Here is a 144,179-nt window from a genome sequence, read left to right as displayed (position 1 = left end):
TCATCTTTACAGGTGGCAAGAGTTTCCTAACCAAGAGTTGTTAGACCTAACCATGGAGAAGCAATGGTAGAATTTCTCTGTCCAGAGGTGGCAGCAGCCAGAAGCAGTGGTAAGAACTCTTGGATTTAGCTTTCTCTCCAAATTGCAAGAGATCCTGTATCTAACCTTCTATGAAAGAGAAGAGCAATCATCTTAGGATGAGGAACAATGAACACAGCCCTGAAACAAACCTAGACCTCTTTTATTACTATGGGTTATTTCAGTGGTTCATTTCCAATAGGAAGAGGGTCACCTCTCTAACAAACCCAAGCACCAAATTCCTTTTAGCGGGGGGCCTAAACCCTTAGGACTAAAATATAACTTAAAATATAACTCCTTAGACTGGAACAACCTCCAGGAAGTGATGCAGAGTGAGAGGAGCAGAACCAGGAGAACATTGTACACAGAGACTAATACACTGTGGTATAATCGAACGTAATGGACGTCTCCATTAATGGCGGTGTAATGTCCCTGAACAATTTGCAGGGATCCAGGAGAAAAAAACACTATTCATAAGCAAAGGACAAACTATGGGAGTGGAAACACCGAGAAAAGCAACTGCCTGAATACAGCGGTTGAGGGGACATGACAGAGGAGAGACTCTAAATGAACACTCTAATGCAAATATTATCAACAAAGCAATGGGTTCAAATCAAGAAAACATCTAATGCCCAGTGGATTTACGCGTCGGCTATGGGGGGTGGGGGGGGAGGAAAAGAAAATGATCTATGTCTTTAATGAATAATGCTTGGAAATGATCAAATAAAATATATTAAAAAATAAAATAAAATATAACTCCTTAGCAGTATTGTTCCATGCTAGTATGGTTCCCTAAAAGAACTGTGAAGGAAAATTCACTAAAAAGACTAGGAATTCTCAATAATCATATGAAAGAATGTTCTAAATCCCTCTTGATTGGAGAAGTGCAAAGCGAAATAACTCTGAGGTACTGCTTCATACCTATCAGATTGACCAATAAAACAGCAAAGGAAAATGATTAATGTCGGAGAGGATGTGGCAAAATTGGGATACTAAAGCATTGCTGGTGGATCTGTGAATCTATCCAACCATTCTGGAGGGCAATTTGGAACTATATCCAAAGGGCTATAAAACAATGCATACCCTTAGATAGAGTAATACCAGTACTAGGTCTGTATCCCAAAAAGATTTAAAAAAAAAGGAGGGGGAAAAGACCTACTTGTACAAAAAATATTTATAGCTGCTCTTTTTGTAGTAACAAAGAATGGGAAATTGAAGGAATGCCCATCAGTTGGGGAATGGCTGAATAAAGTGTGGTATATGATGGTGATGGAATACTATTGTACTATAAGAAATGATGAAGAAGATAATTTCAGGAAGAGCTGGAAAGTCTTACATGAACTGATGCAGAGTGAAATAAGAACAAGGAAAAAATTGTACACAGTAACAGCAATATTGTGGGATGATCAAATGTGATAGACCTACCTACTCTCAGTAATACAAAGAACTAGAACAATTCTGAGGGACTTAAGACAAAGAATGCTATCCATCGCCAAAAAAAGAATTGTTAAAGAAGTCAGAGTGCATATGAAAGTATATGATTTTGCAGTTGTTCATTTGGGTTTATGTTTTGGAGTTTGGGTATTATGAGAGTACTCATTTATAAAAATAAACAATATAGAAGAAATAGAAATAAATAAAATTAAATAAAAAGAAGAGTAGGCTAACTTATTAGCAGCCCCCAAATTTACTTGGGGTGGGGAACAACCAAAAAACCAAATGGAGGTAGGTATAAGGTCTGGCCAGAGTTAGGGGGTCTAAGTCACAGATAATAGTAACCCTGTCTGGTTTCTTTTTTGAGTTCAACTTCATTGCACTAAGCAACTCACTAAGACTATAAATTGCAAAAAGTCCTATCTGCATTAATAGAGGGAATTTTTTCATCAGAGTTCCCTATACTAGTGAAATCAGAGGTCTGGTTCCTATCCACATATTATGTTCCAGTGAAGTTGTTTATATTAGATTTCCCATATAAGATACTGCATTTCCTGCCTCCATATACCTTTTCAGTCTATTTGGCTTTGTACAGTGTAGTCTGAGGCAGCTAAGTGGCCCAATGCTGAGCACGACTGGAGTCAGGAAGACCTAAGTTCAAATTCAGCCTCAGTTACTTACTGGCTGTGACCCTGAGCAAGTCACTTAACCTCTGTCTCAATTTCCTCATCTGTAAAAAAGAGAGAATAATAGCACCTGCCTCCCAAGGTTGCTGTGACGATCAAATGAGATACTTTTTAAAGTGTTTAAAATGGTATCTGGCATGTATTAGAAGCTATATAAATTTTTATTCCCTTCTCCTTTCCTTCCCCGATTTCTCATGCTTGAAATGCTCTCCCTCCAATGGTTGCATCTAAAAATCCCTCCTTCCCCTTAAAGGCTTAATTTCATGACCAGGTTCTCTCCTGCTCTAAATCTCTGTTCCTCTAATTCTATGAGATGTGGCTTAGAAAGGAGACAAGTGAGTGGCATAGTAAATAGAGAGTTAAGCTTGGGACCAGAAAGAACTCAGGTTCAAATACTATCTCAGACACTTGATAACTTGGTGACCCTTGACAAGTCACCTAATCTCTCTTACTCTCAGTTTTCTAATCTGTAAAATGGGGGACCTGGACTCAATGGCCTCTAAGGTCCTTCCAAGTATGATCCTAAATATTATCTACTGTATGAAGCCTTTCCTGATATCCCCCATTGTACTGATTTCTTCACTCTGAAATTACTTTGTATATGCTTTATATTCGTTTTGTTTTTACTTTTCTGTGTAGATGTTATTTGCCCAATATTCTGGGCCAGTCCTAGCTCAGTCAAATCTAGTGATAGTGATGATATTCATACCTAGCAGTTATATGGTACTTTAAGATTTAGAAAATGGGAACAGCTAAGTGGCTCAATGAATAAAGAACAAGGCCTAAAGATGAGAGATCCTGGGTTCAAAACTGACCTCAGACATGTCCTAGTTGTGTGACACTGGAAAAGTCACTTAACCTTAATTACCTAATCCTTTCCATTTCTCTGCCTTGAAACTAATAGTATCAATTCTAAGACAGAAGGTATGAGTTAAAAAAAAGATTTATAAAATGCTTTACATATATACTCACTTGATCCTCACAAAGGCACTATTATTTATCTCCATTTTATTGGGAAATAAAATAAATAAGGAAACTGAGGCAAAGACTTATTCAGGGCTACTGAGCTAGGGAGTATCTGAGACAAAATTAAGTAAAAATAAACTGAATAAGATTGTAACCTCTTGTAATTACATCTTAAAATTCTCATGGGTGGACACCTGAGGATATTGGAAACTGAGGGAAAAGGATAGAGGAGAGAAAGAGAGAGACAAAGGAATAAAGACTCAGAGACAAGGAGTTAAAAATATGGGCTACATGTTGCCGTGCTCCTTGATGGATTTTAGAGGATGCTCCACATGTGCCCTTAAACTTTTATTGGAGAGTTTAGGAATATGGAGTGGGAGGTAACTAATGAACATGTGACATGGTATAGGCTTTAACATTGGCTCAATTGACAATCATTAATCAAAGAGGAGGAGGTTAATCAAACATGTGACTTGGAAAGGAATGTGGTCTAACAAGGTGTGAGCTAGGACCCTGGGCAAATATTGTCCTGCTCAGGAATTCTTTTTGTCCTTTGGACTGAAGATTTGGCAATATAATAATCAATAAGTAACATGATACAATATCAATACACCAAATCATATTTCCAAGATGCTAATATACCTGGTATGCTACAAAGATTAAAAGGATATAATTTATTTTTTTTAAAAATATCCTGTTCCTTTCTTCCTCCAAATTCACCAGGGAAATAACTCTGGGCCAAAAAGATATTCCATCTGCAGTGAGAATTCATCCAAACCTCAGGAATGCTAATTCCCCTTAGGTTAGGCTCATTTTCTTATACTTTTAGGCTCTTTATGTCTCTATTGCAGAACTTCAGGGAGAATTACTTAAAGCTTAGGTTTGGATGATGCCTAAGATCTTTCCAAAAGGGGACAGTAGAAACTCAGTGACTCAATGTATAATATAAATCAAGTATTTGACAGCTATTTATTTCCTCTACACACAAAAGGAGGAACACCAAGGACTAACCATCAAGGATTCACAAATTTAAACTGACCAAAAAATCCCACAAAACTTAAAGAAAAAGCAGCAACTTGGAGTTATTATTATACTCTCCCAGGAGGCTGACTTAAGTATTAGAATAATGGAACGATTTGTTGGACTGCTGAATTGGCATTTCACATTTCTCCTCAGTTCTGCAAAGTATCCAAAGTGTTCTTTCTAGGTCTCTTTCTTCCAGCAAGCCAGGCTAAGGGTTAACTCCTACTGGTGGTCATGCTTTCTGAAGCAGAAAGCTAGTCAAGTCCAAATAAGGGAGGACTCAGGAGGTTTGACCTCTGGAATGCATGCCTCCAAAGCCGGAATTGTCCATCTCCAGATCACCGAGTGCTCACCAATGCTCAAGAAAGAAACACAAGGTAGAAAAGGCAGCCAGGGACCCAAGGCCTACCTTCAGCTCACCTAGCTGAATTCCCATTCTACATGTCATATGCTTGCAGCCAATATGCTGCCAGGATGGAATAAAGGATGTTTTTCTCTCATTCTTCATGGGAAGTTACTTGTCACACCTTTCAAAAGGAGTAAAGAAAACCAAGATATAGAAACTATATCTTCTTTTCAAGTGACTCAGCTACTATCACAGAAGGAGAGGAAAAGAAAAAAATCTGGCTTTGCTATGTCAAAACAAAGAACCACATATTTCCCAGGAAGTGATTAAAATATAGGGTCAGCATTCTACAGAGCAGCGATGGTGAACATATGCCAAAGAGGGCACACAGAGCATGCTCTATTGGTATGTGTATCCTCCCCCACCAGAGTTCACTACTAGAAAGGCAAAGGGACTTGACGGAGCAACTCCCTTTCCACTTTCTACCATACCTGAAGACATTTTTTCACATCACCAGCCCCTCTTCCTAGCAGCCCAATTGGAGCCCTTTTTCCCTCCTATGTGTGGGGTAAGGCAAGGAAGGTAGAGAGGGAGAGGGGATGGAGGATGGAGGAGAGCTCTTGGCACTCAGTCTGGAGGGGGTATGGGGCATAGCACATGGTCTCTAAAAGGTCCTCCATCACAGCTATAGAGTATTTTAGCCAAAGAAGACCAGAGGAGCCAGCTGTTTCTGCCCTATTACATTTAATCAAACTAGTAGAATAGCAATAGAAGTGAAAGGGTTACAATCAAGGTAATGAAAGTATGAACACCGGCCATATTTTTTTGTAGGCAGCCTGGGAAGGATAGATTGCTTGTTCCTTTTCCTTTCTCTTTTTTCTTCAGGCAGGCAATAGACACCTATAAATTGTCAGCCCATGGTTTATCTGGGGCTTTGAGGTAACCTCTTTAGTAGGAAGAGGGAAAAAGCAAAGTTCTCAAGTGGAACCTGGTATTTTAAACTTCAGGGAAATGCCAATCCCTCCAAATAATCTCTGGACTGTCCCTAGCTCCTTTACCCTCCAGTGTTCTTAACTACTTGCCAACTTAGCCCTAGGGTTGGGAGTAGAGAGAATCCTGGGAAGCAAGCATCCCAGACCAAGGTGCCTCTTTCTTTCTTTCTTTCTTTCTTTCTTTCTTTCTTTCTTTCTTTCTTTCTTTCTTTCTTTCTTTCTTTCTTTCTTTCTTTCTTTCTTTCTTTCTTTCTTTCTTTCTTTCTTTCTTTCTTTCTTTCTTTCTTTCTTTCTTTCTTTCTTTCTTTCTTTCTTTCTTTCTTTCTTTCTTTCTTTCTTTCTACCCTTACCTTCTGTCTTGGAGTCAATACTGTGTATTGGCTCCAAGGCAGAAGAGCAGTAAGGGCTAGGCAATGGGATTAAGTGACTTGCCCAGGGTCACACAGCTGGGAAGTGTTTGAGGCCAGATTTGAACCTAGGACCTCCCGTCTCTAGGACTGGCTCTCAATCCACTGAGATACCTAGCTGCCCCCGGAAGGTGCCTCTTTCTAATCCCTGTAATCCTGTCTAGATGGACTGACAATTTTCCAGAATTCTCAATTCTAAGTTAAAACATCCCCATTTCTTTGATTTCTGGGTAAAGTTTCTTCCGTTGTCATAAGGACCTCTTGGCATCTGTGTATCTCTTTGGTGACCCTCATTAATTGGCAATCCAGGTGAAAGGTTTGTGTGTGTGTGTGTGTGTGTGTGTCACAATGACTTGATGGGCACAGAGAGATATGCTCATCAAATGTACAGATAACAAAAAAGAATGAAGTGATAAATAACATGTGGGATGACAGAGTCCTAAAGAGTATAAGGATAATTTAGGGTTGTGACCTAATCTAAGTTTATTTTTTGGTCACCAGGGGATATCCCAAATAAAATACCCAAGTCAGTTTGGAAATATATGGTGGTTTAATCAATATATAGGGAAGAAATCAAAGAGAAGAGAGAGGGGAAAGGTATAGGATTTCTCTTGCCTGGCTTGTGCCAGGCGAGTTCAAAGTCCTCCGCCATGAAGTCTTTGGAGATTAGAGGCTTTCTCTAAGAGGATAGTGTTTGGAAGGTAAAGGAGAGAAAAATCAGCCTAAACTCCGAGAGATCTCAGAGAAGAGCCTCACCTGAACTAGGTTACTAGGCTTCTTCCAGTATGGTATCAAGGAAAACTCACCACTAAACCTGGACAATAGCAGCCGTCATGGCAAGATGTCGACACACTCAGCAAGCTGCCGCCAGCCACCTCTCTGCTATCAAAGAGCCTTGTAAAATTGAGATTTGAACTCTGGACTTCAATCTCCACAAGCACTTTTCCACCTCCCCAAAATGCTTTGTAATCCCACGGAATTCTGAGGTGGGTGAGATCGAGAAGGTATTTAAGCTGATTACAAAGGCTTTTGAGGGCTTCTTTTTGGACTTCCATTTTGGAGCAGATGTGGCTCTTTCCATAATGTAGGTGAGGTCTTGTCTAGCCCTCCAGCCTAGGCACATTTTCCTTATCCTATATTTTCTTTAATCCTTAATCCTTAATAAACCTTTAAAAAATATAATACTCCTTGCAGAGAGAAACTAATTTCTACCTGCCTCAGTCTCCCCATATTCCTAAATTTTAATCTTTACAGCCTGGAGAGAGAAAGTGATGCAAAATATGTAGAAAGTTTTACATCACTTTTCTGCGTCTCATATGTACCAATAATATCTTAGGCTTAACTTAGGGCAGCCTAGAGGTATGTCAGTTGTTTCTGATTTGTCATTTGCTACCACATGTCTGTCATAGGCCATCCTCCTAAATACTTAATCCTTAAATATGGGTGTAGACATTCCTGATTTTTGTTAGACTAAGTAGGGTGGAGTAATCTAAAGTTCACAACAAGCTAGAATGCTAGACCAAGTCAAATGATATTTAATAATGATAATATAAAATTTTGCAATTTGTTTCAAAAATCAAACTTCCCAAATTGGCATTACAGAATTGGCATTAGTTCTTTTTTTTTTAGTTCTGTGTTTAAAGATTTAATATATTCTTTTGACTGACATAAATACATCACCATAATTAAACAGCCATTTATTACATGAATGGAATAAGAAAGTAATTTAACATTTTGTGGAAAAATGGAAGAAATGCTTTAAAAAAAAGAGTAAATCAAATACTTTAGTTCTTCCTTAGTCTGACAATAATATGAAGTCATAGTTGACTAAACTCCCAGTCGGATGAGATAGAATTTAAGACCCCAATGGATCTAGACGCACTTCCCTCTCAGAATTGATTTCACTAAGAGTAAGGTTTAAGTATTACCAATTAGCACTCTCTTCCTCTCCTTCTCATAAGAGTATTCTTCCCCTCCCCTTCCCATGTGTATCTTTCTGTGATAAAGATTAATCTATTTGTTTTATTTCTTCATGTATCTCTTGGTACCATCTTCAATTCCCCCCTCCCTTTTTCTTTTTTCTTTTTTTTTTGCATATCATCTTAAAGCCCTTAATGCCCCAGTCTCTTCCTGTGAATGATTCTTCTAATTACTATAGTAATGAATACAATTTTCGAGAGTTGCAAATAACATTTTCCCCATATATTTACATATATAATTTGATCTAATTGTACCCTTAAAGAAGAGAGTTTGAAAAAAAAACATTTTCCCCTTTTCCCTCTCTCTTATTTACCTTTTCATGTTTCTCTTGATCTTTGTGTTTGGATATCAAACTTTCCACTTAATTCTGGCCTTTTCTTTATAAATACTTGGAAATCTTCTATTTTATTGAATGCCCATACTTTCCCCTGGAAGTATATAGTCAGTTTTGATGGATAGGTGATTCTTGGTTGAAGATACAATTCTCTTGCCTTTCTGAATATCATGTTCCAGGCCTTGCAGTCCTTTAGTGTGGAAGCTGCTAGGTCTTATGTGATCCTGATTGGTGCTCCTTGATATCTGAATTTTCTCTTTTTGGCTTCTTGTAGAATTTCCTCCTTAGCTTGAAAGGTCTGGAATTTGGCAATTACATTCCTGGGAATTGTCTTTTGAGAATTTAGTGTAGAGGGTATTCTATGAACTCTTTCAATGTCTATTTTTCCCCCTTGTTCAAGCACATCAGGGCAGTTTTCTTGGATGGTTTCTTATAGTATGAGGTCAAGATTTCTGTTTATTTCTGACTTTTCAGGTAGACTAATGATTCTCAAATTATCTCATCGTTATGTATTTTCCTGATCTGTCATCTTGTCAGTGAGATATTCTATGTTTTCTTCTATTTTATAAGTCTTTTGACTTTGCTTTATTAATTCTTGCTGTTTTGCAAGATCATTGGTTTTGTAACAATTAAAAGAGTGATTGGTATAAACTGTGACTGCGGAAATATGGTTTCAAGATATTGTCTTGAGTTAAATCAAATATAAAGTGGTCACCAGGGAAAAATTCCCAAATATGAAATATACCCAAGTCAGCTGGGTTTTTGTGGAGATTTTAACAAATTAAGGAATTAATGAAAGGGAGAGAGAGAGTAAGAGGAAATAATGAGAAAAGGGGTAGGCCAGCCCAAGCCAGCCTAGGCCAGCCTTGGCCCAAGCCCTAAGAGAGATCAGTCAGTCTTTAATCCACTCACCACAAGATTTGTCCCAAGCAAGATTCTGCTTTGGCAAACTGAATTTTCAGCCAGCCACCCCAGTTCTCTCAGAGAGAGTTCCTTTTAAAGAGAATTTTCTCCTATGTCACCTCCCCTAAGTTCTCACATCTACCAATCACAGTAGACGTTTTCCAAAGGACAGACCATTCTTAATTCACACCTGAGTAGACTAAACTTTTGAGTAATTCACACCTGAGTAGACTAAAACTGCTGAGTAAGTTCACACTTCTTTTCCGCTTACAAGTTTGCAAGTTGCTTGACCTTTTAGTGATTAATTTGACCTTCATAGGTACTTAGCACCTTTTTGTATTAGATCTAAAAATAGACTTAGCTTAAGTGCTTGGCCTCACTATAAGTATGGGTTAAGTACTTTTTCATTGTTCAGTAAAGAATTTACAACTTTATCTTCCCCTAAAGTATGCTTGAGTATGGGTGGAGTAGAGTTCTCACATTCCTGACTGAGTCCCTTCATTGTTTAAAATGGGGAATGGTCTTAACCAAGTGTTCTAAAGTAGGATCTGAGAATTTTTAAGATTCAGAGTTTCCAGTTGCCCAATTCTGGTCCTTGAGGCCTGGTTTTCTGTTATAATCTTTTGGTTTTCTGCTTTAATTTTTTGATTTTCTGCTATAATCTTTTGAATTTCCTTTTCAGTTTGGTCTATGCTGCTTTTTGTGGCTTCCAGCTGTTTCTCTAATTGGGAGTTCTTGTCTTTTTAAACTGTCATTTTCTCTTTGAACTATTTCCCACTTTTCTTGCCAGAAGGCTTCCATCTTTTTGATAAGCTCCACTTTAAATTCTTCAAGAGCTTGTGGACAATTTCCATTTTTTTTGGAAGGTTTTGGCTTTGTTTGAATTTCCTCTTCTATTTCCTCTGTAGCTTGGGGTTTTCCTATGTAAAAATTTTCAAGGGTCAATGCTTTCTTTTTGTTTTTCTTGGAGGGTGTTTGTAGCTCCTGGGCACAATTTGCCATCACTGTGGAGGTTTTTCCTTCCCTTTTTAGTCAGAAATCTGAGTGAGATGGGAAGGCTCTCTGTGTATGGAGTTAAGGAGCAAAGATTTTGCCAGAGGCAAGCTCTCAAATCTCTGCAGCCTCCGCTGTTCACTGCCCTTCTCTGTGCTACCTTCCTGAGAGCACCCAAGGTCTGCACTCCCCAGCCCACCGGAGTTTCAGGTGTAGCTGCTCTCAAGGGTAGGTCTTTGGTGGTCTTAGTCAGCTCCCAAGGACTTAGAGGTGCCCCTTGCTCACTCTAGAGGTGCCTCTGAATCACTCGCTGATTGCTGGCTCTTAATCTGGCTCCATAGGTGGGGTGGGAGAGGGTAGATCAGCTCACATTTGAGTGGGAGCTTTTTCACCCTCTTATATTGTGGAAATGCCCAAATCCCATGTACCTTCAATGCTACACCCTACTGTAGAGTCCCTTCATTCTTATGAATTTGTTTTTTGTTTTTTTTGATCTTTTGAAGTAGTCTATATTGGTGGGTACTGAGGAGAGGAAGAGTCCCACGTCTAGACTGCCACCATGCTCACCCCTCTTTTTTTTTAAACCCTTACTTTCCATCTTATAATCATTACTGTGTATTAGTTCCAAGGCAGAAGAGTGGTAAGGGCTAGGCAATGGAGGTTAAGTAACTTGCTCAGGGTCTTATAGCTAGGAAGTGTCAGAAGCCATTTTTGAACCAACCCCCCCCCACCCTACCCCATCTCTAGGCCTGACTCTCAATCCACTCAATCACCCAGCTGCCCCCAGCATTAGTTCTTATGGGAAAAAAAGATTTAAGAATTTTAGTGGGCTACAAATTCAATATTTTTCAATTGTGTGACATGGAAGCTAAAAAAATTCCTAAATCTGATACAGTGCATTGAGATGTTAACATCTATAATGGGGACTGGTAATAGTTAAGCCATATTCTTCCCTGGACATATGACATCTGGAGAATTTTGTCCATTTATGTCCACTATATTTTAGAGAAGACTAAAAGGGTCCAGGAAATTATGTTTATCAACTGTACTTATAGTCCTGAGTGATTCTATTTCAGTTAAACACAAGGACAGTAAGAATGCAAGGGCATTCAGTAACTATACAATGACACAGGACAGAGCTGGTCAACAGCAGACATGCCTCCAAAGGATCAAAATAAGCTTTCTTCTACAATTCCCCCTCTTGTTAATGGAAATCAGCAAAATGGCATCACCTATATTCTTTTTATAGATTCTCTTCCTTTGAGTTGTACCTTAGAAACCAGCTCTACAACTAGGTCTTGAAGGCATTTATACCTGATGAGTTGAAAGGCCAATTGATACTAGAAAAAATAGCTCTGAATTTGGTGGCAGAAGACATAGGTTTGAATCTCATTTCTCTTTCTATTGTCCTGGTCTTTTGGTAGACCAATGATTCTTAAGTTGTCTCTCCTGGATCAATTTTCTAAATCTTCTGTTTTGTGAATAAGGTGTTTCATATTTTCCTCAATTTTTTCATTCTTTTGATTTTGGTTTATAGTTTCCTGCTGCCTTGTGAAGTTGCTTGCTTCTGATTGCTGTATTCTGGTTTTTAAAGACAATTTCATCCCTGGCTTTTTGGTTGTCCTTCTCCTTCTGATCTTTCATCTCCTTTGCTTTGTTTTCAAGCTAATTAATTTTGGCTTTCAAGACACTATTTTCTCATTTTAGTTCAAGTGCCTCTGTTTCCAGATGACTTATCTTGCTTTTTAAGTTCTTTTCCCAGTTGTCTTCAACCTCTCTTAATTGTGTTTTGAATTGTATTTTTGAGTTCTTCCAAAGCCTGTGTCCAATTTGCTGGAGTTTCTTTGTTTTTGCTTGGTGTTCCTTGATCCTCCTGTGACATTTGCTCTTTGTTCATTGTCTGGATAGAAGCTGTTAATTGTAACTTCTTTTTTCTTTTTCTGTTGTTTGCTCATATTTTCCCCTTCTTTTCCCCCCTGTAGTTGCCTATAGTCTTGCTCCTTTCATTATGTGCTAGATCTGTGGGTTTGGGCTTTTCTGTCAGCCTTCACCCTTGGAGCTTAGCAAGGCTCTCAGAGCAGAGCAGTGGGGAAGGGGTATTGGAGCTTTAGCTTCCCTGCCCTCTGAAGGCTTTATAAGATTAAGCCCAGCAGAGTTGAACTTTCAGAGCTGGATGTGCCCTGAGGCCAAAACCTTGGGAAGGGGGCGGGGAAATATGAAGTGTCTCAGCTACAATTGGGCTGCCTTCTTTGAGATTCTCCTCCTGCTGCCTCCATGCCACCTGTGTTCAAAGCCCTGAGCCTGGCACAGCTTTTCCCACAGGGTACTCCCCTCTAGACTTGCCTTCCCAGAGATTCCAGCCACTGCTGGAGGCTCAGTACTATAGTTGGGGGAGGGGTCCTGGGACCTTCCTTCTTCCTTCCCCTTAAACCCAGGTGTTCTCAAATTCAGGCTTTTGGGGGATGTACCTTTTAAGTTGAGTCCAGCAGGAGGGTTCCTTAGCTATGTCCTGTTGTTAGATTTGGTTTTCAGTTCCCTAAGAGCATTTTGTTTTTAATTGGTGAGGAAGGGTTTTCAGAAGTCTGAACTTTCTCTGCCTCTATGCTGCCATCTTACCCATTTCTCTTTCTAATTACCTGTGTAAATCACAATCTCTCTGACTGTTTCTTTATCTGTAAAATAAACTAGACTAGATGACATCTAAAAGTATCTTCTGGCTCTAAATAGATGATCTTATGATTATCTACTAGCATATCCAAGTGGTATAAAGTGAATTTGAGTGGGAAAAAATGTCTTTGAGCTAATCATGGGTTTTGAGGGATTAGGTATAATAGTTATGCTTTCCACATCAAGACTTTCCCCATCACAGTTTCGATATATCATGGGTCACCATGAGAAACTAGATGAGAATTTTTTGAGAGTTTTGGGGAAGCCACAAATGACGTGCCAAGGCTAGTAGACAACAAAGAAAATGTTAAGAAACAGAAATTCATACTTAACTCAAAATTCATAAAATGATATAATAAATACCTTATAAAAGAAAAAAAATTCAAATTTCTTATCTGGTATGAAAGGGAAGCCAAAAAATATTACATGGATTTTCCAAATCACAGGGGCACCCTGCCCCTATACTCCACTAAGTGGAAAGGATAATTGTACTTAAAAGATGCCTAGAGGCACATATCCTTGATGTTCTTCTTAATGTATCGCAGAGTAGCAATCCCTTCAGTAAGGATCCCCTTTGAGACATGTCCCCCCAGCATACTGAACTCCTAAGAAGTCAAGCCATTTTTCTTTTCCTTATCAACCACCTTCTACCTTCAGTCAGCCTCTTAGATGAATTTCTCAACCTCAAAACCACTAGAAAACTATAATAGAGCTGCTTCTTAAGGAAAAGCAGAGAGAGAAGGATGGAAGAATCAAATAATGTATGACTACTTTAGCTAAATAAAGAACATCCCATCACAGATCATAGAATCATAATTCAGGAAGGGAACTTAAAGCCTATTTAACTTTCCCTTAACTAGTTAAAGAAAGCAAGGCCAAAGCAATTTGCCCAAAGTGACACAACTTGTTAGGTTTAGTTCTGGCTGTGCCAATAACTGACTGTGGGACCCTTGGGCAAATATGTATTCAGGGTAGTTTCTTCATTTGCAAAATGAAAGTATTAGACTAGACCATTGAAGATATTGTAAGGAATCCATATGTCTAACATTAGCTCCAACAAAATATATAGCACAAATAATAGGTTTTTCAAATATAGTCAATGTTATCAATACTGATAAAATAGAAATCCATTTAAAAGCATTTCTTTTTTTTTTAAACATTATTTTATTTGGTCATTTTCATACATTGTTCATTGGAAACAGATCATTTTCTTTTCCTCCCCCCCAACCCCACCCCCACCCCTTCCCTAGCGATTCATCTGGGTATCACATGTGTCCTTGCTCTGAACCCATTTCCTTGTTGTTGGTATTTGCATTAGGGCACTCATTTAGCAGCTCTCCTAGATCATGTCTCCTCAACCTCTGTAGTCAAGCAGTTGCTTTTCCTCGGTGTTTTTACTACCTCAGTTTGTCCGCTGCTTGAGGATAGTTTTTGTTTTTTTTCTCGTAGATCGCTGCAGGTTGTTCAGGGTCATTGTAAAGCCATTACTGGAGAAGTCCATTACGTATTCTTGTACCACAATGTGTCAGTCTCTGTGTACAATGTTCTCCTGGTTCTGCTCCTCTCACTCTGCATCACTTCCTGGAGGTTGTTCCAGTCTCCATGGAATTCCTCCACTTTATTATTCCTTTGAGCACAATAGTACTCCATCACCAACATATACCACAATTTGTTCAGCCATTTTCCAATTGAAGGGCATCCCCTCATTTTCCAATTTTTGGCTACCACAAAGAGCGCAGCTATGAATATCCTTGTACAAGTCTTTTGTCCATTATCTCTTTGGGGTACAGACCCAGCAGTGCTATGGCTGGATCAAAGGGTAGACAGTCTTTTATTGCCCTTTGGGCATTGCTCCAAATTGCCCTCCAGAATGGTTGGATCAATTCACAACTCCACCAGCAATGCATTAATGTCCCTACTTTGCCACATCCCCTCCAGCATTCAGTACTTTCCTTTGCTGTCATGTTGAACAATCTGCTAGGTGTGAGGTGATACCTCAAAGTTGTTTTGATTTGCATCTCTCTGATTATAAGAGATCTAGAAAACTTTTTCATGTGCTTATTAATAGTCTTGATTTCTTTAACTGAAAATTGCCTGTTCATGTCCCTTGCCCATTTTTCAATTGGAGAATGGCTTGATTTTTTGTACAACAGGTTTAGCTCTTTATAGATTTGAGTAATTAGACTTTTGGCAGAGGTTTTTGTTATGAAGATTGTTTCCTAATTTGTTGCTTTCCTTCTAATTTTAGTTACATTGGTTTTGTTTGTACAAAAACTTTTTAATTTGATGTAGTCAAAATTATTTATTTTACATTTTGTGACTCTAAGTCTTGCTTGGTTTTGAAATCTTTCCCTTCCCAAAGATCTGACATGTATACTATTCTGTGTTCACCTAATTTACTTATTGTTTCCTTCTTTATGTTCAGGTCATTCACCCATTCTGAGTTTATCTTGGTGTAGGGTGTGAGGTGTTGATCCAAGCCTAATCTCTCCCACACTGTCTTCCAATTTTCCCAGCAGTTTTTATCAAATGCTGGATTTTTGTCCCAAAAGCTGGGGTCTTTGGGTTTGTCAAAGACTGTCTTACTGAGGTCATTTACCCCAAGTCTATTCCACTGATCCTCCTTCCTGTCTCTTAGCCAGTACCAAATTGTTTTGATGACCGCTGCTTTGTAATATAGTTTGAGATCTGGGACTGCAAGGCCACCTTCCTTTGTATTTTTTTTCATTATTTCCCTGGATATCCTTGATCCTTTATTCTTCCAAATAAACTTTGTTATGGTTTTCTCTAATTCAGTAAAATAGTTTTTTGGTAGTTCAATGTGTATGGCACTAAATAGATAGATAAGTTTGGGTAGGATGGTCATTTTTATTATGTTAGCTCATCCCACCCACGAGCAATCAATGTTTTTCCAATTGTTTAGATCTAGTTTTAATTGTGTGGAGAGTGTTTTGTAGTTGTGTTCATATAGTTCCTGTGTTTGTCTCGGCAGATAGATTCCTAAGTATTTTATATTGTCTTGGGTGACTTTAAATGGAATTTCTCTTTCTAATTCTTGCTGCTGAACTGGGTTGGAGATATATAGAAATGCTGATGACTTATGTGGGTTTATTTTGTATCCTGCAACTTTGCTAAAGTTGTTGATTATTTCGATTAGCTTTTTGGTTGATTCCCTGGGATTCTTTAAGTAAATCATCATATCATCCGCAAAGAGTGACAGCGTGGTCTCATCATTGCCAATTTTAATACCTTCAATTTCTTTTTCTTCTCTAATTGCTACTGCTAGTGTTTCTAGTATAATATTAAATAATAAAGGTGATAATGAGCATCCTTGTTTGACTCCTGATCTTATTGGGAAGGCTTTGAGTTTTTCCCCATTACGGATGATGTTTGCTGATGGTTTTAGGTATATACTATTTATTATTTTTAGGAAAGGCCCTTCTATTCCTATACTTTCTAGTGTTTTTAATAGGTATGAGTGTTGTATTTTGTCAAAGGCTTTTTCTGCAGCTATTGAAATAATCATGTGATTTTTGTTGGTTTGCTTGTTTATATGGTCAATTATGTGGATGGTTTTCCTAATATTGAACCATTCTTGCATTCCTGGAATGAATCCTACCTGATCGTAGTGGATAACCCTTGTGATGACTTGCTGGAGTCTTTTTGCTAGAATCCTATTTTAGATTTTTGCATCTATATTCATTAGGGAGATTGGCCTATAGTTTTCTTTCTCTGTTTTTAACCTGCCTGGCTTTGGGATCAGTACCATGTTTGTGTCGTAAAAAGAATTTGGTAGAACCCCTTCTTGGCTTATTCTGTCAAATAGTTTGTATAGTATTGGGGTTAGCTGTTCTTTGAATGTTTGATAGAATTCATTTGTGAATCCATCTGGACCTGGGGATTTTTTCTTAGGGAGTTCTTTGATGGTTTGTTCAATTTCTTTTTCTGATATGGGGTTGTTTAGGTAATTTATTTCTTCTTCTTTTAGTCTAGGCAATTTATATTTTTGTAAGTATTCTCCATATCACTTAGATTGCCATATTTTTTGCCATATAATTGGGCATAGTAGTTTTTAATGATTGCCTTGATTTCCTCTTCATTAGAGGTGAGGTCTCTCTTTTCATATTGGATACTGTCAATTTGGTTTTTTTCTTTCCTTTTTTTAATTAGACTGACTAGTACTTTGTCAATTTTATTTGTTTTTTCAAAGTACCAGCTTCTAGTCTTATTTATTAAATCAATAGTTCTTTGACTTTCAATTTTATTAATTTCTCCTTTGATTTTTAGGATCTCTAATTTTGTCTTCATCTGAGGATTTTTAATTTGTTCACTTTCTAGTTTTTTAATTTGCATGCCCAATTCATTGACCTCTGCCCTTCTTAATTTGTTTATATATGAGCTCAAGGATATAAATTTCCCCCTGAGTACTGCTTTGGCTGCATCCCATAGTTTTTGAAAGGATGTCTCACCATTGTCATTTTCTTCAATGAAGTTATTAATTGTTTCTATGATTTGTTCTTTAACTAGCTGGTTTTGGAGAATCATATTGTTTAGTTTCCAATTAATTTTTGATTTATCTATCCATGTACCCTTACTAATTATTATTTTTATTGCACTGTGGTCTGAGAAGGTTGCATTTATTATTTCTGCCCTTTTGCACTTGTTTGCAATGATTTTGTGCCCTAGTACATGGTCAATTTTTGTGACTGTACCATGTACTGCTGAAAAGAAGGTGTATTCCTTTTTGTCCCTATTTATTTTTCTCCATATGTCTACTAACTCTAATTTTTCTAAGATTTCATTTGCTTCTCTCACCTCTTTCTTATTTATTTTTTTATTTGATTTATCTAGTTTGGATAGGGGAAGGTTCAGATCTCCCACTAGTATAGTTTTTCTATCTATTTCATCCTTGAGCTCCTCTAGTTTCTCCTTCAAAAATCTGGATGCTCTGCCATTTGGTGTATACATATTGAGTACAGATATTTTCTCATTGTCTATACTGCCTTTTATCAGGATGTAATTACCTTCCCTATCTCTTTTAACTAGATTTATTTTTACTTTGGCTTTGTCCGATATTATGATTGCAACTCCTGCCTTCTTTTTTATCATTTGATGCCCAATAGGTTTGGCTCCATCCTCTTACTTTCACCCTATGCGTGTCTACCTTCCTCATGTGTGTTTCTTGCAGACAGCATATGGTAGGGTTTTGGATTCTAATCCACTCTGCTATTCGCCTGCATTTTATGGATCAGTTCATTCCATTCACATTCAGAGTTGTGATTACTAGCTGTGTATTTCCCAGCTTTTTGATTTCTACTCCTGGTCCTGCCTTTTCTTCTTTCACTATTTCCTTTTATACCAATGTTTGTTTATAGTCAGCCCCTCCCCCCCTCCCTCCCTTATTTTACTTCCCTTTCTACCCCCCCCTCCCTTCTTATTCCCTCCCTTATTTTCCCCTGTAGTCCCTTGTACTGCTTCCCTCCCCACCAGTCCATTTTTTATCCTTCTACTCCCCTATAGGGTGCAAATCTATTCTCTTCCCCAATGGATTGGGTTGTTCTTCCCTCTTTGGGTCAGTTTCAAAGTACATAGGAATTGAGTATTTCCTGTCTCCAACCTCTTTATCCTTCCAGTGTATCGGTGTTCTCCCCCCCTCCCACCATAAGATTCTTTGTGACATATAAATTTACCCCCATTTGTTTCTTTTCCCATTTCTTTTAGTCATAACCTCTTTTCTTGTTTTGGCTCTAGTCATGTGTATATATATATGTGTGTATATATATATATACACATACACATATATATGTATTTATGTATGCATATATCTATATACCTATTTATGTCTTGTCCTTTCATACTATACAGTTTGTCACTGTTCCCTCTGAGTGTAATTCTTCTAGCTGCTCAGGTGATAGCAACAGTTTTTAAGAGTTACCAATGACCTCTTTTCTTATAGGGATACATATCATTTTAACTTATTGAGTCTCTTATAAAATTTTTGTTGTTGTTTTGTTTGTTTTTTCCCCCTCTTTTTTAATTACCTTTTGATGATTCTCTTGAGTTCTGTGGTTGGACATCAAATTTTCTGTTCAGGTCTGGTCTTTTATTTATGAATGCTTGGAACTCTTCTATTGTGTTGAATGACCATACTTTTCCCTGTAAGAATATAGTCAGTTTTGATGGGTATTTTATTCTTGGTTGTAGACCTAGTTCCCTTGCTTTCCGGAATATCATATTCCATGCCTTTCATTCCTTCAGTGTGGATGCAGCCAGATCCTGTGTTAACCTCACCTGTGTTAACCTCACCGTGTTTCCATGGTATCTGAATGGCTTCTTCTTGGCAGCTTGTAATATCTTTTCTTTCATCTGATTGTTTTTGAATTTAGCTATAACATTTCTTGGTGTTGTTATAATTAAAATAGTTGAGGTCTTAAACTGTAGTGATTAAAATAGTGGAAGATATAAATTGTGATAGATATAAGAGAGGGTGAGTAAATTTGACCACAGAAATATGTTTCACTACAGTGTCTTGGTTTTCCAATCAAATATAAGGTGGTTACACTGGCAGCTCCAGTGTAACGTATGCCATCCCTCATAAAAGAAGAACCATCGGTAAATAAAATCAGATCTGCATTGTCTAAGGGAGTGTCCAAGAGATTATCTCGAGGCTTTTCTGCCATGGACACTAATGTTTCACAATTGCGTAATGGTTCTCCTGAAGTTGGTAAATCTGGAAGCAAGGTGGCAGGGTTAAGAGTAGTACAACGTTTTAAAGTAATGTTTTCACTATTTAATAAGGTTATTTCATATCTTGTAATTCTCTGATCTGAGAATGCCTGTGTTCTATGTTTTATCAATAATGCTTCTACCTCATGTGGGCACATTATTGCTAATGGACATCCCAATACTAAATCAACAATTTTTGTTACTAGTAAGGCTGTAGCAGCTACTCCTCTAAGACATGGTGGTGCTCCTGCTGCTACTGGGTCTCTGTTCCATTTGTTGAGTAGTAGCTGTCTATTGTAGTTTCTTTCTTCTTTTTCTGTTGTTTGCTCAAATTCACCCCTTCTTTACTCCCCGTATTGGTCTGTGCTCTTGTTCCTCTCATTTTCTTTGTTTTTTGGGGACTTCTATCAGTCTCCCCTCTTGGAGGTTTAACAGAAGATCTCTTGGTGTAGTCTCTGGGGGAGGGTTGTTGGGGGTTTGAGCTTCCCTGTCCTCTGGAGGCTTTTGATTGGCTTGAAGTCCAGCAGTCAATGAGGATGGGTGGGGAGCCGGGGCTTCCCTGCGTTCTGGAGACTTTTGATGGGATTAGATTCAGCTGGTTCTTTCAGAAGACTCTGCTCTCTAAGGGGGGAGGGGTCATGGCCTCCCTGGGCTCTGAGGGCTCCTGATAGGGTTATGTTCAGCTTGTTTGTACTGAATGAGCCCTAAAGCAAAAAACCTCCTCCTCCACAATCTGTGTTGAATGCCCAGAGACTGGCCCAGGTTGTTTTCAAGGTAAGCCCTTCACTGGCCCTGTTTCTTTTCTTTCAGAAGCTCTGAGGGCTCCTGATGGGATTAGGATCAGCTGGTGTGGGCCGAATGATCCCTGAGCCAAAAAAAGAAAGAAAAAAAAACCAACCTCCTCCTCCACAATCTGTGTTGAATGCCCAGAGACTGGCCCAAGTTACTTTCAAGGTGAGTTCTTCAGAGCAACCCCTTTGCCGGCCCTAAGATTTCTCTCCTTTCAGTAGCTCTGAGGGCTCCTGATGGGATTGGGTTCAGCTGGTGCCCTAAAGCTGGGACCTCCCTTGAGACTCAGTTGGAAGGACCCAGCCAGGGGGCTACAGGCTTCCCCCTTCTATCTATGTTTCCCTGCCATCTGTGTTGGGAGTCCTGAAGACTGGCTCGGGTTGCTTTCAAGGTGAGTCCTTCAAAATAGCCAGCCCTGGGGCCCTTTTGCGGACCCTGAAGTTCCCGCTGCTGCCATGGGCTCAGCACTCTGGGTTGGGAGGATGGATCCTGGGACCTTCCTTCTGCCTTCCCCTTAGATCCAAGTGATCTAGGGTTTTGGCTTTTGGGGGGGCATATCTTTTGTTCCAGATCCAGGAAGAGGGTTCCCCGGGTCTGTCCTGTTGTTCAGCTTGAATTTCGGTGTCCTAGGATCTCTCAGTTTTCGATCGGGAAGGAAGGGTTTCTGAGGTCTGAGCTTTCGCAGCTTCTAAGCCACCATCTTCCATTTAAAAGCATTTCTAACATCACTGTAGGTATCTGTCAGCATGCACTTTCATAATCAATAGCCACCTGCATGTGTGGGGTGAGCGTGAAGGGTTATTTTATAAAATTATTTTATATTAAAGGGTCTTCATTTTTCAGAAATTTGAGAAACACTAGACTAAATCATTTAAAGTATAAAATTCTTTGTTCCTATGTTTCTAGAACCCAGATCTCCAGATTGGTACTCGTGCTTTTTCTACTATATGGTACTTGTTAAATATAATAAATTCTAGACTTCATAATGAAAAGTTCAACTTTTTTGCCCTTTATTAATTGCAATTTAATATGTCACCATGGAGAAAAATTCCTATTTTCTTGTCTACCCTCTTACATTGATCATTCAATAGGAAATGAGCAGGCAATTAATCTACCCAGGTTCAAGGTCTTTGGCTTGCCCTATAGCTCACCATATCTTAAATATGAATGGAAATCTATAACCATTTTAACTAGCTACTTCTATCCCTGTGCACTAGAACCATATTACATCTTAACTAATCAGTTACATCTTTCTTTGGTTTATTCCTTTTCTGCTTAATTTCTCATTTCTCTTTTTCTCTTACAGAGAAATGGCTGGTGTATTACCAGGCATCTGCTCACTAAACTTAGTAAAATGAAATCTGTTAATTGTCACAGGCCCTCAGGGACAGAGATATCAACCTGATGTCATGTTTTACATGCTTCACTGGGGCACTCTCTGTTGGACCAGACTTTAAGTAGTGCAACACAGAGCACTGCCCTCCAGTGCTTGAAGATGGCAATGGTTTAAATACAGTAAAAGCAAAAAAGGAAAAGCCAGGACTCCTTGGATCTGCATAAAATTTCCATGAAAAATGAAAAGGACACATTCAAGCAATTTGCCACATTCAAGACACTTTTTGCTGATGGCAATTACCATAACAATGGCAGATAGTTTGTAGGAAATTCATTGTTGGGAAGACTGAATTTTTTTGTATAAAGTTCTCATTGTTAATAATTTTAATAGATTCTGTTTTTATTCTGTAACTATAATTTATTTTACTAGCTGTACCACCTTCATTGTTTTGCTGGATCTTGCATTGCATAAAAAGCTAGTTAAGAAAAGTATTTTCTGTTTTTTATCTTAACTACCTAAATATATATTATAATATAATTAATGTATCAAGCATATAAACAAGAAGCTAGATCTAAGTCCTTTCAAACCCTTCATGTGTGGAACTCTCAAGGCATGAGTGCAACAGGACAGCTATCTGACTGTATAGACCACAAATGGAAGTCATAAACAAGGAGTGATATCTTGTAAACCTAGATGCATTAGCAGGGCAAATTGAGATCCTCAACTTTACAAAGATCTGAAGGAAGGGCTGTGCTAAAGACAATTATACCCAACCAGCTCTTCTCCGGGAGACAAATAATCTAGGCCAGGTAGGAACTACTGAATCAGTAGTAAACTCCTTAAAAGGAATAAAAGATCAACCTAGCAGGGAACCCTGCTAGTACAAGGCCCAAGTACAAGAGGTAGAGACAAAACCAATATCCAAAAGGCAATGTGAAGATTGGATTTAGCTATCTCCTGATTGTAACAATGAAGGTACTTAGCTCTTCCTTGATAGTGAAGATAAAATTGTAATTCCCAGTCTGTTTTTAGATTTTAATCCCCAAAGTCTTAACTCAGTATTTAAAGTAGATCTACCCATTTTAACTACAAAAAGGCATTAACTAACCACAAAAAAGGTGTTAACTAACCAAAAAGGTGTTAACTAACCACAAAAAGCTGTAAACTAACTACAAAAGGTGTTACACACATTTCATACATTGAGTGGGCAGTCCTGGAGAGGAGCATCTGCTGTGATTGGTAGACGTAAAATTTAGGGGAGGTGACACAAGAGAAAAAGATCTTTAAATTGAGGAAACAGAGACACACAAGAGGGATAGATTCATTCAGTCACTTGGAGTTGGATTGGAGTGAAGAAGAATCACTCAGAGTTGGACTGGAAGACACTTGAAGAGAGACTGGAAGACAGAGTGAAGACATTTGGCTGTGGAACTGGACTACAGGAGTAGCTCATACAGGAGACCTCAGACTACTTTCTTTTTAGATGGTCACCGTGGTGAGTGAAAGGCTGACTTAGTTTCCTTGCCCTTTCTGGAGGTGTGAACCTCTGAGAAAGGCCCATTGTCTTGAGACTCCTTTTCCCTGGCTGGAGCTTAGAATTTCTACCTGGCTCAGAGGAAGCCGGAGCTCTGCCTCTCTCTCTCTCCCATTTTTTCTCTTCCTTAATATCTTCCCTCTATTGTAAAAATAAACTACCATAAATTCCATTCTATTTTAGTAATTCATTTTGGGATTTAGAAATTAAATCTCTGGCAACCACAAATTTAAATATTCACTCACAACCAAAAATTTAACAGCACAAAGACTCTATATAAAACTTGGACCTTCTCCCTCATTGGTACTCAGAATCATGAGGATTGTGTATGGCCAGGAAAGATGGATGACTTTCTAACAATTTCAAATAACAAAAGATAGTACAATATAAGATGAAAGATCTCTATTGGTTCATGTGGGAAAAGATGAGTTTTTGTTGATTGTTCATGCATGAATTCAGAAATAAAAAAACATCCTTTCTGTTCTTGTTGTACTATCTTTTCTAATTAATTATCTTGTTTGTCTAACAGTTTGCAAGGGAGTTGAAGGCTCTTTTGGGGAAAGAAATATGCCATACCCTAAAGTTCCAGGTATTCTCTTGGAGCCAGAGAGATTTTATACCATAGTTCTTGTATCAGGAGGGACATGCTTATACTAATCACAGTAACAATGATTACGTCATTACAAATCAAAGGAGCTGGAAGATACCTTAGAGGTCATTTAGTCTAACCATATCGTTTTTTAAAACCCTTACCTTCTGCCTTAGTATATAAGGCAGAAAAGCAGCAAGGGCTAGACAGTTGGGGTTAAGTGACTTGCCTAGGGTCACCAGATTCCAACAATAACATTTTACAAATGAGAAGCATGAGGTCCAGAGTGTTTGTGGCTTGCCCATGACCACATAGGTAATAAGTGACAAAGGGAGACTGTGACATCAAATAAAATGCTCTCCTTTTCAAGGCATGTGAAATGGGCTGAAGCAAGTCCAGACTTCATTATAATAGATTCAAATGTAAGCTGCTTCTCCTTTTGGATTTGGACAATTTTATTTGTGAAAAGTGGCAGAAACAAGAATGATTTAGAAAGAACCTCAGAAAAAGAAGAGAAAAAGTACAATGGGAAGGCAAAGATGAATGAGGTGTCTTATTTTCCAATAGCTAACTTACATATTCCTATAATTCTTATAATGAAGCCTCTAAGACCAATTGCTAGGAAACTCTAAAAATTTGAACTTTTTGAAAAAATTTGGAAAATTCTATATTTCCTATTTGTGGTGTGTTCAACAGAAATATGGTTGTTAGCTTCTCATTTGAAGACAGAGGTGAGTCATTTCACCAAAAAAAAAAAAAAACACAAAGAAATGGCTTGAGAGTGGAAGCAGAGAAGATAGAAGACAAGAAAGGAATTTGAAGAAGCAAAGCAGAGGATAAGGGTCAAAGAATACTCTCTAATGCTTGAAGAAATCTGCAGAATCCACCTGAAGAAAGGGTTCATCACTGCAAATGCCCTCTTACTTAAAGGGAGCTGAGCCTAGCCAAGTCCAGCTGAGCAGATGGCACATAGAAAAGTAATCAAACTGAGAACTAAGAGTAGAGCCTAGAGTTGGCACTGTTCCTCAGCTGAGCTGACTACAGAAAAAGAGGCTTTGCATTTGCTGCTGGGAGCTAAGCTGATTGGAGTAAAAGCTTTCCTGTTGGGAGCTGACTGAAAGAAAAGTGTTGCTGCTGAGAATGGATTAGAGGGGAGAAATGAATCCTCTCTTACTGAACAGAGTTGACTGGAGAAAGGCAGAAGTTTTTGCCTGGTACTTTACTGTCACCCAGGTATAAGGAAGGGAAAAACCACTCAAAGGATAGCAAAAGAGCTTCTGTGAATAGCTCTGCAGATCCAATATTTAAGAAAACTACTTTTGGTTAAAAGAACATAATATTGTCTCAGAGTTTAACTAAGATCTGAAGAGGAGCAATAAGCAGAGAAGACTTGTCCAGCAGGTAATCTTTGGTGCCTATTGTTCCTTAAGGAAAATAAGACCACAAATCCAATTGTGAATTGTCCTGGACACATGGCCTTCCCTACTTATGTGTTTTTTCCCTAGGTTTTTGTAACTTTATGCCAACTTTTTCCCATCGACATCTTGTGTTTAGGTGGAAGAATGTAGTCCTGGTTGGGTAGACTCCTCTAGCTTTACATTCTGTGTAATAAATGTTTCATCATTGAGTTAAAGGTGTCATTTTGATTGATTTGTTTAAATGGGAACAATATTGGTGGGACCTCAAGCTACAGCTGTGAATAGCATATACTATCCTGTACTTCCGTTATACCTCACACAGCGTGTGAGTTCTAACAGTATGTATGGTTACCTCCTGGGAAACCCCAAGAGAGGAAAACCATCCCACTCCCTGAGGAAACCCTAAGCAGCATGTGTGCAATCTGGAGTAAGCAAGACAAAACAGAAAGAAATATAACCAGATATAACCCTAAAGAGAAGGGATGCCTAGCCATACATTATACTAATCCTAATCCAAATAATTTCTATCAGCATCTGTAATATAAATACTGTAATGGAGGGAGAGAAATGGAGCCTCCCACCACTGAATTCAGAACCAGAGTGTGGTATAGATGGAATGAAGCCAAGAGGGAGAGAGTGAGGGGATAGATTGGTTTCCCTCTCTCTTTCCCTGGTAAAAACCACTCCAGTTGCCTTCAGAATCACAGGTTACTGTTCCCTGAGAGACGTGGTTTAAATAAAATACAAGACAGACAGCTTCTCCCTCTCGGAGGAGAGAAGTATAACTTTCTCCCCCCTTCCCCCAAACTCCAAGTCTCTCTTCTTGGATACTATGAAGCAGGCACTTGATCTGGTAAACAACTACTTATTCTAAAGGATCACATGAAAGGTAGGGCAAGTGAGTTGTGGGATAAGACAATAGGAAGGTGGGAAATAGGAAGTCCCTAAATAACAAGTGAACCTCTTTCCCCCAAATCCTGCAGGGTCAGCCTTTGCCTGCCTGACCCTCTGGGGTCATTTGTAAGAGTTGTCCTAATTCCTAGCTGTCCTGGCTATGATAACAAGTTCAAGGCTGTCTAGAGGGATTGAGAGGAAATCTTCTTGGCTATCTGGCAAAGTCCTATTCACTCTGATTTGTCTTCCACTGGATACTGGGGTCAGTCTTCACAGGAGGATGCTGCAGGCTCAGAGAGGTTCGCTCAGATCAACCTCCCTGCTGGGCTTCCCAAAGAGAAGTAAGTTCAACTGTTTGGATCTTCTCAGTTCCTCCATTCCTTCTCCGAATTCTCTCTCCTTCCTGCCTCCCACCACCACCACCCCCTACCCTTCTCAAGATGATGTTCTAGCATGATGAGTCTGCTTTCCTCTCTTACAATACTTAAAGTATATATTAGGATTGTGTATTAAAAAATGTTGCAAAGATAATAATTTAACCCAAATAAATCTTCTATTTTAAAATAGTACTGTATTTGTAGGGTTTTGGTTATAACAAATCATGAAAGTATTAACGTTAAAGTGCTCGTGGACCAGACTTATGGATATATTTCTAATATTTCACATGATTGATTTCTGAATCCTTAAATTGGTTGGGTATCAAATTTTGTGGAACTTGGAAATCAAGCCTTCACTGTGACCTACAGTCTGGAAGTCTGGCAAACAATTTCAATAGCTTCTTTGTAATGTCATCTGAATGAGATGGTGCCAGTGCTCTGGAGGAAGAATGGCTTCCAAATGAGCTTCTGGTCTGGGCACTGGCTATGCCATTGTCTTGGTATCCATTCTTTTATCTTGTTGTTGATTGCCAATATGATGCTAATATTTCTGCCATGCTACCTGTTTGACTGACATCCCACAACCTTCATTGCTACTTTCCTTAAAAGACAGTTCAGCTCAGCCACACTCTCTCTCTGACCATATGAGGAGAAACTGACAGGCTGATCTGATGACACCGTGCATATGTCTTGTCTCTATGTTTCTTATTTCTCTGATCTTTCTATGTTTCATCCTCTCTAGTCTATTAGCTTAATCCATTACTTTCTAGCATCCAACTTCCCTCCACAGGAGATTCAAACCCATGCAAGAATTTTATGTATGAGCTGGACTCTACAGTATTTTAGAGTGCCAAGCCTGGAGCCATGAAGATCATATTCCTGAGTCCAAATCTGGCCTCATTTATTAGCCATGTGACCCAGGACAAATCACCTAACCTTATTTGCCTCAGTTTTCTCATCTGTAAAATGAGCTGGAGAAGGAAATGGTAAACCACTCTAATATCTTTGCCAAGAAAACCCCAAATGGGGTCACAAAGAATCGGGGACAACTGAGAAATGACTGAACAACAAATTGTCTTTTACTGCAATTAAACAACCATTTAGCCTAATTGTAGACATTTATCTGCCTGACTTAATCAGATTTTTTTTTCAAGATTTTCTGGGATGTTCTCTATCTAGTAACCCGTAAAACTTTGTGCCAATTCTAAAACTTTCCATTGTAATGGTAATGATGTTGATAGTGTTATGATTAAAATCGTAGCTTCCTTCTCTCTGAGCAAATCGGGCTGCATCAGCCCTGAGCCAGATCATAAACCCCCTCAGTCTGAGATTCCAAGGGAAGAGCCTGAGCTCTATTCCCTTCTACCAATTTATGCTCTTCCCCTTCCCCAGCCTCTTTGATGAGAGGATTCTGACCTCCAGACAGGAGACACGTTTTCCAGAGGCTAGGGGTCATTGTGTTTAGAATAGCTGAATAGTGCAAATGTACTTTTTGACAAGGCTTTGCCTAGCTCATTTAATTACTTCATCAGCCAAGAGGCTAGTTTTCAGATAAACAAAGAACTTATCTCCACTCTGCTTCAGGTAGCTCACTATGGTAGTGAGGTGTAGTAGTGTGAAAAATTACAGTTCCTTTGTTATTGGACTTACAATCCAGTGGTTTTTAGAAGTCATTTATTTGTAGTCTGATCTCTGTTGGTATACTTCTTTATTTTCTCTCTTTGCCTCACTTCTTTCAAATATTCAGCCCAAATTAATTTGTACAGCAGTCAATTCAATTTAATTTAAACATTTATAAGCCTACTATGTGCAAAACACCGTGCTATGCAAAAGAGAAACAAAAACAAAAATGAAAGACTTCTCCAGGAAGGATATACATTCTACTAAAAGGAATATATCTTGTATATAGATAAGTAAATACAAAGTATTTTCAGGAAAATAAGAGCACTAACTACTTCAGGTCTAGGGGACTGGTGGATAAGATCAAGCTTCTTGTAGAATATTGCACCTGTGTTGAGTCAAGCTTTAAAAATGCTAAGGAATCTACAAGGAAGACAGGAGAAAAGGGAATGATTTCCAGATATAACTCGGCATTGGAATCTGGCCCTGAGCCAAAGTAACCATAGAGATTTTGAAAACCTTCCCAGGATTTGACTGGCCACTGAAGTCATGTACTATGTAAAGACTTCTGGGATTGTTTGTGGAGAGTTCCAGGAGAAAGCAGCCTAAAGAAGGAGGAAATCAAAGCTCCAGGGTGTGTAGTCAGGTCACCTCCATCCTGAGACTGGCATGGGCATCCTACCCCCAAACTTGGGCAAACTGTAAGCAGAGAAATTCCTTTGCTCCCTTCTGTCCTTGTGACTCCTAATCCAAGAACATCTGATAACTTCTATAAGACCCTGAGAGAATTATCATCCTTGGACCATCCTTGAGATTTGAGATGGACATAGAGATGCACCTCCAGGCTACACCTGGATACCATCAGGCTGTATCTCAGACATCCATCTGTCCCCTAAACTATGAGGGTCTTCAGGCAGACTCTGGTCAGATAACCAAACCCCGCCCCCCCCCCCCAATGCCTGAGTGTTTACCACTCTAGGAACATGTCCTCACCATGAAACAGCATCACATCCTCACTGTTGTAAAGAGTATGTAATCCCCAGAGTTGATGGATTCTGGGAGCAGCCTTTCATCTTGCTGTTCCACCTATACTATTGTGATATGGAAATCACTTTAAAAGACTGATATATATTAATTTAAGGTCGCCAAGGAATTCAGCTATGTAATTCCTAAATGAAAACTCAAGTCAGCAGTCAACCTTTTATGGAGTTTTTAATTACAAACAGGAGAAAGAAAGGTATGAGAGAGAGAGAGAGAGAGAGAGAGAGAGAGAGAGAGAGAGAGAGAGAGAGAGAGAGAGAGAAAGAGAGAGAGAGAGAGAGAGAGAGAGAAAGGGGAGAGAAGGGAATAGGGCTTAAATACCCCCTCTGCTTAGGCTGGGCCAAAGGCCCAAGCCCTTAGATAGCTGAGGCAAAGAAAAGAGATCAGTCCCTATCACTCACGTGACCAAAATGGAGAAACAGTCTCAGGGGCCTCCACCTCCAGCCTCCTTCAGAGCAAGCCCTCCTTTCAGACCTATCCAGGAGCTCTCCCTCCAGGACCTCTCTCCTCTCAGACTTCTTCAGAGCAAAACCTCCTTGAGCAAAACCTCCCAGAGCAAAACCTCCCAGAGCAAAACCTCCTCCTCCTGTCCTCAGACCCCGCTATCTTTAAGCAAACCATCTAAGTCCCCTCCCCTCAGCTCTCACATCTACCAATCACTGTCGATGTCTCCCCTGTGCCAATGGTGGCTCTAGCTTAACCCAGGACCGCCCAGAGGTCTGTTTCCTTTGCACATGTCTGTTGAAGGTCATATTCTCAAATAATTAAATCTTGATCTTTGCTGCAGCCCTTCCTAAATCCTGTTATTCTGAGTAGGGTGAAGATTGTAAGTTCCAAGTATCTCTATTGTATCAATTCTAAAATCAATCATGACTCAAAGAACTTCCTGTTCTATGCTTAAGCATAGGTTAAAGCCCTTTCCATTGTTTAGCAAATGGTTTCTGTCCTAAAGTAGTCTTAAGTAGGGAGGAGAAGGATCCTCCCATGCCAAGGAGTTTCACATTCCAATAGAGTTCTTACTATCAGTAGGAAATTTCTCAAGTATGAAATTTCTCAATGGGGAAATTTCCAACATTCATAAGTCTAAGAAATTTTAAGGTTTACACTATCCTCCTGGCCATTCTCAAAATTACTTTCTAAATTAAGAAATTTCTCCTTTTATTTGTTTATTTTTTGAAAATGTTATTTAATTAGTTAATTTAGAACATTATTCCTTGGTTATAAGAATCATATTCTTTCCCTCCCCTCTGCCTACCCCTTCCTGTAACCGGCATGCAATTCCACTGGGTTTTACATGTGTCCTTGGTCAAAACCCATTTTCATGTTGTTGATGTTTACACTAGGATGATCATTTGGAGTCTACATCCCCAATCATATCTCCCTTGACTCATGTAATCAAGCAGTTGTTTTTCTTCTGCGCTTCTACTCCCACAGTTTTTCCTCTGAATGTGGATAGTGTTCTTTCTCATAGATCTCTCCAGGTTGTTCAGGATCAATGCATTGCTGGTAATGGAGAAGTCCATTACATTTGATTGTACCACAGTGTATCAGTCTCTGTGTACAATGTTCTCCTGGTTCTGCTCCTCTCATTCTGCATCAATTCATGGAGGTCATTCCAGTTCACATGGAATTCCTCCAGTTCATTATTCCTTTGAGAACAATAGAATTCCATCACCAACATATACTACAATTTGTTCAGTCATTCCCCAATTGAAGGACATCCCCTCATTTTCCAATTTTTTGCCACCACAAAGAGCGCAGCTATGAATATTCTTGCACAAGTCTTTTTACTTATTATCTCTTTGGAGTACAAACCCAGCAGTGCTAAGGCTGGATCAAAGGGTAGACAGTCTTTTAGCACCCTTTGGGCATTGCTCCAAATTGCCCTCCAGAATGGTTGGATCAATTCACAACTCCACCAGCAATTCATTAATGTCCCAACATTGCCACATCCCCTCCAACATTCATTACTTTCCTTTGCTGTCATGTTAGCCAATCTGCTAGGGGTGAGGTGATACCTCAGAGTTGTTTTGATTTGCATCTCTCTGATTAAAAGAGATTGAGAACACTTTTTCGTGTGCTTATTAATAGTTTTGATTTCTTTATCTGAAAATTGCCTATTCATGTCCCTTGCCCATTTATCATTTGGGGAATGGCTTGATTTTTTTCTACAATGGATTTAGCTCTTTATAGATTTGAGTAATTAGACCTTTGTCAGAGGTTTTTGTTATGAAGATTTTTTTCCCAATTTTGGTTGCATTGGTTTTGTTTGTACAAAAACTTTTTAATTTGATGTAATCGAAATTGTTTATTTTACATTTTGTGATCTTTTTCTAACTCTTGCTTGGTTTTTACATCTTTCCTTTCCCAAAGATCTGACATGTATACTATTCTGTGTTCACCTAACTTACTTATAGTTCCCTTCTTTATATTCAAGTCATTCACCCATTCTGAGTTTATCTTGGTGCAGGGTACGAGATGCTGATCCAAACCAAATCTCTCCCATACTGCATTCCAATTTCCCCAGCAGTTTTTATCAAATAGTGGCTTTTGGTCCCAAAAGCTGGGATCTTTGGGCTTATCATAGACTGTCTTGCTGAGGTCACTTGCCCCAAGTCTATTCCACTGATCCTTTCTGTCTCTTAGCCAGTGCCATATTGTTTTGATGACCACTATAGTTTGAGACCTGGTACTGCTAAGCCACCTTCCTTCACATTTTTTTTTAACTATTTCCCTGGATATCCTTGATCTTTTGTTCTTCCAAATGAACTTTGTTATTTTTTTTCTAATTTAGTAAAAAAGGTTTTTGGTATTTTGATGGAAATGGCACTAAATAAGTAAATTCGTTTGTTAGGATTGTCATTTTTATTGTTAGCTCATCCTACCCATGAGCAATCAATGTTTTCCCAATTGTTTAGCTCTAGTTTTAATTGTGTGAAGAGTGTTTTGTAGTTGTGTTCATATAGTTCCTGTGTTTGTCTCAGCAGATAGATTCCTAAGTATTTTATATTGTCTAGGTGATTTTAAATGGAATTTCTCTAATTCTTGCTGCTGAGATGTGTTGGAAATATATAGAAATGCTGATGACTTATGTGGGTTTATTTTGTATCCTGCAACTTTGCTAAAGTTATTGGTTATTTCTACTAGCTTTTTAGTTGATTCTCTAGGATTCTTTAAGTAGACCATCATATCAGCTGCAAAGAGTGATAGCTTGGTTTTCTCATTGCCTATTTTAATACATTCAATTTCTTTTTCTTTTCTAATTGCTATTGCTAGTGTTTCTAGTACAATGTTAAATAATAGAGGTGATAATGGGCATCCTTGTTTCACTCCTGATCTTGTTGGGAAGGCTTCTAGTTTATCTCCATTGCAGATGGTGTTTGCTGATGGTATTTATTATTTTTAGGAAAGGCCCTTCTATTCCTATTCTTTCTAGTGTTTTCAATAGGAAAGGGTGTTGTATTTTGTCAAAGGCTTTTTTTGCATCTATTGAGATAATCATGTGATTTTTTGTTCGTTTGCTTGTTAATATGGTCAATTATGTGGATGGTTTTCCATCCTTGCATTCATGATATAAATCCCACCTGATCATAATGAATAACCCTCAAGATCACTTGCTGGAGTCTTTTTGCTAGTATTCTGTTTAAGATTTTTTCATCTATGTTCATTAAGGAGATTGGTCTGTAGTTTTCTTTTTCTGTTTTTGACCTGCCTGGCTTTAGAATCAGTACCATATTTGTTTCATAAAAGGAATTTGATAGAACTCCTTCTTTGCTTATTCTGTCAAATAATTTGTATAATATTGGGATTAGTTGTTCTTTGAATGTTTGATAGAATTCATTTGTGAATTCATCTGGTCCTGGGGATTTTTTCTTAGGGAGTTCTTTGATGGCTTGTTCAATTTCTTTTTCTGATATGGGGTTATTTAGGTATTTCTATTTCTTCTATTTCTTCTTTTGTTAATCTAGGCAATTTATATTTTTGCAAATATTCATCCATATCACCTAGATTGCCATATTTATTGCCATAAAATTGGGCATAATAATTTTTAATGATTGCCTTAATTTCCTCTTCATTAGAGGTGAGGTCTCCCTTTTCATCTTTGATACTGTTAATTTGGTTTTCTTCTTTCCTTTTTTAAATTAAATTGACCATTACTTTGTCTGTTTTGTTTTTTCAAAGTACTAGCTTCTAGTCTTATTTATTAAATCAATAGTTCTTTGACTTTCAATTTTATTTAATTTATTTATTAACTTCTTTAATTTTTTAGGATCTCTAATTTAGTTTTTTTTTGTTTTTTAATTTGTTCACTTTCTAGTTTTTTAATTTGCATGCCCAATTCATTGACCTCTGCCCTCTCTAATTTGTTATATATGAACTCAAGGATATAAATTTCCCCCTAAGTACTGCTTTGGCTGCATCCCATAGATTTTAAAAGGATGTCTCACCATTGTCATTTTCTTCAATGAAATTATTGTTTCTATTTTTTTTAGCGAATTTTGACACACCAAGCTCAAAAGGTTGCCCATCACTATTCTAAACTATTCCAAAGTGATAATCAGAAGAAATAAATTAGAAACAGAGAGAATGATTTATAAGCCGAACTCTCATCCCTATGTGCATGTTTTTAGTGTGTCTGTGCCAGTCCTCATAAGCATGTGAAAAGCATTCTTCTAATGCAGTTTGCATGTGGAATTTAGAACATGCACATTCTATAACTAGTTCCAGTCAGCTAGCCACATAATGAAGAAGCAGATTGTTGACGGCTGGAATTGGAGACGAAGAAAAGCACTAGTCAGCCAGGGATACTCTACTGACTGAAAGTGTCAAGGAGTAGTGTAAAGATAATTTTAGGGTTGTGACTTAAAATCAAGATTTAATTGGTTGCCAAGGGAAATCTCAAATAAAATACGCAAGTCAGTCTGGAAATTTATGCTAATTTAATTAATATAGAGGGAAGGAATTTAAGGAGAAGAAGGGAAGAGGATATAGGATTTCTCCTGCCTGGCCTGTGCCAAGGAGGAGTTTAAAATCCCCGCCTCTAGGTCTCCGAAGAAGATTAGAGGTTTCTAAGAGGATAAAGTTGGAAAGTAAAGGAGGAAAACTCAGCCAGAAACATACCACCGAACCAGACAATAGCTTGTAGCCACACTAAGAGGCTGAAAGGTGCCACCAGAAAGGTCCCTGAGAGAGGAAGTGAGCCAAATCTTTCATTCTTCTGTCTCCTCTAAATGCCCATATCTTTTAGAGTTCTCATCTTCTTTGATTAGATTATATCTTTAGTTACTTAACACTTCTTTGTTAAGTTCACCTTTTGTGAGTTACTTAACCTTTTTGTGATTAATTTAACCTTTATAGTTACTTAACACCTTTTTATATTAAGATCTTAAAATAGACTTAGCTTAAAGTTCTAGCTTCACTATAAGGTAAGAGTTAAGTACCTTCATTATTCAATCAGGAGATTACAACTTTATCTTTCCCTAAAGCAAGGTCTAAGTAGGGTAGAGTAATTTAATGTTCACAATCCCCACTGATTTTGTTAGACTAAGTATCTTCATTGCTAAAATCAGGAAATAGCTAAATCCAATCTTCACAATAGATAAGGTCTTCAGGCCAGGGACAGGCCTCAGCCTTCTTTCATCTGGCCTGAGGCTGAGAACACATTGTCCTGCTTTTGCTGATGCCTCTGTTGTGATCATTCATTCCTGTTTCTAAGTAAATTATGGAGATGATTATGACTTCTGAGCTTCAAAGGGGCAAGAGAATGAGCTACCTGAAATCTGGGAGTAAAGTTCATAGCAGAATTTGTATGTAGCCAACACAGTCCAACATTTAGGCCCCAAGGAATAAATAACCTTTAGGGTCCAGTGGTAGCTGAGCTGTGGATTCATTTAATATTCACCATATTTGTTACAAACTTGGTGCTATCAATGCTATATAGAAACTGTTAAGTTTAAAAAATACTTTGTCTAGGGCCAGAGGTGTTACAGAGAGGCTGAATGTTTATACTTCTGCACTTGCTATATCTTCAAAGTAAATATTTCTTTGTAATAGCTAATTGATTTTAATTGGTTAGATGGAAATGGCATGTTAGTCATTGGCTGGTAAAAAAAAGAGGGGAATATACCAAAAAGTGTGCTTGAGATAACAGAATTAGAGAAAGATATCTATAAATCTTCAAGGGGAAGAACTAGAACTCTAAAGGGAGATGTAGCAGATCTAGGAAAAGTGAAATCAGAACATAATCACTACATATAGGTGTCTGTATAGGTGTACGTATATATATATATTTATTATATATAATAAATATATATATATAAATGGGGTGTATGGGGTGTTCAGGGAGGGGTAATATCTCCGGTATGGAGGGCTTGTCATGCCCTTCTAGGGCAGCTCTCCAGCCTCTGACCCCCATCTGACATTCACCTCTCACTTGTGGCTCCTAGTAGCTGCTAGCATGCGGCAGCGGCCACACCCCAGACAATGGCTTCAACAGGACGGCTAAACCTTGTGAGGGTAGCCATCAGGTTGTGGACCCCTGGTGAACCAAGGCTTTGCTCACCCAGCGTGTGAAGACTGCTTCGGCAGAACAGGTGGGAGAAACCAATAAGAAGATTCAATGGCTGAGATGGTGACGCAGCAAAGCACTGTGGAGTGCTTAGGGCGTGTTGGAGCACAAAAGACAACACGGCCATCCAATGCAGCTGAGGAAGTCTCCAGGTGTAATGACTTTTTGTGCCACTGGACCCAGGCTTCCAACACCGAGAGAGTGGGACTGTCTCTGTGCATCGACTTTTCCACTTAAATCTCCTTCACTCACAAGTGTCTTTGTGCACACTCATCTATCCTAACCCCAACTTCAAAGTCATATGAGGGTACACCATAGATGAAAACACACAAAGACAATCGTCATTCTCAGTTACCGAGAGACTACTACTACTACTACTACTACTATATAAAATATTTTTTATGAGCCTAAGAGCCAAGGACAAAAGGAGAACTGTGACAAGGAAATCACTTTAAAAGACTGATATATATTAATTTAAGGTCGCCAAGGAATTCATCTATGTAATTCCTTAATGAAAACTCAAGTCAGCAGTCAACCTTTTATGGAGTTTAATTACAAACAGGAGGAAGAAAGGTATTAGAGAGAGAGAGAGAGAGAGAGAGAGAGAAAGAAAGGGGAGAGAAGGGAATAGGGCTTAAATACCCCCTCTGTTTAGGCTGGGCCAAAGGCCCAAGCCCTTAGATAGCTGAGGCAAAGAAAAAAGACCAGTCCCTATCACTCACGTGACCAAAATGGAGAAACAGTCTCAGGGGCCTCCACCTCCAGCCTCCTTCAGAGCAAGCTTCTCAGAGCACAACCTCTCAGAGCAAAAACTCTCCAACCTCCCTAGTCCTCAGACCCCACTATCTTTAAGGAAACCATCCAAGTTCCCTCCCCTCAGTTCTCATATCTACCAATCACTGTCTATGTCTTCCCTGTGCCAATGGTGGCTCTAGCTTAACCCAGGACCGCCCAGAGGTCTGTGGCTTTGTACATGTCTGTTGAAGGTCATATTCTCAAATAATTAAATCTTGATCCTTTGCTGCAGCCCTTCCTAAATCCTGTTACCCTGAGTAGGGTGGAGATTGGAAGTTCCAAGACCTGGTTCTGTCATTCCAAGTATCTCTATTGTATCAATTCTAAAATCAATCATGACTCAAAGAACTTCCTGTTCTATGCTTAAGCATAGGTCAAAGCCTTTTCCATTGTTCAGCAAAAAGTTTCTGTCCTAAAGTAATCTTAAGTAGGGAGGAGAAGGACCCTCCCATGCCAAGGGGGGGTTCACATTCCAATAGACTATCAGTAGGAAATTTTTCAAGTATGAAATTTCCCAATGGTGAAATTTCCAACATTTATAAGTCTAAGAAATTTTAAGGTTTACAGAACAGAGAATGGATGGGGACTGTGCCAAAATGGGTTCTCCTCAGTTCAGTACAAAAATTTACACACATAAACTTCAGAGATAGATAGATAGATATAATACAATGCTTATTGTCTGTATTATGTAAAAATAATTATACCAATTTGGGGTAGATACTTTGGACAAAAGGATGGTGGCAAGAGATAAAATAAGTTTAGGAAATTGCAAGTAAAAAGGCTAATTTGACTGAAATGTAGAATGCTAAAGGGGAATAATATGAAATAAGTCTATAAAGTTAGACTGGGGGACAGATTTAGGAGAGGGAGAGCCTTCAAATGCTAGTGCAGGAATATGATGATAATGACTCAACAGAAAGGGCAAAAACTTTGAATTGTCTTTACAACTTTATAGCTTTATAGTAAGGCATTCATATTCTCTTTCTAAGCTTCCTTGTGGTCAACAGCTAACTGGAAACAATTAGGAATAAAAGGACAGAATAATAGCCTCAAGTTCTTCGTCTAATTTAATTTAATAATAATTTTTGTTAACAGTTTGCCTTGGGAGAAAAAGGTCTGCATAGAATGACATAAGCAAATAAAAATACCTTAAAAATCACATAAATTAACTATTCACCATATGTAAGTTTCTACCAATTTGTCTTTACCAAATTGTCTACAAATATGGGTATACTTTAATATCATCTGCAATATAAACCTTAAGCTCTTTGAGAGAAGGGTCAATGTCTTTTCTAAATTCTGTGTATTTCCCTTGATACCTCTGATAGTAACTCTGCTCACGGTATGTCCTTAGCAATTATGTCTTTCCTCCCTCTCCCTTTCTCTGTCTCTTTATCCTTCTCCCTCTCTCAGTTGCTATTTCTGTCTCCCTCCTCCTCCTTCTCCTCCTTTCCTCCCTTTCTCTCTCCCCCAACTCTGTCTCTGTCTCTTTTCTCTCTCTGTCTGTCTCAGTCTCTGAATAAAGCATTACATTTTAAGTGATGGTTTTCGGTAGTCGTATTTTGTTAATAGTGGTTAAAGAGGGTGTACTTTGAAAATTTAAAGGATCCCATAATTTCCATTCCTCACAGATAGAATCAATAGGGTTCACTTTATTCCCACAATTAACCACTTGCTGTCCCAATCCTCTCAATTCCTTCAATTTTCTTACACAGTAAAAAACAGACAAGAGTAGTAAGCATAAATAAAATAAAAATGTTTGGGTATTTACTTTTTTTACGTTTCATTTACCTTTCATCCTAGAATCAATACTGTGTATTGGTCTCAAGGCAGAAGTGGGGTAAGGGCTAGGCAATGGCAGTCACTGATTTACGGAGGCTCACACAGCTGAAGTGTCTGAGGTCAAATCTGAACCCAGGCCCTCCCATCTCTGGGCCTGGCTCTCAATCCACCAAGCTACCCAGCTGCTCCCTGGTATTTACTCTTGTTTGGGTAACTTGAACTTCCATTAAACCATCCTCCAGATGAACAAAGCTCTGAATTTCTAGACAACCTGACCTGGTCCACTTTCTATTCCCCCCACCCCCTACTTTTGGACTACCGTGTTCACAAACCAGCACCACCACCACCCAAACCCGACCTTTCTGCCTCTGCCTTTTGGAATTCCCCCAACTTCCTTCAAAGTTCAAGTTCAACTCATAGTAAAAGGTCCTTTCTGGAGCCTTTTGCGACCTGTGGTTTGTTTTGTTTGTTTGTTTATCTTATACATGTCTTAGGTCCTTTATTTTTGTCTTCGCTTCCTAAGGGCTCAGCACTAAGTCAAGTACACAATAGGTGCTTAACAATTATTTGGGGCAGCTGGGTAGCTCAGTGTGTTGAGAGCTAGGCCTAGACACGGGAGGTCCTAGGTTCAAATCTGGACTCAGACACTTCCCAGCTGTGTGACCCTGGGCAAGTCACTTGACCCCCATTGCCTAGCCCTTACCACTCTTCTGTCTTGGAGCCAATACACAGTATTGACTCCAAGACGGAAGGTAAGGGTTTAAAAAAAAAACAATTATTTGGAAAAAAAAAAGGAATTGCTAATTTGAGTTAAATTGTCCCGTTGAAATAGTACAAAATTGTTTTAAAAAGCTGGGATCGTTTGCATTTCTAAGTCTTGCAATAATTAAGGCAAAGACTGTAACTGGAAAGGAAAGGAATAAAAAGTCACATGCAAACATGATTCCATGGCAAAATGGCAACCACACAATACAAGAGAAGATGACGCCCAATTTATTGCACTTTGCGTGCCCTGCACGCACGCACGCACGCGCTCCAGGCTCCTCCTCTGAATCCACGCTTTCCAAACAGACATGCGCCTCGGACAGCCAATGAGATGCAAAATCAATCTTTTGCTACTGTCACCCCCTTTCTCTCTTTCGTCTCTTCGGTGCACATGCGCCACTGACGATAGTGCCGTTGCCGGCTGCGCAGACGTAATGATACCCTTCTCCCACGTACCTGACGCAAGATGACTGTAAGAGGTTCGCATTTTATCCAGTGTGACCTTGAGTCTTTCCGTCTTACTAGGACCCAGGCTGTCTGTAGCATTGCCTACATAATTTACCTATTTCCGCAAGCTCCTTCCTGGGGCCAAAGTCCTATGTATTTAAAAAAAGCATGTTACTCTTTCTCTCAATCAAACCACATCCAGCATACCTGGATAGTTTGGGTTCAGGGAGCCATAGCATGAAACTTTCTGTTCAGGCTCCTCGGTAGGCTCCTCCGGGAGAAAGCGGACCTGTGGGACGCAGTGACCCAACGCCCGCCCCCTCCCCCACGTGGTTGGAGGTTTCCAGAAAAGCCGCGACCGCCGTGCTGCGCACCTCCCGGCGCTCTCAGTCTGCTTCGCCGCCCACCCTTGCTTGCCCTCCGCCATGCTCAGTGCCAGCCGCACCGCCGTCGCTCGCCTTGCTGGAGCCACCTCCCGGGGTCCAGCTGCCGGTCTCCGCCAGGTAAGTGGATTGCTCGGCCTGCCTTTGCCTCGGGGCCTTAGCGGATAGCGGGCGCCTCCTGCGGACTTCAGAGGGCAATGGAGCGGATCTAGCCAGAACCCGGAGTTGCTGAGGCCGAACGCCGGTGATGAAACCCTGATAGAGTTGAGAAGGGAGTGAAGACGGTTGAGGGTTGAGCACTCCTCTCTCCCGCTGTGACCGAGGAGCCACCCAATGGAGACCTTGAAGCCCGGCTGTTCTCGGGCCCTGCTGAGTCATAATCGTTTCTCCTTTCTCCAATATGGGGGGGGGGGCAAGTAGGGGTCCCCGTTTAAGAAGGAAGCCACATGGGTCGGCCCTGGGTTGCGGGCCGGATGAAGGCGATAACTGTTGCCAAGGAGGTGTGACTGAGCCGTTTTATGGAGTAATACCTTGTAATCTAATGCTAAGGGGCAGGGGGGCGCTACCAAGAGTGTTTACAGTTTTTTATGGGTGCGGGAACTGAGGTCTTTGGTTTAAGGGTTCACATAGTTATTTAGCCAAGAAACATCGTTAGTAGGATTTGAACCCGATCCCTCCTGATTCCCTATTCTAACTGTTCTTTGTGCTGGTCCTCTTTCTAGTCCTACTCATGTGGACTCTTGTTACTTGGAGAATTATAATGAGTCCTGGTTGACAATGAGTTCCCTGGGTTCTCGAACTAAGTGATAGCGGACTCTGGTGAGAGGTACCTGTTTTCTAGGAGGTTTTAAGTGTAGGTGGGAAAGACACCACATTCATTAGAGTGCAGGAAAGTTAAGGAAAAGAGGTCATGATAACAGGGAGTAAAGGGCACTTCCTCCCCCTAAAGTTTAATCTCTTGAAGCATCTGGGATCTCAGCCCCATTCATTCTGCTTCTTGGCTATCATTAGCAGTTCAGGGGTGGAGAGGTCAGGAGATCTGGATTGTAGTTGTGATTATCACTGACTGGTAGATTTCGAAGGCAAGTCATTTCTGCAGCCCTAGAGTCATCCTTGCCTAGATGTGGTGTTAAGCACTATGACCCCGGAAGCGTTTCTTGTGGTTTGCCTGGATTTTTCGGCCTTATTTTTTTTTTCTCTTCCCTCCCAATTATCAGTTTATAGTTTCCATAAAATAGCTGTTGTGGCCATATTTCACCAAAACTTGAGGGTCTAAATTGGCGATCGGCTTATACTTAGGTTGTGGTAAAATTTAAAATATTCTGATTGTATTTACTCTTTGGGTCGTGGTAGTTCCAGAGAAGTATTTCTGTTTTCTTTACATTCATTTCCCTGGAATACAAAAATTTACTTCTAGGCTGAAAGGCACGGTTGCCTCTAGGGTTTGAATTAGACAAACTTTGGACGCCTTTCTGGGGATTTTTTTTCCACCCACCCACCTTCCAGGTCTTTGACTGCCAGATAAATCCTACACTAATCAGTTATGTCACAAGGTCATAGGAAGTGGCTTGGAATCACTTAAACCTTGAGAATACAGGGCCATACTCAGATTTTCAGGTGCTAGTGAAAATTAAATTGGATATTTTTTATTAACTTTCATTTAGAATGGCCTTGTTCCTGAAATATGAATTTCTGCTAATTTAGCAGTTTTTTAAACTGTCTTCATATTTATAATTATTGAGAATTTTAGATAGGGGGGGGGGCTTTGCTTTTAGTATGAAATGCTATGTATATAAATATTAAAGTGAAGGACCTGGAACCTGAACAGTCACAGTGTTATAAATATTTTAAGTGCCTAAGTCCTGGGGACGTAAAGTCAAAAACAGTACCAGTCCTTATATTTTATTGGGCAATAGTAAATTTGCAGGAAGAATCATTTTGTTAAAATTAGTGCTATAGTGGAAAGACTTGAGTCTTGAACCTAGGTTCTAGTCCTTGATCTGCAAAATCCTCTCTGGACTTAACTTTATAACAATTAAGAGCTTGGGTTCAGTGTTTCTATTGATGATTAATTTTTCTGCCAATTAATGATCTTTTCTTGCAGGATGGCTGGAATGGTCTTAGTCATGAGGCTTTTCGAATTATTTCAAGGCGGGACTATGCGTAAGTATGACATAATTTGCTTTGCAAGGAAGTTAAATACTAAATTTTCAGATTAACATTCATAATTGACATTGTTTTATATGTTTGTAGATCAGAAGCAATTAAGGGGGCAGTTATTGGTATTGACTTGGGTACAACTAACTCCTGCGTAGCAGTAATGGAAGGGAAACAAGCAAAGGTGAGTTTTGACCTTGATGTTTACCCTAGGTACTAATTTTGTGCACAAAAACAGGTGATTGGGATTATTTTTTGCTTTATAGGTGTAGCATGAGTATTGGGGGGACTTGGATTGCTAGTATAGCTTTTCTTTTGAACACAACTTTTAACATCTTGATTTCTCCTAATTTACAGGTAAATTGCATGTTAGAAGTAGTGATCTAGTTTAAAATTTTCTTGAGTTTTTCCTTCTCCTAGTTTTTAATTCATCCATGAACTTAGATTTTCTTTTCTACAACTAAATGAAAATCTATTTTTGTTTTTATGAATAGGAGTGCTTTTAAGTACTCATAATGAGATTGGGTTTCCTTGTGATCGGTGGTGGCTAACATTTGCATTTACTTTAGTTAGGGAGTGTGCAAACTATGCTGAAATAGCTGAGCTAGAGGAGAACAAAGTTAACTGACCCACAGAGAGTTAGTCTTTATTTGTGTCATGGTTAACAGCTTGGGCTAAGTTTGCCAATTCATTTCCTAAATAGAATAGTATCTGTCTGTCTCCTTCTTTCTCTCTTTCGCCCTCCCTCCCCACCCCCTCTTTCTCCCTCTCCTTTTTTCATCTTATGAGGCCCTTAAGCTATGGTGGCTACAACTAAAAACAGTATTCTAGATGAGATACAACAAGGATAGAGTACAACACTCCTTTGAAAGGAAGTCAAGGAGTGCATAGTTTTTTTTGCTGCCAATTCAGAGCAAGTCTTCTGTCTATTCATACTATCTTGTACTTGTGAGATTGATTTAATTGTTTTTTGGTATCCAAATGTACAATATTTCTCTCTTGAATTTCATCTTTAACATTCTGCCCAATGTTAAAGCTTGGCATTATCTTTTTGCTTCCTCATTCTATCATTATATCTATCCCTCCTTTGTGTTATCTGAAATGGTGGTGTCAAACTCAAATAGAAATAAAAATTTCAGTTACATTTTAATTGTGTTGTAGCCCAGTCAGTGTGTTTTAACACCTCTGGTCTAAAAATTTGACAGAGATACCATCTATGCCTTTATCTAGGTCATTAATGAAAATGGTCAGCTGCACAAGACTAACATAGATTCCTAGAGTGTAATCCTGGGAGCCTTCTGGTATATTGTCATCAAACCATTAACTGAATGACGAACATTTAATCAGTTTTTAATCCATCTGATTGTATTGTTGTCTAAAGTGTATCTCTTCCATCTTCAGCACAAAAATAGTGTGAGATATTATCTAAAAGCTTTGCTAAAATCTAGGGAGTCTATACCCACAGGATGTTTATTTTATGGTTCCATATGTTAGCTAAAAAAGAAATGGAGCACCTGACACCTTTCTAAAAGAAGTTTGCTTACCACCTTACAGGTTTTAGTCTATTTGCTTTACTTTGAGGGGAAATTGAGCAGTTTGTCATTCCCTAATCTTATGGTACCTCTCCCATTTCCCATAATCTCCCAAATATTACTTTCAGTGGCTCGGCAGTCATATACCTCATTTTGTTTAGGACCTAAGGGTATAGTTCATTTAGGTCATGTGATTAATTTATTATAGGTAATTATGTACCTTCTTAACCATTGCCTTAATCTTGGGTGTCAGTGTGTATATATAAAAGAAAAGTTGTTCTTTTTTGCCCAAAAGGAAAAAAAAATCCAAGACAGCTGAATATTTCTGTTTTCTGTGCCATTCGGTGTTTCTTCCTCCCAAAAATTTTATTCCATCAATTTGCTTTTTTTTCCAATGTAGCTTAAAAACAAATTTAAAATATTTTTGTTCATAGCTGTCCTCCACAATCTCCAGGCATTCTGAAGTTTAGCATTCCTACTATTTTTATAGGATCGTGACATTTAGATAAATACAATTTTTCCACATTGAATTAATTTATTTAACTTTATATCTTCGGAATTTCATCATGAACATTTCCTATCCCTTCCTTCTGGGCAGACTTGTCCTGAAATATTTTAGTTCATGGAATCCTACAGATCTTTCCCTCTTGCAAACTCTAGCATTGTCATTCTCCAGCCAAGTTCTCCTACCATTTCTACTCCAATTACCAGGTCTTCCCTATTATCTCTAGATTGAGAATAGAATTTCCCTTTATTCGTTCCTCCACCCTTTGAAAGGATGAAGGAAGTTCTCTCTTAAGACAAGTGAAGAAGTTATTAGCTGCTATGCTTTTCTCAGAGAACTCTAACAAATAGTCAAATAATTGAAATCTTATCACTGCTATTATGTCAGGATTGTGATCTCAAACTCTTTATTTCGCCTTTCTATCCTGTGGTCTGTTATATATTTTACTGACAATCATATATTTCTCTCTCCTTTGAGTTTACCCAAATAGACATTTTTTCCCCTCCCTCACATCACCTCCCCCCCCCCCCAATAAATATACCTTTCTTAAACTATAGTGTTACTGGGACAGATATGTGGTACAGTAGATAGAATGCTTGGAGACAGGAGAACCTAGGTTCAAATATGCCTTCAGACAATTCCTATCTGGGTGACCCTGTGCAAGTCACTTAATCCCTATTGCTTTGCCCATGCTGACTTTTTTTTTTAACCCTTACCTTCTGTCTTAAAATCAATACTGTGTATTGCTTCCAAGGCAGGGGAGCAGTAAGGGTTCTTTGGTAGAGGAAACTTTCTTATTAGGAGTTCCTTATTCCAATGAAATCGTAGGTCTACTCCTCCTTCCCTCCCCCCTGCCCCCCAATATATTTAGGGATTCGTCTGACTCTTGAGAGAGACTTATTTATGCCTTGATGTATTTGTTAGATGGAGGATTATGTACAAAATGAGAAAAAGAAAGGTATTTCTGATAAGTATTTCTTTGGATTTAAGGGTTTTAGAAGGTGTTTTAAAACCCCATAACACTATCTGGAATTGTTAGGCAAAGCAAGGACCTCATAAACATCTTAATTACCTATTTTAACCAGGTAGCAAATAATTATTCCCCCCAACCAACACCACTATTGTTGATTTTTTTTTTAACCCTTACCTTCCATCTTGGAGTCAATACTGTGTATTGGCTCCAAGGCAGAAGAGTGGTAAGGGCTAGGCCATGGGGGTCAAGTGACTTGTCCAGGGTCACACAGCTGGGAAGTGTCTGAGTCCAGATTTGAACCTAGGACCTCCCGTCTCCAGGCCTGGCTCTCAATCCTCTGAGACTATTGTTGATTTTTAAAGGTTTTTAAGGTTATGTTTTTATAAATTGAGACCCTTTTTCTTGTGGCTTTTCCACATAAAGTTGACTGTGATGTTTTTGTGAAGACTCCTTTCCATGGAGACTCATTCCATGGGTTCTTATGGATGTACCACCTTGAGGTTTTAGGTGTTGGAGAATGCTGAAGGTGCCAGAACCACTCCCTCTGTTGTAGCCTTCACAGCAGACAATGAGCGCCTTGTTGGCATGCCAGCTAAACGACAAGCTGTCACCAACCCAAACAACACGTTCTATGCCACCAAGCGCCTCATTGGTCGTCGGTTTGATGATCCTGAAGTGCAAAAGGACATGTAAGTAGTATTTCTATTGTCTCTCCTGTCACTCAAATGTTCATAATCTAAGTCACCTTTGACTCTTAGTTTTTCTTTATCTCCATTATATCTATTAAGATTCTAATCTTCATTCTGCTGTGACCACTGTAATTTGGGTCCTCTTAGTGTTGTTTTTAAAAGCCTTTCCCTTTAGTGCCTGGGATTCACTCCCTTCTCACCTCTGCCTGACAGGGTCCATAACTTCCTTTAAGACTGCCACATAATACAAGTGGAAAAGCACTCCATTTGGAGTCATAGAACCAGAGTTTGAATCCTATTTTGCCACAAATTATTTTACAGGTGGCCAAGTCACCTTCTGGCCTTCAGTATCCTCTTTAAAATTGGGGGTGGGCTAGATGACATTTAAGGTTCCTTCTAATTCTGTGTGTGATCTTATGTTTGTGCCATCTCTGACAGGTTTTTATTCCTTAGTCAGTAATCCTCGCTCTCTTAACAAATTTTCTTCCCCTTGTTTATCTAGATGTTGTCTAAAAAGGTACCAGTCCAAATGGTTCAAAAATTATTTGTCAGGCAGATATATCCTGGGTTCCTATTTTGGCCTCAGACACTTCTAGTTCCATGACCCTGAGCAAGTTTCTTAATCCCAGTTGCCTAGCCCTTGACACTCTTGACAGTGGAGGCTCTTGAATTTTATTATGAAACTTTTAGATGTTATAGATTAGACCTTTTAAAATCTTTTTTTAGCCTATAGTAATTTAAAAGGAATTAGCTTGCTTGCAGACACACCTTTGATAGGCACTTGGTAATGAATTAGTCTTAGCTAGTTTTCTCGGTTAAATACAATTTTCATGTCTTTCAGTAAAAATGTTCCTTTCAAAATTGTCCGTTCCTCCAATGGTGATGCCTGGGTAGAAGCCCACGGGAAGCTATATTCCCCAAGTCAGATAGGTGCATTTGTTTTGATGAAGATGAAGGAGACTGCAGGTAGGTAGTTTGTCTTGGTTTTGTTTTTGTGTTTTTGTTTTTTAAGCAGACTCAGAAAACCTCATTTCGTTTATCCCTTCTAACTTGGCTTTCAGATATGGCTAAAAATTGTTTGTTAGACTTCCTTGTGTAGATTACTGCTGGTTTTGTTTTTTAGTTATTATTAAAATATAATTGAAAGCAAAACTACATGTGCATAGTGTCAATCCCATTAGTAACATATATTCATTCTGTTTCTTGTTGATTTTATTCTTGGTGTAGTCTCTACAAATTGATTTCCAGTTTGTTTATATTAATATTGCTAGTTCAAATTAGAGCTAGTCAGTTTTCCTTCCTTTCTCCCAGTAGATGGAGATGTTTTCTTGTTATTAAAAAAATAATAAAAAGGTCTTAAGAATAACATCTTTAAGACGTTCCTGATTGTTTTGAACAAAGGTTGAGGAAGAGAACTTCCTATTTTAAAAAGATTTGTATCAACTCTAAAAGAAATTAAATCTTTATGGTCGAATAGCTCTATGTTTTGGCCCAGCTGACGGGGGGGGGGGGGTGCAAAAAATAATCAAAAAGAATAAAATATAAGGTAAAGAAGAAATTTTAAAAGGACTAAAGTTTTATCTAACAATCCAGGTAAAGTTGAACAAAATAATGAAAGTTCTTGGCTTTTGACTCTTTGTGGGCCTGCATGAGCATTCATACTTAGTTGTAATCAATACAATTACATTTGCTGGTCACTTCACTATAAATCTTTCATTGTATTAAAATTTTATATCAACATTTAATTATATTCATATACTTGTTATTCTCAGATCATTTGAACATCATTGCAATTTTAAATAGCAGTTGTGCAACCTTTGACTAGACAGGTCTTTAAATCCTTTTTATGGTATTTCAAGGATTGCTATTGTCTTAGCAGTGGAATCACTGAATCAAAGAGTCAGTCTTGTGACTTACAAAAAGCTTTAAACTATTTAAAAGTCTAAACTTTTTTAATTGATTGGAAGGTTCGCAGAGGAGTGATTGTTTAGTCTGATTTTTATCGTGAGAAATTCTTATAGTTCAAATAAAAGTGCCCCTTCCCCCCAATTGATTTTTTAAGTCTTTAATTCTTTTACAGAAAACTATCTAGGACATTCAGCAAAAAATGCTGTTATCACTGTGCCTGCTTACTTCAATGATTCTCAGCGACAGGTGAGGTCACACAGACTTCCCTCAATGAAAATGAAAATGTTTTTAAATTAACAAAGTAGAAATTTATATTTATTTTTCCTTTCTAGGCCACCAAAGATGCTGGGCAAATATCTGGCCTAAATGTACTTCGAGTGATTAATGAGCCTACAGCTGCTGCCTTGGCTTATGGATTAGACAAATCTGAAGACAAAGTGTAAGCAAGTTTTCAGGATGTCTTTCAGGAGAATCATTCTATATACATACACTTGTTGATGTTCCTTTGGTGTTTGAAACTCACAGTTGCATTAAAAATTTGCCCTTTCCCCAAGATAAGGGATGGGGTTTGACACTGTTTTTCATCTTAAGAAATTGGATCTTTCAGACTCAGTAGGGGAGAATTTTTGAATGTTGTGAATTGAGTGTTGGATATCTAAAAGCATGATTGAATATCAACATTTATTTGCTCTTATTAAGTGGGTTTCAACCCACTTTTATTGAGCACCTATTAAAACTACCAGTCAGAAATATTTTAGTATTAAAGTAATTTTTATTAATGAAAATGTTTTAACATTTTATAACCCGTAAATTAGTTTCATATCCATCCATTTACTGAAAATCCAATTTCCTTGTCCAATCTCAGGTACTAATTTTTTTCTTTTTTTTTTTTAAAGCATTGCTGTGTATGATTTAGGTGGTGGAACTTTTGATATTTCTATCCTGGAAATTCAGAAAGGTGTATTTGAGGTGAAATCTACCAATGGAGATACTTTTCTAGGTGGTGAAGACTTTGACCAGGCTTTACTCCAGCACATTGTAAAGGAGTTCAAGAGAGAGGTTGGTGATCAGTTCAACAGATATTCAACAGCTTTAAAGAATCTTGCACGTTTTAGAATAATACTTAATAAAATTGATTGGTTTGTGAACAAGGGCTAGAAAAGTGTTGTTCTGGCAACTACTAGTAATTAAAAGAATCTTAGTACCACAAAACCACCAAGCAGTTATCTTACATCTAGTATCTCCTCCCACTCGTCTTTAAGCTTAGGGAGACTTCAGGGCTCACTTGGTACAACCTTCCTCACCCCTTCCAATTTCACTGTTGAAAACATTGAGACCCAGAAAAGAAGAGGGTCAACAGTGGATAGATTACTGGGCTTGAAGTCAGGATCCTAGGTTCAGATCTAGTCTTAGATACTTTCTAGCTGTGGGACCCTGGACAAGTCAACCCCATTTGTCTAGCCCTCCTCTCTTCCATCTTATAAGTGATACTAAAAAGGTAAAGATTTAAAAAGAGATGAAGTGACACTTGCTCAGAATCTAAGGCAATCTTTTTCCTTAGTCTTTGTTGTAAGGGATGGTGCTTAGGATATTGTAGGCATTGTAAAAAAAAAGTCTGAGGTGGGATTTATTCCTTAATCAGTAAAATTTAAAGGTGCTTTGCTTAATTAAAACATGTTGTATGGTTCAACTTTTAGACAGGACTTGACCTTACCAAAGACAATATGGCTCTTCAGCGAGTACGGGAAGCTTCTGAGAAGGCCAAGTGTGAGCTTTCTTCTTCTGTACAGGTGAGAGAGATAGATCACAGCACACTTTCTTTGATGAACTACTTTGACCTTTTTTTTAAACACTCAACCAAGAGTTTTGTTTATTGGAGTGATTTAACAATTGAAGTGTACTCAAAATAATGAAGATCAGAAAAATTCTGATTAATTTGGTTGAAGTTTTTAAGAGAATGGGTCTTTGTGAAGTGAGAATCAAAACCTGTTTGAAAATAAGGTCATCCGCAGTAACCTTTTTGTCTAACCATATCATTATACCTGGAGTAAAATGTTATTCCCACCCAAATAGGTGGGTGTACTTAAATTGGATTTTTCTTTTCCTATTTAGGAACGTTATTTTTTTTTTAAGTTCCTTTTTTAATACGGGAAGAACTATACTGTGGCTGAATACTTAATTGTCCCCAGACGATATAAAATGTAATAGGTGGGTGGATGTGTTCCCTGGCCTTTTTGGCTTTTAGTATTACCTATTCTGTGAAAGCCCCTAAGGGGGGAAAAAAAAGATGTTTAGAGGAAGAAAAGTCGATAATTTCACAAAATAGTTATCATTCTCTATCATGGATCACCCTTAGAACAAAGGTATATTAATGATGTGTTTCATTCTTTGCATATATAGAGTTACTGCTGCTCAGTAATTTGGGATAATTTTTTTCATATATTGCCTTCTCCTGTGGCTAATGGCATGCTGTATTTTTATGGAATGATGGTCAAAGTTAGAGGCACTGTTGTCATAGAAGCTAACTAGCTTACAGAATTCCAACTCATTTTCAATACCTCAGTCGCACTTATGCTAACCAGCAGGAGAAAAAAATATTGGTGGGTCAGGGGGCACTGCACACCAGGGCTAGGCAAAATTCCTAAAATGTTAAAATTATTTGGAGTATATTTGTGCTATGATGTATTTGTTTAACCCCTCATTCTGAAAAAAAGAAAAAATGTGGTTAATCACTGAAACTGAGCACAAAATATACCCATTTGAACATAATTTTCTTTAAAGGACTTCTAATGTTTTGCTAAAAATGGATTGTACTTTAAGAAATCAAGTTATAAAATAAAGATCCCTACATGTAGAAAAATGTCAAGATTCTAACATTAGCTCATCTGAATTCCCTTTAAAAAAAAAAAAGCTGGAGTAGCATTTGGTAACAATGCTAGTCTTAATTTTGTTCTATCTTATTTTTCAGGGTTTAGTTAAATAGCTATTTTCCTAGTTTGGTTTGATGATGTCAGAGAATAGGAAAAGCACTTCAGTGACTACTGAGAATACAATAAATCATAAAAATGTTTAGCATTTTAACATTTACAAGAATGGCTCAGGGATCTGTTCACCTTACTTAACTTTCCTGCTATCCTCATAGACACCTTCAGCAATCTGGTAACACCACCTGTTTTCAGAATATTTTTAATTGTGTAGTGTAGAATATACAAAATTATGAAGGAAGCCAATTGTATAGAAATGCTATTGTCACAATATATTTTTCAAACTTAAAGTTTGTAGACCATAGGTTAAGAAGGAGCCAGGGTAACATTCCTATAGAAAAGGCTAGAAAACTGGTAATATAACTGCAACTGCTTTGAAGATATGATTATGCCCTTCTACAGCATCTAAATAATAATTTCATGTGTATCATCTTATTTGATCTTTAGTACAACCCTGCATTGGGTGGTAGGTGCTTTTACATCCATTTTGCCAGAGGGAGACTGAATTGTGACTAGCCTAGGATCACACAGCTAATAATTGTCCAAAGAGGGATTCTGAACCAGTCCTAGTCTTCCTAAGTTTATTAGGCATGCTGCCTTCCTACATTTTTCATTTTTTGACATTATATTCATGTTGGTTTTTAATCTATTCAGTATTAGGATATGTTAAATCTATATATAGGCCTATACTCTGAGGTGTATTGTGGCCATGTAGCTTTGATTTTGCCTGCTCTTCTTGTGATGAATATATCAGAATGAATATTTTCTCAGTCCTCATACCTCATAATGAGTACATTTATAAGGTGAAATGCAATATTTTGGAGTGGGGGGTGAGTGCAAGTGAGATTTAGAACAGAATTACACATTTTACCCTTAGCAACATAAGGAGTTGGTATTCTCATTCTTTGTGCTTTTGGGGGCTATTTTAAGACCTAATTCCAAGTTGCTTGAGGCATTTTTCTATGCTAAAGGAAATAAAGACCCAAGAACAGTTAGAAATTATATCTCTGGACCCACTGACATTGATAAATGCCACATATAGTTTTATGGAAATTAGATTCCAACTTTGTGTCATAGTTGTGTGACAGCCTCCTGTTTTACCTTTATTGTAAACACTTCTCCATTGGCTCTCTGCTCACATTGAATGTTAATTTTGCAGACTGACATCAACTTACCGTATCTGACTATGGACGCGTCTGGGCCCAAGCACTTGAACATGAAGCTAACTCGAGCTCAGTTTGAGGGGATCGTCACTGATCTCATCAGGAGGACTATTTCCCCATGCCAGAAGGCCATGCAAGATGCTGAAGTCAGCAAGAGTGACATTGGAGAAGTCATTCTAGTTGGTGGCATGAGCAGAATGCCCAAGGTATCACAGAGTAGAGCAAGGACCAGTGGCCCTTTGGATGGGTGAAATTTTGACAATCCTAGTAGACCTTGGGACCTTTTCCAGAAACAGAATGGGGCCATTATCTTCCAAGTAGGCATGTTTTTAAAAAAAAATGGTCTTTTTAAGTGGGGATGAAAAAGTTGAGTTAAATTATGGGATTTTCCTTGGGTGCCTTCTTCCCAGTGCCAAAATAAAAGTGACCCTTCAAACTGGGATGGCTATAGGGATGCTTTTTAAGACTTTGAACTCTGGCCTGCTGCCATCATATGGGGGAGGAGGAAAAGCTTATTCTCTCTAGCAGGAGTATCTGTCTCTCTACAGGGATATATTTATTTATTTGTTTGTTTTTCATCAGCACCTCATTTTGAAGAGACAGTTGTAGAGAACACTTAAGTAATCTCTCTAGAGCAGGTTTAGCAGCAGTTTGAGGAGGAGTGCAGGTTAATTTTTCTTTGGAATGTGAGGAACCAGAAAAATTACAGTTAACTGAAAGTCAAATTTAGTTTTAAACATGGAGCCTATACCCTATCCTCTATTATAAAAAAAAACAAAGCTATTTGAAATTTTACATTATCATTGTAAGAGCTTTATAAAGGACCACTTTTCTTCTGTTTCAATTTTAACATTAGAATGAGCAGTTAGAACTCAATTGCAAACTGAAAGTTTCTTTGTAGAGACTTATGTCCCTCCTACTTAGGGAAGTTTTTGAAGGAAATTGATACATTGGTATAACTTCCACCTTCCCCTCTTATTTCCCTAATTCTCCAAAAGTATATTGCTTCTGATGGAAAGTAAATTGCTCCATAAGTGATCTGACTTTTTCCTTGGACCCTAGGTTCAACAGACAGTACAGGAACTCTTTGGCCGGGCCCCTAGTAAAGCTGTCAATCCTGACGAAGCTGTGGCTATTGGAGCTGCCATTCAAGGAGGCGTATTAGCTGGTGATGTCACAGATGTGCTGCTTTTGGATGTTACTCCCCTTTCTCTGGGCATTGAGACATTAGGAGGTGTCTTCACCAAACTAATCAATAGGAACACAACTATTCCAACCAAGAAGAGCCAGGTAAGGACATTTCCAGCCTATCTCAAAGCTCTGGAAAGGTTTGTTCTGGTCTTTCCAGAAAGCATCACTTTTGGTTGATAGCCCTAGGCAGTTAGATCTTGTCCAAGAGTTTGTTTTTCCTATTCCTGGAATTTTGAGGTGGCCCAGCCTTGCTTGGAGATTCTTCTCCTTCTTGCTAATTATTAGCAGGGATGAATGCTGCCTAGGATAATAGGGAGGAATAAATGGCTTGCTCTACCCAGATTTTGCTTGGTTTCAAAAAAAAAAACTGATTAAGAATTTAGGCTAACTGGAAGAGGGTGAGGTGGCAGCAAGATGGTTTAGGGGATTGAAAGCCAGGCTCCTCCTACAACCCCCACTTTTAGTGGTGTATACTCAAGAGTTTCTAAAGAAACTAAAATTATTTTTTGTATTTGTGCTGTGATGTTTTTATCAACCCTTCATTCTGAAGAAAAAAGGAATGTGGTAACAACTAAAACTGAGCATGAAATGCAATTTTATATTTTTTATAAATCTTTTAAAAGGATTTATTCTTCCAGTTCCTTGACTAAAAATTGTTAACATTTTTGTTTTCCCCAAACAGCTTTTCTTGAGCATGGCTCAAGTCTTGCATTTTACCCTCTTGTTGCCTCCATAATCACATGGCATCTTTGGCTATTACTCATCTTACTGCTTTTCTACACACTTCCATTCCCAACAAGGAAGAAACTGGTATATACACAGGGCACCTTGGAAGTTTCTCTTTTCATGAAAAAAAGAGGTGGGATGGGACTGGGATAGTGATTTCATTATCTGGGTTTTAGTTTTTATATGTGAAGAGGAACAACATCCTGTTAAACTCCCAGCCTTTGACTTGTCACCTTTTCCCACAGGTGTTTTCTACAGCTGCTGATGGTCAGACACAGGTAGAAATTAAAGTGTGTCAGGGGGAGAGAGAGATGGCAGCAGACAATAAACTTCTTGGCCAGTTTACTTTGGTATGTGATCCTAAAACTAAAAAAGCCCTGTAGTCCACAAAGCAATTTCTCTCTTTAGTAAACTTGGACTGCCACTTATAAAATCTAAGTGGTATGAGGTTTCAACTGGGAGTTTGTACATAACTGGGTTTTTAAGTTAATAATAACTAAATATTATATTTTATAAAGTTCTATTGATAATAAAACAAAAGAACTGCCTGACTTCAGCCCAGTTGCAGGTCCAAGAGGGCATGGGAGGAGCATACATCTACTTAAATAACAATAATGTGATAGCAACAACATGGAGACGTAGGAGAGATTATAGGGAATTTTGGGAAATGCTAAGGACTTCTGGGGAATGAAGTCAAAGGTTCAGAATATCCATTTATACATAAGAATCAAAAGAATGACCTGTAAATTAGATGCAATGGGATATTTGATTTGCTGGTTAAAAAAAAAATGGTTCCTCCAGTTAGAATTGCTTAGAAGGGAGTTGAGAATTGGCAGTAGAATGGACAATTCCTTATCCTTTGGAAGCTTTCTTGTTTTTGTTTTGTTTTTTAATTAAATGAGTTATTTATAAGAATACTGCATAGAATTGAGAATGGAGGACATGAACCCCTCTATTGTGAACTTACCATAAGAATTTGCTCATATTTCAGATTGGAATTCCACCAGCCCCACGTGGAGTTCCACAGATTGAAGTCACATTTGACATTGATGCTAATGGAATTGTACATGTTTCTGCAAAGGATAAAGGCACAGGACGGGAACAACAAAGTGAGTGTTTGTCTGTATCGTGCTGTTTATAAAAAGAAGAGGGAGAACAGAGAAATTTGGCTTTAAACCTGTTGGACATCAATTTGCTTCTAGCCTTTAGTTAGGCCAGTGAGCAGGCTTTGTTCTCTCCTCCTGTTAACTTCATTGGTACTAAAAAGAAGTGTAAGGGTTAAAATAAAAGGGATGGACTAAAAAATGTGGTTACTGAAAATATATCACTTGAGTCAGAATGACTTTTTTATGGCAATTTATTTACAAAAGGAGAAAAAGTGAAAGCAAAGGTAATGTGAGGGAGATAATTACTCCAGCCCTGTTTGAACCAGGCAGGGCTTCAGAGGTAGGGGGGGAGGGGGGGGACAGAGATAAACTAAGGGTTTTAGCCAAAAGGCCTGGGGGGGGAGGCCTCTCTGGAGACTAGTCCCTCCAGTAAACCAGGAAAAGGGAGTCGGCCTTTTCACTTACCCACATGGTAGTTCAAAGGGAAAAATTCAAGAACAGTCTTATCAAATTTCAGAGTCTCAGGTCCACGAAGCAGCAGATCCTTCACCTGCCTCCAACTCTGAACTCTGAAGAACTTCCCCTCACAGGAAGATGCCACTGTTTTTAAAAAAAAAAAAAAACTTCTTTGCATCACTTCCTGTGCATTCCTCTTCCACTTTATGTGGACCAATTTGCTTAGGACTGCCCAGGAGGCAGTCAGTCATTTCTGATTGTCACCCACTTTTGCACACGTGGGTCACAGACCTCCCTCACTTAAGGATAAAATGGGGTGTATACACTTCTGATGATTAAATCTAAAAATAGGCAGGGGAGTGTTGATCCCATCTTCACAGAAGTAAGGATGTCCTCCAAGTATGTCAGTTAGAGGCTTGGCCTTGAGGTCGTTGAATCTATAGTCTTTAATTCTTGCAGAACTGAATATTAGACATTGAACTTTAAAGCCGCTCAAATTTTCCTTTCTGATGTGAAGTTTAGGGTTAGTTTGCCTAGAAGTCAAAACTTGTTTGGATAGCAATATATTGCTTGCTTGTTCAATTGTTTTATTTGTGTTATCAGAGTAGTTTCCCATTTCTTTCTCTACATATTACATTCTTCTGACAAATGATTGATCACTTGGTGTTGATTTCAAAAGGGATTGCCTCAATAAAGTCCATGAACTATGTCATCTACTCTTGATAAGTATACTGAGTGTAAGGAAGAGGAAAGTTAACCACTTAATGTGTAAATACACTTTTAACTTAATTTTTTAAATTATGCCTTTACCTTTTTTTCATTTATAGTTGTGATCCAGTCTTCTGGTGGGTTAAGCAAAGATGACATTGAAAATATGGTTAAGAATGCAGAGAAGTATGCCGAGGAAGACAGGAGAAAGAAAGTAATTGTTTTCCACTCATTTATTTTCCTGCTGATTTTATCTCATCATTTCTGCTGCCTCTGCCCATCCTTAATATTACCTATCCTTTCAACCCTCCATCCAGTGGGACAGCTAGGTGGCTCAGTGGATTGAGAGCCAAGCCTAGAGACAGAAGAAAAGGTCCTAAGTTCAAGTCTGGACTCAGACACTTCTAGCTGTATGACACTAGACAAAGTCACTTAACCCCCATTGCCTAGCCTTTACCATTTCCTTATCTTCTGCCTTGGAACCCTATACACAGTATTTATTCTAAGGTGAAAAGGAAAGGGTTTTTTTAAAAATAAAATAAAAATCCTCCATCTTGAAGACTTTTCAAACTGCTGTAGTCTATAGTAATGCTTTTACTTCATCTCTTATAGTTTATTATTGCTGCCTTTTTTTCCAAATGATTATATTCTGCCTTATAGTACTTAATAATATAGAACTAAAAAGACACCTTAGTGGTGGTAGATAAAGAGGTTACCTGGGAGCCTCAGTGTTTGGGGCAATTCTAAAGATAGTAAATTACATAGAAGTTGGGCTCTACAAATTATCCTGATGAAATTACAAACCTAGTCCTTATTCATATGGAACTGTTATTTGTCTTTCATTATTGTCTGCTGTCATCTCAGAACCTGTTTTCTACTACTACTATTTGCTGTGCTGAATGAGGGACTCTGTATTACCATTCTACTCTAATACTAGGACTTAATATCCCACTCAGGAACGTGTAGAAGCTGTCAATATGGCAGAAGGAATTATTCATGATACTGAAACAAAGATGGAAGAATTCAAAGACCAACTTCCAGCAGATGAGGTGAGTTGTGTTTTCAAGCCAGTCAATTTTAACTAGCACTTTGTCAATGATGGCAAGGCGAAGGTGAGCTGATCATTTAAAATGTATTCAATTTTTTTTTCCTTCAGTGCAACAAACTTAAAGATGAAATCTCTAAAATGAGAGAGCTCTTAGCTCGCAAAGATAGTGAAACAGGAGAAAACATCAGGCAGGCAGCATCTACTCTACAACAAGCATCATTAAAGCTTTTTGAAATGGCATATAAAAAGGTACGGAATTTTTTTTTTTTTAAGCTCTGTTTAGGATGGTGATAGGTGGGGAAGTCCCAGAGGCAAAGTGGCCAATAATGTCAAAGGGGTTTCCTCATATGATTTTGAGGATTTAGCTAAAATAGAAGGCCTACTGGCTTTTGTAATTACTCACTTAACATTTTTCTACTTAGGGTATAAACTGTAGGGTATTAGAAGGTTTGGGCAAGTAATAAAGACTCATGAAATAGAAGCTTGTATTAGCTAAAACAGCATATCAGGGCAGTTAAGATTATAGCTTAAATTTTAAATCTTAATTTTACAAATGTTTTCTTCATAGATGGCCTCTGAGCGAGAAGGCTCTGGAAGTTCTACTTCTGGGGAACAGAAGGAAGATCAGAAAGAAGGGAAGCAATAATGTCACCAGTTGACCTTGACTGGAGCAGAAATCGGGAAAACATTTGTGAAGCTTAGGAACAGAGGTCACAAGGACCTTCCTGAGCAGAAATGGGCAAACTTCAGTCTTACTGTGTTTTTGCAGTATTCTATATATAATTTCCTTAATGTATAAATTCTAGTGAGTGTATTAGCTAATTATCGTTTGACAGGTAATTCAGATAATACAAAGTTCTAAATGTTCATCCCCAGCCTATCTTTATTTTCCAGCTGCATGTAAAGGGGGAGGGGGGGAGATTCACTGATCATTTTAAAAGCTTGACACAGTTGTCTGCCACAGTGACTGTAATTCCAAGGAGTGAAACAAAACCATGTCACAAAATTGAGGGTAGGGGACCATGGTCCTTAAAAGATTCAGTAAGGATAGGTCTGTCTAGTTAGCCAAGAACTGATACGTGACTGGTAGACTTCCTTATCCATAGCCCATGCACGACCATGCATTGCTAGAGGAGAGACTAGACTGAAAGAGATGGGTCTACTTTGTTTTATCTAGAACTATTCCATTTGAAACAAGGTGATTAATGAGACTCTTCAACTTGCCTAAAGCATCCTGTTTTCTCCACCTTGCCTTTGCTTTGGGTACTTACTTCCTTGATAATTGTTTTGATCCATTCTGGATTTTTTAAGAAAAATAAATATGAAAAGAATGTTGTTTTGTTGTTTGTGAAGAGGCCCTAACAAGCCATCTAGTACCTAAGTAGCTCTTCTCAAGAACATAGGCTGAGTGTGGTCAGTGTGGAATAATTTAAAATGACCACAAAAAATTAGTTTTTCTTAGTGATAACTTTCAGCCTCAAGACCAACTCTGAAAAGTTTGTCTAACCCTTTTTCCCTCGCTGTGGCATTATATGCTTGGAGACTTGTCCACCAAGATTCTTGTGGAATTTTAGAAGTGAAAATCCTAGATGATTCTAGCAGGTAGTCTGGTCCAGGTACCCAATTCACCAATCTGCCAGAAATGAGATAGTTTGAACCTCATTGACCACTATTTTAGGCCAATGCAACAGCTATGTGGACTTTAATGAAATTAACTTTAAAAGGAACTAGATTATGAATAGCGTTAGCTATTTAACTGATATTTAATAAATTTGTCACTGGAGACATGGTAAAAAAATTTTTAACAGGGTAGTGATGTGATACATCTGTTTTGGAGGGGGAGAAAAGCAAGTGCTAATGAAGGCCTGAATTAGAGTGATGACCATGTGAATGGAGAGAAGAATATTAATGTATGAAATGGTGGGGATGATTTATTCTCAAAGATGAGTATAGTGGAAACTACTGCTAATGCTATAACCCCTAGGCTGATGTAGCTTCTGATTTTATAGATAAACTAGAGGGACAGTGAGAGCATCTAGAGTTAAGGTTTCACTGAAATAAAAATACTTGAAGGTGGAGTTTTGGTGGTAAAATTGAAGAAAGCTACACAGCACACATCTGCAAAACAGACCAAGTCCTGAATGGGAAGTACAAGAAAAAAAAATTAAGTCATTTCCAACCAAAGTGTTGACATACAGAGAGAAAGATCTTTGGATGCTGGGCACAGGGTCTGGACAGGAGCACTGTAGGCAAATTATCCTAGTGTGCAGGAACTGAAAAGAGGACCCCAGCTGTGCATCAGGGCAGGAAAAGGGATGTTAAGGACTCGCTGTTCTAGGAGACACCCCATGCATGATGAGGGAATTGGTGTCAACTGGTAGTTTTGTCGTCTACTACCCATTCCAGGTCACCAACTTGGAAGGACTAAGAAGGGAAACCTACACCTTGGATCACCATTCCAGGGTGAGGGGCAGTGATGGGCCTGAAGCTATATACCAAGACAAAGTCAGAAATAAATGGTGCTGTGTGGTTGTGACCCCAGGAGCTGAGCATCCAGTCTCCAGCCTAGTTTAGAACATGAATAATAACCAGGGCAGAAATCCCAGAGTAAAGGTGAACCTATAGTTCTGTCATTGAACCTGACAATTGGGAACCTAGAATTTACTGGACACCTATTCTGAAAGGCACCACGATAGATGCTGAGGAGACAAAGGTAAAAATGGAACTCCAACAATTTAACTTCAACATGAGTTGTCACATAGACCCAAACCCAGGTCCTTCCTTGAAATGAAACTTTTGGGAATCCTGAAAGCAGCCAAAAGGATCCAACAAGGTAAAAGCCTAGTTCAGACATGCTGCCCAAAATTATGTAGAGTCCAGCCTTAACATAAAGTCTGAAGTCGGTAAATTGGGTGGAAGAATGAATCCCATAACAAAGAAATACTGTTGTCACAGGAACACTCAAGACATGAATCCAGAAACAAATTACTGTTTAAAACATCCAACATCGGGGGCAGCTGGGTAGTTCAGTGGATTGAGAGTCAGGCCTAAAGATGGGAGGTTCAAGGTTCAGATCTGGCCTCAGGCACTTCCCAGCTGTGTGACCCTGGGCAAGTCACTTGACCCCCGTTGCCTAGCCCTTCCCACTCTTCTGCCTTGGAGCCACTATTGGCTCCAAGATGGAAGGTAAGGGTTTAAAAAAAATTTTTTTTAATTCTAACAGATGTATACTCATGACAGTAAAAGATACATAGGATACTAGAACTTATACTTAGCAGGTCTTGCTAGGATCTAAGTCTTATTAGCTGACCTTCATGTCAATAATCAGTAACCAAGAGAGTGGTTAGTAAAAACTACGTTGAGGAAGCAAGGGAGGAAAAACAATTGCTGTACATTAGTTTTCCTCAGATCGAAATCTCTAAACTTAAGTTGTCACAGGACTTAAAGTGAGGTGCAGAACAAGATCTCATTAGACAAGGACAGCAAAATCGGCAATTAAATGAATTCAAAAGGAGACTTCATATTTCTGAAAAGAATTCATAGGGAATAATCATAAGCATTTATATAGTACCTACTATGTACAAGACACTGTTCTAAGCACTTTATAAATATTACCTACCTTGGTCAAAGTTGTGAAAGCACTGAGAAATCAATTCACAAAAGTGGTTATGAACAATTTCCTATTTTGAAAATTGTTCATTCTTAATAGTTCTTTATACATTTTAGCTGTCAAGTTTTTGTCCTATCGGATTTTTCCCAATCTGCCACTTTTATAAAATAGTTTTTTTTAACATAAGTTTTTTGGGATTTGACTCAGTAGGTGTAAATTTTCTTACACTCCCATTTTTTCCTTCCATAGTTGCATTTTACTTAAGTGATAGGCTTCATTACTTGGAAAAAGAACCCATGGAGAAAATCACTATAGTTTAGGGCAGTGACCAAAGTCAGGAAGAGAAGATACCCTGTACTACAGTGTGTATAGAAACTGATCCACTGGGGTGTACGAAGAAAATATTAGAATTGAGGAAAATAACAGAATTGTTGGGTAATTTTAGTTGCTGCCTGCCCTCTGATGCCCTTATTTTCTTTGCCTGCCTACTTCCATGGACAGTCACCTCTACACTCCAGGCAGGTACTAAGGGCAGGTGATCATTCCTTGCCACTCTCAGAGGGGCCTCTGCACTCCCTTCCTCCAACCCAGTAAAACTAAATCCCATAGTCCAAGATGTAGAGGTCTTGGATTTCCTTGCTACTTCCATCAAGGATATGCTCTACTTAGGACCAAATGAAAAAGGTGGCTGCCCCAGGCTGGGAAGTGCTGTGGTAGAAAGTCTGAGAAAAGCCAGGACAGCAGTAACAAGACCAAAAAAAGTAAGCAGCAGCTGGCAAGAGACAAAAGTAGCTGTTGCTGTTGCCAGGAGTTTGAGGTTCAAATAGCAAAATAACTGTAACCCTCATCCCCAAACTACCTCAAATACAAGAGAACCTCAAAGCAAAAGGCTATTTGTCATCAGAAAACCATGACCTATGTGGGCATCTTGCTATCTGCCCCACAGTTGCCCTGAACAGCCATCCTCTAACCTGGAGTTGAGAATGGGGGAAGGTAGAGTCTGACCTCCAGAAACTATGCCACCCAACTTCCCTATATCAGAGAAGATGTACACGTAGTAGTCAGATTTCAACAACCTTTGTGTAATTAGTGGATGAGTTTCAAAATTAGTCAGGTGATTTATTAAGTGCAGTCAACAAGGACTTCTTCCATTTGGCTCTACAGATCTTTGGCAACATTTTCTTCCATTGTGAATAAAAACAAAATGCACTTAGAATCACACTTTGAAAACAGTTAGTCTAGAAAAAGATGTACTCTCCACCTCCCTTTACAGATGAGGAAAACTCTAAAGAGGTTAAATGATTTGCACAAGTCATGCAGATAGCAAGCATCAGAGGGGTTATCTGAACCAGGCTGACACCACAGCCAGGGCTTTTTTTCATTGCAACAAATTGCTGTATTTCAAAGAATTTTCAAAAATGATGAAGCATATTAGATTCCATTGCTGTCACTAAAATACTAGTGACAATGAAAAGATTTCTGTGCTGTTGATAATAATTTATATTTCATCTTTATCACATCCTTTTTAATTTCTATTTTTGTTTTGTAATACATATTAGTAGTACCTAATAGCACATTTATGGAGTTTTGCTCAATTAAAAACATTTTTTTAACTTATCATGATCAGTAAAAGGGTGCCTGATTTAAAAGGTTTGGTCTTTCAAGGAAATTTAAAAAATTGGGCTTCACCATTGCCACTTTCTCTACTGTATAGAGGCTTTGTAGGTTAGCAAAAGAGAATAGTGTAGTAGAATAAAAGAAAGAACCCAGTATTTTGCACTACTGAATTTGTCTGGTTCTGTCATCAACAATAATTTTGAGAAAGGATATAACTACATTTTGTCACTTGAGGAAAAATTTAATGAATTTTTGTTAAAGTACAGCTTCTTTGGCAAGAAATGATAGTAGCAAAAATAAATATTTAAAGAAGATGCCACTCAGAAAGCAACTATCTTGTAGGATAGGAAGGGAAATGTATATGGCGGTATACCCAATACCTGCATGAGTCAGTAACCACCAAGCCCTACTATAACTCTACATACTAGTACTTATTTTATTTGACCTTCAAGCTTCTTTAAACTCACCAAACTTCACATATTATGAAAAGTCTTTTCCTAGACTCCTCTCTGCCCGATCTCCAGTTCAACAATGGCAGAAAGTATTTTTTAAAAATTCAGAATCTCTTGCCCATTTTCAAACTATGAGCCTAAAAAGTGATGTTTTGGGGTTTTGTTTTGTTTTTTAAGAGCTTCTGGGAGTCTTGCATCATTACAGTTCTGTATAACATGAAGCAGCTCTTAATTTAGGAGGAAACAAACTTGTGTTCAACACCACCAATCTTTGCTACCATGTAGTTTGGAAAGCAACTTCCTATGTAACTTTTGTGTAAAGTATATAGAACTTATTACCCTTTTGTAGTTGAAAAGCAGATATGGGGATTGGAGTAGCCAAGTAGCAGAGTGTATAGAACACCAGTCCTGGAAGTCAGGAAGTTAGGAGTCAGGAAGACCTGGGTTCAAATGTGACATCATACACTTCCTAGCTGTGTGACCCTGGGCAAGTCACTTAACTTCAATTGCCTAGCCCTTGTTGCTCTTCTCTCTTAGAATTGATACTAAGAAAGAAGGTATGAAGGAGGGAAGGGGGAAGAGAGGGAGGGAGAGAGAGAAATGTGTGGATACTAGTTAGGTCATGCTATAACCTAAAAATGTAAGCCATGCCAATTCAAGAGAGAAAACCTTACTGTTTACTGTTAATGATTTGCTGGTTGGAGCACTTACTCAACACTAAGGAAGATCATAATGTCTCTGCAACAAATGGTCTTAAAGAATAGTAGCAAAATTAAAAAAAATTGCACTCTACCAATCAACTAAATGAACCTGTATTCTTTAGCTTGGCTGATCCTTGGACATGAGACACATACAATCCATCATTTGACTCTTTAACTCAATGCCTGTCCAGCTTGGCATAATATGAGTTTATATTATGCCTGCATCATGTTCAAGAATTCAGTTGTCTTCACTCATAATGAGGAACTGGGTAGTGGAACTTTTGTGGGAAAAAAAATGTTAGAATGTAATAAAAAATATCAAATATCAAATCATAGTTACTATATGATTCTAAAATCATATATCAATAAATGCAGAAAAAGCTTTTGACAAAATACACCACATTTTCCTATTAAAAAACATTGGAGAGGCAGCTAAGTGGCACAGTAGAGAGAGAGCCAGGCCTAGAGAAGGGAAATACAGGTTCAACTATGACATCGGATACTTCCTAACTGTATGACACTGGGAAAGTCACTTAACCCCACCCCTGCCCACTTATTACTCTTCTGTTTTGGAACCCATACATAGTATTGATTCTAACATGGAAGGTAAGGTTTTGAATAAATACATAATTAAATGAAACAAAGTAAAATAACTACAGACAGAATAAAATACCCGGCAGTATACCTGCCAAAACAAACTCGGGAACTACCCAAACATACTTTTAAAACACTTTCTATACAGATAAAATAATTGGAGAAATAGTAATTTTTCTTAGGTGAGCAGAACCAATACAATTAAAATGACAATCATACCTAAACTTTTTATTTAAACTATTTATTCAATGCCATTCCAACTAAATTACAAAAAAAAAATTATTTTATTGAGGTAGAAAAAAGAATAATAAAATTCATTTGAAAGAACAAAAGATCAGGAATAAAATGTAAAGGAAGTCTAACACTACCAGATTTTAAACTGTATCATAAAGCAGCAAATATAAAAAATATTTGGTACTGGTTAAGAAATAGAAAGGTAGATCAGTGGAACACAACATACATACAACAAACAGTAGTAGAAGACTATAGTAACTTTGTATTTGACAAAAGTATAGGTCCAGGTTTTTGGGATAAGAACTCACTATTTGGTAAAAATTGCTGAGACAATTGAAAAGTCATTTGGCAGAAACTAGGAATAGACCAATATCTTACATTATTCACTAAAATAAGATAAAAATGGATACATGAAGTAAGTATAAAAGGAAATACAAGCAAATTAGAAGAACAGGGAGCACATTACCTATCAAATGTATGAATAGGAGAGGAATTTATGAGTAAACAAGTGATGGAGAACATTATAAGATGTAAAATGTATAATTTTGATTACATTTAATTTAAAAGTTTTGTTTTATTCTACAAATAAAGCTAGTGTAGCCAAGATTAGAGGCAGAAAATTGGGGGAAGGGGGAAGCTGGGTGGCTCAGTGGATTGAGAGCCAGGCCTAAAGACAAGAGGTCCTCAGGTTCAAATGTGGCCTCAACCACTTCCTAGCTGTGTGACCCTGCGCAAGTCACTTGACCCCCATTGCCTAGCCCTTAGTCCTCCTCTGCTTTGGAACCAATACACAGTAAGGTTTTAAAAAATGGGAGGGGGGGCAATCTTATAATGTCTTGGATAGATGTCTCAGCTAAAATATATAGAGAACTTTGTAAAATTTATAAAAACAAAAACCATCTCTCAACTGATAAGTGGTCAAAAGATATGCAGTTTGGGGATGAAGAAATCAAAGCCATATGTAGTTTTGTGAAAAAAATGCTCAAAATCATGACCGATAGAAAATGCAAATCAAAACTATTTTGAGATATCTTACACCTATCAGATTTACTAAAGTGATAGAAGAGAAAAAAGACAAATGAGAAATAGAGGGGATATGGAATTAGTGGACACTAATACACCATTGGTGTAACTTTGAACTGATCTCACCATTTTGAAGAGTAATTATGCCTAGAGAGTTATAAACTGTGTATTTTCTTAGAACCACCAATACCGTTGTTGGATCTGTTAACCAATGAGATCAAGGAAAAAGGAAAAAAAAACCTATATGTTTCAAAATATTTATAGTAGCTCTTTGTTGGTGGCAAAGAACTTGAAATTGAGGATACGTCCATCAATTGGCAAATGGCTGAACAACTTGTAGTATATGATTTTCTTGGAATACTATTATACCATAAGAAATGATAAGCAGGTTATTTTTTTTTATTTGGAAAGATCTATATGAAATAATGAAGAGTGAAACAAATAGAACCAAGAGAACATTATATACAGCTATAGAATTAATATATAAACAATGACTTCCGAATGTCCACTTCTAGAGAATGAACTGATAAATAAAAACACAGAAAACATAATATCTATATACCTATCTTTTTGTCAAGTGATGCCTCCTGTGGTTGCAAGAAAGGAAGGGAGGGGGTTAAGATACCTGGGAATAAATTTTACTTTAAAAATGAAATAAAAATTTTAAAGATCAAATTTTTAAAAAACCTAGAGGTTCTTAATCTTTTTGTGTTGTAGACCCTTTGGCAATCTGGTGAAGTCTATGTATGGCCTCTTTTCAGAATGTTTCTTTAAATGCATAATATAAGTAACATTACAAATAAAATCAATTCTATTGAAATAAGGATGTGATTTTTCTCCATTCACATTCATAGACCTTTTAAAAACTATTAATGGACTAGCTATGATTTTTAGATTTTCTCCATCTCGATTGGTCTAGCACTCAGGAATGTGTACACCCTCACTACATGGGCATGTGCTAGCTAATGACAAATCAGAAACAACTGCCTGCCCCCCTGGGCTGTCCTTAGTCAAGCTTGAGTCACCACTGGCACATGTGAGACAACAGCCTCTGGAGTTCTTGTCACTTCCTGCAGAGAGGGCTAGATGCCAGTTCGATCCTGGAACTTGAGCTTGGAGGAGCCCCACAGACAGCTTTCTTTCAAATCAGTCATGTGAGTGATAAGGACTGACTCCCTTCTTTCCCTTGGCTCTCCAAGGCCTTAAACTCCCTCCTTGGCTCAGCCTGAGCCAGAGTGGTTTTGAGTTAACTCCTTTCCCCCTCCTCTCTTAATTTCTTCCTCCTGCTGTAATTAAATCACCATAAAACTCCATTCTGACTCCAGTGTTTCATTTAGAATTTTATAAGTAAAATCCTTGGCAACAAATAATTATTATATTTAGTCTCAGCCCCTAAATTTAACCCTTACATAGCAAGCAGGTTAAAATTCTCTGTTCTAGCCATACATAACATTAAAACTACACTTGGGAAGAGTTGAAAAGTGGAAAGCTAGCTAATATTTCTGTAAGTTATGTCTTTGTGTCAAAGTAACAAAGAAAGGAAAATCCATTATCTCTGAATAATATGTTCAGAACTCTAATTCCTAAGAACTTCGATATCAAAAATAACTACTAACCAACTAAATCACAGTCAAAAGTTCACTTTACTTCACTTAACAGCATACAAGGAAAAAAAAAAGGACAGTTGGAAATTGGCACCATTTTGATTGCAGGAAAAAAAAATTCAATTCAATAATAAATATTTATTAGGTCCAGTGAATAATGGAAAACAAAAACCAATAGTCTTTACCCTCAATGGCTTTACATTCTAATGGCAAGAGAGAAGTAAACAAATTTATTGAAGGTAAAGGGGAATGTTAAACAATTAAGAGGGATTAGGAAAAACATCAATTTATGATATAATGTCTGAGCATCATGATTCTTGAAGGGAACTAGAGCATCTAAAAGTCAGAAGTAAGGAAGGAAAACATTCCAAGTATGGGGACAGTGTGTGCAAAAGGAAGCAGGAGATCGATATTTGAGAAGTGTTTTATATATGTAAGGAAGGCAGTTGTATAGAGCATAATAAATCAGTTTATTGTGTATAAGGATTAGTAATGAAAAAATAGCTTGAAAGCATAGCCTGGCACCAAAGTATAAAAAGCTTTAAATGCCAAGGGTTTTTTATTTTATTTTTGTATTTTATGTTATGTATTTTATCCTAAAGGCAACTGAACTACTTGCTTTTTGTGAGAAGAGTACATGGTCAGATCTGCAACCATGTGGAGAATGGATTAGAGAACTAGATGCTGGAAGCCCTACTAGATAGCCCTGGAGAGAGGCATAAGGGGTTTTATGTAATATATAGGCTGATTGTATTATGAATAGAGAGTAGGGGACATGTTGAGGTTACTTTAATACTTGGTAACTCATTGAGTATATGGAGAGAAAGAGGATGCAAATCTAAGTGGCTTCCTCCAAACAGTGGAAAAGTAGAAAAAGGAATACATCATCCCACCATTGATAAATGGTCAAAGAATATGAATAGGCAGTTTCTTAAGGAAGAAATCTAAGCTATCAACAAACATATGAAATAATGCTCCAAATTACTATTATTAGAGAAATATAAATTAAAAGCAACCCTGAGGTTCTACCCCATATCTGACTGACAAAGTATATAAAAAGGAAAATGACAAATGATGAAAAGGGCAACAAGAAAACAAGAATACTAATGCACTTTTAAAAACTGATGTACTTATTTTAAAATTTAGGTTTATTTAATTAATTTAGAATATTTTCCAATGGTTACATGATTCATGTTCTTTCCCTCCCCTCCTCCTGTAGCCAACAAACAATTCCACTGGGTTTTACATGTGTCATTGATCAAGACCTATTTCCATATTATTAATATTTGCTCTAGAGTAATTGTTTAGTCTATATCCCCAATCATATCTCCAATCAAACCATGTGATCAAGCTAACTCATGCACTTTTGATGGAAACTGTGAAAGCCGGTCATTCTGAAAAACAATTAGGAGAAGATTCACTAGAGAAAACTATGGAAAAACTACGGAAAAAATGTCTAAAAAATTACTACTAAATTGACTGTTGATCCCAATTTTGTTACTTTATTCTTCAACTAATGTTTAAGTGAACAGGCTTATGTGATTTTGATTAAATAACATATTTTAATTTTGATTTTTTTGATTAAAATAATTTTGATTAAATAACCTTTGGTACATTTTATAGAGCTAATCAAGTATCCGATAATAAGGATACAATCTAAAACCCAAAAATCAATGTTACATAGATACATGTTAATTATAATAGATTACAAGGAAACATTAAAGAACATTGTATAAGATTAATAATGTTATATAATGAGATTCTTCTCCAGTTCATTCTGTATACTAAGTGCAATTATATGCTCTCTATACATGTTCTTCCTCCATTTGATAAGAGGCCCCAGCAACTTCTTCAGAATAGCATATATTGGACTAGATCTTTAATTTGGATAATATATTGTTAACTAGATTCCACTCTCCTAGATCCCTAGATCAGCACATTGCAGTACAAACTGTAGCCTTTCTGGGTGAGATGCTGACAAAGTAGTTGAAACTTCTCAATTTTGCCAGATCTGGCTGAATGGAAGATAGAATATCTATTTTCAAAGGATATGGTTATTCTCTTGGATAGATTGTAGAATTCTTATTATCCAAGATTACTAAATTACTAAAAGATTATCAAATTACTAAATCTCAGAATTCTAGTCTTGGAGCTCTCCCAATTCTTGAACTGTGAAACTTGTGACAAGGAAATCACTTTAAAAGACTGATATATATTAATTTAAGGTCGCCAAGGAATTCAGCTATGTAATTCCTAAATGAAAACTTAAGTCAGCAGTCAATCTTTTATGGAGTTTAATTACAATAGGAGGAAGTAATTAGAGATAGAGAGAGAGAAAAAAGGGAGAGAAGGGAATAGGGCTTAAATACCCCTTCTGTTTAGGCTGGGCCAAAAGACCCAAGCCCTTAGATAGCTGGGGCAAAGAAAAGAGATCAGTCCCTATTACTCACGTGACCAAAATGGAGAAACAGTCTCAGAGGCCCCCACCTTCAGCTTCCTTCAGAGCAAGCTTCTCAGAGCACACACCAACCACACCGACCAACTTCTAAAAACCCCCTCCCCAGTCTTCAGACCCCCCTATCCTTAAGGAAACCATCCAAGTTCCCTCCCCTCAGTCCTCACATCTCCCAATCACCTGTCCATCAATTTCCCTGTGCAAATGGAGGCTCTAGCTTAACCCAGGACCGCCCAGAGGTCTCTGGCTTTGCACATGTCTGTTGAAGGTCATATTTTCAAATGATTAAATCTTTGATCCTTTGCTACAGCCCTTTCTAAATCCTGTTAACCTGAGTAGGGTAGAGATTGGAATAATTAAATTTTGATCTAGGCTGCAGCCCTTACTCAATCCTGTTAGGACTGAATAGGGTGGAGATTGATTCCAAGTATCTCTATTGTATCAATTCTAAAATCAATCATGACTCAAAGAAATTCCTGTTCTATGCTTAAGCATAGGTCAAAGTCCTTTCCATTGTTCAGCAAAAGGTTTCTGTCCTAAAGTAATCTTAAGAAGGTAGGAGGGGGAAACTCATGCCAATGGGGTTCACATTCCAATAGACAAGACCCACTATCAATAGGGAATTTTTCAAGTATGAAATTTCCCAATGGTGAAATTTCCAACATTTATAAGTCTAAGAAATTTTGAGGTTTACAAACTGAACAGTTTAAGAAAAACAAACATGTGGGTTGTTTTTTTTCCCTGACACCTTGATGATAGACTATTTCAAATAACATAATGCCATTGGATATTAAAGCCATTCCATTTAGGAACATAATGGCAGAGCAAATGTTGAAATGTCTAATTTCCTGCTATACACCAATGACACAGCACTCTTCTTCTGAACTAGATCTCCTGGTTCCATCCAATGGGATACAAGTCCAGTGTGGCTTTGGGAATTTACCTCCAATCTGAAATTTGAAGAATGGATCCCAACCTCATATTTTAAAAAAATGTGAGGGTGTAGCCAATTGAAGTAATAGAATATACTTTACTTTGGTTGGACTTGCAGACTAGTGCTACTTAAATAACATCTCAGCACATGATCCTCTCTACTCCTTCTAGAGGCTATAGCTGACGCTTGTCTACTACTTCTAGTCCTAGACTACAAGGAGACCTAAGAAAAAGAAAAAGAACACAAATATTCAAAAATATTTTAACTCTTTTTATGGTGGCAAAGAAGCAGAAACAAATAAGGTTTCCATCAATCAGGGACTGGCTGAAAAAATTATTGGATAGTAATGTAATATCATGCTGTAAGAAATAAAGGGATGGTTTCAAAGAAACCTGGGAAGGCAAATGAACTGATGAAGAGTAAAGTGAAAACTAGATAATTTATACTCTCACATTAACTTAGAAAAATAAACAATTTTGAAAGACTTAAGGATGTTGATCAATTAATATCAAATCATAATTCCAGAAAGCCTCATCCTGGTACCATTCCAGCAGGCAGGCTACAATTCTCTTGAAAGAGAGGTAGTTAAGTATCAGAATGCTGGTTTGAGGCATATATTTTCTGGTACTGGCCAATGCAGAAATTTTTTTTGCTTGGCAAAAGGGTTTTGTTTTTCTTTTTCCAGTTGAGAGAGATCCGGGATGAGAAAATATACTTAAAAGACAAATTAAAAGACATTTAAAATAACTAAAATTTATCTCAGAGGGTTGTTGGACCAAATAAGATGTGTTAAATGCTTTGCTATAAAGTGCTATATAAAGACAAGAAAGAGAAATTAGGGATAAAGATAATGAGCTGTTTTAGGTATGCTGTGAGATATGCAAGAGACATCTGACATCTAGTTTTAAGTATCCAAAAGGCAGTTTGTAATACAAGAGGCAAGTGGGTATAAAGATTTGGGAATCATCTATAGAACAATGATAGAACCCACTGAAACAGGTCACTAAGAGTAGAAATAGAAAAACTGTTCCAGATAGAACTCTGGGGTACACCTTTGTGCATATGGGAGTGGAACATTATGATAATCAAGCAAGAAACTGAGAAGCTGACAAGATAAATAGTAGAACCAGGACAGAATGAAGTCAATGAAAATCCTAGAAGTGAAGTGTCAAATAAATTCACAGGTCAAGAAAAGAAGTTCTTCCTTTTAGCAATCAGAGACTATTGATATTTTTGGAAAGGGCAGTTGCAGTGGAGTTGTGAGTATAATAGCCAGATTGCTAGGGCTGGAAGAGGTGAGAAATGAAGTGGAGTGTAGCATCCCAAGCATATTCACATCTATGAATCACAAATGACTGTATGGCAACTGTGTCTCCAAGCATAAGATTTTACCGATAAGGTTTGTGAAGGTAACCTTGACCTGACCACGAGGCCTGTTGCCTAAAACAAACTCATTAACATGTTCAGAGCACTCGCCTGGGAAAGCTTGGGTTATAATCTACTCGCCCAAAAAGCTATTACTCTCACCCCACTATCCAATCCTTATTGTCCATGCTTTGTAACGTGGTTACTACGTGCTTGAGAATACTTCCCTAATCAGAGGAAGGCAATAAATACAGAGGCGGCGACCTAGAATCTCTCTCTCTCTCTCTCTCTTGGATCTTCAATCTTCTCTAGCAATGACTCTCTCTCCCTCTCTAGACCTTCTCCTTCCCCGAGGCTGTAACCCATCTCAGCCTGCATTCCTTGTCTTAATCTCCTCATTCACCTCGTGTTCCTTTCCACTCATACTTTCCTATCAAAGGGAGTATCATAGGTTTGCCTGCCTATTCAAACACTGACTTGTCCATGTCTTTCATTCTCCACCCTGGTTCTCCGTTCCTATCTCTCCTCGGTTCCAATCACAAAGGTGAGCCCCTTCCCTTGTGGGACCCTGCTGGTCAGGGAAGTCCATAAGTGACACCCCACAGTGGAGGCTTTTAATCCAAGTTTTTTATCGTTTTTTATCCAAGAGTTTGGTGATGAAAGTGAGGGTCATCAATAGGATCTGGGGACAGGCCAAGTGAAGGTTTTTTAAGGAAATGGTAACATTTAAAAGGAGCCAAGGATAAGAGGCTATAGTAGAGGTTTAAGAGATGAATGACTAAGGAGGCAAAGGAGACAAAGATGGGAATGAAAGGGATTGGGGTACAAACGTGGGGCCTGGAGTTGGATAAAGGCAAAAATGGGGCATGAGGCTGAAAGATCTGAGATATATTTGGGACAAGAATGGTGACATAGGTGACTTTAAAGAAGAGACAGTTTAGAACAGGTGCTGTAGAAAGTGCAGTAAAATGGTCAGTCGGAAAAGATTAAGAGAATTGTGTAGTACTTGTAATATTAAATAAATATTTTGTAATTGATCCAATCCTACTGGTATAACTTTCTTCCATAAGTGTTCAGCAGAATGAAAGCAGTTATTGTAGAGACAACTGACTTCAGGTAGACATTTTAAAAAAGGATTTAGCACTAGGAATATGACACAGGGCAAGGTTAGAGTGTAGAAACCACTCTTGACTTTTTGTTCATATTATTCTTTGGCTTCTTTGATTTTTTTGAACTTCAGACTGGGTATGGGGGGGTGGGGAGCAGAAAATGTGTTATTTGTGTAAAGAGTGATAAAAAGAAAATAAAAGAACCAATAAGAACAGCTTTAATATTTCAGAAATGCCTCTCACATACTTAGCCCCTGGCTTTCTAGTATGCTACATTATTTCCCAATTAATCTTTCCTTTGTCTAGTGGATCCCATCCCTTTTTATTGAATTTAGTTGAAATATGAATATTTTGAAAAATATTTTTACAATCCTTTCCTTTTTTGGCTGGCTACAAATTTCATCCTAGAGAAGTACATATTTTTTAAGTCCCCTTTTTAGTTTAATTAAAAATAATATTTATCTAGTCTTAAGTCCCTGAGGAACAAGTCTATTTTTAGATCTTTTATCATATCACCCTTTTACTTCCCCTCAGTAAAGTACTTGGCATGGAGCTAACATTAATGGTTGCCTGACACTGGTTTTTCCAGACCTTTAGGAAAGTGTAGAAAAGGTCAAGAACAAATGCTAAGGCCTGGAAAATGGATTAAGAGTTGACACTAAATTAAAAAAAAATACTTGTTTAATAAATATCACTGGCTTCTTCCACTCCTAAAGGGCATGAGTTAAGAAAGTCACCCTAACTTAGATATCCTCTTCTTCCCTATTCAGAATAGGCTAAAGAGGATTACCAGAAGGTTGAGTGGATCAAAGTAAGTCATTAATTTAGGAGAAAAGTGTTGTTCTACTTTAATTCAGAATCCTATTATAACATATTGAGGCCTTTGTTTCCTAAAAATACTGTCCTCAAGGGATGCCCTTCAATTGGGGAATGGCTGAACAAATTGTGGTATATGTTGGTGATGGAATACTATTGTGCTAAAAGGAAGAATTCCATGGAGTCTGGAACAACCTCCAGGAAGTGATGCAGAGCGAAAGGAGCAGAACCAGGAAATCATTATACACAGAGACTGATACACTGTGGTACAATCGAAGGTAATGGACTTTTCCATTAGGGTCAATGCAATGTCCCTGAACAATCTGCAGGGATCTAAAAAACACTGTCCACAAGCAGAGGATAAACTGTGAGAGTAAAAACACCGAGGAAAAGAAACTGCTTGACTACAGAGGTGGAGGGGATATGACTGAGGAGAGACTCTAAATGAACACTCTAATGCAAATACCAACAACACAGAAATGGGTTCGAATCAAGAACACATGTGATACCCAGTGGAATCATGCGTCGGCTATGGGAGAGGTGGGGGGGGGGAGGAAAAGAAAATGATCTTTGTTTCCAATGAATAATGTTCGGAAGTGACCAAATAAAATAATGTTTAAAAAAAATACTGTCCTCAAAATTGCCAGAGGGCATGCCATGCCAAGGGGGTGGTAAGAAGACTATCAGTTTTAAGATTTCGAGAGAAATACTTGGACTTATGATGTTAAATTATTAAAATTGTTTTGGGGAGGCTTATAGCTATAGGTGTTTTTTTTCTTTGACAACTCAATTACACATACACCCACAAACCTACCTACCCCCCTACAATTTTTGCAAACACATTATTAGCTAGACCACCATGGTTTGTGTGTCACTTTTACTATCACAAAATAGGCCTGTTATCTCTCATGTCCTAATAGCCTTGTTCAGCAGAACAAGCATCCTACTTTATCTTATCCTACTTTCCTACTTTATCCTGACACTTTTTTCTTCTTTTGTGTGCATCTGTCAGTTATGACTTTATCACTTCATCAAACTGTCCCTAATTCTAATTTTATTAATGTGTGTGATAGAAAAGTAACATTATTCTCAGAATACATAATAGTAGTAAATTACTGCAGTGGAAATTAATAAAGCCTCCCTCCCTTCCCCCCCATGCTTCTCCCTTCAAAAGACAAGATTACTCCACCCCAGGACAGAATTACTCTCAGCCTCCCCACCAAATCAAAATACAAAAGTCTCTTAGAGGGACAGAAACAGTGTCTTTATACTCCCTTGGGGAGGCTTGATTGTATCAAGATTTTCCTATAAATTAGAGGGATAGAGGTTTTTCCTGTAAATCTTTGGGTCCCTCTCCTCTCCCTTCCCCCCTCATATTCTTAGCATTTCCTGGCAAAAAGATATTGAAATTAAGGAGATTTTTTACTACTAGAAAATATCACTATCTGAAAGGATTGTCCTGTCTGTGGAATCCTGTCTGTGGAAGAAATATACGTGTAACTAAATTCACAACTATCCACTAAGTTGGATTTCAAGGACTACTTTTTAAAAAACTCAAACTCAACAAAAATAGATCAAAGAAGTCCTTCGGGGGAAAAAAGAGCTTGAGCAGGATGAACCTACAGCCCTGCTAGCAAGCAGATTCTTAAGTCATTTTTCTGAACATCTACTGTGTGTATAAATATACTCATACATATATGTACGCATGTATTATATAGTATTATGTATGCACACATATACATATACGCACATATATGTATATTTGTGTGCTTATCTAAGCAAACAAGACATTTTTTGTCTCTCCCCCTAAACAAAATCCATAGGGGGCATTTATAATCTAGCTGAGAAGACTATACAACCTATTATGTGCCAGGTACTCGGGATACAAAGACAAAAATTTCAGATTCCTGACCTGAGTTTACATTCTATCAATGTTATATATTACATTCTATCATAGCCTGTCCAAGGTTATGCAAGTTACAGTAACAACTGAAAACTTATGCAGATGACACTTTCTCAAGAATAAAACTTTCCCTATACATGTATATGCACACATATACACACTCACACATATACATTTCATGAAAACATTAGGAGGCTGACATAAGTACTATAAAGATGAAATTAAGGCCCCGAGAGGTTAAAGAAACTTGTCCAAAGTTACATTAAAACTATATCTTTATATAAGAGTTTCCCCAATTTTCAAGTCTAGAGCTTTACAACACTAATACTTGAGTCACTCAGAAGTAGGTACAAAGTACTTAAAAATTTAGGGAGGTGTTGGGGATAGTCACTTTCATTTAAGGAAATTAAAGAAGGCTTTAAAGCTAAAGGCATTTTAGCTCAACAAATAACATGGATGTGGAATAATAATGCATTATTCGTAACATTTATGTAGCGTTTTAAAGTTTGCAAAGCGTTTTTAACTCGACATACAATAGATTCACTACAATGATTCTTTGGGATATTACAGTATCACCACCTCCAATTTACGGATGAAGAAACTGAGGATTTGAGAATGATTTGCCTAGCTAACAATACTAGTCAAGAGAGGGTTAGATTAAACCCAAGTCTCCTGATCTCAAATCGCAACACTTTTATCCACCCACCACACAAGTCTCTTAAATGTCTTCACTATTTCCTTCCACGCAGGCCTGGGGGGCGGTGGAGAGCACAGTCAGGTCAGGAGCGCAAAACTTCCAGAACCATGGGATATCCCAGCCCCAACCCTGAAATGCCCATAATTCCGCCAGTTTCGCACTCCAGAGCCAGCGGTCGTGACGACACGGAGGCCGGGAGCAACGTCACTGAGGCGACCAGCAGCGCTTTCCTCCGAGGCCTGCAAGGCGCCATTCCCGGCGTGCAAGGGGGCGCCTGCAGCTTGCTTGACTGGTTCAGGCGGGGAGTGAGCGGGTATAGCTGCAGCCAAGCAACCCCATCAGTCCCTGAAGGACACTCGAAGTCGGGCCATAGAGATCCATCTCCCCGGAAATTCAGACGCTATCACCTCAGAATTGCCCTCTTAGTACCCACTCCTCACTGTCCTGACGCGGCACAGATCAAAAGCTCGCGAGAGTCTCGGAGACAGGTTCTTCTTCTTTCCCCCGCCCCGCGTCTTCCACGCCCCGGAAGAAGTGGTAGCTTTCTCTCCTCACCTCAACCCTCCAGCTCTACCTCACAAGGCAGCGCGGCCCCGTCCGCGACCAATCCCTAGGCCCGTTGTTAGCGACCGCGCGATTAGCCAATGAAGCGAAGCAGCGCGCGCCTGAGCTCCCTCGGCCCCTCCCCCTTTCCTCTTGCCGCTGCCCCCCTCCGCACCCAGCCCCTGGCTGCGGAAGTGATGTCACAGGCCCCATGTGAGCGGATTGCAACACATGCAGCTGCCTGGAGAGAGGGAGCCGGTGTCCTACGTCAGAGCCGCCGCCGCTGCCGCCGCCGCCGCGGAGCCGCCGCCGCCGGGGAGGAGCCGCTGCCACCCGGGACTGGGCCCTTAGGTGAGGGCTGGAGCAGTGTGGGGGGAACCAAAGTGACTAGGACCGCGGGGCACGGGCGGCTGGGGGAGTCGGGGGGAGAGAAGGGCCGCTTGGGGGCGGCTGGGGAGGGGGCCGCTCTGCCCCGGCGGCGGCGCTAACTCTGTGGTCTTGGTGTCTCCGGGCCCCGCCGGGCCTCTCTAGGGAGGAGGAGGCGAGAAGATGGCTGACGATCCCAGCGCTGCCGACAGGAACGTAGAGATCTGGAAGATCAAGAAGCTCATCAAGAGTCTGGAAGCGGCCCGCGGGTGAGCGCTGCGCCGCGCCGCGCTTGGGGATCCCGGGACCTCCCCCTTCCTTGTCTCCCCCACCCACCCGGCTCCCTCTCGGGAAAGCTGACTTAGACTTCCCCGCGCCGCATGGCCGGCTGTGGAAAACCCAGCCGGAGAGGGCTTGGCCGACCCTGGGGGCCGCCTCTGGGTGGGGCCCCCGGCGTGGGCCTCTCCCCGGCCCCGGCCGCCCCGGAGTCCATCACCTCCCTCCTTCCGGCCCGTCCGGGGCGCCGACCCCCCCTCCCTATTTCCTGCCCCCCCATTTGGGCCCCCTCCCTCCCTCTCTGTCCCCAGAAGTATGTAGGTCCCAGGGTTAGGGCCCCGACGACCCCCCAGAGGCTAAGAGAGCACCTCCCTACCGCCTTTATTTCCTCGCCTATCTCCTCATCTCCTCTCCTTCTCCCTTCACGCTCTGAAGCCTCGGGAGCCCAGATTGGGAGGCCATTTTGACGAGGTTTGGGAGGAAAGTGAAGTTAGGACAGGACTGGAAGGAACAGCTGACTTAGGTGGAAGGTCTGCTCCCCCTCCCACCTTCTGCAGTGGGGGCTGCCCCCCTCGGGGAACCTGGCAGGGACTGAAAAAGTTGGCAAGGTGCTTAGGGGAACCCCCTCACCACCCCCATCACCTCCAAGCCTTGGGGTGCTGCTTCCAGCTGCTTTGCAGAAACTTCTAACTGCTTAAAAATATAGGTGGAAAAAAGAGAAAAGGGTTGGGGAATACGTTCGTCAAGGGATCAGAGGTTTTTAGACCCTGTGTCTAATGAAAATACAATGCAATTGAGTCCTAAAACCAGCCATGTGGAGTTTGGGGCTAGCATTGGTGAGAGAATGGATGTAGTAGCCAACTTAGGAATGCTCTTGTTTTAAATGGATTCGGTACGTGTTTAGTGGGTTTTAAGTTTACTTAGTGATTTTTGGTGAGAAAAAGGGAGTTGTGGACAGTTTTTCAGGGAGAACAGGAAATATACTTGATTTAAAAGCTGGCATTTTTTTTTCAGAGTGCAGTTAATAAAAGTTTATTCAGTGCCTTAGTTGTAAAAGAATTTTGCAAAGAGTGGAGGTGAGATTCTTTGGAATATGTTACATATTTTTTTTAATATGTACATATTCAGGGTTATATGTAGCAACATTTTTGAAGTAGTAACTTGACCATGGCCATATGGAAAGTTAGTTTCAGAGCAAGAATTAAAAGTTTTGGTTCCCAGTATGCTCCTGTGTTATCCATATCCTTTAGACATTCAGTCTTATGTCCCCATTTCCCCTTCCCTGGAGTCTTTTACTAAGGTAGGAACTTTTACAAAATAGTATGAAAGGCCTGCTAGTGGCTTTGTGTTGAGCTTTACTCTTAGTTTCATCAAAAAACTTTAGTCATCCTAGAATGAAACTTATGAAAATTGTTTCTGATAAATTGATTTGGACTCATGCTTTTCTTTTTTGTTTTTCTTTCTTGGTAAAAAAAAATTTTTGAGAGCAGGGGAGAGAAACGGGGGATATTAGGTAATTAGACTATTTGCTGTTTACTAGTTTAATTCTACTTCATCTTTGAATCTCATTGAATTTTTTGAATTAGTTATGATTTTGAAGTAATTTTACCAAAATGAGTTTCAGAATAGGTAAGAAAATAAATTATTCTCCATTTATTGGGTTCTTTCAATAAATACCCATTCAGTTGATGCTTAAGGATTGTGTTTAATTTTTTCATTGTTTGGTAATTTTAACTGGTAGATCTTAAATAATTATTTTAAGAAATCTCTTGTTTTTAGAGCTATTTTCATTGTGAAAGGTTAAAAATGCATTTGCTTTTTATATTCACTTGATCTTCTGGGCTTAGACAAGAGTGTATTTCAGTCTATTTGCCCAAATGCACTGGTTTGAACTTATTAAATGCTTTGAAGCCAACCAAAAAGTCATTTCACTTCTGTAATTTTCCTGTCATCTGAAAGGTAACTTGGCTTCACAAGATTAGTTTATGTTTCTTTGTGTTTGTTGTTGAAGGAAGTCAATTCTTAAATATGTTTCCAGGTATGCCAACCATATAACCTTGAACTTTTTATATAGGTTGTAAATCCTCTTCTTTAGGACTTATAGTCCCTCTCTTGCAATCTATTTAGCTTTAGTATATAATTAGTAAAGTGTGTGTAGTCATGGCATTAAATGAGGTAAGCTTCAGGGCAAAATTAATAAATACCTGAGATGCTTCGTGGTTAGAAAATGGTTTAAGATGAGTAAATAAGGACAAACGAGAATCCAGAAATTAGCCAAAATTATTCAAAGAGTTGGTAATTTGTAATAGAACATGTGACTACCAGGTGTTATCTTTTCCACCCCATTAGGGAGAGTTAACTGACTTCCCAGATTGTAGTGTACCGGGGTGCCCCCCCCCCAAAAAAAAATGGCAAACATAATTTGACTTGATATGTGCTTTGTCTAGCTTTTTCTTCATGCATCTAAACTTTTGTCATATCTTAACCCACCCAGCAAAGTATTTTTTTTTTATCATTTCTTGGATATTAGTAGGCTTTTGGGATTTCTTTGATTTCTGACATTTGTTCAGGGGAGAGTTAATTATTTTGGTTGTGATTGTCGAGGTACTCATAAAATCAGAATTATGAGAATTTTTTTAAATGATATTTACAGAGGTAAGTATCTAACCTTGAGAAATTAAATGCCTTGCCTTCTTTACCTTAAGGTTCAACCCACTTACAGGAAATTCTGATACTCATATGGGATAACAAATCCAGCCTTGTCAATGTGTCTGGGACAAGAATTAATTTCAATAGTAAATTGAAGCAGTATACAAACAATTTTAATGGTAAGAAGCATCATAAAATCAGTGGTTGGTGAAGAAAAATAATCTGGGAATAGGGAAAGAAAGCCAATCCACTTATATTTTGCATTTGATGTTTTCATTTATGTTGAACATTTGACACATTAATCCATAATGGTTTTCCCCCCATTAATTTTTCTTCCGTCCAGCAGTATAATGTACTATTTTAAGTAGTTTTGAACTTCAGATAGCCAGTTTGTAGGTAACCAGATGACATGACACAGGTATGACAGCCTGGCTAGTTAGCATGCTGTGGCAAACAAAACTTTTGACCCAACTACAATCTAGAAACTATGGTGACCCAGCTTAAAAATCGATCTTGTGTGTATATTCTAGATGAAGTGTGTATAAGGAGCAAAATGAACTTTAAACAAATGAATTTTCAGTACTTCAGTTGTCCATATTGTAGATCACAGCCCATAATTGTTTCTATGGTTAGAAAATTCATCTGCTTTCAGCCAGCCTGGGAAAGAGCTAGGCTGATCCTCAGATGACAGCAATGCAGTCTTATCTCATTAACTAGGAACTGCTAGCACTTGTGCTTCATTGGCACAGTCTTCAAGAATTCTGAGTCAAGCTCCCTATTCTCTAAGATCTCTTAGTAAGTCTTTAGTATAAGGAACTTATCACAATCCTGAAAGTGATGTATTTTATTCTACTTCTACTTAGTCTATATAACTTAAAATAAAACTGCTTTAAAGGGTATGCATCCATTTTTACAGGTTTTATTTGCAAGGAAAAGCCAGCATGGAATAGTAAATAGAATGCTGCAGTTAGAGGCATGAAGACCTGGGTTCAAATTCAGAGAATAAACTAGCTGTATGTAGATGGGCAAGTCATTTCAATTATTTTTCTGTTGTGTTCGACCTCATTTGGGGTTTTCTTGGCAAAGACACTGGAGTGATTTTTCATTTCCTTCTCCATCTCATTTTATAGATGAGGAAACTGAGACAAACAGGGTTAAATGACTTGCCCAGGGAAACACAGATAGTAAGTATCTGGGACCAGATTTGAACTCAGAAAGATGAGTTGTCCTAATCCTCTCTCCATTTCATCAGTTAGCTGCCCTCAGCAAAGAAACATTGAGATCTACATTAATGGAAGGAATGTCTATTGCTTCCCCATGACATGTTTTTGAAAGATCATTAATTTGTAGAATCCCAAAGTACTAAGGGAATATTCATCACTAGCACTCATCTTTCCATATATTATAAGTGCTCATTTGGACTTAGTGGTGAAAATTCCAATTTATAGCAAAATTGAAATGGTCAATTTCTCTTAAGTTCCTGGGTGATAGACCTAGTTATATAGGAGATCTGCTTTGACTGAGCAACTATCTATTTTAAAGTTAGTAAATAGCTTTCTCTACTTAATGTCTCTTATTTTGAGAGACTTGTATAATATAATCTAATAATAACCAGCATTAAGTAATACATGTTACCAGGCTTTGTGATAAGCACTATACAAGTATTATCTAATTTCATCCTAAGGAGGACAACAATTCTGGGAGGTAGGTGCTATTATTATTTCTATTTCATAGATAAAGCAAGAAGGTTAAGTGATTTGCTCAGGGTCCTACAGCTAATGTCTGAGGTGAAATTGAACTCAAGTCTTCCTAAATCCAGACCCAGAACTCTTACCCACTGTGCCACCTATGTGTCTTCAGTGTATGTTATCTTTGTCTATGTTGATCTATATCTATAAATCAGTTAATTGAGGGAGAGTACAAGTCTGAATTGGAACTTCAATGGCCCAAGATCCTTCATTTTTGATTGGTAATCAGCAATCAAGCATAAACAATTAAATGTAATATAGATGGCCTTTGTAAATAAATGTTTGGTTTCTTTTTGGATTGTACCATTTTTATTATACTTGCTTCATAGCATCAGGTAAATAATGATAATCAGAGATTGTTCTAGGCATCAACAGTTGTATAGTGTAGGCTCCAGATTAGACCCCATTCTGAGAAGTTGTTTAGAGATTCAGAGATATTTGTCCCCAATCATTTTATCTGACATATATCCAACTGAACCTTGTTTGCCTCAAGAATTTATAACAGTTCAAAACATAAAAAATGAAAAAGCTACTTTTCTCTTACTTGTGCCTAAAATTTGAAGACCTTGTGAGTATACTTTGTAAATCCTGCAGATCAATTTTTATAGCTTTGACAATTTGAAATGTTCTTTCAGAGTTCAGTCTATAACTAAGTGAATATGCATCTAGAATCTTACTTGTGACAGAATTGAAACTGCCCAACAGAACTTTGTTTGAAGCTGAAAACAGTTATTTTTGTGAGCCTAACTGCTGTTTTTAGTCAGAACTTAGTTGCTTGGTGCACAGTGATTGAATTATATTGTTTTGAAGTTAAAACCTATTTGCCTTGCAAATAAAATTTGTTGATCAATAATAGCAGATTTGCCTAAATAAGAAGAAAATCCTGATTTTTAAAGTGCTTCATTCCAGGTATTTCCATCTCATTTCACCATCCTTTTCAGAGTGCACACAATACTTTAAATGTGACAACAAAAGATAACACCTTATGCTATTCTAATTGGTACCTGAAGCATTTATGTTTCAGCAGTCTTGATGGGGTGATGTCCAGAAGATGAATTAATAAAAGAATATACTTCAGTCATTTTAGGATTCATTATTTCAGCTGTTTGGGTACTCCTCTTCCAATGAAGATGGAAACCCTTTTAAGTGTTATGAAGACATCTCAGTTATTGTGGCCAATAGTTATTTTGTGATGTGATAACAAAAAGCATCAATAAGATATTTGAAGACTAGCTATCTAGTAACCAGCTTTTTGAAAATGACCTAGACTTGACCCCTGATGTCAGTCTTCCACTTATACTTTCCAGAGTCTTTTTTTCCCCCCTTAAACTCTTATCTTCTGTCTTACAATTGATACTAAGTAACTGTTCCAAGACAGAAGAGCAATAAAGGCTGGGCAATTGGGGTTAAATGACTTACCCAGAGTCACACAGCTAGGAAGTGTCTGAGGTCAGATTTGAACCTATGACTTCGTAATTCCCAGGCTCCTCTGGAATTGAACTTTTCACTTTCAAACCACAATAAGGTATTGGAGGGGGCATAAGTGAAGGTTATTTTAAAATGAGTAATACAACATATCTGGAATCATGTACTGGTCATGGGCAAATGTTCTTGTAAAATTCAAGTATCTGGTGTTGTGAAAGCAGTTTGGGGTTTTGAACATATGCTCAGCAGTACCTGCATACTGTAAGCAACTCTTAAGAAAAACCAGGAAAGAGGGGAAAATTGGAGAGAAAAAGGAAAGTAATAGGGAATGAGGGAAGAGTCAAAAAAGAGGATTGTGTTGGTGCAGAGTTATAGAGTAAGGCTCTGGAACTTTAAAGGCTGCAGTTGCTAACTTTACACCATATTGGTCCCAGTATAGTGTTGTTTGTATGCTGTGAACCTAATGAATGTTCTCCTCTTTGAATTTCCACTCTTTACAGACTTCTCATTGTAGCAGCGACAAGGCACTTGTTCTGGACATACTCCCAGGTTAATGGGAGTGCCTAATTAGCATACCATTTAGGGCAGAGTTCACAGTAGGTTGAAATTCCCCCAGCTTGGACCCTTATCTCTAGAGGTCTTATTTCTTTGGGCTGTAGAGTATATATTACAGTGCCTAGCACAATACTGTGTGCCCAGTAAGATCTTGGCAAATGTTTGAGTGTTAGGATAATTGGAGCTATGCAAATTTGCAACAAAATTATCTTGGTCCACTCTTCTTGGGGTGATAACTCCAGGCTGGGAAGATAAAAACTGTTGTCTTCCTTTTGGATCAGCTGCTGTCCATAACATTGGAGCTTTGGGAGTAGTTTCACCTAAGGGGTTTTCTCATTCTTGATATTTTCCATTGTCTCTACTGAAGAACCTTTTTTCTTGGCTTATGCCTTCTGACTCACATTTTGAAGCCTTGCCTAAATCTGTTTAGAGAACTTTTTTCCCTTTGTACTGAAACATTCTCTTTTTTTCTTCTAGCCCAAGTGGATTATGGGAGGTAAGAGGAAGAAAGATTTGCCATTTTGTCATTTTTTTCATTGTCTCAAAAAGTATACTATCACATTTCCTTTCTGGTAACAATAAAACTGAAAACTGCTTGGGTTTGGGGTTTTGTAGTTCTTTAGAGCCCTGGTTTCAAGTCCCAGTATCTACTTTCTGACTGGACAGAGTCCTTAAACTTTTTGACAGTCAGAAGTTGAGGGAAACTTGGTTCAACAGGAAAAGGAATTTCTTAAAGAAAATAGTACTATAGATTTCCCCATATTTCTCTAGAACCATTTGTAGTTGGGTTGTATTCATTTGATTCTCCAGCTCCTTTCCTTCAAGGCTGCTTTCAGAAGTATCTGGTCAAAACATACCTTTATCCCTACATATCAGTGATAATGAATCATTAGGATTTCAATTAATTGTTTAAATATTTGATATGTATGAGGTGCTGTGCCTGGGTAAGTGCTGAGGAAATAAAATGATGAGAAATACTTTTTCTTTAGGGAGCTTTCCTATGCACAGATGAATAGGATACAAAGTAAAAAGTGAGGGTGAGGGGAGAGATTGTTTAAGCCAGGAGGTTTGGGAAGGCTTCATGGAGTAGGGGACATCTGAGCTGAGCTCTAAAGAGAATAGCAAGTAGTTTAGTGGCATTTCCTGGTCCTGGACAGATTCTTGTGACTAGTAGGTATAATTTCCAAAGCTCAAGCTCTAGGGATATTAAAAAACCCCTTTGCATATATAATCCCAGATGTTTTTATAGGAACATATAATAGATGTAGTCTCTCAAGGAAATTGTAATTAAGTTGGGGAAGACATCACACAGATACTTAAGTGTAATAACTAAAAAGGCAAAATAATACCTCCCAAAATTAAAAACAAATGCTGAAAGTTGTGTTAGGTCAGTGATTGAGGTTATTCTCCAAAGGTTTTTTGGGAGGAGATATTTTGAGCTAGATTTTAAAGGGAATGTGTAGCAGAGACCCCAGACTGCTGTCAAGCAAGATCTGCAGACCAGTTCTTGGCCAATGACAGGAATGGTCATGGTATTTGGAGTTGAGGGCTTTAGAATTCATTTTATAGATATGAGGCCTAGAAAGGGGACCAGTACACACATAAGTATGGTATTTGAACTTAAGTTGGGGCCTCAGATTTAGAATATCTGGTGTTATTCCTTTTTTAATGAGATATAAATGAGGAGGAGGTTAAATAGATTAGTTCAAAGTCCTACAGATAGTAAAAAGCATTGTCAGGATTTGAATCTTGAGTCCTCCATCTCCAAACTTGTCACTATTTTCTATACGCTATGCCCTGAGTCCAAATTCAATATTGTATTTGTCTCTCTTGCTTGTTCAGGCCCTGGAACAAACCCCCATAGAGGTCTGTATCAATCCCTGCACATAACCTTGGGCCCCACTAGATTTCTGCTCTCATAGAACTTTGTTTTTGAGAGTCGTCTTCCCTGGTTCTAGGTATTCCTCAGGTATATGTGACCTTAAAGTAGGTAACCTTATGTATCCTCTACTGGAAGGGGCCTAGGAATTGGGTAAGAATGTCCCTGTGAGTACCTGTTATAATTTTGAGGTTCTAAGGCCCTATAATAACTTGGTGCCTACCTGGACCATCCTTCCCTCTCCTCTTATTTTCTCAGTTGAAGACTTCTAGTATGTTAAATGGGGAACTCATTCTGATTCAGGAAAGGAGGAAGCATCATAATATATTTAGATCTGGAAGGGATTTCTGAAATCAACATAGTACAATTCTTTCATTCCATGGATGAAGAAATTGATAGCTGGGGGAGAGTTGATTTATCCAAGGTCAGGAAAGGAGGAAATAGCAGAGCTAAGATCTTTTTTTTTTTTTAAGTTAAAAAAATAACACTTAAACCCTTACCTTCCATCTTAGAATCAATCCTGTGTATTAGTTCTAAGGCAAGAGTGGTATGGGCTAGGCCAAGTGTCTGAGGCCAGATTTGAACCCGGGATGGGCCTGTCACTGAGCCACCTTACTGCCCCAGAGCTAGGATCTTAATCCAGATTCACTAACTCCACATCTAGTGTTCTTACTGTTTCTTTCTACAATACCTTGTTGACCATGAAAGATAAAGGAATGAGAAGAGACCCCTCACCTTGGAGACCTTGATCAACTCTTACCTTTTAGATTGTACTTCCTTTCTTAATATGCCATGCTAACTAATCTGTTCATATGTGTGCTGTAGTTGCTGATTTGATTGGCACAGGATAAGTAAAGTGGAACAGCCTACTAGATATATACCAAAAATGACTTAAAATTGTTGAATCAGATTGCTTGAGCTAGGCATCATTGGAGACCAAGGATACATAAAGTTTTAGAAGAAAACCTATCCTGTGTTAGATTTAAAATGGTTGAAGGCCTTAAATTATAATAGTTAAAAAAGTGATGTTGTAAACTGTAGTTAGTTAAAATGGTGGAAGATATAAATTGTGATAGATATGAGAGGGTGAGTAAATTTGACCACAGAAACTATGTTTCACTACATTGTCTTGGTTTTTAAATCAAATATAAGGTGGTCGCCAGGGAAATATTCCCAATTATTCAAATACCCAAGTCAACTGGGTTTTATAGAGATTTTAATTAATACAAATGTGGAATTAAAGAAAGGAGAGAAAAAGGAAATAAGTGTGAAGGACCTTAAGCCAACATGGCCTAGACCTGAGTCTTAAGAGAGAGAGATCAGTCAGTCTTTTAACACTCACCACAAGGTCTGTCTAAGCAAGGATTCTAGTGACAGCAGGCCAGCTCCATCTCAGCTGACTTCACCAGAGAGAGTTCCAGCCAGAGTCCCCTCAGAGGAGCTCCAGCGAGACCTCCTTAGAGATTGTCCTCCAAGAGCTTCCCTTCTCCAGAGCCTCTCTCAAGAGATTCTTCCCAAGAGATCCTCATCAGAGATCCTCCAAAAGGATTTTCTTCTCAAGAGATTCTGCTTTTTCTTATATAGGGGTTTTTCTCCTATGTCACCTCCCCCTAAGTCCCTACATCTACCAATCACTATAGACGCTTTCCAAAGGACTGCCCATCTAAATTCCTGACCAATCTCAGTAAATCTGAACCAGAAAAAATGCTGCTGTGTCAACTAATCTCAGTAAGTCTGAACCAGTGAAAACACAGCTGAGTCAACTAATCTCATTAAGAGAAAACTTGCCCAACCCTTTTTAGGTACCTAGCATCTCATTGTATCAATTCTAAAAAACAGGCATGGCTCAAAGAACTCCTTGCCTTATTATAAGCATGGGTCCAAGTACTTTCATTGTTTAGCAAGGAGTTTTTTCCCCTAAAGCAGTTTTAAATACAGGTGGAGTAGATAGAGGTCCTCCCATTTCTGATCCTGGCGAGTTCTCACATCAAAATGGGGAATGTTTCCCAGTAGGGAATTTGTTCCAATGGAGGATTCCTCAGTGTGGCAATTTTTAACATTCACAAGTCTGAGAAATTTCAAGATTTACACCTGCTATATAATTTGTAGAATACTAGTCAACTTTTCCCAGTAAAATGGAAACTTCTTGAGAACTAGAACTATCTCTGTCACTTATTTTTAGTTAGGTCCTTTTATTGGGAAGGACTAGGTAAATGTTTGAATTTGAACCTATTTACCTAGAAAATCAGCCATTAAGTTAGTGCTCCCATCATTAGCTCTAAATTAGTATCTGCTTCTTCCTTCCTGATGCCACTGAATTAGAGTTCTATTTTATTAATATATTACATGGGAAATAGCCTTGTTACAATGGGTGGCTTGAAACTGATTCTCAACTCTGAGATTATAATTGAAATCCATTCTTGGTAAAAGGCCAGTTGGCCTAAAATTAGATATAAAAGAATTGCTGGGTGAGAGTTGGTGTGCTGTCAGGGTACTGAAATATTACAGAATGCTTGCATTCTTATGCCCTCTTGATTTCTGTTAATAAAATAGGCTTGACTCATCAAATGGCTGTCAGTGAATCAAAATAAATGCAGTGTGCTTCCAGTGACCCTCAACCTTCCATGATTTTTTAAATGGTGCTCTTTTTTACCCAAAGGATTTTTACTTTTCTTTTTTGGGCCATTTTGGTAGCATCTTCTAGCCTTCACTTTGGTAGGAACCAGGTGACTTCTCAGGGTTCTGAGAAACTACAAAGGAGTAGCGATCTGACTCAGCCAGAACTTTTTAAAATCAAATTTAAGGAGCTAATTTTTGTAAGGATATGAGTTACCTCAGTCTCATGCCTGATAGTAATGGTCTCCAGATTGCATTTCATTTGTTTAATAGGAAGAAACTTTCCTCCTCACTGAAAGAAGGACTCTAGTTAGAGTACTTTTGCAACTTAATAGAAGGATCAGGTGTTTTGAAACCTAAAAGAAAAATAAGAATGCTGTTTGGGAGCCTACTCATAAAATGATTTAACTTGATTATTGAGCAGGTTGATTTAAAAAAAATTAAATAGTATTTTTTCCCCCAAGGAAGATCTATCTGCCTTCTGTCTCTCCCACCTTCTCCTTTTTTCTCCTCCCCAATTGAAGAAGTAAAAAATTTCAAATTTATAGTCAAGCAAATCACATTCTTGCATTGGCCATGTCCGAAAAATCTCAAACTACATTCTGATACCACTTCTATCAGGCAGTGAGCTGCATATTTAATCATGAGTCTTAGAATTGTAGTTAAGCATTGTATTGATCAAAGTTCTTAAGTCATTTAAAGGATTGTCTTTTCCAGTGCTATTATTATGTATGATATTATTGTTAGTATGTAACTTGTTCTCCTGATTCTGTCATTAAATGCAAGCCTTCACAGTATTCTCTGAAACGGCTCCTTTGATAAAATTTCTTACAAAGCAGTACTATTTCATCACATTCATATATACTATAACTTGTTCAGCCATTCCCTAGCTAATGAACTCACCCAGTTCTTTGCCACCACGAAAAGCGTTATAAATATTTTTGAACAGAGTTCTTTTCTGCAGATTGATTGTGTTTAGTGAGCATCACTAGTGAGGTAATTCATAATGCCTTGGTAGGAAATACCTTCTCGATGCTGATTTGTTTAAAGACAGCAAAATTAACAAGAATTGTGATTTAGTCTTTACTTCTATGTAATAGTTGGGAGATGTAAGTAGACTTCTTTCTACTGTTACTGTATTAAACATTGATAATTTGCTTCAGTTGAAGGGACCCTGATAGTGTGGAATTTGATGAATCAGCCTTGTGGAATTCCTTGGTGCTGGTGATATCTTTTTATTTGTAGTTTTGTGCTACACTGAGAACACTTCAGGTGTTTTTCTGACTTACTCATTTTGGTGGAATATTCCATTAAGGCCATTTTATGAAGTTTGTTCTCTTTAGAAAATAATAAAATAGTAAATGCCTAGAATTTTAGAAAGGCATACACTAGTGGGTGTATTCATATTATTGTTGAGTGTTAGTGCAAATCTGGTACTTATGAGGAACAGGATAGAAAAAATAATGGTTCCCAGCCTTTCTGACAAATTTGGGGAATTGTTGAATTCAGTTATATACATAAGCCCCACCCCAACATTGCTAGCTCTTTTACCTTCATAGTATCTTCAGGATTTGTTTCTGCATCAATCTAATTGTCATTTCTGACCCTAAAGGCCACAGGTATGAAGTAATCATAACCTTCAGGGGTCCATGTACTTCTAATTGGGGAAATTAGATTTTTTTCTTCAAAATTAAATGTTCTCAAATTTTTAAATAACTCTTACCTTCCATCTTAGAATCAATAGTATATATTAGATCCAAGGCTAGGCAATGGAAGACTAGGTGATTTGCCCAGTATCACATAGCTAGGAAATGTTTGAGGCCAGATTTGAATCTAGGCTCTTCTGTCTGGCTCTCAATCCACTTGAGCCACTTAGCTGCCCATATGAGTTAATTGTATACTTAGTTGGATTTGGAACTGGTTAAATGACCAAACTGGAGGAAGCTAGGTAACACAGTAGATAAGAGCTCCAGACCTGAAGTCAAGAAGACTCATCATCCTGAGTTCAAATCTAGCCTCAGACACTAGCTGTATAACCCTCGAGGAAGTTACATAGCCTTTTTTGCTTCAGTTTTCTCATCTGTAAAATAAACTGGAGAAGGAAATGGCATACCACTGCCAAGAAAACTCCAATTGAGGTCACAAAGATGACTATGAATGAATCAATGTTGTTAGCTTCGAGAGAAGAAAAGTGCCCCATATTGACCATCTCATCTAACATTTTTAGGAGTGACTTCCCGTTGAAGGCATAGCTATCATGCTTATCAAACATGTAGATGACCCAAAGTCATTCAGCTGGGTCCAGAAATCAACTTGACAAATACAGGATAGAAGGAGGTGTGCCTAGATAATTTCTGTTGAAAAAATATAGGGGTTTTAGTAAATTCAGGAATCAACAATGTGATGGCATCCAAAAAAACTTGATGCCATTTTAGGCAGCATTGAAAGAGGTTACCATGTTAGTCATTTCACATTTGGAATGTAGCATTCCATTTGGGATGCCACAATAAGGAATAAAGTTCACCATATTGGAGCATATCCAGAAAAATAGTGATCACATTGGTGAAAAGCCTGGAGAAACCATGCCATAAAAAGATTTATTGAATGAATTGTGAATGCATGACCGGAGAAGTTAGGACTTGATAGCTCAAATATTTAAAGGACTAAAATATGGAAGAAGGATTAGACTTCTTGCTTATCCTCAGATGGCAGAACTAGAAACATGTAGAAGTTGCAAAAAAAAGGTATGCTTATGTTTTAAGGAAGTCTTTTTGTCAAATAGATTTAACCTGATAAGGGAGTAAGTTTCTCGTTACTAATGGCCCTATAACAAAAACTGGCCAATTGACTACTTATAAAAGCTCATAAGAATATAAGATCATAGGATTTAGTGCTAGAAGGAACCTTAGATTTGCTCTAGTCTAATCCACTCTGTGTGATTTGTTTATATTCATAGGTCTCATTAGTTGGGAATACATTAGAGATCATTTATGACCCACACCTAAAATAAAATTTGTCCTCTATAACACAACCAGCAGGCTATTGTTCACTTTCCATTTAAAGTAACTAGACAAATCTTCCTAGTTTCTGAAGCAGCCCATTCTAGTATGGCATAACTAATTATTCAGAAACCTCCGTTTCCTTTCATCTATCAGGTTATGTTTTCTTTCCCCTTATATATTCTGCATTTCACTTCCTCCTATAGAATCCTTACCTTATAACAAGAGTTAAGCAAAATAAATTGGCTTTTGCTGTTATATCTGAAAATTTTGCTTATAAATTCTTCAGTTCCAAAATTTCCCTCACAACCCCTTCCTAGAATTTTATTGGTGCTTTTTGTTTTGGTAATTTCTCAGTAACTCAGTAACAGTCCCATCAAACCTCCCTTGTAACAAAATAAAACATGTTAATCTTGGTTGGTTTTGTTTTTCTTGAGTAAAACATTCTGGTCTCATTATCCCACCCCTCATTCCCCACTCTATCTGTCAAGAAGAAAAATGTTTCATCTTGTTGGGGGGGGGTAGAGGAGGAATCAAAAATGGTCAGTAAAATTAATGTTGAGTTCATGTTCCTTTTAATGTCATCTTTGCTTACATTGTTGTAATAATGAAGTATGTTCTTGGTTTTTCTTTGTATCAGTTCCTGTTTTTCTACATTTATTTGAATTCTTCATATTCTTCAGTTCTTTTGAGAATATTCTATTATATCCATATACCACAGTTTGACTATTCCCTGATTGATGATGTTTCCAGTTTTTTTGTCACCACAAAAAAAATGGTGCTGTTTGTCTCGTTGGGACATATCCTCAGTAACAGAATTAATAAGTATTATGACTTTTTGCTAATAATTCCCTTTAGAGTTTTTTTAGTTTTTATTGTCATGCAAAACACTTCCATATTGGTCATTGTTTTAAGAGCATACTCATACATAACCAAAACCCCAAAACAAAACCATAAATACACTGATGTGAGAGACATCTCCAACAGTTCTTTCTCTGTATGTGGATAGCATTACCCATCATAAGTCTTTCAGGATTATCCCAGAAAATTACATTGCCGAGAGTTTGCTAATAAGTCTGAATTGTTTTCAGAATAGTTAGTTCACAGATTCACCAATAGAACATTAGTGTATTTGTCTTCCTGAAGCTTCTCAAAACACTTTTCCTTTTTTAAAAAAAAAATCATGCCAATATGACAGGTTCATGAGGTGAAAACATTTGAGTTATTTTAATTTGCAGATCCTTTATTGGAGAGTCAAAGCATTTTTTCATATGGCTGCTTAGAGTTTTCATTTATTTTATTGAAAATTGTTCATATCCATTGACCATTTCTCTACTATTTATTTTTTTGTGGCAATTTAGTATAAGTCTTGAATATTAGGCTTTTATCAGAGATATTTAATGGAAAATTCCATAGGCAATACAGTGCAATAGGAAGTACTGAATTTGGACTTGGACTACCCAAGCCCTAACTCACCCCCACCCCCACCCCCATTATCACCTTGGGCAAGTCATTTACTATCTCTGAACCTGTTTCTTCTGTAAAACAAAAGGTTTGAGCTAGATGACTTATAAAATCTTTTAGCACTAAATATAATTCTATGAACATATTTGTCCTTCGTGTTTTTATTTATTGTGCAAAGCTTTTTAATCTTATGCAGTTGAAATTGCCTGATGTAACTTGTATGATCATCTCTATCCTTTGGTTAAGAATTCTCTCCCCTACTGATTGATCTGAAGACTCTGTTTCTCTTTATTACTTATTTATTATTTTGAAACCATTATCCCAGAGAGACATTTTCTATGTATTATAGGGGTACAACCTTTGAGTAAAGATTGAATGGAAATATTCCCATTAAGCATGGCTATCTGGAGATCTAGAAGTAAAAAAAACAACTTTGTACATTGTTTTATGTTTTTACAACTTGTATTAGATCACTGTTATACTTTGATTCACCAATTTCTCTTGAATGAGAGTGAGCCCTGTGAATATGTAAAAAGATAAGGAGAAACTTTTTAAAGGAATTACAGTTCACTATTGTGATATGGAAATCACATTAACAGACTGATATATATTAATTTAAGGTCGCCAAGGAATTCAGCTATGTAATTCCTAAATGAAAACTCAAGTCAGCAGTCAACCTTTTATGGAGGTTTTTTTTTAATTACTAACAGGAGGAAGAAAGGTATGGGGGGTGGGGGGGGCAAATAGGGCTTAAATATCCACTCTGCTTAGGCTTGGGCCAAAGGCCCAAGGCCTTGGATAGCCTTGGAGAGGCAAAGAAAAGAGATCAGTCCCTATCACTCACATGACCAAAATGGAGAAACAGTCTGAGCGCTTCCACTCCAAAGCACCAGGCTCCAACCACCTCCTCTCCTTCACATAGGAAGTCCCCAGAACTCCTCAGCTGTCCCCTACCTCACTTCCTGTGTCTCACCTGTGCCAATGGTGGCTCTAGCTTAACCCAGGACCGCCCAGAGGTCTGTCCCCTTTGCACATGTCTGTTGAAGGCCATATTCTCAAATAATTAAATCTTGAGCTTTGCTGCAGCCCTTCCTAAATCTTGTTACCCTGAGTAGGGTGGAGATTGTAGTTTCCAAGACCTGATTCTGTTATTCCAAGTATCTATTGTTGAAATTCACACTATTGTAGCCAATTTCATCTCATTTTCCCCCTAAAAGATGCCCTCCATAAGAGCTTTAACATGAAATTTAAGCCTCCATAGATACTTTCCATCTTTTTTCACCAAATGGTCTAACAAATTTGAATGACTTGCCTTATAGGAATTATTAGTGTTAATCTTGTCTGTTTACTATGTGCAATAAAACTAAATTTATGAGAAACATCAGGAAATACAAAAAGAAAGTTGTTTTTCAATTTCTCCATACTACATTTGTAAAATAAAATTCTGTAAAGATAAAATTTTACAAAGACTGAAATACTGTTCATATCTTGCTAAAATGGTAACAAGCTAAATGTACATATTCTTGTAACATTTACCTATTCTATGCAAAAAGCACTATATTAAGCATTGAAGAAACAAAGTCAAAATAATTGTTCCTATCTTGTAATATTTTTATGGTAATTATTCAAATGTAACCTTTTCCTTGGTGTAAAAGGTCTTAAATTATTGTACTACCAAGTCTGAGCTTTTTCTACAAAGGAATCTCATATAGTGTAAATCCTATCCTCATATTCATGATCTAATGAGCTATGTCTTCACTACCCTGACAGCATTGAAAACATATAGGAAAAATTAGTGTAAGACTTCCTGATCAATACTAATAGCATCATTTAATGCCTAAATTATTTAATGGTAAGGGGCATCTGGGTAGCTCAGTGGATTGAGAGCCAGGCCTAGAGATGGGAGGTTCTAGAATCAAATCTGACTTCAGACACTTCCTAGCTGTGTGACCCTGGGCAAGTCCCTTAACCCCCATTGCCTAGCCCTTACCACTCTTCTGCCTAGGAGCCAATACACAGAATTGACTCCAAGATGGAAGGTAAGGGTTTAAACAAAATTATTTAATGGTGGAAGTAAATTACCTTTATGAAATGCATTGCTTTGGCCTGTCGTGCTTGGTATATACCCCCTAGCCCTCCATATCAGTATCTCAATTTTGCTTTTAAGTTTGGATGGCCTACCTGTCATCCCATTTCTTCTCGGTCACATTCTGTATCTTGTAAGTTACTGACCTGCAATAAATTCTGCCTCCAAAAAATTCTCCCTTTCTAATAAAAAGTTGGTCATATGATATACTAGAAAAAGCACTGAAATTTTAGATGAACAGCTCAATTAGCCTTGTCAGTGATACAGCTACTGTTTTGCATGATAACCTTCAGCAATCACATTAAATAGTTTCCAAATTTAGGTATCGACTCCCATTCCCAAACCCTTTAAAAACAAAAGTTGTTGCAGCTCCTCACACATTTTTCCTTTATGAATTTAACAAAAAGCATTTATTGTACAAAGAAAAGAGGATCATTTTTGAAATTGTGAACTTGTTAGGTACAATTTAAAATTGTATATTAAATTTAACATTACAGTGGTAAAACTGCCCTCCTTTATTATCCCCTCAACAGCTTTTTTCTTATTAAAAGAAATATTTCATTGATAGTTTCTTTTTTCTTTTCTCTGTTGCATCTCTATTACTACCCACTAACTCCTTCCCCAATATGAGCACTTTCCAATAACAAAAATTGTCAAAACAAATCAATTCATTGACTGTATCAGAAAATGTGTCTCATTCTGTACCTTAAGTTAATCATATTTTTGCTAAGAGGTGGGAAGTGTGTTTTCATAATCTCTCTTCTGAACTCTTTCAGAATTTGTGTGATCATTGCGTACAGTGTTCTGGTTTTGCTCATTTCTTTGTCAGTTCATACAAATGTTCCCAGATTTTTCTGAATGTCTTGTTTGTCACAGCATTTCATAAAAAACAAATTATGGAAATTTAAATTGGGAATTTGTTGCTAGAGACATGCCTATAGTCTGCTTCTGGGGAGGCCAAAACTGATAAATTGCTTAAGTTTAGTAGTTCTGCGCTAAAGAGCAGAATAGGGGTCTGTACTTCTGGGACAGCCAGGTAGCACATTGAATAGATCTTCAGACCTGGAATCAGGAAAACGTCTCCAGCCTTATATCACTTTGTTTGCCCTAAATTTCCTCATCTATAAAGTGGGAATAATAGGAATATAAAATGAGAATATTTGTGAAGTTCTTAGCACAGTGTCAGCACATAGTGAGTATTTAAATAAATACTGTTGTTACCCTAAGACCAATAGCAATATGGAGAGGGCACTAGACTGCCTAAGGAAGGTCCTGGATCAGAAATTGAGGTCAAAGTTTCCATGCCAGCAGCGGGACAGGCTTATAAGTGGTGCTATTCTTCTAGCCCAAGCAAAATAGGGAAACTCACTCCTTCACCTCATGCCAAATAAGTATAATAATTTTTTTAAAAAACAATACAAATCTTAGATAATACATTTTGTGTTCTGATCAACATTTAATCTTGCATCATTAAAAAGTGAATTTATGTGAATGTTATACTGAAATATCCAGTAATTTGGGGTGTTATGTGGGCCCCAGGGTCACAGCCTACAGTGGAAAATGTTAAGCTAACCTTTTTGAGCCTTTTTCCTATTTAAAATGAGCATACTTGTCTTGCCAACCCCAAAAGACCAAGAAGATCAAAGAAAGTGAAAAAAAAGTGCTTTATTCAACCATGAAAGATTATATTATTCTCTAAAATACAACCAGAAGTAATAGTATGACCTTAATAAGGCAACAGTATTATTCTGTATTATCTTTTGCATGAGCTTGAAGCTCTAGTTCCCTTTTTTTTTTTTTAAGCCCATACCTTCTGTCTTAGAGAATTGATACCAATTATCAGTTCCAAAGCAAAAGAATGGTAAGGAGTAAGCCAGTGGTGGCGAACCTATGGCATGCACGCCAGAAAGGGCACTCAGAGCCCTCTTTGGGCACACTTGCAGTTGCCTGGCAGAGTTCCTTACAAGAAAGCCAGAGGGACTCAGGGTGGAACTGTTCCCCTCCCCCTCTCCATGTCCTAAGGGCAATCCTCATAATATGCTAAATTGATTGTTGGGGGGGGGTATCCACTTTGTCACTTGCTTCCTGTGAAATTTTCATTCCTTTTATTGTTTTTCAAGTAGCCTATTGAGGAACATATTGTAGTAGAAAGAAGATTGAATTGAGGCCCAAGACCCAACTGCTGCTTACTAGCTATGTAATGTCAAACAGATAGTTTAACCTATTCCTCAAATTTCCCTATTTTTAAAATGAGTAGCTTGGACTCAATCTGTAAGGTTCCTTCAACTTTAACAGCCTCTAATTCTGGAAGTCTTCCCCTGGCGTTTTTTCATGGTAGTAATGTCAGTTTAAGGCAACTGTATGTGTATAGTGTTTTAATTTCAGTGTAGTGTTTCTGCTATAAAGTTTAAAGCCGACAAGGAGCCACTGTGTTGTCTTAATCCTTCTTTCAATCAAGCATTTATTAAACTCACCATTTTCAGGCACTGAGGATGCAAAGACAAAAATGAACCAACTAGTTCTGCTTTCAAGATGCTTATGTTCAATTAAAGAAGATACGAGACTTGTCTATATTCTAGCCTGCTGGTATTTGAAACTTTAATTTAAATAATGGTGATGGGCTCTTTATGTATCCTTGGAAACTTATGAATTCTTTTACATTAGACAGTTGTCTTTGGTAGCAGCTATTTAGCATGGATTCATGTGTTTGTGGTGGAAAGCTGATTTTAAAAGCTTACAAATGAAATTTGTGATGAAAAGAATCATCCTCTTTTTTAGTTTGATGTGATGTCTTTGAAATTGTCTAAATCAGCAGGGAATATTGTTAATAAGCTTATACAGTTCTCTACCATTTGACCCACTTAAGGGCTTCCCCTCAGTTTCTTTTCTGTCCTTTTGGAGTTTGGAGAGAAGAGCTTATGTCATTGTCCAGAGGGTGGCAGCAGAGACCTATCAACTATCCCAGTGATTTTATCCTCTCTACAGCAGTTGTTTTCATTGTTTTTGCAGTTGGATCTCATTCTTGGTGACTCCCTTTGGGGTTTTCTTGGCAAATATACTGGAGTGGTTTGCCATTTCCTTTGCCAGTTCATTTAGCAATTGAGGAAACTGAGGCCAGCAGGGTTAAGGGACTTGCCCATGATCACACAGAGTCTGAAGCCAGACCTAGAGCATGGTAGGGGCACGGCTCCACCCAGCTTCTCTCCTTTATAGTGGTAACAGTTAATTTCTTCAAACTAACTTAGGTAGATTTTGATGCTTAAATTTAAAATTTGAGTGCTGGCATAGAACTTTTATTTTTCACCGAGCAGCAGTGTCATGAAGTGTATTTACATGCTTTGGCAACATGAAGTCATTCTTAGGACAGGAATGAACTGTATATATTCACTTAATCTTGTTTTTTAAAAAGTTCCTACACATAGGGTTTCTATGAAGTTCAGCATAAAGAAAATGAATGGAAGAGATTAATGGTGGAACTTCTCTCTGATATTGTTGGAGAACAGAACAGTTTCATATATTCTTTCTGCTCTGTAAGACAGTGTAGGGGAGGACAGGGAATAGATGGGATCTGAACTATGCTACATCCAAGGCCATTTAATACATGATATAATGGAATTCTCTTCTGCTTTTCTTTGTGCTGCTTCCATTCTTCTCTCTTTACCCTGTTTTTTGTGCTTCCTGTTGATATTTTTCTTCTACTTTCCATTTCAGTGCTCTGTAAAGAATGGTTAGATGGAATTTATATTTAAAATTGGCATATTGGTCTAACAAAAACTGTAAGCTCAGTAATTTAGGGAAGTATTAGGAACTTTTGACAATGTTTTTTTGTTTATTCATTTATTCTTCCCCTTTTCCCCATTTATAAGTTATTTGGCTTTAAATCCATAGACCTTCCAAATTTGAGAATCAGATAGCAATTGGTATTCAGCATCGAATTGCATCATATGCTTTATCTTAGAACAGAAGAGTAAAACTACAAAATAGATTAGTTTAAATAGTACTAATAGCTATTGTAATAACCTAAGTGGTAGTGGCAGATTTTTATCCTGCTTCTGGTTTGTGTCATGGATTAGGTCTTTTTGAGGGTCACAATTCTTTGACTTTGTAAAGAATGAGATTAGACTATTATAAAACTTTAGAATTCTTTTTCTCACCTTGGTATGCTAGTATAGATTTGGTTTCAGGCACATTTTAAATCAGGAACAACAGCTGTAATGGAGGGCTCAAGTTTTTGACATGTTTTCTTTTTCACATCATCTTCATTTCCCAATATATCCTTTATATGTCTTCCCATGCTGCTGAATTTTTTAAATAAAAAAATTGTTAAATTACATTACTATAATTTCTTGATATCTATCTCTATTAAACAGTCATATACAGCAGCTTGTCTAGCCATATCCCAATTAATGGTCATCAACTTTGTTTCCAGTTCTTTGTTACTATAAAAAGTGCTGCTGTTCAGATTTTGCTGTATATGAGACCTTTATTTTCATCTTTAAACTCCTTGTGGTGTACTCCTAGTAGTGGGAACTTTAGGTCAAAAGGTTGTATGATTTTAATAATTTTTGTTAGAAGTTTTAATTTGTTTCAGTCTTCAATCTTTTACTTCATTTATCCTATGTTAACCTTTCCCCCCACCACCTCTCCTAAATTTGCTGCATATTCTCTTCCTCTTATTAGACAAACAAATGTAATTATAAATAAAATTACTTTATTTAATAAAGTCAGAAATGAGATGAATTAAGAAGGGAATTTCTTGGTTGTGTTCTTTGCATAAAAGTCAACTATAGGGATTTCAACCTTAAAGTATCTTTTTAAAAAGTTGAAACTCAACTTTTGGATTCTTGGAGATATATAGACAAAATGTTCTTATGAGTTTCTGTGATTTTTTTCATTATAATGCAAATAGTATTTGATATTTAAGCCTCTAAGGAACATTATTCTCTCTTTCTCAGCAATGGCACCAGTATGATATCATTGATCATTCCTCCCAAAGACCAGATTTCTCGAGTGGCAAAAATGTTAGCCGATGAATTTGGAACTGCATCCAATATCAAATCTCGTGTAAACCGCCTTTCAGTTCTGGGAGCCATTACATCTGTACAGCAAAGACTCAAACTCTATAACAAAGGTATCTCATTTGTAACATGCTTTTCCCCTTCTTTCCCTTATTTTTTTTTCTATCTACATGCACTTAAAGGACTTTTAAAATATATTTAATTATTCTTATGACTTTTTCCCATTCTGTGTCCCTTTATAGAAAATCACTCGTGGCAAAGTTTTTTGTTGGACTCTATAGCAAGGATGCTGCAGTAGTACTTTGATCACACTTGTTTCCCTAGGCTACTTGTCATCTCCTTTTCTTAGTGGTGGTAATAATAATAATAATAGCATTTAATAGCACTTTAAGCTTTGAAAAGTGCTTTATGTATATCATCTCATTTGATCCTCATTACAGCCCTGTGAGGTAGGTGCTATTATTATTCCCATGGAATATGGCATTATTTTATTTGGCGATTAAGTTGTAGTTGGTAAGGTATTAGTGTTAACATGTTCCTATAAATTTGGACATTTTAGAGTAAGTTACAAAATGTAGATAGACATACTTTAACATCTTAATCTTGTGCTGTGCCATAGACTGATTCCTAGTCTTTTGAAGGAGGACAAAATCAAATACCTAACAAATCTCAAATGTTAAAAAATTATTTTTCAACAAGAATCTAAGGAAACTGGGTTTCAAATGGGATTAAATGATTCTATTTTTGCAGTACCTCCAAATGGTCTGGTTGTTTACTGTGGAACAATTGTGACAGAAGAAGGAAAGGAAAAGAAAGTCAACATTGACTTTGAACCTTTCAAACCAATTAATACATCATTGTATCTGTGTGACAACAAATTCCATACAGAGGTAAGAATCCAAACAGTTTTATTATCATGGATTTTGAGAGAAAGCCATTCATTTGTTCAGTGGAGAGGGGTGGAGGAGAGGAGGGAAGGAATGGTGAAAGAATAGGATTTTAGGAAGCTATGCCTGATACTTTCTAATTCTGTTTCTGACACACATTATCTCTGAAATCTATACTATTACTGTAGCAAAACACTGGCTTTATACAATATCCACACTACATAGGAGTTTATATGAAAGCTAAAAGAACATTGTATCTATATTTGGGATAGGCGGAGCCTCACTTGGCAGACAAGGAGACAGGAAGCTCATGGGACATTCATTAGTCTTTAAATAGGCTTTGTTGCCAATTTGTTCTTGCTGATTTGGCGAGGAAATGGAATGTCACTACTCCAGATGTTCAGGGACTAAACTGAAAAAGAGAGGACCCTGACCTTTTTTCTGCCAAGCATGAGGACAAACCATTCTCAGGAAAACCAAATAGAAATCAGTCCTAAAGTCTTTGATGAGAAAGAGGTGTGGCTTTTAAAAAAAGTGTAGAAAAAAGATGAGAACAAAATCCTTTGAAAGAAAGGAATTTACCCAGTTGTGGCTACCTTAGGGAGCTCACATTATTCAGTTCTGAAGATAAGAACTTGTTTTACAGCACAGCATTTGCATTCCATTATTTTTGGAAAACATGCTAGAATGGGCTTGGGAAAGTAATAAGAAAAGAAGGCATTTGACCTGTCCACCCCTATTTATCAATTCTGCATATATGATTTTTTGTTAATCATCTCAATTTTTATAAGCATACTGCACAGTACCACAATTTGTCTTGAGAACCTACTTTCTAGATCTTATATTTTGATGCATGTCAGTGGTGTTAGTAATCTTAGTAGACAGAAGATTTCACTAAAGTGACCCATATCCATAGACAAGAATTTGAAATGGTTCAGTTCTCTTACCTTTCATGGACCATGGTAGTGAAAAAATTCCACAGTGGACCTAGAATGGGTATTCATCCAATGGATGATATTGGGTAAATGAATAACAATTGTTATTATTTTTATGACACAGAACAGGGACTTCTTAATCTTCTTTGCTGCATCTCTTAATGATATAAGATAAATATGCAAAATGTTTTTGTCAGGGATTTCCTACTAGACACCGCCCTGTCATACTTTACTTGATTCTGATTTGACTATAGCAGAGTAAGTTTACCCTCCTTAGTTTTTCTGAATCCTAATTTCTTCCGCAAGTGTTTATATAATCTTCCCTTTTCTGCTTCCTTTGGACTTAGCGGGGTAACTTGGTGTACATTACAATGTGTTCTCCATCATAACCAAAGTTAAGCTAATTATATCTGCTAATGGAGAAGAATTCTTTGGAGGGATGTTTGTTCCCTTCAGGTGGCAGTGTTATATCTGGTTCATCTCAAGCCAGTGTAACAGATCATCATTAAAAACACAGCTTCATTAACATGTACAACAGTCCTTCCTAGATGCTTAATTACTACGTAATAGACATAGGGAAACATCTGTTCCAGAATTGGACAAAGATTGATTTAAAAGGGGAAAAAAAGAACAAACTCTTGATCATAGTGATTAATCCATACTTTCCTAGTTGATATTTAAAGATACTATTTTCCTATTCCCTGTTTAAAATGGGGTGTGTCTCCTGAAGAGTAAGAAGCTTACTACCCAGTATTTGTCAGTTGCCAAGCCTGTAGGGTACAAATTATCATCTTGCCCTAAAAGCTCCTACTTTGCCATATGGAAGTTCAGAAATTGGGGGTGAAATTTTATTATAAGTAGGTTTTCCTCCTTAAACTAATTGTGCCACCTTTAAAATCTAAAGAGGAAAGGTTTTGTTAATGCACAAATAGTGGGATAGTTAGGTAGCTCAGTGGATAAAAAGCCAGGCCTAGAGTTGGTAAGACCTGGGTTCAAATTTGACCTCAGATGCTTCCTAGCTATGTGTACCAGGGAAAGTCACTTAACTCCAGCCTTTGCTGCTCTTCTGTCTTGGGACCAATAGTTAGTATCGATTCTCTGACAAAAGCTAAGTGTTTTTTAAAAAAGATTTTTATAGCCTGATGTCATTAAAATACCATATTGCCCTTTTTTGTATGTTTGTTTTTTCCCCCTTTTGAAAGAGATCTTTTTTGTTGTATAGCCTGATGGGTAGTGTTCTGGTCAGAATCAGAACTTAAGTCCTGCCTCTTCCACATTTTAGCTTTTTGACCCTGGACAAATAACCTAACCTAACCCAGCCACCAATGCCTTCCCCCTTTATTTTACCTTGTATCTTTTTTTTTTTTGCATTGCCTAGACATGTACATATGCATACATGTGGTTTCTCTGGCTAGATTATAAGTTCCTTGAGGACAAGAACTCTTGATTTTTTGTACCCATAGCTCTTAGGCACAGTACCTAGCTCATAAGCATTTTAATAATAATTTGTCGGTTTACTATACGTTAGATCATAAGAGTTTCTTCCATCAATGAGTTTCCAGGCGAACAAACATAAAAAAAAGACCCAAAACAAATCTCTTATAGGAAATATTCATGGGCCAGAAGACAACCTCTTCAGATACTTGGTTTCATACTCCCAAGAAGGAAGATTGCATGACAGGTTCTTTTAAACAGTGGAAACTTAGATCCTTAATTTGTAGTCTTTTTGCACCAGGAGTTTTCTGTGGTTTTTAGTTCTTTACCCTGCTTTTATATAAATAGGATTTGAAGGGTAAATTCAAAATGGCAATCTCCTTTCAGGTGAATTGGGTACTTGTTACCTTTTTTATCTTTTGGTCGTCAATTCAATTGACGACTATGTTCCACAATCATCTTAATGGTTAGCTCAGAAAACTCCTGTGAAGTTTGAAACTCTTTGGAATCAAGTATCTTGTATCTGAGGTTAGCATCACTAGCCATTTTACCATAGTACCACTTAAGTGTCAAAAGAAATCTACTTTGTGTGTTTATCCTTATTCAATTCAACAAACTTTAAGCACCTCCTATGTGCAAAAAATATCCTGTTGTTTATGGTATCTTAGTTCTCAGAGAATTTTCACTCTGAGCCATTAAGACGTCTGCTTATTGTGTGATGTTCATTTTCTAGGCTCTTACAGCGCTACTGTCTGATGATAGCAAGTTTGGCTTTATTGTAATAGATGGTAGTGGTGCACTCTTTGGCACTCTGCAAGGAAACACAAGAGAAGTCCTGCACAAATTCACTGTGGATCTCCCAAAGAAACACGGTAAACTAGGAAGAGAACACGAACTCATTTCTCTTTCTCTAACAATAATAGGAAAGCTGAAGTCGTGTGAGAGGAACAGCAGAGTAAAATACAGATTGTAGGCTTGGAAATATTGTTGAATAATTGAAGATGTGATCATTTTTCCTTTCTGAAAATTTCAAAATAATAAACTAGAAATTTGAGGTTTAAACACATCTTGTTAAATGCTAAAGGGTAATAATTTAGTCAAGTGATAAAGAATAATAATTTCATTTATTTGACTGCCTGTAGTCCACTTGAGGAGTGATCAACCTGGTATTTTTTTTTGTTTTGTTTTTCTTGGAAATCATTACTCTGTCTTACGCCATATCTTTGTTTCAAAGGTAGGGGAGGTCAGTCTGCTTTGCGTTTTGCCCGTTTACGAATGGAAAAACGACACAACTATGTAAGGAAAGTAGCAGAGACTGCTGTGCAGCTGTTTATTTCTGGGGACAAAGTGAATGTGGCTGGTCTCGTTTTAGCTGGATCAGCTGACTTCAAAACTGAACTAAGTCAATCTGACATGTTTGATCAGGTGAGTGAAAGAAGGGGGAGCTTTTCATTATATGTGCCTTAGGGTAAGAATTCTTATGAACCTTGGCAAATCAGCATTGGGACTCATGCCTCTAGCATCTTTGGCAGCTAGAAAAATCCAACTTCAGTGAGAGAGGCTAGTGTATATAAGTATTCTGGCTTATAGGGAGTTTAGTATTAAAAGGAATTGTTCCTTGCCATAGGTTAGTTTCTCATTTATTCTGGGAGAAAGTAAGGAGATGTGAAAGAGATCTCTGAAATAGAGTAGAAGATGGGAGAAACAAATGGTTGAGAGAGCAGCAAGGAACAGTGGTTTAGAAATTATGCTTTATTCCCAAAAAATGTCATTTTGTATAGAGTCACTTATTTGTGCCATAGAGCTAGTTTTCCTTGTCCTTTTCTGGTTTGTTCCTTGCCATGGCTGAGATCATTGTCCCTCTTTGCTTTTTCTCCCTTCCACTTCTTATAATACCAAATATCCATCCATACTGACTAAGCTGTACAATAGAATGGGACACCTTGAGACTGAAAAAAATGAGGATCACAAATGCCTTGAATCCTCACTAAGATGCAGGTTCAAGTCAGAGAGGTTTCATTATCAAAAAAATCTGGTTTGGGCCTGTTTTCATGGATCATCAGGCCCTAACAAACACTTATCACCTGGTAGCCAAACCTTCTGGAGAAGCTTCTCTATGCTTGGTTCACCTGGACCTCAGGTAGCAATGGTTAGTCACTGGGACCATTCTCAAAAGACATTCTGGTTTGATAGATACTAACAAGCTTTCAAGATCTTATGGTCCCTTCCATGCTAGAATAGAGGATTCTTATTTGGACGTGGGCTCCCTTCCATTTCTGCAATTGTGCAATTGAATTAAGAGCACCTGGGTTCAAATCCTAGCTCAGATACTTACAGACTACATGTCCTTGGACAAATCTGTTTCCTCATCTATAAAATAAAGGGCTTACCTCTAAGTCCCTTGTTCTAAAGCTATGATCCTGTGATCATGTTCCTAATTCATTAAGTGAAGCCTTTGTACTTCACTGGATAGCTTAATGGGAAGCGATAGCTTTCTCTGCCCCAAGAACAAAGCAATTCTATTTTAGGTCTCAGAATAGGTTGAGGGACAGTCAGTTGTGGTTGATTAGGGAAATCGTTAGCAATGTATTCCATAGTGAAAGCAAAATCTACACTCGCTAAACTGAACCTATCTCCTCTCCTCAACCCCCAAATTCAAACTTACTGACCCAGTGATCATAATGCCGTGCTTTGAAAATACTGATGATGTTTTTTTTATTTGTGTCAAAGCGATTGCAATCGAAAGTTTTAAAATTAGTTGATATCTCCTATGGTGGTGAAAATGGATTCAATCAGGCAATTGAGTTGTCTACTGAAGTCCTCTCCAACGTGAAATTCATTCAAGAGAAGAAACTAATAGGTATGGATGGAATGTAGCTAATTTCCATAGTATCCTCAGGGTTTTCCCTTTACCAGTATTTTCCCATCTTTGAAGCAGTTTACTTTTTTGCTTCAAAGGAATAGGAAGGTAATAGTAAGGAATAATTAGAAAATTAATTAGGGTCCTATTAGAATAATGTTCTTGAAGGTCCCTTTCAACTATAAAATTTTATGAATCTGAAGATACAAACATAAGTGTATTTCATGGTGATCATAGCCTAAGAATTGCTCATGTATAAAACTGTCCCCAGAACTCCAATATTTCCTTTCATATAACATTCTACAAAACCTTAGGCATTGGTGGGGGAGGGGGGTATTTAATCATCTTATGCCTTATCTTCAATGTGTTGTAAGCTTTTTTTCCCCCTCCAATGATTTGATCTGCATTTGGAAGGTGCAATTTAATATATATCCTTACTGACTGTCTGCCTTCTCCATTCTTAATCATGCTGCTGAATGCTCCTGAAGAAAGTAGCACAACCATGCTGATGAATTCAATAACAAATGCATGCTTTCTAATCCCAGCTGGGCCCTCACTGCTGCATGGCAACCCTTTTATTCTTCTGTGATTGTCACTTTTTCAGCAATGTCTATTCAAAGCCTGTATCCTCAGATGTCACCTCTCTCTCTAACTTCTTGCTTTACTGAGAAATAGAGAGCATCTATCATTAGCTCCTTGCCCATTCTACACTGCCTAACAAACCCCTCTTTATCATTTATTATTTTATTAGAGTCTAGTTCCAGATGAAGAGGTTAGGCTCTGCCAAGCCTAAAAATGTTCTGCTTATATTTTTGATCCCAGTTTCTCACATTTCTGGGAGATTGCCTCTCAAATCATTCCTTCTTTTCTCTTCTTATCTACTCATTAGCTTTCCTGCTGAATACAAACAAGTTTAGATATCCCTGATCCTTAAATTTGACACTATCTTACTCCAAAGTTACCCTGTGTCCTTTTTATAGCAAAAAGGATTGTTTATACTCATCTCTATTTTCCTCAGGTCCCTCTTCCACCTCTTGTAATCTGACTTATACCCCCACAACTTCACTAAAATTTTTCTCTTCTATTGTCATTGATCTCTCAACTGCTAAATCCAAAGCCTTTTTTTCTCCTTATGTCCTCTATGTTCCTACCTCTGCAGCTTTTGACACTATTGGCCATTCCTCTTAGATCCTATATATAGTCTCTTGATTAATGTCACATTGATCTTCCTTTGTTCTTCTCTTACCTGTCTGGTTCATCTTTCTTGGTCTCCTTTACTATATCCTCCTTCCCTACCCTGCATCCACCAAAGCTCTATCCTGGTGCCTTTTCAATCTCTTCTTTAGTAATCTTTTAACAGCTTTTATGGGTCTCACATTTGACTACTGTATCTATATAATCAGCCTTAATCTTCTGAACTCCACTACTGTGTAACCAAATGCTTGCTAAGCATTTCTGACTGGTCATACAGGCATCTCAAATTAAAATAATTTTGAATTGAGCTCATTATATCCCACCTCTCATCTCCCCCCCCCCCCCCCCAAAAAAAAAAAAAACCAATCTTCTCTACACTTTCCCATTTTTTATTGCCATCACCACCATTTTCCTAGTCATCTAAGTTTAAAAATCTTAGAATCATTCTTGACTCCTCTCTCCCTCAACCCCCATATCCAACTGGGAACCAAGTCCAGTATTTCTTGCATCCATCCCCTTCTCTCCACACTCACTCTCATCCTTAGTTCAGATCCTCATTTTCACTCTCCTGGACTATTGAGTAGCCACTTAGTTTCCCTGATTCTAGCCTCTTACTTTCCTAGTCCTATTTAGCTGCCAAATTGTTAATTCTAAAACAGATCTGGTCATGTCATTCCACTATTGAAAAATCTTCAGTGGATTTCAGTCACCTTGAAGATAAAATAGAGATACTTCAGATGAGCATTTAAATTTCTTTGCAATCTGGCTTCTACTTATTTTTATAGTTTTATATAATTTCCCTTCATCCTTTCTCCATTACAGACAAACTGGGACCTCTAGCTGTCCTCAATTCATTTTTCTATCTATAATCTTTGGGTAAGAAGTCCTCTGTATCTGGGATCCATTCCCTCATCTTTACCTTGTAGGTCTTCCTTCAAAGCATAGCTTGGGCAGTACTTCCTGACACCTTTTCCTGATCCCCCTGTTAAAATTATTTCATATATGTATGTGTGTGTGTATCTATTGTATTGGTTATGTACATGATGTATCCCCCAGTAGAATGGAAACTCCTTGAGGGTAAGGATGGTTTTATTTTTATCCTTCTATCCCCAACATCTAGCCAATGCCTAGATAGTAGGTGTTTAATAAATATTTGTTGCACTATTAAATTGACTTGTCCTCTTGGCCGTCTTCTACTTATAGGACGATACTTTGATGAAATTAGTCAAGACACGGGGAAGTATTGTTTTGGAGTCGAAGACACACTAAAGGCTTTGGAAATGGGAGCTGTAGAGATCCTGATAGTCTATGAAAATCTAGATATAATGAGATATGTTCTTCATTGCCAAGGCACAGAAGGTATTATAAGTTAATGGAGAAATGGGAGTGTTGTCTTTAGGAATTCCTGGTGGCTGGGAGAGTCTTGAAGGCCCATAGAATGGTTTCATTGACATCAAGAATCATATTGTCATTACCTTTCTATTGCCTCATTTGTCTTTTCCTTCTACAGTATTACCTCTCTACCACTATTCCGACTACCATCCCACTCCTATCTGCCCTTTCTGAAATAAGTATATAGACACATCTGTAGGTTTTTCTCACTCATATATTTATACTTTTTTTTTTTTTGAAGTAGTGACGTGACACAGTGGATAGAGCACTGGGTGTGGAGTTAGGAAGACCTAATTTCAAATACTGCCTCAGACACTTCATAGTATGTGATCCTGGGCAAGTCACTTAACCTCTGTTTCAGTTGCCTCATCTGTAAAATAGGGATGATGATAATAGCACCTACTTCCCAGGGTGGCTGTGAGAAGCAAGTGAGATAATAATTATAAAGTGCTTAGTACAATGTCTAGTAAGATAGTAGGTGCTTTTTAAATATTATTATTGATACTGTTTTTATCTCCTTAAGGACAAAAAGAATTTCTTCTGAAAGGTCTTGTTTGTTTTGTGTATTTCCCTTAACTTGTTTCACATGGTAGGTTCTTAATATATCTGAAATTAAGTGTTTAGGCAAATATATAGAACAATTTCAGAACTTCCACTTCACCTAATGGATCTGTAACTTTGATCCCATCAAAACTAGCCTTATTTTTCTTTCTTTCCCTCTATCTCCCAAATCTATAGAAGAGAAGATTCTGTATTTGACTCCAGAGCAAGAGAAGGATAAATCTCACTTTACAGACAAAGAGGTATGTGTGGGACTCTTGCCATAATTAGTTGTTTGACCTAGAATGATTCTTTAGTCTTCAATTTCCTAATCTATAAAATGAGTGTTCCATCTCTAACATTCTGGTTGTTTGTTTAGGTTAGTAAACACTGAAATATTAAAATTCTAACTTCTGCCTTCTCATTTAATATAGTGCAGTGTTGCCAGATGACACCATATTAAATGAGGGGGCTGAATCAGTTAGACAGCAATGTGAGGATTTAAACCTGGGGTGGGAGTGGGGAGGATAATTAACTCCAGGCCAACATCTTACAGCAGAGGCTATGAGCTCAAGGTTGAATACAAAACCTGAATTTTAAAGGTGATTAATTAAGGGGGGGAGGGGTTGAAGACCAGATCAGGCACTTGTCACAGCTGTGGCTAGTAGGAGAGTTTAGCCAAACATAACAGAAGCAACAACAAAATAACAAACAGATCATATGGAATTGAAAAGCTTTTGCACCATTAGATTTGTGAGAGCAGGTTTATGATAAGTAAAAGCTATTGATGAGGGAGAATCTATATATCAAATGTCTGATGAGATGATAACCAAGCTCTAGTCAACTTAACAAATATGTGAGACCAAGTTCCATTCCCCAAAGGAAAAAACCAAGTAAAAGAATTGTAATTTATTAAGTGAATTTGCCTTTTACACTAATACATAAATTGTGGAAAGCCACTTGGACAAATTACTAAAATGTTATAATTTAAACTAGACATCCTAAGCAAGGCATGTATCCCAAAGAAGTCCAGTTTGCAAAGGTCATGTTTATGTCAAAATAACACTTTTTGCAAAAAAATTATGAAGATAACTCACACCTAGCAGATTGGTCAATATGACAGTAAAGGAAAATAATAAATGTTGGAGGGGATGTGGCAAAATCGGGATAGTAATGCATTGCTGGTGGACTTGTGAATTAATTCATCCATTCTAGAAGGCAGTTATTCACAAAGGGCTTTAAAAAAGAATGCATACCCTTTGATCCAGCAATACCACTTAATAAGGAAAGCTATTCATAGCTGTGCTCTCTGTGATGGCAAGAAAAAAAAATTGGAAAATGGCGGGGGTAGGGGTATCCCTCGATTGGGAATGGCTGACCCAAATTGTGGTATATGATGGTAATGGAATACTAAGTTGCTGTAAGGATTGATGATCTAGAAGTTTTCCATATGAACTGGGAGAAACTCAACTCATACAGAGTGAAATGAACAGAACCAAAAGAACATCATTCACAGAAAGTAAAACATTATGGAAAAATCCAATGAAATGGACTTTGTTGCTAGTAGCAATGCAACAAGTCCGGACACTCCTGAAAGACTTATGTAAAAGAATGCTATCCACCTAGAGAGAGAACTATGGGAATAGAAATGCAAAAGCAAAACATGACATCACTTATGTATATATGGGTATGTGATTTGGGGTTTAGACCTTAAAAAATTGCTCTATAGCAAAAATGAATAACATGGAAAATAGATATGAAGTGACAACATTTGTACAACCCAGTGGAATTGCTTGGAATTGCTCTGAGAAGAGGGAGGGAAAGAATGAATCATGTAAACATGGAAAAATATTTTAAAAATAAATATACAGACTTCCATTTAAAAAATTATGAAGATAGAAGATGCAGAAAAATGAAAGTCTTAAATTAACTGATATAAAGGAAAGAGAACCAGGGGAAAATATAACAACTACAAAAGTCTAAAGAAAAACTGAAAGCTGTTGCCCAAATTTGGTTTTGAAGAAGAGATAGAAAAATGAACTTAATTTCACTTAACTTTTTTTTTTTCTTCAAAATTGAGGATGGGGGGAAAATATTTCAGTAAAGAATTTTTTATGTGAACCTTTTAGCAACCCCTTGCCTTTGGGGAAGCAGGGACTGGGCTCCCAGCTGGGTTGGAGGATGGGGCAGCCACTCCAGGGACAAGCAGAGCAAAAGGACTGCTGCCCAAGCCAATTTGGGAAGGTGGCTCAGAAACCAGTGACCTACCCCCTGCATTGAGGGGCAGAGCCAGAGACCATGGGGGCAGGCACAGGCACACATGCCTTCAGAGAGGTCTCTGTATACTATCTTTGGCATGTGTGCCATAGATTTGTTATCATGGCCCTAGAGTGTTCTCTATCTGTAGTTTCAGTTCTTTTCCAAAGATAAGCTGCTTAGTCGTTAAATTTCCACTATAAATAAGTTCTTTACTCCTCTTTAAGTTGATTCTTTGAAAATCTAAGGTGAGTTTTAAACTCAGTTTCAGGCTGATTTCTTCAAATGTGGTCTGCTTACTGGCTTGAGACATTTGATCTGGTATCAATTTCATAGTTTAGTTTCCCTCAAACAACTGCTTCTTTAGTTCTAAATTTGAGAATTTACTTACTTATTCTATGTGGCTCCAGAAAACTGGTGTGGTGGCGCTGTTCTGGGAACATCTTTTTTTTTTTTTTTAATATATTTTATTTGATCATTTCCAAGCATTATTCGTTAAAGACATAGATCATTTTCTTTTCCTCCCCCCCACCCCCCATAGCCGACGCGTAAATCCACTGGGCATTAGATGTTTTCTTGATTTGAACCCATTGCTTTGTTGATAATATTTGCATTAGAGTGTTCATTTAGAGTCTCTCCTCTGTCATGTCCCCTCAACCGCTGTATTCAGGCAGTTGCTTTTCCTCGGTGTTTCCACTCCCATAGTTTATCCTTTGCTTATGAATAGTGTTTTTTTCTCCTGGATCCCTGCAAATTGTTCAGGGACATTACACCGCCATTAATGGAGAAGTCCATTACGTTCGATTATACCACAGTGTATTAGTCTCTGTGTACAATGTTCTCCTAGTTCTGCTCCTCTCACTCTGCATCACTTCCTGGAGGTTGTTCCAGTCTCCATGGAACTCCTCCACTTTATTATTCCTTAGCACAATAGTATTCCATCACCAACATATACCACAATTTGCTCAGCCATTCCCCAATTGATGGGCATCCCCTCGTTTTCCAGTTTTTGGCCACCACAAAGAGCGCAGCTATGAATATTTTTGTACAAGTCTTTTTGTCCATTATCTCTTTGGGGTACAGACCCAGCAGTGCTATGGCTGGATCAAAGGGTAGATATTCTTTTGTCGCCCTTTGGGCATAGTTCCAAATTGCCCTCCAGAATGGTTGGATCAATTCACAACTCCACCAGCAATGAATTAATGTCCCTACTTTGCCACATCCCCTCCAGCATTCATTACTTTCCTTTGCTGTTATGTTAGCCAATCTGCTAGGTGTGAGGTGATACCTCAGAGTTGTTTTGATTTGCATCTCTCTGATTATAAGAGATTTAGAACACTTCTTCATGTGCTTGTTAATAGTTTTGATTTCTTTATCTGAGAACTGCCTATCCATGTCCCTTGCCCATTTATCAATTGGAGAATGGCTTGATTTTTTGTACAATTGATTTAGCTCTTTATAAATATGAGTAATTAAACCTTTGTCAGAGGTTTCTATGAAGATTGTTTCCCAATTTGTTGCTTCCCTTCTAATTTTGGTTACATTGGTTTTGTTTGTACAAAAGCTTTTTAGTTTGATGTAGTCAAAATTATTTATTTTACATTTTGTGATTCTTTCTATGTCTTGCTTGGTTTTAAAGCCTTTCCCCTCCCAAAGGTCTGACATGTATACTATTCTGTGTTTGCCCAATTTACTTATGGTTTCCTTCTTTATGTTTAAGTCACTCACCCATTTTGAATTTATCTTGGTGTAGGGTGTGAGGTGTTGATCTATTCCTAGTCTCTCCCACACTGTTCTGGGAACATCTTTAAGTGCTTCCAAGGGACTCTTTAAGTAGTTTGCCTAACAAGCAAGCATTGAGAATCATAATTTGCAAAATTGTGGGTATTGGAATTTTAATATTGTAACATGTGGTATCCAAACAATTCAAACTAAAGATCAGGAGCTACTGTTTTGAGATCTTACAATATCTTTTGATATGACTAACTAATTTTGAAGTTTGGATATTTATTTGGGAATGAGGCCAACATATCAAAAGCAAGAATATCTTCACATTATTGTCTTTGTACCCCTTGGTTTGTCTTTTCCAAACACAGACAGGACAGGAACATGAGCTGATAGAGAGTATGCCACTGCTGGAATGGTTTGCTAACAACTATAAGAAATTTGGAGCAACGCTGGAAATTGTTACAGACAAGTCACAGGAAGGATCCCAGTTTGTGAAAGGATTTGGTGGAATCGGAGGTATATGAGATTAAGATATTTAAACATGAGATTAAGGTTCAAAAGTCCCAGTTTCAGTGTCTTTGGACAGTCCATTTAGCCAGAGAACCTAGTTCCTTCTCTGGCCTACTTTTATCTTAATCTACCTTAGTAGGAGTGGAGTGAGAATTCCGGGACTTAAGAGATTTAAAACATGGCTTCTGGAACATCCAAACCGAATATGAGCCTAAAAAAGGAGCCAAGTAGGATTTGGAAATTTGGCTTGAAGTTCTTCCCTTTACTTTTAATTTGACTCTTCTGTTTCCATAACAAAGTTAGGCTTGCCCATCTTTCACGTTGTCTCAAAACAAGAGCTTATTCTTTGTTTGTTTCCCCAGGTATCTTGCGGTACCGAGTAGATTTCCAGGGAATGGAATACCAAGGGGGAGATGATGAATTTTTTGACCTCGATGACTACTAGGTAGTCGACCTGGGTCCGGCAAAACGTGCCTCGCCCTCCAGCATCCAACCCAAGGAGCAAATGCGTGGTGGAAACAAAACAGATCCCTGCCTTATGATTGGAACATTTCCAGAACTTGATCCATGAGCATTGGATATTGAAAACAAAACCGAAAAAAAAAAAAACCCAACCCTACACTTTGATTTGTCATGGTGTCAGTGCAGCAGCAAACTACTAAGTTCCTAAATGCCACTTTGGACTAATTTAAAAAAAAGAATCGCAGTTTTTACTTTTACTCAATGGTGAAATTGGTTGCTCTTGTATTTTATGAGAAAAAAAATGATTTTTTTAACCTTCATACATAGAAGCAAAAAATACTTTAACTGCTGTAAAATCTTCAAAAGTTAATAGAAGTAAGATCATACTGGTTTGTTTCTTATTTTGATTGGAGAAATTTTCAATTGCTGCATTTCGCGGTGACCCATTTACATGGCATTCTCAGCTTAGACTGCATAAGAAGAAATATACGTGGTGAAATATTGGAACCATTTCTCTCTTGGTCTCTGTTTAATGTTGAAAGGGTAAGATAATAAAAGGCAACATCAGCTTCTCTTCCCCTAAACCCACACCCCACACACCCCAAGTGGTCAGTCCAGAGGGTACAAGTTGTACTGCACATTCAAATTGACTTAGGAATCACTGGGTCACTGGACTGTTTGCTCACATCTGTTGTGCAGAAGCATTTGTGCCCAGGTTTCAGGAGCTCTCATCACTGTATGCTCTAAGGAGGGTGCCCAGGATCTTAGCCTGCTAGAAATTAGTTTGGGGGTAGCGGGGGGTGGGGGGTGGGGGAAGTAATGGGGCGCCTGTGCTGGGATTGTGAGAAATAAAACATGCAATTTAAGTGGAAGCAAAGTAATTTAAAGAATTTTTTATTTTTTACACTCGGGTCTATTCCTTGGTAAAGGGAGGTGGTTGTGTTTTCCTTGTGTTGGGACAGCATGAGATTATGTGAATTTTTTGATTTAAAAAAGAAACAAACTGAAAGATGTTTCACAGGGATGACAGGCAAGACGTGTATGACTGTGCATGTGATTAGAAACCCCTGACCCTTCTGGAGGGCCTGGAGCTTCTTTCTAGAATATGGGATGCACATGCATCACTCACATGGGAAGTAGGGATGGGGAGGCTGGGGAGGGGCAGGACCCAGCTCCTGCATCAAGGACTTAACCATGTTGGATCCAAAAGTGGCCCCCAAAATCTGAAGCCTGAGTTTGGCTGCTGGGGGGAGTAAGTTGGACTTATACCCCACTCATGTGCTGTGCTGTGGAATGCCCAAGAAGGGAACAGTGGATAAAGTGTAGAATGTACCCCATGATAGCAATGGAGAAAGTGTACCAAATGGACTTGAAACCAATGGTTTTACAAGTCAATATGGTATATTGCCCACATACTGACACCAGAGTTGTGGGGTTCATTTGGTTTTTGGATTGGGTACTTTTCACACTTTAGTGCCTGACCGCTTCTTCGCTGACTTCTGACTCACTCGTAGCTTTATTGGTCTGAACCAGCTCCTTGTTCCAAGGTTGCAGACTTGCTTATCGTTCCAATAATCCTGTTTCACTTGAATGAAGGGAGTATGTCTTAAAATGTAATGCTTCTGGTTCTCACACTGTACTTTGAGGTCCAAATGACTTGTCTGTCAAATGTATAACCTGATGTGTCAATCTCCCAGTAAGAGTAAATGTTTGGGTGTTCACCAGATTGGGAGGCTTCACCGGAACAGGCTTTTGCATTGGGCTCTGCTGTTTATTTGCAGAAAACCCAAGTGTGAACAAACTTGCTCTCTTCACAGCAGTACCTTAGGGTTTTGCCATTGTAAATGGGTCTAATGTGATATGACAAGACCAGAAAAATTGGATGTAAATTTACATATTTGAATATACTGCTTGTTGTTTCACATGATACATTTAGGGTATGCAGCTCCTTTTTTTTTTGTAGTTTTTATTTTTACTATTTAAGTTTGGAAATGATGCCAAATTTTTGTATTTCTTTAATCAATGTGTTCTCTTCAGTGATATATATTGCATTATATATTGATGTGTGTATCAATATATACTGATATGTATTACACTTACACATACACATACGAGGGGGTGAAAATCATAGCCTTCGCATTCTATATAGCCTCTGCAGAGAGATCCTAAGCAGCGAAATCTTGGTGTTGTGATGTACAGAAATGGAGAAGAGTATTAAACCATATTTAAGAATATAATCTGTGTGCTTGAGATTTTTTAGGATTGGTACTGGGCACTGTTGTGGTAGGAGGGTGGGGCATTAACTGTTGAGACTAACATTCCAGTCAGTCCATGGTCATTGGTATTGTATTGGCTTCTTTCCAGGTTTTTGTCTGAGTGTTCTATCCTTTGCATGACCCTGTGGTTGGGCAGGTAGAGACCTTGGCCCGGTGCAGCTTTGTGGTTGGGGAAGGACAGCAGCTGCAGTTCTTTAAAGTTGGATTTTTCAATAGGCCCAATTAATTCTAGAGTGCCTGATATTTTATAATAGGATCCTCTTCATAGACCCAAGTAGCTAGTCATTCGGGATGTGGTCAAATTGGAGAATGAGAAATCGGGGTAAAGTTTTCTTTGCCATCTACCCCAATCTCCAGCCTTAGAGTTCTAAAGGTTCAAATTGTTCAGAACAAAATATTTTTTAGTACTCTAACCAGGGGTCAGGAGTAGGAGGAAGGGCTCCTCTTGTCCACAAGCTCTTTTCAGTAGCCAAACAATTCTTCAGTCCGAAATTCTGAGTTACATCCTATGCATTAACTTTATATAATTTGTGGTTTGGCCTCTTCCCAGTCTGAGATGGAAGCAAGAAGAGAGTGCTCAGGACTCCTAAAGAATGAAATGCTTAAAATCCTTAAGAGTTCACAAGCTGCTTTTGGTATGACGACATACCTTTTTGAGGAGAGTAGAGTTCCAAGAGAACTATTTCTAAACTCCACTGAGAAATGTTGTGCTTTTTCTTTTTTAAAAAATAAATGACATCTCATTTTCAACTAGATTTTTCCTGTCCCTCCCAGTGAGCCATCCCTTCTAATGAAGAATAAAGGGGAAAAGATTTTGCCATCAAAAAAGGCTAATTCCACATAGTCCCCATCTCTTCAAGGGTGGGGGAAGTTGTCTCATTACTTTTGGGGCTAAGCTTTGTCATCATGATTTCAAAACCTGTTTCAATTGTTTTGTTGTCCTGTTTATATAGTGTATGGTTTTCTTGTTTCTATTTACTTTGTGTTCTTCCAATACATTCTTCTCATTTTATACTTTTTCAAGGTACTTTCCATGTTTTATCTGGTCCTTACAGGAACATGGAAATTGATACTTGTTTTTTCTTGGCTTGAAGGGTAAATTTTGATGGACTAATTTCACCTAAAGATTCTTTACTCTTTGAGACTTTGAAACTTCTGGACTGGTTCCTGAGGCCAGGAAAACCGAACATGTCCAGGGCCAGAGTGGAAAAAAGGATATTTTTAAGGGTGGCACTGCATGTGGAGGTTCACTGTCTGGAAACCACAACAATCCAATATAGAGATGGAGGTTTCTGATACTCTTGCAAGTCTTGTGGCCCCTAAAGGTCCATTCCTTGGCTCGTTTTGCTTCCAACCTGGCACTGCTTCTACTATGTGGTTGTGAGCCAGGATGGAATTTCAACCAATTAGAATAGGTGCCAGCTGTGAGACCTTCCATTTCTCACCTGTCAAGCTCCACCCCTACTGTGTGGCATCTCTTCCTGAAGCTACAAGAAACCAGGCTATTAGCCAGTTCTCATAGGAGAACTGCCAAGGGCCCACAAGGGTAGGAAGCCCAGGGCATTAGGGAATATACCCAAGAGTAGTTTGCGGAGATAAAGGCTTATACTATGGAAGCATTAAGGAGCCTGTATTTAAGTTTAATGTGGCTGTATGTTGCAGATAGGTAAATTTCAAAGGGGGGGGGGGCGGCCTTAAAGACTTGGAGGCCCTGAATTCCAATCTAGTCTAAACACTTGGATAGTTTTGTGACCCAGGGCAAGTTCACTTAACCTTAGTCACCCAAACTACTCTTCTGCCTTGGAATCAAGACTTGCTGTTGATTCTTTGACAGAAGGTAAGAATTTTTTTTTATTCAAAAGAATTTAGTATTTGCAAAGCACTTAACATACATTAACCCATTTGATTTTCTCCACCCTGTAAGGTGAAGATCCTAGGCTTCTTTGTGGGATGATTTTCCTCCTGTTAGCTTGCATTTCACTTGGGTGATATTATACCAGGGGCCACTAGATGGCGCTGCAGCTAAGAATAATGGATGTGGAAAGGAAGCTATTATGGGTAGAGCAGCAATTCTCACTTTTTGAGCCCTTTACAAACTTAAAAATTATTGAGGACCCCAAAGACCTTGTTTATATGGCTTATATCATTATTAACTGGATAGAAAGTTTTAAAAATAAACTCATTACACATTAATTCTAATTAAAAAACATTTCTAAAAGAGTGAGAAGAATAGCATGCTTCAGCATTTTTGCAAATTTCTTTAATGTTTGCTTCTGCGTTCAGTCTTTTGCAGTGTTGCTTTAGCCAAACAACATGAAAATCTGGCCTCAAATATATATAATTGGAAAAGAGGAATATTTTAATGTGCAAATAAAATCTTATCATGAAAAGATTTTCAACATGGAAGACTGTCTGAAAGTATCTTGGGAACTGTGGACCGCACTGAGAATCCCTAGGGTGGAGGAATCCAAGGAAATCAGACACTAAACATTTACATGCCTTTATGTGCTAGAAACTGTGCTAAGTATTGGGGATACAGAGAAAGATAAAACAGTCCCTGCTCTAAGAGCTAAATGACTTGCCCATAGTCTTAATCCAAATTTGAACCCATGACTTACTGTCTCCAAGCCTAGTGTTTTATCCACTGAGACACCTAGCTTCTCAGATATGTCTTGTTTAAAGCACAAAAAGGAGTCATTGTCATGATGTCATTGGGTTACAGTATCTACATTCTGGGTGGGAGGAGGTGCAGAATAAGGCACAAGACTGGAAAGGCATTAGGAGGATGGTGGGAAGGAGGGAACATTATGAAGGAATGTGAAAGCAAGAGAGGATTTTAGGTTTGATCCTATAGATTAGTGGCGTCAAATAGAAATGGGTGGAGGGAGAGGAGGACCCAGGGGCCACTACTAAATTTATATAAAGATCTCATTTGGCTGCACATTGACTTAGAAAACCATATATTAACATTAACTGTTTTAATCTGGTTCCCATTGCACTTGGGAGTGCACTGTGGCCACATGTTTGACATCTGCTGTAGCTGATACAGAGCCATTAGGGTTTATTGATAAGGGGCAAGTGATGTGGCCATACCTGAGTTTTAGGAAAGTCACTTTGTCAGCTGAGTAGAGAATGTATTGGAGTGGGGAAGAGGAGGGTGATGAGCAGGCTATTGCAATAAATTCAGCTCTAATGCAATAAGGACAGGCATCAGGGGTAGCAGCAGTGTCAGCAAAAAAGGAAGTGGATGCAAGAGAGGTTAAGGCAAGATTGACAGGCCTTTGCTATTGGATTAGATTGGATAGGGGAAAAAGGCATGAGGAATCTAGGGTGATACCTAGTCTGTGACTAGAAAGATGATGGTGCCCTCGGTAACTAAAGTTTGGAAGTAAGGAGGGTTTGGGGAGAAAGATAATGGATTCAGTTTTAAACATTCAGTTTAAGATGTCTACAGGACATCTAATTCAAAATATCCATTAGGCAGTCGGGTAGTCAGCAGATGGGGCTGCACACCTAGATTTGAGAATCACCAGCACAGTTGAGCATCAATTCCATAGGAACTGATGTCACCAAGTGAAATGGTGGGAGAAGAGAAAGGGACCCAGCACAGAAACAGGAGTGACTTGGATGAAGATGGGGGGTGGGGGGGGAATGCTGAAGAGAAAGATAAACAGGAGAGAACGTCATGAAACCCTAGAGAGGACGGTATCAAAGAAAAGAGGGTGCTTGACAAAAAGACTACAGAGAGGTCAGAGGATGAAGATCTGGCAACTATGAAATCACTGGGAACTGTGGAGAAACCAGTTCCTGTTAAATCATGTCAGAAGCCAGATTGTAAAGAGCCAAGAAGAAAGTGAAGGTAGCTATTGCAGAAGGCCTTCTCTAGGCATTTAGCTACAGAAGGGAAGAAGGATATGGGAAAATACCTAGCACAGATGGATGAATCAGGGAAGACTTTTTGAGGATGGAGAAGACATGGGCATGTTTATAGACAGTAGGGAATATGGGGGAGATAGGAAGAGATTGAGGATTAGTGGGAGAGAAGGGCAAGGCAAATTGAGTGGCTTGCCATTAAAGTTGGGAAGTGGAGAAGTTTATTTGTGGAACATAGTTGGTGCTGGCAAAGTTCTTGGATAGGAAGTAAGAGGAAAATGAGGTGGAGCTCCACTTCTGTCCTGAGTCACTGCGATTTCACATGGAGTACTTATCCTATCTAGTCTTCAATTTCCCTTTCATTATGATGGAGTGAGAGAGGTGGGCTACAGCCATAACCTAGGAAAGGAGAGGGAGGTTACCTTCACAAAGTCAATCATTTAATCCATCATTTGAATTTGTGGAAGGAGTAGGGAGGCCCTAGATAGAATGAGGGCTAATGTCAGGCTGAGTAGGAAATGCTTGATAAGGTGAGAGGGGCCAGTACATTCTCTTTTCATTTATGAGGTCACTAAGGAGGAATCAAGGTAAGAGGAACTTGTCCTTGTCAAGAATTAAGGCTTTGTGGAAAGCTTGGCAAAATGTATGTGTCTTTCTCTGGCCCACCTCCCCACCTTTTATGGTTTGGTTGTTTTTGTCAGGGGCCATTTCACCCAGGGTGGAAGTGCACTGCCACTCACTGCCCAGACCCGCTGCTGATCAGCCTGGGAGTTTTGACCTGCATACTTTTCTTTCTTTTTTAAACCCTTACCTTCCGTCTTAGAATTCATACCAAGTATTGGTCCCAAGGCAGAAGAGCGGTGTAAGGGTTAGGCAATGGGGGTTAAGCCCAGGGTCAGATTTGAGCCCAAGACCTCCTGGTCTTTATCCACTAAGCCACCCAGCTGTCCTAACCTTTCTACTTTTTTTTTTTTAAACCCTTACCTTCTGTCTTGGAGTCAATACTGTGTATTGGCTCCAAGGCAGAAGAGTGGTAAGGGCTAGGCAATGGGGGTGAAATGACTTGCCCAGGATCACACAACTGGGAAGTATCTGAGACTAGATTTGAACTCAGGACCTCCCATATCTAGGACTGGCTCTCAATCCACTGAGCTACCCAGCTGCCCCCTCCTTTCTACTTTTCAACCTGGGCACCCGATTGCTTCCTTACACAGCCAAATGGTTCTCTCCTCCTCTTTTCATGGAGGTCCATCTAATTGGTTCCAGACTTCCAGTGGGACACTTGATCACTCTGGCCCACTGCACCTCAAAACCCCAAGTGACCCACCAGCTTCCACCTCCCCAGTAGCCGGGATTAGAGACCTGCCTCTCTACACTTGGTCCTTCTCTTCCTCCTTCAGCTAATAATAACAGCAAGCATTTATATTGCACACATTACATGCCTCTGTCCTCAGTGCTTTACGATTATCTCACTTGAGCCTCACAACAATCCTAGAAGGTAGGAGTTATTATTAATCCCCATTTTATAGATGATGAAACTGGGGCAGAAGTTAAGTGACTTGCCCAGGGACACACAGCAAGTAAGTGGCTGAGGTCATATTTGAACTCAGGTCTTCCTGACTCTAAAACTAGCACTTTATGCATTGTGACACCTAATTGCCCCTAAGCAGAGTATATTGAACATAATTGTTCCTGATGAGTTAGGATCATCATTGTGAGTGCCCATTATTCACTATTATTCTTCTTACTACCTGGTGGGAGGGAAGCAGCAGATCTGGGATTTCATTGGTATGGAGAATTATTTCTGCCAATGCTGGTTGCACCAGCTTAGAACCAATTCCATCCAATATTATTTGGGAGCAGGAAGAGAGGGGACTTCATATTTCATAGCACGTACTGTGTGCCAGGCACCGTGCTAACAAAATCTTTTTCAAATTAACACCGCCATCTATATAATGCGATGATATCTTCAGAAGGAATATCTGCCCCTAAGTCTGATTGCAGATCAAAGCATATTTTTTTAGCTGGATTATTTTTCTTGTTTTGCTTTTTTGGGGTCTCTTGTCTTTTGCAGCATGGCTAATAGGGAAATATGTTTGGCACGACTATACATATATAATCTATATCAAATTGCTTGCCTTCTCAAAAAGGGGAGGGGAGGGAAGCAAGGATGGATTTTGGGACTCAATTTTTTAAATGAATGTTTAAAATTATTATATGTAATTGGGGAGAATGAAATAAGTAAAAAATGTTAACAAAAAAAGAAATATGTGTCCCTAAACCTAAACTCTCCATTAGTCTGCCCATTATTTTTTCTTCTTTAACGTTAAGCTGTTGGATGTATGCATGCTCTCCCCAGCTCTATCTATCCTGCAGCTTCTAACCTAGTGAACTCAAAAACCACGTATCCAAGTTAATTGAGACCAAGACCAAAATAAGAGTAAATAAGGTATGAACTAGGCCTGAGGGGGGTTCTTCAATGAGTAACATGCATGAACTTCAGCATGTGAATTTTGTGTCATATGTTTTGGTTGTCCAGTGACTCTATAATTTGTGTCTAGTCCGGGGCAGGATCAATTGAATTTCAGATTATTCAATGAGGTGCTAATGTAATAATAACCTTGGTTGCTGGGAATCTTGTTTAAAAAGCTCTCATATACATAATTCATTAGGAAGGCCAACTGGAATAATAGATAGGGTGTGGAACTTGGTATCAGGAAGGACCCAAATTCAAATCTTGTCACAGAAATAAGGTGCTAACTGCTTTACAAATATTATCTCATTTGATTCCTACAACAACCGTAGGAGACGGAAGCTATTCTTGTCTCCATCTTATAGATGAAGAAAGTGAGACAAGCAAAGGTTAGGTGACTTTCCCAGGGTTACACAGCAAGTAAGTGTCTGAGGCAAGATTTGAGCTCAGGACTTATTGGCTATGTGACCCTGGGCAAGTCACTTAAGCTCTAACACCCTCATCTGTAAAATGGGATATTAATAGTGTCTGACCTACAGGATTAAATGAGACAAAATGCCTTGCAAACTGTAAAGTGTTAAATAAATGTTAACCATTCTTATTTCTACTAGATGTGTGACCATGGGCAAAGTATTAACCTCTCAACCTCCCTGTAAAATTGAAATGATAATATCCAAAGAATATGCTCCACATGGCAGGATTAAAGGAGGTAATATATGTAAAACACTTTTTAAATTTTAAAATGCCATATTAAGTTCAACTGTTATTAATAATCTCTTTGCTCTCCCACATATTCTCTCTATTTTATGGAGGGAGGAAACCAAAGCCCAAGGTAAAGCAGTGATTTTTAAGTCATACAGGTAAAACTAGAAACCAAGAATCTTGATTCTCAGTCTTGAATCCATTCCATAAATGAGTTTTCCTCCTGGGAGAGTCATCAATTTTCTGGATTTAAATGGGGTCACCTCTCATCAGGAGAAGATGAACTGGCATTGGAAGAAGAATAGGACATGGAGAAATTGAGAAGAAGAGGAGATACTGAGTTGGTTCCAAGGCAGAAGAGTGGGAAGGGCTAGACAATGGGATTAAGTGACTTGCCCAGGGTCACACAGCTAGGAAGTGTCTGAGGCTAAATTTGAATTTAGGACCTCCTGTCTCCAGGTCTGGCTCTCTATCCACTGAACTACCTCAATGCCCCTATGACTGCTGCATCTTGAAGCTTGGCTAGATTTAGGAAAATAGAGATGTTTCCAAGTCGTACTACTCAAGGAAGACTCTTTGTTGAGAGCATAGACTACATTTCCAGCTGGTCAATCACCCCAAATCAACAAAAAGGCCTGATCCCCTACTCCCAAACCCCCTCAAGCACTCACCCAAGGCTCTAGGGATAGCAAAAGAACCAGAAATAAACTCAGATCCCCACCACCCACATCCTCCTAGTTTCTCCATGGACTCATTACTTTGTCAAGTGGCCTTAAGCCTTAAGCCAAAGAGCCAGGAAATAAAGATCAACCCCTGGAAATTCCCTCCCAAAGCTGCCTCTAGTTTCTGGTTACACAGACCATAAAGGGCTGAGAGGCAGGAAACCTGGGTCTCCTTGGCCAGCCGGCTGACCTCTTACTCTGTGACCTTGTTCACTTTCATTCAGATGGGCCTCTCCTCTGTGGATGTGAGATGGCCGATATCTCTGCTCCTGGGAGAGGACCCTGGGTTGTTGGTTGGAACAAGTGAGAACCTTTGTATGTCCTCGTTATACTGGGGGGGGGGGGGGGGGGACTAATGCAACTCAACCCCAGCGCCTTGTGTCATCATTTCAATCCTGCTTGTTTCTCTGCCCATGACACCTAACACAATCCTGAAAACTGTAGGCAATCAAAATCTTTTCAGTGGATTATCATTAGAGTCACCTGATACACCCCCACCTCTACCCAGAACACCTGCTGTACAATTCCCTTATGGCCTAGGCTACAGAAAAGGACCCCTCAGAATGGGTTCAGCCACACAGTAAAAAAGAGAGCCATGCAAAGTGGCCAGAAGAGTTCTAGGATTCCTAGGAGTCCCCAAAATTCCTAGAAGAATTCCTAGGATTCCACAGCCTGATATAGTACAGAGAATGACATCAGGCCTCAGGGATACAGTGACTCCTCAGCACTGAGCATTCTCTCTCTCTGTCTCTCTGTCTCTCTCTCTGTGTCTCTGTCTCTCTCTCTCTCTCTCTCTTCCCCCTCCCTCTCTCTCTCTCTCTTGCTCTTGCTCTCTCCTCCCTTCCTCACTCTCTCTTGTTGGTAGGAGGCATCAGTCAGCTGCAGAGCACTGAGAATGGAGTGACTCAGGGCAAACTCAGAAGAAAAGAAGTTAAAGCACGTGAGGCTCCCTGTCAGCCGTTTAGCAGGTCTCAAGGAGCAATTCTTGGAAGGAGGAAAGATATGTTTGTTCATTCTCCTCCCATCATACAACCCAACTTCGACATAACTTACTTTTGTTGTGGCTCTCAGGTCTTGGGTTCATCTGTACTGAGACAAAAAGACTTGACTAAAGAAAGACAAGTTAGTTTGCTAGTTAAGCAGTAAAACTAACCATGAAGGACAGTGTCAATTGGTGGCTATAACAAGCATCTTTTAATGGGTCCATGGACAGAAAGGGAATGTGACTCTGGGGTCAGCCCAGAATAAGGGGCCATTTGGAGTAGGAGAACTGTTTTGGTTTTGGAAAATTTTATCAATTTAGAACATTTTTCCTTGGTTACAAGGAAATCATATTCTTTCCCTCCCTCCACTCCCCCTGCCCTTCCTGTAGCCGACATGCAATTCCACTGGTTATTACTTGTGTCCTTGATCAGGACCCATTTCCATGTTGTTGGTGTTTGCACTAGGATGATCATTTAGAGTCTCCATCCCCAACCATATCCCCTGGACCCATGTAATCAAGCAGTTGTTTATCTTCAGTGTTTCTACTCCCACAGTTTTTCCTCTGAATGTGGATAGTGTTCTTTCTCATAAAACCCTCCAAGTTGTTCAGGATCACTGCACTGCTGTGATGGAATTCATTACCTTTTCCCTAAATCCATCCCTCCTCCAAACTGCAACTCATCTTGCCAATTCAATTCAACAAACTTTTTCTCTTCTCTGATTACTCTGACAAGTACTTACGGAGTGCATACAGTGTGCAGGTCACCATGTAGGAGCTGGGGATGCAAAGACTGAAATGAAATTGTCCTTACATTCTGTTGGGAGTATATAATAGATATACAAGTGAATGCAATAGTGTATAAAAAAATAATTTGGGGACAGCTAGGTGGCTCAGTGGAGAGAGAGCCAGGCCTGGAGTCCATCCTGGGTTCAAATCTGGCCTCAGACACTTCACAGCTGTGTGACCCTGGGCAAGCCACTTAACCCCAACTGCCTAGCCTTTGCCACTCTTCTGCCTTAGAGAACAGATACTCAGTATCAATTCTAAGACAGAAGATACAGATTTAAAATAATAATAATTTTAAGAGAGGTCTCAGGACAACAACTAGGGGGATGAGGGAAACTCCTGTAGGAAGAGAACTGTCCCTTTTTTTGCTGAGGGCAACACTATATCTTTTCAGTGTCACAAATGAATCAAATCTCTTCCTCACCATTCCTCAAGTTCCTCCTACCATCCAATTAGTCACCAAATCTTGCCATTCTAAGTCCACAACATCTTTCCACTTACATAGCCATTATCCTAGTTCAGGCCCTCATCATCTCTCATTTGGCTCAACCAGTCACCATTTAAGTGTCTACTACATACCAGACTGGGGATATGAAAAAGGGAGAAAGACAGTCCTTAACAATATGATGGGGGAGGCAACGTGCAAATCAATCTGTATAAAGCAAGTAACAGACAGGATAAATAGGAAATAATTAGCAGAAGGAAGGCCCTGGAATTGAGGGATTCTGAAGGCATTATTCTCCAGCTTCTAGCCTCTCCCCTCTCCATGTGGTTACCATAATCTTTCTGAAGCACAGATTTGACTGTGTCACTCCTGTTTAAACATCTTCACTAGTTCTCTATTGCCTCAGAGATCAAATGCAATCCCAAATGAGAGGGGGGGGGGAAGGGAATTAAAAGATGTTCTTCTTAACCTGGGGCACGGGATGGTATGGGGGCTCATCGCTTCTAATTATGACTCAGCACACCTTCATCAGGCAGATGCTTTCTAATGAGCAAATCAAAGCAAACTAAAGAGGTGAAACCCAACAAGGATCAGGAGCCCAAGAGAGAGTGACTTCTTCGGTAGAATGAAAATATGAAATGCCCAGCAGAGAGCAGCATCAACCCTACAATGCTGAAGGTGTGGATTGCCCAGGCCCTGCCTCCATATGTTCTTGTATGTTCCCTGGCTACATGGCTCCTGGTTTGTCCTGGTTTGTCCCTTTGCTTTCTGCTCTGGGGCTTCCCAACTGGAGGTACAGTAAACTTCTCAAGAGCATTCTCAGAGTGTGTGTGTGGAAGAGTTGTCTCCTCACCTATTTCCAGTGCTGTTAAATGTCATTTGTTTGAACTAATGTTCCCTCTGGCTGGCTGACAGAAGTCCATGTGTTGGTGGCAAGAGCCAATCCTACACTATGGTTTTAGCTGGGTGCTGAGCCATGGAGCACCTCAGTGTTGGGGCAGCTTTTCTGAGGACTCAACCATAAGGAGCATCCCTAGGAGGACCTCAGTCGGCCCTGGGGTAAGAAGGAGCATCCCTAGGGGGCACATCAAATGTAGGGTGACTTTTCTGGGGATTCATTGGTAAGAAGGAATATCGCTAGCACTATACCTCACTATACTTTCTCCTTACTTGTGACTCATGGACTCTTGAAATCCCTTAGGAGGCAGCACTCAAACCTAATGATACCTCCTACAGGAAAAATTTCCAGATTCTCTCAGTTGTTATATTCTCTTATAGCCTGTTTACACAGAATATCTGCCAGCAAAATGAAGGCAGGGATATTTTCTTTCCTTTGGCATTTATATCCACAGAGCCTGGCACAGTGTCTTATATGTAGTAAATATGAAGTAAATTGTTAGATTGAAATGAATTTAATTTCTTCCAAAGATCAATCAGGAGATATTTATTGAGAACTATTGTGCTAGGTGGCACAAAGGATAGAATGGAGGGGCCTAGAATAAGGAAGACATCTCCCTAGGTTCAACACACCCCTCAGAGATTTACTAGCTAAGTGACTCTGGGCAAGTCACTTAACCTGCTTACCTCAATTTCCTCATCTGTGAGGAAGCTGTAGAAGGAAATGGCAAACCACTTCAGTATCTTTACCAAGAAAACCCCAAAAGGGGTTACAAAGAATCAGACAACACAAAAACAACTAAACAATAATAACAAGGGAGTTGAGCCTATTTTTACATCGTCAAAGACATTGGTCCTGCCCTCAAGGATTTATAGTCTGTCTGGGGAGAAGAGTCTAAAACACAGAAAGCACTACAAAACCAGGGAAACTATAGGAAGCCTTTGTTTGAAAGTCTAAATTAAATTTGCAAAGAGATTCCCACCTCTTGAGATTCTGTGAGCGGGAAATAACAGAAGCCAGGTATGGGGTCCAAATGTCATGTTCTTATAATTAGAATCACAACAAATATGTATCAAGTGCCTACTGTGTGCAAGTGACGGAGAAGGTAGAAAGTCTAATCTAGACAGAGAGAATGCCTGCCCTCAGGAAGCTTATAGTCTTGCAGTTGGATAAGACAACACATGTAGCAATAATACACAATCATGTGAAAAAAATTCACTAAAGTTGAAAAACAAAATGCTATTCAAAATGAAGGTGTGTGTGTGTGTGTGTGTGTGTGTGTGTGTGTGTGTGTGTGTGTGTGTGTGTGTGTGTGTGATCCTTACAAATAGATCAGAGGGGGGGCAGCTGGGTAGCTCAGTGAATTGAGAGCTAGCCCTAGAGACAGGAGGTCCTAGGTTCAAATCTGACCTCAGACACTTCCCAGCTGTGTGACCCTGGGCAAGTCACTTGACCCCCATTGCCTACCCTTACCACTCTTCTGCCTTGGAGCCAATACACAGTATTGACTCCAAGACAGAAGGTAAGGGTTTTATTAAAAAAAAAAACAAATAGATCAGAGGGCAGGTAGGTGGCTCAATAGGTTAAGAGCCAAGGCCTAGAGATGAGAGGTCCTGGGTTCAAATTTTATCTTAGTGTGTCCTAGCAGTGTGGCCCTGGGCAAGTCACATTATGTCTATTGCCTGGCCCTTACCACTCTTCTGCCTAGAAACCAATACACAATATTCATTCTAAAACAGAAGGCAAGGGTTTAAAAGAAAAAAGACAAATAGAATCAGAGAAAGCTTTCTGAAGAAGCAACATTAGGCTTGAGCTCTAAAGGATGAATTCAAATTCAATAGATGAAGAGAGTATATAGCAAGGGAATTCCAAGCATCGAGAATTGCAAGAGCAACATCATGGAAACAGGAGACCACAGTGGATGTCAGCAGAGAGGCATCCAGTTTGACCAGAGTATAGAGCACCAGAAGGGAAAATAATAGAATTTTGGAAAGGTAGGGTGTACCAAGTGGTGTATAGACCCTTGAAAAGTCCCAGTCCTTAGCCTGAATTTATGGCCCTGACCATTTCCAGGCACCCCAGCTGCTCCTCTCTTAAAGAGGACACCGGGCAGACCTACTCCCATCCTCACTATTAGCAGGCTCCCCATTGGCTCCTAGATTTGTACCATTCTCATACAGACTCTGGAGCTGAGGAAGAACCTGTGTGGGGCTCTCCCTTCTCATTTGATTTCTCTGGTGGAGCTGCTATAAATAACCAGCCTGTATCCAGCTGGGGATTTCCCCTGTCGGTAAGCTGGGATAGAAAGCACCGCCTCTCCCAACCTGAGCTGCCCCCCCAGGGCAGCCCTTATGGTGGAGAGGAGGGTTAACAGGCAGGGGGAGGAGCAAAGGATGGATGAGGACTGAGTGGGCTAAAGTTAGCCATTGTGGGAACCACAGCGCCACCAAGACTACATTACCCACAATCCTAGTGCAAGAAAAGGAGGAGGAAACGGTGTCCCAGGTGAAAAACAAAACATCCCCAGGCTCCGAACCCTGGGCTTCTCAGAAGGCAGACTGATGGCCTAGGGTTCTGACACTTCCTTGGCAAAAGTTCTGGACTCAGCCCCTAGACTTTGCCCCCGGGAAATTGTCTGCCCTGTGCCACTGCCTGATAGGTTGGGTCGGAGGCCCTGACTGAAACACATGGGACATTAACTGACTGACTGACTTAACTAATTAATTAACTGACTAAGAGAAAAAAGGTCCCATTAAAAAGGAGGAAAGAGGGGTTTAAAAGAGGCTCCATATCTCCTAGTTCCCAACCCTTCCCTCCCCCTGCCCCCACCCCCACCCCCTAAGCCAAAAGAGGAGCCACTGAATCAAAACTGTCTACCTTATTTCCTATGGACTCTTTTCTTGCTGGTCTTAAATCTCTGTTGCATATAGCTAAGGCTCTGGGAGTTTATCCTTGCTGGATAGGGCTATTAATAATGTTTTGTTATGGCAGTGATGATGAGAGTATTTGGCTTTCTAAATCATTTCCCCCCTTTTTCATTCCAGAAATCCCAGGGGATATGAATAAATTCCATCTTCCCTATATAACAGGTTTTTAAGGAATGGCAACCCCTTACCTGGTTCCTTTAATCCCCGCTTTTCTCACCTCCTTATTTAAAGCACTTATCTCTTTATTTTGCCCCCTCCCCCCAGCCTACCAAAAAAACGGAGTCTTCTCACCATTTAGAATCCCCCCTACCACCACCATCATACCCATGCAGTCCCCAGCAATGAGCCTCACTAAAGTCAATCTCCTATTTCCTTCACCCTCCCAGATTTGTGGAGGAATCTAAGGGGGCAGAGATTCATGTTTTATCTGCTGGCTAATCCCTGTTTAGGGTTTTCAGTTTTGCCAGAGTTGTTGGAGGCCCAGGAGGGCACATAAGGTTGAGATAACTCTCTTCTGACCTTTGCCCACTTCAGTGAAGGCTAAGGTCAGGGTGCTGACACATGTTTATTATGATTCAGGGAGGCTGTTCCTGCTGGAAGGATGGAAACAGGTTCTATCCTCCCTCTCACCTCCCTTTTTCCATCCTCAACTAGTCTAAAGGTGTGTGGGAGGAGAAGGCACTTTGTAGGGACATGTGTTGACTTTACTAGACCCTACTCTGGTGAATAAACAAGACAGGTTAGCCTGGGAAAGTCTGAGGCGGGTAAACATTTATTAGAGCAAAAGGAGTCTGTTTGAGCTGATGACCATGCAAGGAGCTCAGGATTTTCTCCAACATACTACTGTAGTTCTAACTCCGCTGGGCTGTTACCTGGGGATCTTTCTTGACTGGGAGCAGCTTTATCTAGACTATTTGGGGGAGCTATACTCCTGGCTCTACTTTCCTCCATCAAGAACTCCTCTCAGATTCAAATAGCCCAAGAAAGACAACGATGTCAGCTCAGTTCACTGTCAGACTGAGTTGTAGCTGCAGGAGGAGAGAAGTTGTCCCTGGCTCCAGCCCTGAGGTTTGTTCCCTGAGAATGGAGAAGAGGGTGGTGTCAAGGCCTAGAGACTGAAGCAGCGCAGGATCCCCTCTTAGCTGTGGGTTTGGGTATGTGTGTGTGTGTTTGGGTAGACAGCTGTTTGGGTATTTTGTATTTTTGTTGTTTGGGGGCTGGTGTGGAAAGATGTGAAGCCGTGGAAATACGGGGAGGCCTGAAATGACCCTGTCCTAATCCTAAATTGAATTCTTTAGTGCCTTCCCCAGAAAGGATGGGGGTGGTGCCTCAAATAGGAAACTAGGAGCCTTGGGAAGAATAGGAAAGCCTTGATTTCTGGGTTGGAAGTGAGGGACTTTGCTTCTGCAGTAGGACTTCCAAGATGGGTTACTGCCCCCATTTAATTCAGAGGCCTTCCAGCACAAGAAAGGGGAGAAAGCCCGAGGCTTTTTTTGGGGGGGAGGGCGGGGAGAGGTACAGGCAGCCCAATTCCTGCTATGTCTGCCCGTTCTCTCTCCGCTCCCTCTCCTGCGCCTCCTGTTTCCCAGCTCCCAGGGTACAGCCCGGATTCTGGAGCTCCCCACGGCCAAGGGCAGGGACCCCGCCTGGGAGGCCAGGCACAGAGCCGCAGGGAAGGCCCCGGGAGGGCTCTGCTCCCAGTCGGCCAGGTCCCTGGGCCGCCAGCCAGCCGTGCCGGAAAGGAAACTCCTTGTATGGGCCTCGGGGAGAGAGGAAGCGCCTTTTAGGGAAGCAGGAGGAAGCGCCATAAATGGGGATGGGCGGACAAGGAGGCCGGCTTGGTTTAAGAAAAGGAGGTTGTCCGAGGAGGAGGGGAAGATGCCCGGTAAGGAAGCCGCTTCCGCCAGGCTGGGCGGGATCGGATGTCAGCTTCTAACTGGTTGGCCAATCCCTCGCCACCTCTCTGCGCAGCCGGACTCCTCACCTTTCCCCCAGCTCTGTGGCAGGGATTCCCTGGGAGCGATCCCTGAATCTGGAAATTCCCTCTCTCTGCTGTTCTCCCCCAATCCCGCCTTCAAATCCAACTTTGTTTCTCTACTCCTTATAAGTCCCTTTTCCTTGAGTTTTCAGCCCTGTCTTCATCCTAACTTTCTCCATCCTGCAGCGTCTTTAATTTTCACCTCCCCACACATACCCATATCAACCAGTCATTAAGCATTTATTAAGCGCTGCTATGTACCGGGCACCTCTAGGTATTATGAATAAAAGCACAAAAGTCCTTGCTTTCAAGGAGCTTACATTCTTCTCACCAAAGCGTTCTGTTCCAACTCATGGTATTTTGCCATATCTGGTCTTGTCACTAGACAAGATACCCATCCGCCTCTCTATCACCTTTACAGCTATTCTAATATATAGCTGACTGCTTCTTGCCCGCCCACCCCACACCCATTTCCTCTTTTCAGTGCCCCTTTTTGCTTAAGTGAGTCCCATGGGTCATCTATCGCGTGCACACACACAACATCCCCTCACCACTGACTCCTCCCCCTTATTCACTTTCTCTCCCCACGTCATTATTGAAGTTCCTTTCCAGGCTAAGACATCCGTACAAAAGGTGAGAGGTGGCAAAGGTGGGAGACACCGATGTGAACTAAGTTCCCAAATCCACAGGGAACTTTAATGGATAGTGGATTACAATCGCTGCAACCTCGGTCAGGCACCTGGCTCCGAGCCCTGGCATTGTTACAGTCTGGCTTCCCCTTCCCGTCCTACTCTTCACATTTGCACATAAACGCTCCTGGCCTCACAGCCGGGTCAGAGAGGTCAGCGGCCCAGAGATGACTCCAATCAGGACGGCAGGAAGAGGAGGCATAACTATCTTCAAGTTTTTGAAGAGCTGCCATATGGAAAAGGAATTGGGCTTGTTTTGCTTGGCTGCAGAAGACAGAACTAAGTAGAGGCAAAGGGAGGAAGTTACAGAGAAGCAGATTTCTAACTTGACTTATACAGGGAAAACTTCTTTAAAAGAGCTGTCCAAATGTATAAGGGACTGCCTTAGGAGAAAGTGAAATCTGTGTCACGACTGGTCTTCATGTGGAAGCTGGATGGACACTTGCCGCCTATGTTGCAGGGTGGGGGGGGGGAGGGTGTATAACTTTTCAACCCAGTAGATGAGGTGCATTTTATTTCTTCCTTCTTCCTCTTCTCCTCCTTCTTCCTAATAATAATAATGAAGATTTGCTGGCTGTATTTCAGGGGTGGGGTGGGGGGAGATAATAACTTTTCAACCTAGTAATTGAGGTAGGTTTTATTTATTTTGGAGGAAAACCATACAGAGAACAGACTCATAGTCATAGATTTTCAGGTGGAAAAGAACCTTAGCTACTACCCTGTCATTTTACCAATTAAGAAACTGAGGCCCAATGAGAGCAAATGACTCACCCAATGTCACAATGAGTAATAGAATGGGTTTAGAATGTAAGATAGCTGACAACTGGTACTCTATCTAGAACACTGCTACTTTCTCTAGGGCTATCAAAGCACCATTTCTTCTACTCATCTGGACTAGTTTCAAGTCTATTGAGGCAACCAGCTACTTCTTTCTTTTGTGACTACATCCAAGAGTCTCCCTGCCACAAGCAGGGTTATAGGAAAGTAGACTTTCTGAGAGGGCATTAGCATGTACTCTAGGAGTACTGTAGGAGTGTGTGTACTCTAGGAGACATTAACTTGACCTGTTTTCCTTTTCTTTTTTTTTTAAGTGGTGCCTATGTGTTGTTGGGGACTGAGGCAGGATACTTGGATATTGTGTCTAGAAGTGTGACCTACTGTATAATTGAAAATCTGTTACCCTAAAAAAGAACTACATTTCCTGGTAGACCACTGACTTCCTGTCCTTATGTAATTCCTGTAGTCAGAGGATATTAGGTGGGGATGTGGAGGGTCCTGCCCTCTTTTTGGCCCTGTTGATGGTGAGCATGATGGTGGTGAGTGGGGATTTTGAAGCAGCCAATCAGCCATGGGCACATGGTCTTTTATTTTGTTTCCCTCTTATTCCTTTATTTCTAATGATCATTAATAAATCTCCTAAAATATAATATTTTTATTATTGATTAATTTTATTTTTTACATTTATGGAAACCACAAAGGGATTTACTAAGATAGCTTAGATAAAATTTTTTAAGCCGTGTTTCTCCTGCCAAGGCTTTTTGCCCACCCCACCCACCCTCACAAACTCTGAACTCTCTCTGGAGCTGTTGCCTTTTTTCTTTTTTCTCTCTGGAGCTGTTGCCCCTACTTTTTGCCTACTTGCTTTCCCTACTGGATGGGCTATTTTTATCTGGGGGACTCTTGGTGAAGAAGAGGTAAGTCACTTCTCTCACCCATCTGCTTGAGCCCATGTTCCTCAGTTCCTCACTGATTCCTCTGGCATTGCTGTTACTGCTGCTGATCCAGCTTCCTGGGTTGTCCCAGGCATCTGCTCCTGACCTTATTGATCCCAGTTGCTCCTGCTCCTGCTCTGGCCTGGGCTCCAACCGTGGTGGCTGCCTCTGTTGCTGATCCTTTTGGTGGTGCTGATTGCTGCCGTCAAGAAGCTGGGAGTCCTTGGAGCTGCTCTCCAGGCAGCTGGTAAAAAGACCTGGGTAAGATCTGGGTATGCTTTCCCTAGGCAATAATTAGCCTCCACATGACAGGGGACCTCAGGGGGAAGAAGGGAAGAAGGAAGTTACTTTTCTAAATAGGAAGTAAATTGCAAGCATGGTATACTCTATGAAAGAGCAATACCTTGCCTATTTCAAACACCTTTGACCATTCATGAGTGCTTTGATCTTTTTACTTATCTTGCCTGAGATTCAGGGGAGAAATTCATCTCCCTAAAACCCTTTGCCATTTGGACCTGCCCAGTCTCTAAGATTCATCCAGTTTGAGATTCCTCAAATTCATGTTCTCCCTCACTATGGGAAATGCCATAGTTCTGACAAAAGGAATCTGAGTGGATAGAGAAAGGAGCTTTAACGAGTCTGGAGGTGAGATTTTAAGCCTTTTCAAACTCCATTTTTTAAATTAAAGTTTCTGTATTTTATTGTATTTTGCTGATTGTTTTGTTTAAGATATAATTTTGTTGTTTTAAGTTCATGTATTAATGTATTCAATACTATTCTGTTACACTGAATCAGTTTAATCTACTGTGTTTTAACTATTAGTTATGTCCTGTTACCTTTCCCTTATGAATACTGAACAAAATATTGTAAAATCCCATAAACAGCTTTTTTTTCCATTTTGCATTTGTTAAATTGTCACATAGATGATGGATGGACTTCATCAAAACTGTTACAATTGTATAACATCCTTTGGAAAATTTAATGAGCTAAATATCTCAAATTGATTTTAAGGGGTCTTTAGACATGATTTTTAGATTTTTTTTCAACAACTCTGACTGATAATTTTGCCTACCTCTGAGTTTTTTGTAACAAGAGGTAAAGGGTCCGTTTTAGTAGCTAAAGTAAAGTGCAATTATAATCACCACCTCCTGCATTTGTAAAAATGTGAATGGATGGGACATAACAGTCTCATACCAAAGGACCTGGGAAGTTGATCCCAGGGCATGGTACCCCTGGATGACTCCCAAAAGGGAGTATCTCTTATTTGTAACTCTTCTGCTTATTCTACCCTTCCACCAAAATGATCTAGATTCTTGGTGACATTTTTAGATCCAACATCAACAGTACAGAGGTTTGGTTTTTTCTAGACTCCTCTGCCACATTTTTGCAATGATGGCAGTAATAGATTTTTAAAAAATATCTCAGCCAAGGTTGAAATATTACTACACCTGAAAAACTTGTGACAAGTATCCATTGACTTCTAAGGTTTTTTTAAATGCCACACAGCAGACTCATGTGAGTCCTAATGATAGTGGGTTTATTTGCTATTGTCAGAAATGGGCTATTATAACTTTGGGGACTTTGAAACTTCTTGAATGTGCATTATCTGTTGTATTATTGTCCTTCCTTCCTTCTTTCCTTCCTTCCTTCCTTCCTTCCTTCCTTCCTTCCTTCTTTCCTTCCTTCCTTCCTTCCTTCCTTCCTTCCTTCCTTCCTTCCTTCCTTCCTTCCTTCCTTCCTTCCTTCCTTCCTTCCTTCCTTCCTTCCTTCCTTTCTTTCTTTCCCTTACCTTCCATCTTGGAATCAATACTATGTATTGGTTTCAAGGCAGAAGAGTGGTAAGCGCTAGGCAACGTAGGAACTCCCAACTCTAGGCCTGGCTTTCAATTCACTGAGCTACCCAGCTGCCCCCACTATTGTTCTTTATAAAAACTGTTACTTTGTAAACAGTGGGTCATTGATTGTAAGCTATATATTTTTTATTTCTAAAACATTTTTATTGTTTTTGTTTGCATGTGCAATATACAATTTCAGTTTTGTTTTTTCTCTCTTTTTTGTATTCGAAGCACATGTCACCAGTATTGAGATTCTCTTAAACTTTTTTTTTATTTTGCAGTAATATAAGTTAGAATATATATTTTCTATAATATTAATACATACCTGAAAGCTTTAGACTATGGAAACCTGCCATTTATCGATAAATATTATGGGACTGTGATTAATGGTTTTGTCTGATTCCAGGAGAAGGGAACAAAAGAGCCATTATACAGTGCCAATAAGCACAAGGTCAAAAAGGACCAAGCCAATCTAGGTAGGATTAATGAACTTCTAAGCCAATACAAAAGGACTTGTACTTAGTGTGATACTTGAGGTTGTAACGCTTGACATATGTTAAGATGCAGGACACCTTGTATCCACATTCTTTGTGAAATATTCACAGACAAGTACTGAAGTTTGGCTATCATCCTGGCACTCCCTATCCCTGAGAATGAAGGTAAAATCAGATTAGGGAATGACACTTCTCTTTCACACAAAAAATCTAGTCCTTTTTTCTCTTTCATTGTATGGCAACTTCCTATAGTCTTGGCTGCAAATGGGTAAGTAAAATATTACTGTATCTGTCCTACAAACTTGTGGGACAGAAATCACTTTAATTGGGCCCTGATTCAAGGACCTGTTATAGGTTTATTTTCCTTTACTTAACATTTTTACACATAAGACTTTGATAGTCTATATTTCATCCAGAAATTATTTTCCTTTTTTATTTGGATATTTTTATGTTTTTTATTTCTCTTGTCAATTGATTCATATACCTCATAACTCAGCCATGCATCCCTAAGTGATCCCTGTGTTTTTCAACACCCTCTTGGGGGGGGGGATGTATTATTATTCTAAAATGCAAAGTTTAAATTCTTTTGAGAATAATTTTAGGTTAAGAAACATGATACCTCTCTGAATCGAGAAAGTGAACTCTTTGGGGAAGGCACCATGAAGATGCCTCCACAGACCACACCGCACCAGAAGATCCAGAGTGAACTTTGGGATGTGGTGATTTGAACTGTGTGGGGTTGAATGCATTTGTTTTGTATGTATACTCTTATGCCGAAGGGGACTGCCCCCTAACTGGCTTTTTGTCAATGCGCCTAGCAATCATTGGTTTTGTTCTTTTCCTTTCATCCCCCAAATTATTGTAATTTAAAAGTTGGTTATGTTTACAAGATCCATTGGAGAGACTATTCTTCCATGGATCTCAGGGGGAATGTACTGCATGTGCAATATACTATTTCAGTTTTATTTTTTCTCTCCTTTTTGCATTTGTATTTTGTAATTGAAAATCTGTAACCCCTAAAAAAGAATTACATTTCCTGGGAGCCCACTGACTTCCTGTCCTTATGTACTTCCTGTAGAAAGGGGATATTAGGTGGGGATATGGAGGGTCCTGCCCTCTTTTTGGCCCTGTTGGTGAGCATTGCGGTGGTGAGTGGGGATTTTGAAATGGCTAATCAGCCATGGGCATGTGGTCTTTTATTTTGTATCCCTTTTATTCCTTTATTTCTAGTGATCATTAATAAATCTCCTAAAATGTAATATTTTTATTATTAATGATTAATTTTAATTTTTATACTATTAGAAGAGTGTTTACCTATTTAGAGAGGAAAGAAAAGAGGGTATTGGAGAAAGGAAGTTCTACCCAGAGACATAGCCTTGTTTTATGGTTGTTTAGTCCTTTCACTCATGTCTGACTCTTTATGACCCTATTTGGAGTTTTCTAAGCAAAGATACTAGAGTGGTTTGCCATTTCCTTCTCCAACTCATTTGACAAATGAGGAGACTGAAGCAAACAGGGTTAAGTGACTTGCCCATGGTCACAGAGCTGGTGTCTGAGGCCACATTTAAACTTGGATCTTCCTGACTCCAGGCCTGGCATGCTATCTACTTTGCCACCTGGCTGCCCTTAGACATATCTAACTAGGAGCAATTGTGGCTTTAATACAGGGCACTGGCATAAAGATATGCTTTCTTCCTGGAGTGACATCCTTTCTCCCTAAGGTGACCCCTTCCCTGTGGCTCTCCTTGTGATTTATAAAAGATGTGGGGTCCAACCATTCTTTGTCAGCCACTCTACCTGCCTATTGCAATTAGTTCTCCTTCTCAGGTCCTTTGTCCTTCCTCCTTCCTTCCTAAGCCCATCCTCAAAGGGGTAAGAGCCAGGGTTCTCTATAGGGACAAATGTCCCCATCAAAAGACATGAATACACCAGAAGTGGGACTGCCCTTTGAGCCACAGTCATCCCTCTTACACCCTGACACACATGCACACATACACATACACACACCCTGAATTTACCTTTTTGATATTTGATTTTATCTATAAAGACCTGGTTTCACTTTAGGAGTCTCTGAGACACTGATTCAATGATTGGTGCCACCTAGTAAAATGGTGTTGGGAGAGTATCTGCCTCATCCTTTGAGTTACCTTCTCAATTCCCATCTACCTGATGCTCAGAATCATTCTGCACACTGAAGAGCCTATGTGGCCTAGAGGAAAGACTGCTAGACTGGAATCAGAAGACCAAGTCCCTTTATCCATGCCAAGCTGTTTACTACCTGTAAGATTTGGGGCAAGTTACTAACTCATTTTCCTCATGTGCAGAATGAGGGTTTGGATTAGATGAAGTCTAAGTTCTCTTTCAGTTCTAAATTCATTTCATGTTTGTCAAATTAAAGTTGGAAGATGAATGGATAGCAGCAGGGACTTGGTTTGCTTGACTTCTCTGCTTGAGTTGTAACCTCCTTGAGTTTCTGTGCAAGGGCAGGAAGAGTTCTTAGGATCTTTGGATCTAGGACTCTACTCTTCTGCCTTCCTCTAGGCAGTTCCATAGCGAAACATGTCCAAACATATTCATGGGCATCAATCAGGAGGAAAGATTCCAAAATCCTTCTTTGAGCCTATCCTAGAAAACTTTCCCCCTCAAGAGGTCCTCCTTCAAACTAGAGTTTGTTTCTCTCCTGTAGACACTTTTAAGTTCAATTACATTTGAGAATGACTTCACTTAGAAACTCCTAATATTCAACATCAACTCCTAATGTACTGCAAGCCAATTTGTAGACACACAATGCATGCATTTCCCACTTGGCCTTGTTTCCCTTTTGTCCCTGTTGGGTAAGAAGCCTGAATGGTTGGCATGGCAACCTTCCTCTTTTAAGTTGCAACCTTCAAGAATGTTTTTATGTTCCAAAAAGGACACGTCTTCTTTTCCCTCTGAAGATGACCACTTGATACTTGGCCATATCCCTGTAAATCAGATGATTCATACGGAGTTCAAATTTAAATTCCCAAATTGGTGGATAAAAGCAAAATGGGAAAGTTCTTAGACTAAGGGCAGAGCTATCACGAGAAGGAAGAAACCCAGATTTTGCTTTTCACTGATTCACTAAGTTATGAGGAATTTGAGAGTCTGGGGAGGAGAGGTCAACCCTCAAGAGACCTTAAGTACTTTCACTTTTTTGGGAGACAGGGCACCTAGCTTAACACTCTAGGTCTGGAAGCACATTTATGTCCCTGGGAGAGTGCTCATTGGAGGAGTGGATAGCTTGGTTCTCTGGCAATATCTTGTGATTTTACTAGTCTCAACCCAAGGACAGTATAATAACTCTAAAAGGCTGTAGAAGCCCCTGTGAGGCTGAGGCCCACTGGAGAAGAAGGGAGAATTGTCTTGCCTGTTTATGGGCTTTTGAAATCCTTTTTGTATTTGAGAGGTTGGGCCAAGTTAGACTTTTCCATAAACATATGGAGAATTAGTTTTGGCATTGATGACATCTCCTTAACAAGGTATGAAATTTCCTTGGCAAAGTTCATTCCTTGATAAGGTATAATGGTTCCATATGTCTCCATAAAGATACAGCATGTCTTATTCATCTGATGCTTGCATAGGAACTAAGGTTGCTTTTCTTATTGCTGGGGAAAATGTAGTCAAATTCTGATCTTCCCAGGGGAAACCCTAGGTGAGGCACAAGACAAAGAGAGATTGTACAGGGCCCCCCCTCCCATCTCACCCCAAAAAAAGAATATTGATTGTGAAAACCTAGAGAGTTTCTTTCCTACAGTTCTAGGCCACATGGGTTTCCTATTAATGAGGCCCCAATAGATGAAAGAATTTGCCCAAGGTTACATGGATAGGGCAGCTCTGGGATTAGATTCCAGGTCTCCTAATGTAAGAATGGAGATTTGAACCTAGGACTTCAATCCCCAGAAGTCCTTGCTCTACTTCCAGGATGCTTTGTAATCGCACTGAATTCTCACCTGGGCCGAGAGCAAATTATTATTTAAAGGGTCTCCCCCTACGGCGGGGTCTCTCTACTCTTCCTGTTTCCGCTGGCAAGCAAACACATCTCATGATGTAAGTGAAAATTGAATGGGCCTCTTGGCCCACCTAGCATGTGCTTCTCTTACTTGTATATTCTTAAATTCCTTATCTTAAATAAAACTCTAAAAATATAATACTCCTTGCAGAGAGAAACTAATTTCTACCTGCCTCAGTTTCCCCAAAAAATTTTAATCTTTACCGTTTGGCAACCACCAAAATTTTAATCTTTCCACTAACTCATTTAGTGCTCTTTCTTTGACATCTCATACTTTCACAGTTTCCCCTTCCCACTGTCCTTCAGGGTTTTCTGAAGGTACCACCCTTTCCCTGATGGAATCTTTTCCATAGCTACCATAAAGATCAATTTCCTGGGACATTCAATGTAGGAAGAACTAACTGGGAAGCAGAGAGAAAAGGGAGCAGACCCAGGAGAAAAGGAACTGCTGGGAGCAACATTGCTGGGGGAGGTGATGTTGGAATACAGGCAGTGTTGGGAGTACAAAATGCCCTTCTGTGACTGCACTCTACAGGCTCACAATGGCTTTGAGAATGAGTTTCTCACTTCCCTAATTCTTCTCTACCTGCCTCCTCTTCTGGTCCTTACATTAATGAGCTAAGAGCATCTCTGCCTGCTTATATCAACTATACCCAGCATCTCCCACCCAGTCACCTCCATACACCAACTCCTGGAAGCAACAGCTTGCTACAGGCCATGGACTTCCATTTCTTGATTTTGTTTAGGCCCATTTCATTTTGGTGGGCAATTGCCCCATTGTGGCTTGAGTGCCTCATCATGATGCCCTTTCCTGAAGGGGCTGATTGTGATATGGTCACAGAGTCCTTAAGCAGGAGAGAATGCAGAGAGATTGCCAAGTCCTTCCCCTCTGCCTCCAGACATCTGAGAAAGGGGAAAAAAATCTCTCCAACTTGTATGACCTAGAAAGAGTCCTAAGGAGATTCCCGTGGGACCTGATGCCCAAGGAGGTGATGCTCTTTGGAGAAACGGACAGGCCATCAAACCAGCTTCTGTCACAGACAGAGAAACTGGCAGCCACTTAGAAAATGACCCTAGGCAATGAGGCCCTCTTAGCCAGGCTGGCTCCCAAGGGGCCATTCCGGGAGGCTCCTGCAACACCATTAGAGAAGCATGACTCCTCAATGTTCCCACCCCCGCTGCAGATGCTGTGGGGGTGGGAAATGCTTGAAAACCTGAGTCAGAATAGATACAGGGGAAAAGTTCCACTTCACTTTCCTTGGACTGGAAAATCGAGGCTGCCCAGAGACCTCAGAATGGGAAGGAAGGTGGATGATTACAATGGGTGGCTCTAACAAGCCAGACTTCTTCCAAGATAGCAACTTGCTCTGAAGGGAATGCAGGAATGTGTAAGGAATTATGGGAATTTGATAGAAAAGGACAACACTAATCTCCTTCCCTGTGCAATCTTCTACAACTGAAATTCTGCTCTGATAGCAGCATAGTTGGGAGCACTGGACAGTGGTAAGAGGTGCCAATGGAAGACCTGGTAATTCTGACCCCCAACTTTCTTCTTTCTACGGCCAGACTACTAGGGAATAGTTATCTTCATCTATTTCTTTTTTTTTTCTTTTTTCCTTTAAAGAGAGGCCAATTGACAGAACAGGAAAGCCTGAGTCTGAGACCTGTTTCTGACACTTACTGGCTCAGACTCTGGCAAGTCAAGTAACTTCTCCATGTTCTAAGCTCAAAACTGCAGAGAAGGTGCCAGTCTGGATTGGTAGAAAGTGTTTCTTCTCTAGAGTATTCTAGTAGAATCACAGTGCCACTTCCTATTCCTTAAGGTAAAACATTCTTACTTAAACATTTTTTTTTGTTTCAAACCTTTACCTTCTTTCTATCTTAGAATCAATACTGTATATTGGTTCCAGGACAGAAGAGTGGTAAGGTCTAGGCAATGGGGGTCAAGTGACTTACCCAGGGTCACACAGCTATGAAGTGTTTAAGGCCAGATTTGACATTGTCTCTGCTCCTGACTTTCAATCCATTGAGCCACCAAGTTGCCCCCTACATTTTGTTATAAGAGATACTTCCTGTGGAATGCCCAAACAACCCTTCCCAGAAAATAGTTAAGTAAGATTGCTGTTAATAGCATTCATCATTTTCTACTTTGGATTGGACCCAAAGTTAACAGAAAAGACTTGTGATGGTATGGTACCTACATCATCTGTTGCATTTGAACTAAATTTGGGTACCTTTGGTAGTGTTACTGGGCACCTTATTCTTTGAACCAAGCATTGTTTATTCTACACTTAGACAAGTCTATTCTTTTTTTTTAAACCCTTCCCTTCTTACCTTAAGACAGAACAGCTAGGATTAGGCAATCAGAGTTAAGTGACTTGCCCAGAGTCGCACAGCTAGGGAAAAGTTTGGGGCAGTATTTGAACCCACTGTGCTACCTAGATGCCCCTCCTATAGACAAATCTTCAGTGGGGAATCCAATTTTACATCTACAATATTCATCTGACGCGATGAAAATAAAGCCAGGTACAATAAACTTGGAGTACATTAGCCATAGGCAGTGTAAGATTAAAATTAATATCCAATAACTCTAAGTATATTGTATAAAATTTATTAATACTCATGTGAAGTAAAAGAAATGAAAGGACAAAAGTAAAAGACTGAGTAAAGCCAGCTTTCCCAGCTGTGTTAGCAGAAAAAGAGAGCACGAGAGCAGAGCTACACAAAACTTATATCCTCCCTACGTTAGCATATAATCAGGAAAAGGAGCATGGGAAGCTGGGAAAGAGAGTTTCTGGGAAGCAAATTTCTAATTATACAGTAGTTAGGTAGTACAGTGGATAATTCTGAGCCTAGTGTCAGGAAGAGCTGAGTTCTAATCCTGCCTCAGACACTAGATATTTGACACATACCTTATTACAGTCACTTAAGTTCTGTTTGCCTCCATTTCTTCAACTTGAAATGGGGATAATAACAGCATTTATATGCCTGAGTCGTTATGAAGATCAAAGCAGATAATTATGAAGTGCTTATCACAATGCCTGGTACTAAGTACATTATTCTTTGAACCTTGCTTAGTTTATTCTGCATACCTTTAGACAAATCTTTTTTTTTTAAATTTCCTCTTAAAATCCTTACTTTCTGTCTTAGAATCAATACTAAGTATTGGTTCCAGGTCAGAAAAACTGTAAGGGGGTTGAGTAACTTACTCAGGGTCACATAATTGGAAGTATCTGAGGTCAAACTTGAACCCAAGACCTCTTAACTCTAGACCTGGCACTCTATCCACTGTGCTGTCCCTTCTTTTCATTTTTAAGGGTATGTATGTATGTATGTATTCATACAATCTATGAATGTAGGGCAAAAATTACCTGTCCTATAGGCTTCTTCATTGTT

At 38.9% G+C, this 144,179-nt stretch overlaps 2 protein-coding genes and 2 non-coding genes across 4 annotated transcripts; all 4 read left to right on the top strand.

Moving 5' to 3' along the window:
* The first annotated feature begins 39,449 nt into the window (after positions 1 to 39,449).
* On the top strand, positions 39,450 to 58,350 carry HSPA9 (heat shock protein family A (Hsp70) member 9). Its single transcript, XM_001368226.5, has 17 exons — positions 39,450 to 39,993; positions 41,978 to 42,036; positions 42,127 to 42,214; positions 45,548 to 45,729; positions 46,571 to 46,695; positions 47,810 to 47,883; positions 47,970 to 48,076; positions 48,534 to 48,696; positions 49,335 to 49,427; positions 51,781 to 51,990; positions 52,847 to 53,074; positions 53,947 to 54,051; positions 54,693 to 54,810; positions 56,091 to 56,185; positions 56,928 to 57,020; positions 57,128 to 57,268; positions 57,588 to 58,350. The coding sequence occupies exons 1-17, from the start codon at positions 39,916 to 39,918 to the stop codon at positions 57,663 to 57,665; spliced, it is 2,037 nt and encodes a 678-aa protein (XP_001368263.1). The 5' UTR covers positions 39,450 to 39,915; the 3' UTR covers positions 57,666 to 58,350.
* On the top strand, positions 50,310 to 50,384 carry LOC130456721 (small nucleolar RNA SNORD63). The gene has a single exon (XR_008915766.1). It is a non-coding gene; the product is annotated as a small nucleolar RNA SNORD63 (small nucleolar RNA).
* On the top strand, positions 53,490 to 53,561 carry LOC130456723 (small nucleolar RNA SNORD63). Its single transcript, XR_008915768.1, has one exon. It is a non-coding gene; the product is annotated as a small nucleolar RNA SNORD63 (small nucleolar RNA).
* A 16,226-nt stretch (positions 58,351 to 74,576) lies between the features above and the next one.
* ETF1 (eukaryotic translation termination factor 1) lies at positions 74,577 to 116,192 on the top strand. Its single transcript, XM_001368185.4, has 11 exons — positions 74,577 to 77,027; positions 77,208 to 77,311; positions 99,695 to 99,870; positions 100,508 to 100,647; positions 103,747 to 103,885; positions 104,248 to 104,438; positions 105,744 to 105,873; positions 108,271 to 108,426; positions 109,198 to 109,262; positions 113,352 to 113,499; positions 113,856 to 116,192. Exons 2-11 carry the CDS (start codon positions 77,226 to 77,228, stop codon positions 113,936 to 113,938), a joined length of 1,314 nt encoding a protein of 437 aa, XP_001368222.1. The 5' UTR covers positions 74,577 to 77,027; positions 77,208 to 77,225; the 3' UTR covers positions 113,939 to 116,192.
* The last annotated feature ends 27,987 nt before the right edge of the window (positions 116,193 to 144,179 follow it).

Source organism: Monodelphis domestica, chromosome 1, assembly GCF_027887165.1.
Source record: "Monodelphis domestica isolate mMonDom1 chromosome 1, mMonDom1.pri, whole genome shotgun sequence".
NCBI classification, from domain to species: Eukaryota; Metazoa; Chordata; class Mammalia; order Didelphimorphia; family Didelphidae; genus Monodelphis; species Monodelphis domestica.
The sequence above is the reverse complement of the archived record's forward strand: the minus strand, read 5'-3'. Positions and strand labels throughout refer to the sequence as shown.

What these genes read in the sequence shown, in the direction of transcription:
- HSPA9 (XM_001368226.5), top strand. Translation starts at nt 39,916, where the DNA reads ATGCTCAGTGCCAGCCGCACCGCCGTCGCTCGCCTTGCTGGAGCCACC. An exon ending in TGGAAGGGAAACAAGCAAAG is followed by an intron (nt 42,215 to 45,547) that starts GTGAGTTTTGAC and finishes TTGAGGTTTTAG; the next exon opens with GTGTTGGAGAATGCTGAAGG. An exon ending in GCATGAGCAGAATGCCCAAG is followed by an intron (nt 51,991 to 52,846) that starts GTATCACAGAGT and finishes CTTGGACCCTAG; the next exon opens with GTTCAACAGACAGTACAGGA.
- ETF1 (XM_001368185.4), top strand. Translation starts at nt 77,226, where the DNA reads ATGGCTGACGATCCCAGCGCTGCCGACAGGAACGTAGAGATCTGGAAG. An exon ending in AGTCTGGAAGCGGCCCGCGG is followed by an intron (nt 77,312 to 99,694) that starts GTGAGCGCTGCG and finishes TCTCTTTCTCAG; the next exon opens with CAATGGCACCAGTATGATAT. An exon ending in GGATCTCCCAAAGAAACACG is followed by an intron (nt 103,886 to 104,247) that starts GTAAACTAGGAA and finishes TTTGTTTCAAAG; the next exon opens with GTAGGGGAGGTCAGTCTGCT.